Below are 144,179 nucleotides of genomic sequence, written 5' to 3' on the forward strand. Positions count from 1 at the left end.
GGTACAGCAGAAGACAAAAGGCAAGAGAGACAAAAATATACGGAGACAAAAGTATAATGAAGAAAGGACAACTTCAGCCTATCCAAATACTCCTTTACCAGCATGTTTATTAGATGGCTATTCTATTTTGTAAGACATTCATTCCCTCTCTTTTTCCCACTCTCTTCTTTGTTGCGACTGTTCTCATTGTTTGAGGATTGAGAAGAAATTCAGATGAAGGAGTTACATTTTCAATAATACATCAAACATAATCTCAACACATTCAAAAGTGATGGGACCCATAGTAAATTACATGTTGCAAAGCCTCATCAGCTGAAGCGATTACTCCATTTCTTCGAGCCATTTTAAAAGAGCCAAGAAACCGATGCTATTTACATCGTGTATATAAATAACATATATCTCATATTTATATAAAATGTGTGAGATGGGTGAACATTTCTGCAAGCATTCATTTGAATTTTAACTTGAATTCTTATTAGCAGTGATTGCACAATGGAGACAATGATTGTACCCAACCCCTTTTGAATTTTCTCCCCTTAGGATTTCAATGAGTCTCTGCTTTTTGTATGAGCTTCCTCAGAGGCAAGGGCTTGTGATGGCAAATGCAGTATTTACAGAGAATGTTGTTTCCAAAAGTCATTTCAGGAGTGCTGCTAAAGATGCAGCCACATAAAGACAAATTTATTGTATTACAAAGGCCAGGGGGGGCCGAGGAGAGAAGAAGACTGAGAAGGGTTTTTTTCTGCTATCTTGTTTGGAGGTTGCCTTGATTTCATTTAAAATGTGCATATGACCACTGTAAAAACATAAAACCTCCTTCAGTAGATTTCAGTAGTGTTATCAAAGACAAGAAGCATTTGGCAGTAAAGTGTTTCAATCCTGCAGAAGGAGAGATGTATAAGAGCATATTAGTACAACTGGAAAAGGTAAGTATTTTTGCAAGGAACTGCAGTTAATCATATATGTATATAACAGTGTGTTATATAGCACAGTGGGTTTGGTACATGACAGTGCTTCACATTGCTGGTGGGTAACATTTCCGAAGTCCCACGCAGGAGAAAACAATGAGCCACCCACACAAGGCATTGAAGCACCTTGCAGAAATGAAGTTTACTTTGCTAATGAAAGCTTTATAACCAATAAATCTCACCACCTGCCTGGTGTTATTTTACATGGTGTAGAGGACAATTCATCACAGGGTGACCTAATTCCCAGAATTCCTTACCAGAGGCCTTGAGGCCAGTAAAGTTGCACATCAGAGGGTGAATGTGAGTGTGGATTTCATTTGTGAGGACTCTGCAAGTGGAAGAGGAAAAAAAAGTAATAAAAAGCTATGCTCATTCATTCAGAGAGTGAAAATAACATACTCAGGCTCATGCCTGAGGAGTGTGGCTAGAATTCCAAATATTATTTTTAATTTTTTTTATTATTCAGTCTGTAGAATAAATAATAGCACTTGGAATGAAATAGTATGTATGAATAACAAGTGTATTTAAGAAAATTATACACCATCCTGAGAAATTCGAGTATCATAAAGAGGAGTTGAAATTGACCATGTTATTCACCATAGCTATCTAAAGTTCAGTTGTGCAATGCCATGTCATGCCAAGTTAGCATTGCCCACAAGAAATATCACACAATATCTCCCCCAGTTCCCAACCAGATCAGAAAAGCAGCACAAGTTGGCTACTTTTGCACAATTACATTTGCTTCCTGTTTTGGAAGCTCTTTTCAGACACGGTTTTTACTAAAATGTCACGTAAGATTATCTGGGACTCTCACGACTAAAACCCACAGTGGCTGAAGGTCATAAACTTTGTGAAAACTGAGGTGACTTCCCAGAAGACTTTGATGCATCCCTGCAAGCTGGCAGTCACGGGCATTTCCAAACCTACTACAAAATTGAAGACTCATACCCACTTGACACACAGAAGCCTTCTTACTCATGTTAAACTATTAGGAGTCTGAACTCTGAGTCCCGGAAAGTTAAAAGCCTATATTTCAACTGTCACTAATATTTTTGGTGTTGCAATTTGCATTTAATTGGGACTGATATTTCAGAGCTAGAGAGCACTGATGGCCTATGATGGACAGCCAAATAGTAGGCAAATAAATCAGTTTTTGAAAATACTGGCCTTAAAGAACTCCTCTGCAGAAAAAAATAGCATATAATAAAAATACAGTGAGGAAAAGCCTGCAGCTGAGCCCCAGGGCAACCTTTTAGCTAATATACATATGGCAAAACCAGATTTGTAGAATGGCTTTTTATAGTTTGTATGCACAATATAATGGAGATATCTCTGTACTTTAATTCATGTTTGCCCCTGTATGACGCTAGCTGAAATAGCAGTGAGTTTCTGGCATTGTAGATCTGAAGGGAAGGCTGCAATGTAGCAATAGCCCTGGAGCCACCAGTCATCCAGCTCTGGATTTTAAAGGATGTTTTGGGGGAGAACAGAAAAAAAATAACAATAAAAAAAGAAAATCACTAAACTAACTTTGCATATAAGCTGTTCCCCTTATGCATAAAAGCAGAAGAAACTTTATGCTGAGAAAGGAGAAGGAAACAAGACTGAAATGTACTCAACAGCCAGGCCAAACCAGTGGTGATTCCAAGTAAAAGATCAGGTTCTGAGGGCTCTTTGCCAATGAAAATTGGTAACAGTCACTGAGTCACTTTTGTAATGAGTCAGTGCCTAAGTCACTACTAGGCCACTTTTTGTGGAATGTCAGCTCAATTTATTATATAGAGATTAAATTTGATTTTCTACTACCTTGACAAACTATATACAGTCAGACTTGAGAAAACCTCCTTTCCAGTTAACATACATTTGTTCATATTTCTTATAGCTGCAGTTCACCGAAAGCTGAGGGTCATCATAATTGTTGGATTATTATTAATTACTATTACATTTGTAAGATAACGAATACAACATCCCGAAAACATACCTAAGAACTTCATTGGGCAAAAATACCGAAAATACATGCCCTAATGTTTAAAAAACAACTGAAAAAAAAACAACCCAAAGTTGGAGTTTACATTCAGGTCCTATAAAAGCAGTTCAAATACTTAGAATACCCCGACATTAGGAAAGATCTATGTGCTCAGCTAAAATGCAAAGCAGTCAATAGGTCATCAACTTATCTTCTAAAACACTATAAATAAGGCATAAATAAATTAAATGAACTTGCTTAATGGCCAGGGTAACAGCAGAAGCAAAATAGTGACTTTTTAAAATGCCATTTCCTAGGAAAGGAACACATCAGACATTCTCTACAAGTACGCAAGTCAGCAAGTATGCTGACTCTAGCATATTGTGCTGCGTGACATTTTCAACTTGTCAGTGGGCTATCAGCTTTTCTCCTCTCCCTCATCCAAATCTTTAACATTATGAAACTTAAAAAAGACTTTGAAAAGGTTCTGTTTGCACAAGCTTTCTTGTTAGATTTTTCCACTATGACAGTGCTTCTTTTTTGTGCCAACCTCTGCATATTTGTCACCCTCAATAAACGCTGAGCCTGCTGACTGAAATGAATTTGAAAGATCAATATCAGAAAGATAGTGTGGGTCCTACCAAATTCATGAAAAATAGAGAAACCCTTAAAATTCCCATAAGAGAAAGAAACTCCTCATACCTGCTCCCACTAAGGGAAATCTCCAAAGGGAGTTTATACTCCTCAGATGACAAAATCAAATTAAAAAAAAAAACCAAAACCACAGAAAACCAGATTTCACTCATTTTTACAGTTATGGAAACACTGTTAATTAAATGCCTGCATAATGAAAAAGATCTCTACAACATGGAAGTGTCATTTCTCAGGTCCACCCCTACATTAAAGATAGATGCAGCTTCAATCACAGTCTCTTACAGAAAAGTAACTTAGGTATCATGTGGCTCCATATAGTCCTGGCTCATCTGTAGTACATTCACAGTCCTTGCCTCTAGAAAATCAGGATCACATTTAGCATCGGATGAACCAGTACTTAGGAGTAAGCAGGGAGATCATCCACCAGAAAGCTCTAGCCAGATTAAGATTCGCTTTGTGAACTCAATAATGTCTGTAGCTGTACCTCCCTCTGTCCCATAGGGCCACAGAACTGCAAAACCATTGGTATTTCATAGGTATGTGGATAGCCTGGGCAAAATCTTAGGAAATCCCCAAATTAAAAACCACTTGCTTTGCCAGCTGAAAGTGAAAAAGAAACTTTCACAAAAAAAAACACAAGAATATTTCAGGAGTGCTTTCCGGCAGCAAAACAGCTGAACATAAATTCTTCTGTAATGAAGTCTGCAGAAGGAAACAGACATAACATCTACAGAGATGGATAAGATCCTGTATTTAAACTGAAGGTAAATGAATGCAATGAATGCATGAACAGGGGTTCATTCCTTTGTCCTTTTGTACCTTTCTTTTTTGATGTTGCTTTCTGGAGTAGCTTGCCAGCAGAGAATAGGGAAGTCCTCAGGAGTGAAATGAGGATATGCATCTGAACTTCACCAGGGTTGAAAGTGTGCAGGTTTCCTTGAAAAAGCTGAGTGGTGGCTTTATGGATGATTGTACCATGAAGCAAGGCACAGAGTTGTCCCTTTTGTACAAAACAAATCATAAAATGGTGTCCCACAGACACACTGACAAAAAGTGGCTTTTGCTCGAGAAGAGACTCCTAAGGACACTTTCAAAGGCAGTTAAAATAGTAACACTACTATCCTTCATGCAATAAAATTTAGAAATGCAATTGCTGAGTGTGTTTCACAGTATAGCAGTAGAACTGAATATTTTTACCATCTGAAGAGGTTGAAAGCATGCACTTATATTACAAGCAAAAAGTCTGTAATTCCAAAGACAACTGCTTAAGATAAGACTAGAGTACAACCATCTGGCTGCTTACATTGCTTCTTTTAACAGGCAGCATTTTAATGATACTTACTCCCTGCCTTGCTGTTCTCCTAATTTGACAGCGAGACTTAAATGATTATCGTGTTTGGGAGATCTGAGATAGTGTTTGGTGAAAGCACAAGTAGTAAAAGAAATAAGAGAAACAGAACATTAAACCATTCTTTTTGTGTATGTATCTGTAAGATTTTTCCTTATGTCACACATGAATGCTTATAAGCATAGATTCATCATCCTCTCTCCAATATTATAATTCTCGAAATACAGCCTTTGGTTTCACTAAAGTTCAAGTTCTAATTTGAAGTATTAACTGCTGCTTTATTCCCAGGACGGTCACAAGTCTTCTGTAATGCCTACTCCTAAGGGATTTGCTTTTTTCCCAATACTGTTGGAAGAACTGTACTTCTAAAATAAAAACGTGTGTTGAATACATTTTGAACAGCAACTGAAATACAGGAACATACACAGTACACAAATATTTCTCAAAGTAAATGAAAAAAATACATAAGTCAGGGAAAAAAAAAGGCTTTTATTTGCACAGAGAACTTTCTTTTTCACCTTCCATCTTTATCTTTCACTGTCTAGAAGGCTGGATTTTTCTGACGTACATGGACAGCAACTAAAGGAGGCGGATAAGTGCTAATGTCATGCTATAAACATCCTCTTTTGAGCAGAAAATAGAAGACCAGCAGTGGTATTTTCTATTTATTTTGCTTTATTTAGTAGTGTCTGAAGAATTACTGTTGTAAGCAATTCTACCTGACCTGAAAAAATTATTATATTCCCTAACGGCATTAATAACACCATTGCTTTATTTATAACATGGATTTTTTTATTTTTTTTTTTTTATAAACAGCACTTTTTCTCTTTGGAAGACATTAACAAAATAGTGATCTAATTCAAACACCTGAAATAAAAAGCAAGGTCATGTACAAGATATTGCAGTCCCTTAGTCTCCAAAGTCCTGGAGGTAAAGAGCGATTGTGTATTATGAGACAGACACGTCCCTCTTGTATGTGGTTCCTGTGAGAGCTCAAAGTACCCAATGCATTACAGTATGCTCACTTTCTCAACACATGTATTGTAGCTGTTTTCTGGATGTACAGAAGGGCTGATGGTGAGACATCTGGAAAAATATTTGGTTGTCAAAAACACCAGTGCTAAATAATGGAGCTTAGGTGCCCTTATAAAGTATGGGGTCTATGCCCTATCAAATATATGGAGCTTTTTATGAATACTAAGCATTGTCACCAATAGCGTACAATTTATATATAATTTTCAGCTAGATACTTTCCATGGTAAAGGCACTTTAATGGATTAGAAAAAATAAATATCATAAGAATATGGGAAGACTGTCTTAGGTGACAAGCGATATTCAGCCCAATTCCTAGAATTCACATTAGGAGCCTCTAAAACACATTTTCCTTCCTCAGCATTAAGAACACGCTGAATCAGTGTATCAAGAAGAATCAGCTCAACTGCCAGTGTAATTGCCACAGGGAATTGTCTCCATCATTGCAACACAATATATTTGCCTGGGCATATCACACTAACTAGCTATCTCACTACATTTAGCAGAAGAGACTGCCAAATTACTGTTTCATTCAGTGAAGATACAGATCTAAGCAGCCTATTAAGATCTTTGCTTTGACTTATCTCTGTGACAATTCAAAGTGACAATTCAAATCTGCTGTTGTATAACCATAAAATAATGGGATATTAATAATACAGTTTATGCATTTCATGCCAAGCTGAATTTTAAACATATTATTGAGATGCAATGAAATATTTAAAAATTTAAGTGGAATGATAAATGAGGAGGCTGGAGAAAAGTAACTAAAGCATACAAGTTTTAAACTGTCCTTTTCCTGCGTGCATTGTCAAACTCTGTTATGGGTAAATGCAATGGAACAGCCTTTTTCCCCTGTGCTCCCCTCACTCTCCCCACCCCAATATAAGAGTATCCAAGCTATGACAGATCATTTATACATTTTTTTTACTCTATGCATTTGAAATGCAGTGCCAAGCACTGTCTCCTTCCAAGCCTTGAAAGCAGATGCTGTAATGAAGGCAAGAGTATTAAAAAGATTAGTCAAAAATAGGGATGGCACAAGTTCTAAAATCCAAGTGCTCCAGAGCTTAGATCTTCATCAAGCTTCTTATACAGTTGAGAACTGAAAGGCAGTAAATTAATGAGTTTCCACAAAACAGTGAGGAGGCAAAAACATGAGAGAGAAATTAGGGGATGGAAACCATATTAAGATTACCTGTCCCTAGCAACATGCATGCAAGTGTGAATGCGACCAGCTTGCAAACACCACTCAAATCCAAGCCCTGATTAGAAGCTGAAGCCAGAAGAATTCATTGTGTTAGAGCATGCTCATTTTCATTTTTTCCCAAGTCTACTTAGCAATAAAGGAACAATTCCTATGATACCATTGGACAAATAGAGTCACATCTAAAAAATCCACATGCTGGGCTGCCAGTGGAGATTAAACCCAAGAGCATTTATGGGAAGAACAGTCAGTTTGATCAGATAGGACTAGTACTGTCAATAACTATCACCCTTCAAATTTATGTCCTCATGTGTCTCAAATTTACCTTCTTACTGATGAGACACTTGTGCTTCTGAGTGCAGTTCATTCTTTTTCCTTTGAAATGTGTTCAGACAACTGCATCCTCAAAACCAATCCTGTCAAAATTGAAACTTAATGGGAAACTAAGTTTAAGAAATTAGAATCTTCCACCTGTGAAGAAATACAAATCTTCATGCTCAGCAGTAGTCAGATTGTGAGCCTTGAGTCAGCTTAAGTTTTGGTCTTGGTTATGCACCATGTGGGCATACTTTTTATAAAAGAGAGCATCCAGTGCAGATACCCATGACTACTAGCTGACTTCTATTAAAGAAAAATATTTTTTTTCTTTAATAAAAGATTCAAAACGAATCTTTAAAATCTACGCAGATTAAATTGTGAAGTCCTTGTTATACAAAGTAAGCTTCTTTTTTAACACGGCAGTCATGCACTGTGACTACTACAAATGTCAGAGCATGAAAATTCTCTTTACAATGCCCAGATTTGAATACATAAAAATTTTCACCACTTTTACTGAATGAGAACCAATTTGAATAAATCACTGAAATTCACTCTCAAACCTGCTCTGTGCAAAGCATCCAGTCATAGCTATACAAATAGACTTTACATATTCTTGAATCTGCCCTTGTGAGTTTAACAGAGTTTATTTATTATATTATAAAACATTTAGATACAGTTATGTTTGCTAGGCGTTTTTTTTCCATTCTCTAAACTGACAAACTTTGAGGTCAAGGAACTTTCATGACTGATTTTGCAACAGTAAATTATTTCAAACCAAGTAGGGCTTTGGAAATGTATGGTTATGATTAAAAGTGGCAATTCCAACAAACAATATGAAAGACATAATGTGTTAATATCATCCTACAACCCTCTGCTATTTTATTCCATATACCCTTATAAAAACTTTTTATTATTATTAAAAATGTATTAAATGTATTACAGCTAGATGCAATTTTTATCACAAAGTGAAATTTTAAAACAAGGGTGGAAATCCCAATGCAATAGGAATGCATTATTCAGTGCATACATTTTAAAGACTTAGATTTGTTGCCTCTGCCCTCCACCTCCCAGCAGGCTTTCCATGCTTGTATGTCACAGTTATTTTTCATAGAAATCTGGACAGAGTACTGATAGCCTGTCAAGATTCTGACAATAGAGTAAAATCAAATGAAAGAATTATAGAAAAAGATCAGTCTAGACCTCCATATATTTTGAAGCTCCTACTTAACATCAGTACTGAAAATAGCTCCCATATGAAGCCTTTACATACAAATAAATTACTTTAAGCCACCTTATTTCTACCCACTGCACACTATGTAATAATATCCCTTTGCATGTACAACCTTTAGTGAAGTAAGCTTTGTAAAGGGTCTATCTTATACAATGTAGAAAAGCAAGCCAAGCTTTGAAGTTGTAATTGTGTCAGTTAACCAAAATTAAGAAGCAACTTAGAGGCAGAGGTGAGAACAGGATGCAGGTGTTTTGCTTTTAATGCTTTAGCTTATGATGTTCAGTAGAGGTTAAGTCCATGGCAGCTCATGCTGCTCCAAGGGTGCACAGATGAGTAGCCTCTACCTAACAGTCATCTCAAAATTTCCACTCAAAACACAAGTGAAACCCTCTTTAGCTGTGAGGAGTTCAGCAGCTCCCTGTTGACTTCAGTCTTTTAGGAGACCTCCTGGAGTAAGGGTGGCCTGGGATGCCAAGTGCTCAAGTGTATATATATATATATATATATATATCCTTTCTGCTCCCTATTCATGAGGTAGGATTTTGCCTGGGAACACTTTGCACAGCTGCTGCCTGTGCCACCCCACCATGGCACCTGGAAACCATTGTTTATGTCTTGTCAAGTCCCTCTTTTTATCCTCCCTTTCTGATCAGCCGTACCTTCCTTCAATAGAGATTTTCCATTGTCTCTAAGGAACTCTCTTTATTCCAAATTTTACTTCCAAGTATTCTTTTTTTCTGCCCTCATGTTCAGTGCTGATCCTTGTTTGAATCACTATTGGAAAGCAGAAGTGCAGTGTGTTGCAAAGACTCCTTTCACCTTCAATTTGGTCATTTTCACTTATGTGCTCAATTTACAGTTCAGGAACAGGAGGTTCATGTCTGCCATTCACCTTGAAGTTTGGTTAAAAAGGAACCTTGTGCATGATCCAGTCTTCAGAAGTACATCACTGAGGTTTACTTCATTGATATATAGGTGCATTTCCCCCAACAACACAAACATAAAGATTTAACACTGGAATAAAGCAGCCATGGATTTCCCAGGCTGGCGAATTCCATTCTTAGAGATACCTGATCTGGCAGGAATCCCCTGTCTTCCATTTCCTACCTGTTTTAATCTGTCTTTCATACCCCACAGCAATGCAATCTAGACGTCTTCTTGAAGACTTCTGTTTACCACCCTATATAACCTAGAAAATTATATTACTTCTAGCTATTATTGAGGAATTTCCTGGCAGTGAAACTCCTTGTTCTGTTGTCTACTTTGCAGCCACAAAAAAAAATATAGACAATTCCACCAATAAGCTACCTGCTATTACTGTAGAAACAAAGCTATGCAATAGAAAACTGAAATCCAAATAGGCTAAGGCAAGGAAGAAGTCAAAACCTATTACAGAGGTTCTCTAGAGGGAGTGGCATTGGCAGTCTGTAGCTATATAACATTTCTAGCTACCCAGCAAGAGGGAAAAAAGCATTATATTATTTTAAACAGATGCCTGAAAAACATTTTTCCTATTCCTTTTCTAGTGAAAACTAAGACACTGTGAAGTATCCAGAACTATCAAAATTAAAGCATCAGCAAATCCAGAAGTGGAAAATTAAGAAACAAAGCAGAAGTAGTTCTGCCAGATTTCCCTAAAAGTTTCCCTGTTTTTAAGAATACTCCTTTAAATGTGCTGACTAAATCTGAGAAAAACATTTTTGTCAAAAGCTGCTCTGTTCTTTTAGTTAAGAGCACAGACCTATAAACATTTACATTTCAGGAGCAAAAATACGATGCACTAAAACCTTCCTTAAAAAACAGAACAATGTGATGGCCCAGTGAAGGTTAATGGTATCTTGGGCTGAATTAGGAGCACTACTGTGAGGAGATTGAAGGAGGTGATCCTTCCCTCCCAGAAAACATTCGTAAGATAGCTGCAGTGCTGGGTGCAGCTCCAGGCTTCCCAGTTGCAGCTACAACCTTACCTCCTAGGAGTTTTATGTGGAAAATTAAAGTGAAATATTTAGGCACTGAAATGAAGAGCAAGAAGTGCAAAGGCTTATAAGAACAAGAAATATCAGCCCAGGAAATAAACTGATCAAAGGAGCTGCATTCGTTCACTTGTTAATAAAAAACCTCAGAAAAGATGCCTTTACAGATGCTCCCTGTCCTCCACATATAGCACCTTGCTTTGACCTACCGTGCAAAGCTGAACTTGTAAGTACACTCACTGCACAAACAGCACATCCATCTCTCAAGATGTGACTTGTACCACCTTGGCAGAAGGTTAGTGACTTGCCCAGGCTACAGAGGGCTCCACTTCAGACAAATAGCATCACTTCTCCATGCGACTTTACTCTGTTGTTTTGCATATTCACAAAGTAAGGATTTGAACGTGATGATGTGTGGCAGAACCTGGATGATCATGATGCCAGATTCACTCCAGGAAACCTGAGCCACAGGTCCAGACAAATCACACTCATATACTGTGCATTTCAAGATATATGGTTCTGCTATGGATTTCAGAGGAGAACATATAATCATCTCTGCCTGTCATTTGCCTTCCCAAACCTTGCTCTTTATAGCATGCTGGTGGGAAACAGGCATGCAAATGCTTTAGGAACAGGAATGTACATTTTGGTGCTGGGGAAGTTTTTGTTTTCTTGCTTATCATTTCTGGTTTTGCTACGCAGAACTTGGTTCCTCCTTCTTGGTGTGGGGGTTACGATTAGTCAGAGCTCAGGTGGGTCTATGATAGTGTGTTTCTATACACAGTCACTTTGTTTAGGAACAGCTGTCACAAGGGTGTTAAAGAGGCTCATGTTCTGTGTGCCACTTCAAAAAAAAGCAGCATTTAAGCCCATCTCAGGCACACATAAGATAGTTATCAGTCTGCCTCAGTGCCCATTTCTTGGTCAGCTGCGGCAGCAGAGCAGTGAGACTCCTGAAGCCATCCTGTCACAACCAATTGAATTGTCTTTGACATCACAGGGCTTTTATAATAAATATGTGTGTGTGTGTGCCTGGAGTGCCTAAAATTCAGTAGGCCCTTGGGAAAAATCACTTTGCATCCCTGCGAGAAAGCTAATGGGGAGACTGGAAAATCTTCAAGACGAACATTTAGAAAATAGTTGGAGCTCTGGAAGGATATGACAACCAAGCACATAACCAGGCTGGAGAAAAGTGACAGAGCCATCACTGCAATGTGCCAGTCAAACAGCAGGGAAGAACCCATCGGCCCAAACAAACTGAAACCAACAAGAAAACACACGCTAACTGCTGAAAACCTTGTACGCAGAGGAGGCATAGGAATTCCATTGGGAAGGCACTGCGCCAGACTTATTAAATAGTGAGACAGACAATAAGGCAAATAAAATATAACAGAATGCTTAAGAAACTGATAAACGCTCTCCAATGGAAAAGATATTAAATTAAACAAGAGAAACCAGACTTCTGGTGGGAAGAAGAGGGACAAGAAAAGCTCATCCCACTGCTAGCAAAAGACTGAAAATGCAATTTACAGCTGAGATGGAACAGCAAAAACAAGAGAATAATATGGCTGAAGATCTAGGGAAGCCTACACTCCAAGTTGTTCAGTCTGAACTGAAGAACAGGAAAAAAAAAGAAAACCCCCAGTATATTACTAAAAATTCATACAGGGTAAGATGAAATCACTAGCAGTCACTGGAAGAAACCGGAGGGTTGTACAGCAAATATTCCTGCAAATTCAAAGCAGGATTTCACAAAGTAGGCAATTCAGAAGGACCCAGAAAATAAATGTCGTTCAATTGATGAACTTTCTAATATATATTCACTTGCCGCCTTGACTGAGTTTGTTATTCAATTAACTGATTGCTTTTAGCGTATCCCAGGTTAGAGCCATGTGACCTTCCCCAAAATTCTACCTCAATCACCAGGATTCACCAACCTCCCAGACCACCAGCTCTGTGCCGACCTTTACCCCTCCTCATTGCTTTCTTTTTAACACATGGAGTTATTGAAGCCCAGAGAGTGTTAGTGTGATTATGTTATTAATATCAAAAATCTTCTACTTTTACTCCACATAAAAAAGGGTCAGGAAGTACAGACCAAGACAGCCTGCTTCCACGCTCAGAACAAGACAGTGAGGGATACAACAAAACCTGAACAGGAAGAAAGATAAAATTTCAGCTCTCTAATTTGAGCACCTACTCAATTAGGAAAGGGGCAGTGTATGTATAATACCAACCTGACAGAGCTATGATCTCTAGGTGCTACTGTAATGCCATTACAGAAAGACTCAGAAGGGGTAAGCCACTTCTGCATTAATCAGGCTGTAAATGCTGCCTGAATTCCATAAGAAACCTCTTCTGGATGCCTCCTAATCTGAGATCATTCCCAAAAAAAAGAGCTGGATAATTTAAACATTTCTTCAGGCAAAAGGGCTAAGCTGTGGAGAAGTATGTGAAAACTGAAAATGGAGAACACAAACTAAACACAAATATTTCAATCTTCTAAACAGTGTCTGAATTTGGGGCAAATTTTACAGGTTTTACTGGTGGAAGGAGCGTCTTGCCATGCTATGAATCAGGTTTTTATTCCCCCAGCAGATGGTGGGTAGATGCTTAGTTCTCTCTGCAGATGTTAAAATAACATGTCAAAGAACTTTGGACAAGTAGACAAAAGGGAGGGGAAACCCAGAGAGCTGTTGACTTCCTCACCTGAGAAAAAGATTTTAAATTGCCAAGATTGGAAATGACTATGGTGCAGCTTAGTCATTTCCTACAAAATACTCTCTTAAAACGGCCCAACTCCACCTGTGCCTAAATTAGGTTTTTCCTGAAAGGTCTAGTGAGGCCAGTAACCAAGAGCAACAGACATTACCTTGGCAAGGAGTTATTTATTTGCCTTAAGTCTTCTAAGAAAGAAGTTTTATTCTGTAGTAAGGAATATTCCCGCTAGAATGTGGAACACTTGTAAGTCTAGCTTTACTTTTAAAGACCATTCCTGCTGGGCCACTGAAATTGGTGGCAGCAATGTAACAGCTACTTTCTTGGTACCTGCTGCTTCTGCAAATGCATGCAAGAATTCAAGTTTTAGGATCTTGCTTAGAAGGCTGTGAGGCTGTTCTCTCAACAAGAAAACTACATAATAATACAATGCAGAAAGAGTTACTGAAAGGACAGCAGATTGTAAATACAGTAGGTTTTACGCAACACGACTTTAGGCTACTTGAATATGCTTGAATACTAAACTTGAGTTTAGATTTTTGTTCTGCAGACTCCTTATCAACTATAAAGATCATAAAGCTCTGATCTACAAAGAAAGCAAGGAGACATTTCTAGGGCATACCTGATCTATATAAGGTCTTCAGCTGCCTCAAAGCTACTGGAGGATCCCAGCAGAAGCAACATTAGGTGTCACTAAGTGGAAGAAGGCAGACAGGATTATTTCCCATCTATTTTCTGTTGATGTTTTGTCAATTCCAAGTATTTTGTCAATTCCAATCAGATCAGTTCCATGCTTGCTCTGACCCCAAGAAATGCTTATGAAGTATGCTCAACACAGCCCTTTCATTTTCCATATACTAAGGCTGTCATCCCCATTTCCTGGAAAGTCTTTTGGTGTCATATAGGACAAGTTACCCAAAACACCAAACTCTGTGTGACACACAGAACAGTGCTGTAGGTGATTCTGTTTCCACAAAGCAACCAAAAAACCCGCTTAACTGTGTAGTCCTGAAGATGCTTTGATAAAATGTGCTTACACACTCAGCATCATGACTTTTCACAGACCTATATAGTTAGCTCCTGTAGTCCAAACATGAGACATAAAGACATTATTTCTTCACTTTAGTCTCTGTAGGATCTATCTGTTTAAGACAACACACAGCATGCCCAATGTATAAAGACCACCTGCAGTCAAGCAGTAAACATAGCAGTTCAGGAAACTTTCATTAAAATCAGAATTACTTTAGTACTCTCTTTTTACTAGAGTCTTCGCCTGAGAATCAAAAGAGCCAAATCAAAAGTTCCTTTCTCAGCACAGCCTTAACATCACAAAGTCCTTGCTTTTGGCAGGGGGCAGGGAGATAATTTCTTCTGACTTTAAACATCTACCTGACCTTTTTAGTTAATGGTGCTAACAGGAACATCTAAAGCAGATCAGAAACTGTGTGGTAGAACTGACTGTTCCATTCCTTGAAAGTACATGGGGGTCTAGACAGCTAATTGACATTATGATCCCAGCTAGCCATTTATGTTTTAGCTATGTGAGTTCAGACATGATGCCCCCACAGCTTCATCATGCATCTCTGGCCCAGATTGTGATAGAAGATTTTTACATCTCCTTCAGAATGTTTTCTACCAGGTGAGGGTTGTGGCAGCACCTATGATCTTCTATGTGCTATAGCTAGTCTGATGAGGTCTGATGAGCATGTCATTTATACGACACAGCATGCCAGCCTAAATCACAGAGAATATTGTAGATTCTGTTAATGCCCTCCCCCAACTTTTCTCCTAATCTGCTATTGCAACACGTTAAAGGTGAAGGAGATTATACTACTACTAAAGTCACTCCGTAAAGCCCTTTGAGATCTTAAGATGAAAAACCTGATATAAGTGCAGAGAAGCAATGTCATTATGACCCTTTCAAGTATAAATTACAACCACTTCAGAAAAAGTTTCACATCATTTTATATATCTTTTTATCTGTTCCTGATTGTAAATCCTCCTCTTCAACTAAGGCTGCCTTCAGTTATAATACACTGACCTTTCTAAGGCGTCCTTTTAAGTCAGTGAGCCGAGTAAAAAGAAGGAAATGCCTTAAAAGGAAAGGTAAAAATGCAAAGGTAAGAAGAAAGCTGAGCAGTAGAAGACTATCACTTTCTGCCCTCTTAGTATTTGCATCCAAGACCATTTTTCATGCTGGGATTTTCCCCCCCCTCCACCTCTGTGTGTTGTCACTTGGTTGGCTTTTCTGCAAGTGTTTGGGAATTAGAGACAGGCTGCAACTTTGAACGTTTTGCTGAGTAAAAGGCAAACATAACTTTGCTAACCATGTGCTGGGGAGTGAGCTTGAGAGAAAGCAGCAGGGTCAGCAACAATCTTTCAGCAAAGAGCGCTCAAAGAGTGCTGATTTCTCAAGTCAGAAAATTAAGGCTAGCCAAGGTAAACAAAAATACTCTCATAAAATCATTCCACAAATTGATTTTCTGATTATGTTATCATACTATCTGCTATTATCAATCTCTTCCTACCTATAAGAACAGATCCTTCTATATTTCAGTGATTAAATGCCCAAGTGAGTCCAAGCCTAGATCACCTTTTTTTCAAATAAGAATTTTAATTAGATTTATAAGCACTTTTACACTCCCAAGTGAGAGAAGCAATGTGCTTTAGCAAGGAATTAAGTACCAGCATGCTAATTATAATGTGGGTTTAGGGTGTCTGTGTCAGGTTGGATTATTCTAGTCTACAGATTTTCATTATTTACACTGACCTCCTGACACACAGCAGTTCTAAAACAGGCAGGAACAGAAATGTAGTCCTGAGGTTGACGAAGAAGCTATTCCCTGAAAGATATTTCTGAGGTGGATGTCAAGTCTGGTATAGAAGAGGTATCAAATTTCCAGTTCTAAATAAGCTAGCTGTGTTAAATTAAATAAGATAATTGTGCTTAACATTAAGAAAGAAAGGAACGACAGCTTCCTTCTGCAAGTAATAGAGGAGGCGACACGGAGAGGTGCCATGCTTGACCTCGTGTTCACCAGCAGGGAAGGGCTGGTTGGAAAGGTGATGCTCCAGGGCAGCCTTGGTTGAAGCAATCAAGAGATGGTCGAATTTGAAATCCTCAGGACAGTGAGAAGGGCGTGCAGCAAGCTCACTGCCCTGGACTTCAAAAGAGCAGACTTTGGCCTCTTCAGGAACCTGCTTAGTAAGGTTCCATGGGATACAGCCCTAGAGGGCAGAAGGGCCCAAGACTGTTGGTTGATATTCAAGGACCACCTGCTACAAGCTCAGGAGTGTTGCATCCCAACCAGAAGGAAGTGCAGCAGGAGGGCCAGGAGACCTCCTTGGATGGATAAGGAGCTGCTGAGGAAAGTATAATTGAAAAAAAGAGGCTTATGATAAGTGGAAGCAAGGACAGGTGGCATGGGAAGAGTACAGGGATGTTGTCCAGGAAGCTAGGGGCCAGGTTAGGAAAGCTAAGGCCCAGTTAGAATTAAACTTAGCTAGGGATGTAAAGGATAACAGGAAGGGATTCTGTAGTTACATTGCTAACAAAAGACAGACTAGCAACAACGTGGGCCCTCTCTGGAAGCTATCAGGAGAACTGGCTACACAGGATTTGGAGAAGGCTGAGGTTCTGAACGAGTTCTTTGCCTCAGTCTTCACTGGCAAAGGCTCTGACCACACCACCCAAGACTTGGAAGACAGATGCAGGGACTGTGAGAATGAAGACCTTGTGCCCACTGTAGGAGAGGAGCTGGTTCGAGACCATCTTAAGAACCTGAACGTGCACAAGTCCATGGGACCTGAGGAAATCCATTCGCAGGTCCTGAAGGAGCTGGTGAATGAAGTTGCTAAGCCATTAACCATCATACTTGAGAAATCATGGCAGTCAGGTGAAGTTCCTGATGACTGGAGAAAGGGAAATATAACCTCATTTTCAAGAAGGGGAAAATGGATGACCCGGGGAATTACAGACCAGTCAGTCTGACCTCTGTGCCTGGCAAAATCTTGGAGCAGATTCTCCTGGAAGGCATGCTAAGGCACATGAAAAACAACAAGGTGCTTGGTGACAGCCAGCCTGGCTTCACTAAGGGGAAATCCTGCCTGACCAATTTGGTGGCCTTCTATGATGGGGCTACAGAACTGACGGACAGGGGTAGAGCAGTTGATGCCATCTACCTGGACTTGTGTAAAGCGTTCAACACTGTCCCACACAACATCCTTGTCTCTAAATTAGAGAGACATCAATTTGATGGATGGACCACTCGGTGGATAAAGAACTGGCTGGATGGCCACACACAAAGAATTGTGGTCAATGGCTCAATGTCCGGCTGGAGACCAGTAACGAGTGGTGTCCCTCAGGGATCGGTGTTGGGACCGGTCTTGTTCAACATCTTTGTCGCTGACATGGACAGTGGGATTGAGTGTGCCCTCAGCAAGTTTGCCGATGACACCAAGCTGTGTGGTTCGGTTGATACCCTGGAGGGAAGGAATGCCATCCAGAGGGACCTTGACACACTTGTGAGGTGGGCTCATGCCAACCTCATGAAGTTTAACCATGCCAAGTGCAAGGTCCTACACCTGGGTTGGGGCAATCCCAGGCACAGCTACAGGTTGGGCAGAGAAGAGATTCAAAGCAGCCCTGCGGAGAAGGACTTGGGGGTGTTGGTTGATGAGAAAATGAACATGAGCTTCAGTGTGCGCTTGCAGCCCAGAAAGCCAACCGTATCCTGGGCTGCAACAAAAGGAGCGTGACCAGCAGGTCGAAGGAGGTGATCCTGCCCCTCTACTCTGCTCTTGTGAGACCTCACCTGGAGTATTGTGTGCAGTTCTGGTGTCCGCAGCATAAAAAGGACATGGAACTGTTGGAACAAGTCCAAAGGAGGGCCAAGAGGATGATCAGGGGACTGAAGCACGTCTCATATGAAGATAGGCTGAGAAAGTTGGGGCTGTTCAGCCTGGAGAAGAGAAGGCTGCGTGGAGACCTCATAGCAGCCTTCCAGTATCTGAAGGAGGCCTATAGGGATGCTGGAGAGGGACTCTTCATTAGGGACTGTAGTGATAGGACAAGGGGTAACGGGTTAAAACTTAAACAGGGGAAGTTTAGATTGGATATAAGGAGGAAATTCTTTCCTGTAAAGGTGGTGGGGCACTGGAATGGGTTGACCAGGGAGGTTGTGAATGCTCCATCCCTGACTGTGCTCAAGGCCAGGTTGGACAGAGCCTTGGATGACATGGTTTAGTGTGAGGTGTCCCTGCCCATGGCAGGGGGGTTGGAACTTAATGATCTTAAGGTGCTTTCTAAGCCTAACCATTCTATGATTCTGTGATTCTGCGACGCTGACATACTGAATGGTTCCAAACTGCATACGGGTTTTGCTTCTGGTTTGGCCTTTAAATTCAGCTGATGCCAACTAATGAGCTCGTCCCAACCCAAACTGCCATCAGCTGGGCACCATCTTCAAGGCATGGTCCCACAAACAGACACATTCTTCAGAAAGTATCCAAAGTCATATGGCTGCCCAGTACCCAGGATATGCCAGTTTTAATCTTCCATATGTGCAAAGGCAAAGCACCAAAAAAAACACCAAAAACAAAACCAAACCCCCCCCAAACCCCACCAAACACAACATTCTCAGAGGTAGATGGGAATCTGAGCATCTGGGACTGCTGCTTATCTGTTAACTGATTTAATGGCAGGGGAAAGGAGTTCAGTGGACAGGGAATACATTTAATTAATGTATTAATACATTAATACAACAAGTGCATTCAGTACCACAACCATCTTCATCAGAGCTCATGACGAACAGCAACTCTACTAAACCAGATTTGTTTTTCTTTCCATTTCTCCACAGTGTATCCAGCTGCACTATCAAGTTAATGGATATAGGAGAAGAAAAAAATGTCTCAGAATTCTGATAAGTACAGTACATAAAAGTTAGAAGAAAGCATCCATTTCCAAGTGGAATGCTTAATGATTTAAATTTCATAGGATGTGAAATGGTCCTTCAAGAAAGAGCCACTCACCAGTGATTTGAGCTTACCAAGTTAGGATATCTTTCAGCAGTGAAATCAGACAGGATATTGATGTCTTGCACAGCCCAGAAGCCTTCATTATGTTAAAATTCATGTTTAATTGCCCTAATAGCTGTCATTAGGTTGAAGACTTCAAGTTACCTTTTCTTAGGGGTGTGCATATTATATTTGCTCACACTGATAAAATCTACAGTGCTTTCAGCTCTCAAGAGCTCATACCCTTGTTGTGTTGTGAAGTGGTGGTACTTCATGCCACAGATGCAAACACCAACTTTTTCTAAGGCTTTTAACTCTCCTCAGCACAAGTAACACAAACTGCAACTCTGATTTAAGAGTCCCCAGAGACAGAGCAGCTACAACATTTCAGCTCCAGGAACTTTCTTTTGAATGTGCTACATTCTTCATTTGGCATGGATTCTCAAGTGACAAATCAAGGAGGAGGGAAAGAGGCCAAGATAACAGAAAGAAAAAGCATTTACCAAAAAGGACTTCCAGAAACAGTCTCTTGTTTATAAATGTCCTCAGATACTGAAATTACTTACATATGAGTTTTCTGGAATAAAACATCTTCTGGGAGAAACAACCTTTCCAGAGCAGGAGTTCCAGAAGTGCAGCACATGGGCCTGTTTGCAGACCATGAGACATTGCTGTGTAGCCCATGCATAGAACTTCTTCACATAGCTGCTTCTGACAGACACAGAGCTCTAGCAACTAAAAGGTCTTTACATCTAGGTATACATCTAGCCAAAAAGTGATCCATGAGAGAGTCATCCCACAAGAGTCTGGGCTGTGCCCCAGCCATACACCGGATCCTGAACACTCCCCCAGCTATACCTAATACTCTGCTTGGCAGGAAGAAGCTGTTGCATTGACCTGTTCCAGGGGTGTCTGTGTCATCCAGAAAAGAGGGAAATTTCCACTTCTGCAAGGGCAGAAAAAGAAAAATAGACCTTACCTGATATGTGGATATTAAAGGGGATTGCGGAATTCTAATTTTTCCCTAAATGAACTTTTATGGTTTGCTTCTGCCTGATTAAACTTTTTAATTCCTGCCTTAAGTGGTATGTAGGACCTATAAAACTCTCAGTGGAGATCATATTTCTTTTCTGGTAAAAAACAAACAAACAAACAAACAAACAAAAAAAAAAAAAAAAAAAACAAAACAAAACCAAACCAAACCAAAACCCAAATTACTCACAGTGCAGCTGGACTCCACTATCAAGCACTGGCACATATACCCTTTAATGTGCTGACATTAGATCCTTGATCCTTTTGTGTCAATGCTTGTTACTTAAATGCCTCTATGCACTCGCTAGGTTTCCCAAAATACTGTTAACAAGCCTTGTTTGGGATATCTTCCCTGCCTTGCTAGCACTGAACGCTTTGACTGAAAACAAGATACAAAATCCATCTGCAAGGGAAAACTGTGTTGAATCACCACAAGATTTTCTGAGATATTATTGTCTGAAAAATCAGAAGCTTTTTCATTTTTGCAAACTGTATATATTGGGTAAAAATAGCTCATTTCAAATTTATTTTTCAAGTTCAATTGCATAAAATTGGCCCTTGAACAGGTGCACCAACAGCCACTGAGCTTACTCAATGCAAAGCAAACTCTTCAAGCATACAGTTGCTTAGGATTTTCTTGCCCTCCTAAATACTCAATTCATAAGTTCCCTAATTCATATCTATTAATAAAGATACAAATTATTCTTTCAGCTGTGCAACAGTAAGTTTATCCCAGGAGCAGAAACCTTTTGAACCTCCAACAGAGTTCCTGGGGCCTGCCAGAGAGAAGAGTTCAAGGAGATCACATGCACTGCCTGACTGAGGGTGATTCAAGCCAAATCTTTAACTCAGATCGCCCATACTTCCTATATTTTTATTGTGATACTACTTTTGTAAAGGAAAAAAGAAATCTGGAATGCATTCAGTGTTTATTGCATATTACATCACAAAAATTAACTGGAAGTAACACAATTGTACAGTCAACACAATCAAATATCTGGCTACATAAATAGGAGATGAAATCCTAACAAAAAATTAAATAAATACCTATGTTTAAACCAAATATCAACTGTGTGCCAGTTACTTTTCAATGTCATGGATTTTAATTACAAATTAGCAGGATATCTGGAGAAAACAAATCAGATTCTGGGTCATCAGAACTTTGCTAATATATAAAATAAAAGACAGGAAAATTATTATGCTTCCAGCTTTATAAATGTTACAAGCCTTCTCCTTCCTGAAATCTGTCTCCTGCTTTGTTTCAACATATATCCCAATGTATACCTGAGCATGCAGAGTCTGAACTCACTGCTGTCATGCTGTACCACCCTATTAGATTTGTACTGTATTAGATGTGACACCTTGTCTTTGCAAGTTAAAGATATCACTACATATCACTCCCGTAATTATACTGCTGTTTAATATCACTACAGAAAAAAATGAAAGCCATACCCTGCAGAATTATTTGTGACATTTTTCCATAATTATGCACATATATACACTACATGGAGAAACAATCTGTGTTACTACGGCCTGGAAACATGTGTTTTCTCAAGAATAAAAAGCATAAATGTGCTTTTGAGACATCTATTGGCTATCTGGCAAAACATTATCTTTTAACAGAAGTACCTACTGGTAAGAAGGACCTATATAAAGAAACAGTTTACAACTGCATATGTTCCTTTTACAGCATCATATAAAAGTTAAACCAGAAAGAATTTCCTTTTGTCCTATATCCTTTGCAGTAATAAAGCTATGCAAAATCCAACTTTGCCACTATTCTTTTAGCAATTGAATACATTAGATAAGCTGCAATATCTGTACAACAATTAATGATTGTTTCCTGTGCCTTATTGATAAAGACATAATTTATTTTTTTTGTTGTAAAAATTCTTTGTACATAAGGGAACACAAGTGACAAAAACATTTTCTCTTATAAAATAAGGAAAAATAGAACTTCCCAGGAAGAAAATCTGCAGGTGAAAGGTAGGAAAAAAATCATATAAAAAATACAAATATTTGAATTATATACCACTACTTGTGAAATACACTTTGGGCTCAAAGGAGTTCCCACTTCATTGGATGGGACTGTACCTTATTTTCCTACAACAGATCCTTCTGTACCCATGAAAATAAGTGCTACAATGCAACATTTAAAATAATCAGTGCCTTTTTGCTCTAATACAACACAGCTCTATGCACCTGAAGTCAACATAATGTCTAATAGCAGTTGCAATAGGAGAAAGACTAATCAGAGAGACAAATTATAGCAACTACGAATGTACAAAGCAGAACTGCATGCTACAAGCCATCTCCTTGAAAAGAGCAAAGCTATTTGCAAGGTCCTACCCTGCCCCACGCAGGCAAGCTGGCAGAGTGTAGCCGAGGGCTAGATGGTTGTCTCGCAATGAGATTTTTACATTCTTTAAAATCAATAGCAATTCAGCTGCAAGAGTACAAAGCAGTTATATTCTATCATCTTCCCTTATGATTATCATTTTTAAGAGCATCTAAAGCTTGTCAATTTTCTGTCTGACATCTGGCTAAAAGAATAATGAAGAGAGCTGCAGCAGGCAGAAAAAAAATGGGTCCCTCCAGCACTGCTCAGCCTCTGAAATGGAACACACAGAGGCTGCTACTGCCTAGAATATACCTTTGCTTGCACTGAACTGTATTACTTGGCCTGTTGGAAAAGGATAAATAAGGAAGCCATTTTAAAGGAATGTGAGGGATACTAGGAGCATCTTTTCACATTCTGGAATGAATATGGGGTTTTAAAATCATTTCCCAGTTACCAGTACATCATTATTTAGCAGTTATGACATAAATTGGAAGGGGTACCCCAAACAGCAGCACCCACCTCCACCGTGCAGACTACATTTAATATTAAGATTGGATACACAAATAACATACCTTTTATTTTGGGGATCTGAACTGCAAAAGTAAAAAAATACACAGAATGGCAAAATTTTCTTTTGACTGCCATCCAGTCTCACAATCACACTGCTTTGCGTTGCGTGGACACTAATGTACAGCACAAAAGAAATATGAGTTAAAAAACTTCACACCAAACAAAAAACAAATAGAGAAGAAATTATGAAAGCCTGCATTACCTACAGTATCTATGTTTTGTTTGTTTGTTTGATCAATTAAATTGCCTGCGGAACACCCAAAGGGTAACGCTACCACTGTAAGTGAATTCAGAGTACCAAGAATGTCTTGCAGGGAGGATGCTGAATGACAGCTGTGGGATTTTGCTGTGGTTTCAAGAGTGGCTCAATACACTGACTACTGATGTGACTATGCCCTGCATCATGATCCTGACTGGTATCAGCCTAAAGCCACTATCAGCCACCTGCTGGGTAGTTTATTTGAGATGAGTTGGCAATACCTACTCCATACATGAGAGACTGAGCAAGCATAGCAGAAACTCATATGATAATGATTTTTATTTGGCAGCTAATGTGGGTTTTATTCATCTAGCAAAAGTAAATTCTGCTAGAGCTGATGCCTGGAGCCGATTCTTCCACCACAGGATATGAGCAACTTCCTCAGTCGAAGTAGTGGTTATTCTCATGTGCTAGAAATATGATAATAAAGCCCCATGAGACTAAACTTTATATATGTAGATATTCACAGGGATTTGATTTTCCTGAGCAATTGACTGTCCCACCTTGCCTGCCTTCTTTCTTTTCTTCACATCTTTTTCAGCTTTGCCTTATTCTCTTTCTTCCCTCTGGTTTTTGGTTTAGCTCAGCCCCTCCTTACCCCATTCCTCTCACAGCCCCACCAGGTGTGATAAGAACCAAAGAACTCCCTCACCTCTTGCAGCACTGCTTTTCTCCCTTTCTTCATGGGCAATGTCTCCTCTTCAGACCTGCATCCACCTGTGGTGACTCATTCCTCAGATATGCAGAAATTTGTCTCACAAAGTCCAGCCTTTGGTTTATCCTCAGGACCCTCCATATTAAATACAGCCACCAATACCCCCATGCTTTGAACCCCAGCCTCGGCTAAGCATCATGGTTAAAAACCTAGAGGCCTTGTTAAATTTATTGCGATGTCCAGCAATAACAATAAGCATGAAAACTGAACTAATTTCTTCCTTTCAGCAAAGACATAGATGGGGCAAGGATTTCTTTACTCAAGGAGAGGGGTTTTACTGCCTGAGCCATGTAACATCTCTTTGTGAAGTTCACTCAGATTCACATTCTGACAAATCTGAAGGTCTTAAATTCAACAAAACTAAAAAAAAACCCAAATCCATTAAAACCTTGAAAAACTCCTCTTGCACAATAAAAACAAGGAATGTTATTGGACTGTGCTTCCTTTTACAACACCATTGATTTTGCAACAATTAAACATTAAAATTTTATAGACTTCTGATATTTGTAGTATATTTATTTAGAACCATCATTTACCATGAAAAGCATCATTACAAAATCTACCACTGCTTCCCTAATTAGAAGGTACTCTTTTAGATATCTTTCTTCCACTCAAAACCAGCAAACTTAGTACTTCTATTCTTCAGTCCCCTGACTCACTGTATAACTTTGTGATCAGTTTTCGACGGCAGGTGTTGCTCTGGACTGAGCTTCATCACTTCAATCAGGTTAACTTTTTCAGCCACAGAGAGCTAGTGATACTGCCAGCAGTAACAGGTAAAGAAGTAGAATTGAACAAAAAAAAATTCATTCAGCCATTTTTTGTGGTTGTGAATCATCTGCGAATCTAACTTCACATTCTTCATTACTAAAATTATTTCAGCAAATAGTAATTAACATGAAACTGACTTACACATTAAGAAAATGTCCTCTAAGTCAGATGAGTCTTTCATGAAGTCTATTCCGTTGTGAAATCGATGACAAAATTCTCATTAGCTTTGTGGCATTAAAATTCATTATTGTATACTTTGTCTATTTCCTGATTACCTTTAATTAACTTCCACTGAAACTTCCCTTACACGAGTCATACTTTATTGATCATATTCTATAGCTACTGTAAATAACCAAACATGGTTCAACTTGTAAATTTTAAAATCAGATAGGTATGAAATTTTAAATGTTTTCAGCAAATGCTGTAAAATGGAAGATTAATATTTGCATTCCTTGAAGCTTATTTTCTTATCTCCAGGGTACTCCCATTAACAAAATCTGAGCACTTGAATACTCACATGATGAATATGAAAGATCACTGTAATGGTGGGTAGTGGGATTCTGCTGGCCAGCCCATGAAGAGATTACACAGATATCCATCTAAAGCTGCTAAAGCTGTGCTCATTTGTTGCAGCAGGCAGTAATAACCACACAAGATAGATGAAAGGATTATATCTGGTCTTTAGGGAACGGGTAATGGAGATCTACAATAGAGGAGACCTGCAAGAAAATCTTTGAAACAGCCAAGCTCAGGAAAATGAATTAGGTCAAAAAACTCAAATAATATCCAGTCCTAGAGATGAAGGGAAAATTCTGGTTTCTCTAGGATGTGCTCCTGCTCTCCTAACAGTAATTGTTTAAAGATTAGGTATCAGATCTAATTCGAACATCTCTGTGAATCCAATGGAGTAAAAAAGGAGTCTGCAGAATATGATTTTGTTATAAAAAAGGGAATAAAACCAAACCAACAGTAAACCTCTCCCACAGCCAAAAAAAAACAAAAAAACTCAAACCAAATGAAAAACCCACACAACCTTCCCACAAAAAAAAACCCAAACAAACAAAAAAAAATGCTAAATAAAACCAACAACAACAAGCTGTAAGGGAGCAGCAAGAGCAAGTTTGCTCCCTAAAGGAAATTCAGCCAGGAGTAAGTGCCCATAGGGACAAGCAGGACAGGGTGTTGCCATCCACTACCCATCCACCAGCTTGAGTTGGGGAGCAGCACAGATCCTGAGATATGGGCCAGGTCCAACCTGGAGTCCTAGTCACAAGGCAATACCATGGTGATAAGACAGGTCCAAGTTTAATACAAGAAGCCAGCACACAGTGTGAGGTCTGCATCAAGATGATCCTTGACTAGGGAACTCATCACAGTGACTACATGAGAGACAAGCACTCCTCCAATGTAGCTCAGGGCAGGGGCTAAAGACTGTAATGGGAAGAAACCCCAGGTAAGGCTGGTCATTAAAACCTCTTAGTGCCCTCAGGGCTCTGACACATATCCAACCTTCCACAAATTGACAAACATGGCAAAGAACCTTCATTTTAGCCAAAAATACAGTGCAATTCATGAGAATGTTTAAGGAGGTAAGGTATTTATCTCTTACTGATTTCAATGAACCTTTAAGCAAACCTAGTCCAACCATTAAAAATAACCTCAAGATTTCAAAGGAGTCTAATAATAATCTGTTTTGTTCAATCAAGGATTTTGATGGAACTGTTCCATGTTCCTCCTCCCATTTGTGGCTACTCATCTTCAGCTACACATTGAATCAACATGGAGACTTGGCTCCTTTTCTGTCTGTTCAAAGTTTGAGGCAGTGTGGGAAATTGGCTCAGATGTTAATCAAGTTGTTCCATAATAGTTAAAATGAAGACGACTTTATCAATCATATGCCTTCCCTGAGCAATGAACTCCCAACTGAATAACACGAGGAAAAAAAATAAATCGCAATGCTTTCTTGTAATTATTAGTTTCTGGTTTTCTGACCTGACATGAACTTGTTGTTTTAAATCTTTCAGTACAGCCTCAATTCATTCCCATTCGTGAGCTCTAAAAGCAAAGGCTCAAGTATTTCTTTTTTTCTTTTTAGGGAGGACACCTATTTTCCTAACTCAAATAGGAAACAAAACATATCCATATAATCTTCCAAATGTGTTCCGACAGCCAAAATTTTACTACGCACATCATGGTCAGACAAGTTCTTGTGTCATTTTCCCTTCCTTAAACTCTCAGAAGGTCCAGTGGGTTTTCATGTATAAACAGGAGAAAAATTTGCCATAAGTGACATAGTCAAAACCAGTAAGGTTACCCTCAACCAAGGGTAAAATGCACAATTTAGCATCAGGCAAAAATACCCCTACTAACTCTTTTATTATTTGCTTACCACCACTGTCAGCAACAGGCTGTTTTCTTATCAAACACAGAGGTCATGTCATCTTTGTATCTCAAAGAGGTGTTACAAATCCATTAATTGCATAAAGGTTGATCATCTAATCCATTCTTGTTCTGCATAATGTCCTCTTGTAGGTATGATTTAAAACAATAAGATGCTTTATTATTATAATCATTTCTAAGTATATCAGGCCAAGCAAGTGAGAGTCTCGAGAATACTTTTAACACCAGGAACTTCAGATTAACTTCCTTTGGCGAGTGTACACTCAGGTTGAAAAACCAGCACTACCAAGCCACTTTAAATATGTTTTAATGGTTAGGGGAACTGACACTTTACTCAACCAAAACCTTGTTTAAATAAGACACTTACTAACTAAGAAAATTCAGTGACGAATACCTAGAAATTATTAATGTTACTAGTATTTAAAGGAATTTCTGTGCTTTTGATTCAGCAACTCCATAGCAATAATCGATGGAATACAAGAAAAGGCACAGAGTGGAGTTGTCTTCTCAACTTTTTCTTCTCAGCTGTCATCACAAACCCCTCCAACTCTCCTGACCTTTGAACTAAGAAGTCACCAGCAACTACCAGGGTCTTCTCCAAGGCCTGAACAGGCTAAGGAGAATGCAGTGTGGCATCAGGTACTTGAGGATCAGGTAACATCTTACAGAATGATCAAGTTCCCTTCCGTGCCCAGTTTTTAGCTGAGGTGAGAGAACAGCCAGGAGTTTACTCATCTCTTCTGAGGACCTCGTACAAACTCTGCATTTTCCCAGTTGTACAGTTTTGACTAAGGGCCTGATCCTGTAACTGTTGACATCTCAGCATCAGACCGCAGTGCAAAAAAGAGAACAGAACTGGAAGGTTTCCATTCAAAACACAAAAGTTTCATGGTCAAGCTATAAACTCTATATATACCAGTCCTTATTACATGAATGGAATTTACCTAAAGATAAAAGCAGTTTCCACATAGTATTTTCTCTATAAAACCTAAGAAGCTTTCAGAGACTGAAAAAAAGAACCAAAGAAAAGGTTAACATGAAGTTACAACCTTAGGCCTGGTCATGACTCGTATCCTCAGCAGAATCTAATGCTGACACCATCACCGCCAAACCAGTATAGTCAAAATTGCTACCCCGAAGTATGTTTGTCAGTGTTAACGTAAAGACAGATTAGCAATATCTAGAGTGAAATTAAAACAAGGGTTCATCCACTGTTGTTTTCAGCACTTGGGCTCAGTAACAGTGGAAAGACAAAGGCTGGTAAAACAAAGTGATTTCTGTAAAACACATTACATTGAGACTGTGATTCAGTCATTTTTCTTAATCCTTTTGAGTCTTCCTTTTGGATTTAATTTCTTACAGATGTTTAACTTATTCTTTAGATATGTGGGGTGGAAGAGTCATAGGGAAAATGGACTCTTCCAAGCAGTTGTTTCCTTCTGACTCCTGACACAGCTCTTTGGGCTCTACCCTTTCTAACCACAGTTCGTGGATTTGAGACTAGAAGAAATGTCTGATTCACTGAGAGGAACAAACAGGTCAGGTTGAGTCACAGTAAGAGTGTGTCAACCAAGCCCTAAAGGCCTGATCTAAGATATATTAAGGTTTTCCTCAGATCTTGGAGCCTATTTCCAGAATACCAGTGTATCCAGGAAAGCAAGTACTCTGTGACTGTGTATCTTGCATCAGAGCAAAAGTAACAGGAACCAAACATTGTAGAAACAGCTGTTCTTGAGAGTGAAGGGCAGAGCAAGAAGGACACAAGCATCCTGGAAGGAGTTCACAGCCTTCCTGCCAGGAGTGTAACAAAATCTGTGGCCCTGTTCTCCAGCTACACAATAGTCTCTCTTCTTCTTTTCTCCCACGTACATTCTGTCTCTCTCAGTCTCAGCACCTCAGCAGCACTGTTCCTGCCACAAAAACCCCTCTGTGCAAGCCTGTCTGAATGGGGTCCCCAAGGACCTACAGAACAGGATAGAGGAACAGTCACCAAAAAACAGTGCGTGAAGAGTGGAAATGTACATGCCAAGAGATAGCACATGAAAGTCTCCCAAGATCTGGTAAACTGAAGACACCAAGGGGCTAGTAAACATGTCCATCAACCGGTGGTGGGATAACTCAGACCATGGTCAAGAGAGGAAATGGGTTACTACACGCAGATCAAAACTACAGATATAACACACACCTGCTAACACAAGGGACCTTAAAAGAGTTTCCAAACAGCTGTATCGAAACCACTGTTTTATGAGGGTGACAAACCACTTCTGAGCAAGGGTACAGTCTGGTTGGCCTCTCACAGTTGGTCCAGCTGTGTGCAGGTGCATGAACTCTTCAAAAGAGTAAGTGAAAGAATAGTGCAAATAGTTTCCTGCTATTACCTGCTCAAGTCTATTAATTAAAAAAAAAACAAAAAACAAAACAACAAAAAAACCCCAAGCTATTGTAAAAGTTGTTCTAACAAATCTGCTTGTGCTCTGTATCCCCTCAGACTCAATCCCCTTTTAGGGAAATACACAAGACTCCACCAGGTGGGTTTGGAGTGTGTAACACAATACAGTCATAATCCTTTGGCAGCTCAATATGCTACTTCCACAGTCACTGTAGTATTATTATTACTAACAGTAGCAAGAAAGTTGCAGTTCAAGAAAAAAAGAAGTCACAGCATCATGATACTGTCTTGATTTATACTGAGCATAATCTGCTTCACTTGTTTACAAGTATTTGTTCTGAGCTTTTATAAAATGGCAGAGAAATGCAATAAACTAGTATCACGAAGCAGACAAATAAGAATTGGGTTGCACAAGCATTTCCAGACTGATGAATCATGCAATTTGGAACCTTATTGCTCCTTTACCAAGGAACATAATCCAGAACACTTACAATAAAAGACATTCCTTTTTTTTAGAAGAAAAAAAGATATCGGGGTATGTTATGTAACATCCATTAAATGAAGTAGAGAAATTTTTGGGCTTTTTAACTTTACTACACTGATGCTAGGGACTGGAACCAATAAATCATAAAACAAAAATCTAATAAGGGAGAACCAACCTCTATAACATAGGTCTATCAGATAGCAGCTTGAACATGTCCTTGGACTGTCCCAAGGGATCCAGATAAGACCAGCAAGGGAAGTGAGACTAGCGTAAGGAGCAGCTGGAGTTTTGGAGATAGATCTAAATCCTTGCTCATCTACAGAATTGCATGCTGATTTATTCATTTAACACCTGAAATCAGAAAATAAAGATTCATATTTGACACTTCATGCTTCAGGTATGCTCACAAGTTAAAAATAGTTTTTAAAATCGACTGTAACGATGTATATTTATTTAAGATAACAAAACCTTTTTACTTTTGTAAGCCAGTAAAAAGCTATTGTTTCACATCAAAGTTCCTGAAGTAGCCTGGTGCCCCAAAGTACATTTAAGGTTCTCAAATTCCAGGACAGAGTTATACATAAGAGTAAAAATTGTAGACATCAAACAAAAGCTGTATTGTCAAAAAAGCAAGCTAAGTTCTGTGGTCCATCTTTATATTTTTTGGTGTGTGAGTTCCTACTGCCCTCTCTCTTCCCCCAAACATGCCATCACAAAGCATAACAGGACATTCAGCTCTAAACCTGACTTTGGTTTTCGGTCCTTTGCTGATATCTTTATAATTAGGTGAAAGGATTATGTTAATGTGAAATCACAGCAGAGAAATTAAATATAGGGAGGAATTTTAACGTGTAGCACTGCAACTCCCCATGTTCTCTGCCTTAGTGACAGAATGAACAGCTAATATCTGTGCTTAAAAATGCCTGCAGTGTCACTAGTCTACAGCAGCAGCTGGAGATTCCTGATTTCTTAACACGTACAGACATATATGCTATCAGGCTGCCTTCTTATGCATAATGCTCACATGGGTTTGATTATAATTATAGATGATAATGTCCAACTTTTAAGTAGCATTTTTCAGCAGTGTATTTAAAAGCATAGCAGAAAGGCAGCCAGAATTTTTATTCTCCTTTTATATGTGGGATAACAGATTCAAAATAGCAAAGTAACTTATACCAGCTCTCTTCACCCACAGAACAAAGCCCAAAATAGTACATCATCCATAAAGCAAAGTTTTACCATAGCAGCTAATCTGTTATCAACAGTTGTTAAAAGTCACAGAGAAAAAGCCTGGATATTGCAAAGAGTTAAATATTTGCTCTGACAGCACAAAAAGTATTTTTGTGTCTTTGACCACTGAACTTATGTAAGAGATTGCCTGTGGCATATTTTAACCAGCAGACAGACTACTTGACAGGGGTCTCTATCCCATGCCCTCTAAAAGTAAATTAGAAAAAGGGAAATTTCAGCAGTGCAGAGACAGATAAAACCTGGGGAAAACAGGCAGGTGAAGCAAAAGAGAAAACACCATGATCAGCAACACCAAAGGCATTATGGATCATAAGACAACTGAGAAACCAATTCAGCCATGAGCCTGTCCAGTGAGGTACATTTTCCTGAGAAGCAGAGTTAAAAGCAGACTACCAATACTAAACTCTCCACCGACGAGCTCCTCTCAGCCCCAAGGCTGGCCACATGCTGGTGGGGCTTGTTAAGACTATGGTTTGGTGCCTGAGCCTATAACATACAAAACCACCAAAGTGGATCACTAGAAACCCCTGATTCATCTAATATCTTTCATATAACTGCCTAGATTCTCAAAAATATGTTTTTTCTGTTTTGGTTTGGTTTATAATGTAAAAGCACAGAGAGTGTCAGTGGTGGGATCATTAAGTCATACCCAGACTCAGACAATGAGTCCATGCAGACCATCCAGGCAACGGTTTCTGGATGAATGAGCTAGCAACTCAGATTTAGGGGGCAGCAGCTTACCAGGCAGAGAGGGCTGCTCAGACCTTGTCTGTGATAACAGTGGATTATACAAAAACATGCACATCTGGCTTCTTGAAAGGAAAGATAAAACAAGGAAAGGCCAAAAAAAATAAAAGGACAAAAATATCTCACATTTAATACTTTGGGAGAAAAACAGAGTGGAATTATACAGGTGGGAGGGAATGTCTGTTTCATATAGTACTAGGCTAGGGAAATTAGGAGTAGGGTCTCTCTAAATGCCACTGGCAGAGCCCGTACTCCCAGAGATTCAGGTGACAGAGCAATGGCTGAGCACACTGACTTCATTTGAAATCAGATGACATCACAGGAACCATTTCCTTTGGCAACAGGAGATTTTGGATTGCACCCAATATCAACAGCAGTTTTGAACTGGTGCAAACTTTCATAATTAAACAGAACTTCCTTGGGCTCCTTCTTTTCCAGTTTTATTTAACACGGAACAACAGCCCCCTTTGCAAATTAAACAGATGAGGAACAAATTAGCCAGATCTACTAATTCTGTGAGAATTAAGAAGCTATGCTCTTAATGGGTAATAAGTTCCTAAAGGGTAATATAACCCCATTTTTAAGAAGGGGAAAATGGATGACCCAGGGAATTACAGACCAGTCAGTCTCACCTCTGTGCCTCGCAAAATCTTGGAGCAGATTCTCCTGGAAGGCATGCTAAGGCACATGCAAAACAACAAGGTGCTTGGTGACAGCCAGCATGGCTTCACTAAGGGGAAATCCTGCCTGACCAATTTGGTGGCCTTCTGTGATGGGGCTACAGAACTGATGGACAGGGGTAGAGCAGTTGATGTCATCTACCTGGACTTGTGCAAAGCATTCGACACTGTCCCACACAACATCCTTGTCTCTAAATTGGAGAGACATCAATTTGATGGATGGACCACTCGGTGGATAAAGAACTGGCTGGATGGCCGCACACAAAGAGTTGTGGTCAATGGCTCAATGTCTGGCTGGAGACCAGTAACGAGTGGTGTCCCTCAGGGATCGGTGTTGGGACCGGTCTTGTTCAACATCTTTGTCGCTGACATGGACAGTGGGATTGAGTGCGCCCTCAGCAAGTTTGCCGATGACACCAAGCTGTGTGGTTCTGCTGATATGCTGGAGGGAGCCTTGAAGAGAAGGACTTGGAGGTGCTGGTTGACCAGAAGTTCAACATGACCCAGCAGTGTGTACTTGCAGCCCAGAAAGCCAACCGCATCCTGGGCTGCAACAAAAGGAACATGACCAGCAGGTCGAAGGAGCTGATCCTGCCCCTCTACTCTGCTCTTGTGAGACCTCACCTGGAGTATTGTGTGCAGTTCTGGTGTCCTCAACATAAAAAGGACATGGAACTGTTGGAACAAGTCCAGAGGAGGGCCACGAGGATGATCAGGGAACTGGAGCACCTCCTGTATGAAGACAGGCTGAGGAAGTTGGGGCTGTTCAGCCTGGAGAAGAGAAGGCTGCGTGGAGACCTCATAGCAGCCTTCCAGTATCTGAAGGGGGCCTATAGGGATGCTGGAGAGGGACTCTTCATTAGGGACTGTAGTGATAGGACAAGGGGTAATGGGTTAAAACTTAAACAGGGGAAGTTTAGATTGGATATAAGGAAGAAGTTCTTTACTGTGAGGCACTGGAATGAGTTGCCCAGGGAAGTTGTGAATGCTCCATCCCTGGCAGTGTTCAAGGCCAGGTTGGACAGAGCCTTCGGTGACATGGTTTAGTGTGAGCTGTCCCTGCTCATGGTAGAGGGGCTTGGAACGAGGTGATCTTAAGATCCTTTCCAACCCTAGCAGCTTTCTGAAACATCAGTGAGAAACTCTCAAATTAAATTAAGGATAAAATTCACCCAGTGAGCTGGGCTCACTGGTTTATTCAGTGTGCTCACACCTCCCAGTTCACTGATCACTAAGCATAGCAGGAGTACAGAGCACAGACCAGCAATGCCTTGAAAACCTGCAGATTGTTGTTCCAGTTGATGCCACATACACACAGTGACCTTCCCTGTAAAGCTAAATTAGTGTGACTTAAGACACAGAAAAAGTCAGTTAAATAAAAAGATACAGGGAAAGAATGGGAAGCATACATGGTGGATAAGAGTGAAAGGAGCTCTTGGTTTCACAGAGGAGTTGCATGCAAAATTATCATGCTCATACATTTAGTGACATACAGATATATGAAGAATACCCACAATGTTTTTTTGTCTCTGATTTGTTTTTCCTAGAAAAGTCTGCTGGAGGAAGCTATCTAACATCTTCCTTATTAACACAGTCTTTTAAAACTCATCACTTCTGTAACTGAAATAACCCATAAATATTGGAAATTTCAAAGCACATGGCATAACAAAAGGACCTTCAAGACAAAAGGATTTGAGACACTGAACTCTGGTCACAGGATGAAAGAGTTCCCTTCTGTCCCTCCTCTATAAGTTTGTTCTCAAACATATTCCTATATGTGTATCATGATACTTATGATAGTTACATAAGCAAGATGTGGATTTTGTGTTCATTACAACTTTATTTCTTCTTGGCCAATGGTAAGAAGATGACATAAGGTACTAGAGTTCAAAAAGAGAAGAGACATTCAGGAGTGAAGATGAAAGAAAGAATATGTGGCAAGGAAATAAGGATGGGGTGGAAATGAGAGGTCTGGATAGATAAACCAGAAAAAAATTACAGGGCAAGAAAACTGACCCTGAATAGAAAAATCATAGAATGGTTTGGGCTGGAAAGGATCTTAAAGATCATCCGGTTCCAAGCCTCTGCCATGGGCAGGGACACCTTCCACCAGACCAGGTTGCTCCAAGCCCTGTCCAGCCTGGCCTTGAACACTGGACAGGGATGGGGCAGCCACAACCTCTCTGGGCACTCTGTGCCAGTGTCTTACTAACCTCACAGCAATGAATTTCTTCCTAATATCTAATCTAAACCTCCTATTTCTCAATTTAAGGCCATTCTCCTTTGTCCTGTCACTACATGCCTTTGTAAAATGTCCTTCCAGATTTCTTGTAGGGCCCCTTTAGGCACTGGGAGCTGCTCTAAGGTCTCCATGGAGCCTGGCTCTTCTCCAGGCTGAACAAGCCCAGCTCTCTCAGCCTGCCTCCATAGGAGAGGTGCTCCAGTCCTCTGATCTTCTTCATGGCCTCCTCTGGACTCATTACAACAGGTCCACATCCCTCTTGTACTGGGGACCCCAGGAGCTGAAAGCAGGACTGCTGGTGGGGCCTCACCAGAGCAGAGAGGCACAGTCACCTCCCCCAGCTTGCTGGTCACATTCCTTTTGATGAAGTCCAGTACACAGTTGGCTTTCTGGGCTGCAAATACACACTGCTGGGTCATGTTGAACTTCTGGTCAACCAGCACCCCAAGTCCTTCTCTTCAAGGCTGCTCTGAATCCATTCTTTGCCCAACCTGTAGCTGTGCCTGGGATTGCCCCAATCCAGGTGCAGGACTTTGCACTTCACTTTGCTGAACTTCATGAGCTTGCCATTGGCCACCTCTCACGCTCAAGGTCCCTCTGGATGGCATTCCTTCCCTCCAGCATGTTAATCACACCACACAGTTCAGCATCAATGGCAAACTTGTGATAAGAAAAAATATGAGACTCAAGTAAGGAAAGAGAAAAACAGACAGGACATAAAAAGTACATTATCACTTAAAAGTCATAACATATATACAGAGCAGGATTCACTACCTATATATGTTCATTCTGTCATTGTGTAACTTTTTTCGCAAGCACTTAACTTCGCAACCTTAATGTCCTCTGAACGTTATTTTTGTGTGCTTATAACGTGTTATCTGAGAGGCTGAGATTTACCCATCACAATTGCAGTTTTCAGATTTAAATTCTTCTGGAGCAACCAGAGCATAAAAGTGTGTCAAAACAATCCTTTTCACACCCAGCTCACTCTGAGCTAAAATGATTTTGTTTGAAATCCTTTGGGAGAAAAAAATCACTTCTGAGAGAAAAATAAGCATGAAAAAGTGAAAAATTGCACCGAAGAGGTAATTTGGGGATGTTATAAACCACACACAAAGATAAATTGGAAAAGTCATCATGTCTGTGCCATCTAAATTGTTGAGTACCCCCATATACACAACGTGTTTTTCCAGCAATTCTCAGGGAAGTCATCTTCAACAACAAATTTCACTTAAAATGGTTATAAAGAACCTTCACAATGTAATTCGTGGTTTGGAAGTCTTAGGGCTTAGGAATTCCACTACAGCCCCTTTTATGGATGCAATCCAAACATGAGACATCTTACTTAGCAACAAAGGTCTCCTGTGTTCAGTGCCATTGGATATATTCCTGGATATAACTCTGTAGATTCCTTTGAAGGATCCTGTCACTGAAAAACTACCGCAAATAATCTGGGTGCCACACAACTTTAAGAACTGCCTACAGTGGAAGCAATTAAAACTTGCAGAAGATGCAAAGGCCCTAAGTAGGCCATCTCAGATGGCCTTTTTCATATTTATTTATTTCAACTTATCTTTATAAGTTTGACAATGTAGACAAGAATTTCCAAAGTCAAGCTTATAAAAACAGTCTTATATGATGGCCCTTGAGATCTTTTCTTGATACCACATGTGATGTATTTTGCTTGATTCTCAGCATCCTAAGCATATATTATTCACAATACCAGTTGCAATAAGCATTGGTGAACTATGTTCTTCACCTAGAAGATGGAAATCACAATCATTAATGACAGAGCAGATGACAAATGTTAGAAACAGATGAGAGCACTGAGCAACACATGATCAGCAACCTCAGTAGAAAGAGCATCTGATATCCTTTGAGATCGTTCTTGTGAGCCCCCTTCTTGAATCAACAGCCAAGACTAGTTATGTAGCTCTAGTCATTAGGTGACACCGTACACATTGCTGAAAGGAAACTGCTGGGTATCAGTACATTAGACTGTAATAACCAAAAATATGTAGCCCCTCTGTTTTAATTACTATAAATCCTATCTTCATTTAGTATTAATGCTCAATTAATTAGTGGATTCTAAAGATTTCATTACCACAGTCCTCATTCATTTCCCTGGAATATAGCTGCACATTTTTACTTTTTTTTTAGGCAAATATTTAGCCTTATTTAAATGTTTATTTGAACAAAGACTTTCTGTTTTAGTGAATATAAACTAAGGCACATGGTGCCACCAGGACTAGGTATGCAGAGAACAGACAATACCAATGACTTATGTAAGGTAAGGGGTTTTCTTTGTTTTTTTTAGTAAACTGCATTATAGGCATCTCAGATGACTGCTAGTGGTTTGTGCCACATCTGCTGTTCATGGAATACAAGAAAAGAATCCACAGTTAGCGCTTTTTCAAGTGCTTTTATGTCATGCTCTTTAATTTCATTTTTTGCAAGCTTGGATAATTTTAAAATTGCTTCATTTGAGCATTTTCTAAATTTTGAGCAGCCAAAAGAGGAGACGGAAAATAACCCCATTCACTTCACAGGCTATTAAAAGGAGCTCACCAGGACTGCCTGGAATAATTGACATTAAAAGAAGCATCTGTATCTCAATGAGATAGCACCAGTATTGCCCTAGCACCACACCCAAATGGGAAGAATCTATATTTTTACCACTTCACTTGTTTCCAAATTCTACATTCTCCTGGGAAAGCTTCATGGCTCAGACTGATACATTGCTGCCTCTGCAAAATCAAGATTCAACCAAACAGCAGCATCAGTAAATGTTATAATATCTCATCCAATTCATTGTTCCAGATGTGACTTTCAGAGCCTAGCAGGACTACTTAAAAAACAGTGTTATTAAAAACACAATTTTTATCTTTCTCCATATTATTTCTATGTATTAGAGAAAGGAAAATAAGTGCAAAAAGCACTAGAGCCATAGTGAAGAGTAACAAATTAAATCCCAAATACAGGAAATGAAAATACTCTGATGCTCTTAATATCAGTGCCTCTGAATATATATATGGAATAAATTCAGCTGCATATTTAAACAACCCAACTGATAATTAAAGTTACCACGTATGCAGGGTAGGGAAAGTATGACAGTCATAGACCTTGGGTTTTCATTTCCTGGTTCTTTTTCTGGATTTCTATTTGTAAGCGTGAAGATTCTTTGGTATACATTTTAGCTTTAACATCTGTGCAGGAAGACGTATAAAGCATATACATACATATGCATGAACATTTATATATCTCTGAAGCAAAGCATATACAGAGTACTAATAATAATGCTGCTTTTTTTCCCCCCAGAAATAGGTGTGAGTTCCAAGAGTCTGGTCATATCTCAAGGATGACATATTTTGGTCTCTTAGGTGAAAGGAGGCAAGGAGATAGCCAGCTGGCTCAGGTGAAGTTAAATCTTCCATGCCAGCTGGACAAGAAATAGTATCACTGTTACCTTTGGAGGCTCCTGCCTGCCTACTAACTAAGGAAGACCAGAAGAGTTAAGAATCTACATGCAAGCAATTTTCCATTCCATATGGAGTTGTCATTATCCCTCTGAGTATAATTAAGTTTGCCAGATTTACAGTGCTGTATGCAACAATATACTGAATCAGACTACTCAGCTGCTTGCCACTCACACAGCACTTCCAAGTCAGGCCTCGTTACCCTCCTGGCAGTGAACAATGAGGGGAAGGCAGCACATTAGAGCTCTTGGTCCTAGAGGGAAGCTGATAAACCTCTTGAAAGAAGGAAGGAAGGAATAAGACACTCAAAGTGAAATACAGACATGCTTCCCTCTGACTCTAAAACCCAGGTAATTGGTTATGGTCTTTCAATACAGGTACAGCCAGCATGTCTTCCACAAGATATGACTTACTGCAGAGAACCTTACAACCTCCACTTTCGATAACTCTCATCTGCTGAACTTGGAAGAACATACACAGTATATTATTTTTTTCTTTCCCTGACTTAATATAATCATTACCACATTTCTGTGATGTTGCCAAATACACCTTAACATGCCACTTGGTTTGAAGGCAGAGGCCATGGCTGAACTCACACTGTAAGGTGTCATAGACTGTTAAATTGATGATGTGAGCTTAAGTTTTATAGACAAAAAAACTAAAGGGCAGAGTCTGACTCACCCTCATCCGGCAGATCTGTGGCAGGGATGAGAACGCCCATGCCTTGACCTCAATCTTGCTTGTAAGCCAAATGCAGCGTCTCCTGATCCAACCTGTAAATTTAGCGGAGACAGTTGCTAGCATTATAGTATCTCCTATTAACCAGCACCACTAATACACTGGGTATATGGAGCAGCTCTTACTACAGTTCTAACTTACAAAGAATACATATAACACCCTAAGAAGTACACTTGTTCAAATAAAGTATTAATTAATAAATCTTTGTTCCAGGTGTAAACAGATCTCTCTAAAAATGCCCAGTGAACATTACTGTATTGTACACATCCATCTGAGCCCAGAAACACAAAGAACAAAAGAAAACACACTGATCACAGCAGATTTTAAATTATTTCATATCTAGCCTGCAGTAACAGAGAAATGCCTCACCCAAGATTTCAGCCATACTTCTCACCCATGCAGATAGGACCATATGTCTAAATCATATCAAGCCACTTACTGTTGTGAACATAACAAGCTGTACTGATGACACAGTAGGATGATATCAAAAATGCAGAGAATGTAAGTGAGATAAATGCAATAAAATTGATAAAATAATTCATAAAATAAGCATGGGCATTCAGACTTTGTAATCTACAGTCCTGACCTTTGACAGTCAAGGGCATGACCAAAGTGCACTGCATCTCTTCCTGCCTGTCCGTTAGGTCTTGTTTTCCTTTCAGCTGGGAAATGACATGCAATCTTAAGTCTTACACAAAGTCTTGGCATACAACAAGAATTTCTACTAAAGACTAAGAGTTCACTAGCTGGAAATGCCTGGTCACACAGATTGCAATAACCATGAACCATAAATACAGACATAAAAAACCACAAATGCAGTCTTACGACACATCACATGTGGTATAGGAAATCAGAGCACTGTGTGTGTTACCTCTCTAAGACCTTGCCTAGAATTAAGCTTACAGATTCCAGTTACCCTTTTTCATGATAAAGTAAGACTACTGCAGGTCAGAGAAGGGCTAAAATGATCAGAGGAATGAAGGTTATCTTACATGAAAGGCACAAAATTCAGGAGAAAGAAGTGGCAGAGAGAAGTCTTTGGACAGCTGTATACAAACACACCAGGCTATGAACACTGGAAGGAGAAAGAGCTGTTGAAGTGATGTGCAGACTGAAGAGCCAATAGATGTAGCCAGACCATAAATAACCATAAACTGGACCTCTCCATAGGACAAGTTCATTCCTAGAATAAGATGCTCATACAGGTAAGAGGAGCAAACATCTTAACCAATTTTGAGGGAACCGGCATATTTATAAATAGGGCGATATGACAATATGCTTAGCACAGCAAATTGGATTTGATGATCTGTGAAATTCTTTTCCCTTGTCATCATATCTTTTGCTAAGTGTTTACCCTGGTGATTGAATTAGGAAAATTCACGTATCACTGCAACAGCAAAACTCATCATGGGGTGACGCTGAACAAAGCAGGTCTTGTCAGCATATTTAGACTGGTTTATGGGGTGGGAGAGAGGGGGAAGCCTTTTTTTGTTTATGCGTTTGTTTTTCATTGAGGTTGAGGGCATTTTGCTTTGTACAGCTTTTGGGTTGGGGTCATTTTTTAGGTTTTCTTTTTTGTTTTGTTGTTTATGGATGGTGTATTGTTTATTTGTTGTTCTGTAGTTGGTTGGGGTTTGTTGTGGTTTTTTAGGGGGTGGGGCTTGTGAGGGGTGGGTTTTTTGTTTTGTTTTTTTTTAAGTTCATGGCTTCTAGTGTGTTTTTTTTTCCACACAGTTCAATGGAAGGTTGTGCACAGGAAGGGAAGAAAGAAGCCAGAGTACTTTGCAGCTGCTGTACTATATATAGCTCCAGAACCAACATGGAATAAAGAAGGTGGCATTTGTCATTGCTGCCTGGTCACACTTATTGGCCACATCTACCACTCCCGCTGGCTTCATCCCCCCCATCAACAACAGCCCCAGAGCCTGGGTTTCACTCACTAAGCTGCAGAGGAGCACTGGTTTTGGGTTTTGAAACACCCTTGTTGCTGTGACCACCAAGAGAGTTATTTTGCCATGAAGAAACATTGCTTCTTACAGACACTATATCCTATCGTCACCTTCTCAGACCACAGAAGGCCCCCAGCCATCAGCTGCTTTACCAGACAGCCAAAAATAGTTGGAGTCACCAATTCTATCAAAAGTAGCTAAATAAATCACCATGATTGATTAGCTAACATATCTGTGAAAGCAATTTTACAGCTAAACTGCACCAAAGACTAAGCCCACGTTAATGGATAGAAGTGCTACATCCCCCAGCTTTCTTGTATGTAATGCAGACACGTGGGGTTTTGTTTTAAATAGAGAATTGAATATTGAATCATCCATAATGTCCAGGTTCTTATCAGGAATCCAGATTCCTTCCTGGTAAAGTCTCATACCATCTTTACATTTAAGAGGATATTTTTATTGTGAATAAGTAAGGAGGAAGAGCATCCTCCAAAATGTGAAGTGGTCAAAATTTACTCAACTAATAACTCTCCCCAAAAACCACATAAGTAGGTCAAAAAATTCTTATCATGTTCAAGCAACAAAGAGTCTGTGTGTCCAAAATATTTTCTTTAACTATATAAAGTTGATTCTTAAAAAATACTGTTTCTTCTCAAACTTCACCAGGCTGATAAACTATATCCCTTGGTCTCTGACCCAGTCGGACCTGTTTCTCCCATGAAAACTTGGAGGGTAGCAGAATCTAGCATCTATTTGATTTCACCTGACAACATGAACCAGCTGCCTTTAGAGTGGCATAACACAAGACGTGAATGCAAATTGAAGAAGAGAAATTTGTCACCACAGTAGAAACAATTTCATTCCAGACAACATGGGTGATATACACCTATTCCTCATATTTTAGTTCTCCTTGCTTTGCTTTATTTATGTGTCATAAAGCTGTAATTCACCAATGAAGGATGAAACACTTTATTGAACAGTATTTACACTCCCTGCATCAGATGCCACTTTTTCATCATAATGGAACACATTGGGAATCCCAGAGCTATGAAGATTTATAGAGGCACAAACACAGAGCACCATGAGCAAGCTCTTGCAATGAGCCCGATCTAGTAAACTTTAATATTAATTATAAATCTCTGGAGGGTTTATGGATAACAATTTAATGGAAACATCATTCTCTGTCATCCGTCATTCCTGCAGGGACAGTAATAATGTAGGAAGAAAAAAAATAAATTTAAATAAATAGTGTCTGACAAAGGAATTTTGAAATGTTGTAATCCTTTTAATTTATGGATTTTACCAGAAGTTTTGCCTCCCAGAATTTATGATAAGTAAGTCTATAGCTGCTGCTTTTTTTTTTCATAGTAATGACGTTTCTCAGAGGAAGAGCAATTTTAATTTAAAAAAAAATCAAGTCTAGAAAAACATAATGCCCGAGAGACCTGATGATTAAGGAACCTATTTGCCTCCAGAATAGTGTTAGTGGTTCAGGTTGACCTGCAAGCCGGTCTCTTGCAGAGGTTTAGGTATAAGCTTACCCATATGCATGAACAGCTCCATTTAGGACAGCGGAGCCATTTGACATGAGTCAGATTAAGCCTGAGCCTGTATCTCTGGGGTAACACAGCCTTAATTACAACAGGAATTCCACTTCTAATTCCACAGTGGAGCCAGAGTCTTAAATCTATCAGCACTGTTTGATTCTGGCAGATGGGAGCAAAGGTGAAAAATGCTTCTGAACACAACTGGCAAATCACCACAAGAACATAGATGACTGCTCAAAACAGCTGTTTTTAGCCAATGCTGGGTGAAACCACCAGGGTTTAAAAACACAGTTGGCATTAAGCGTTGGGGAATCATTACCCAAATTTAACAGATAGTAATTGAATCATACCTAAATTCTCAAGAGAATCACCAGGAAATTAATTTGTATGCTTTGCTATTAAAATTGTTGCAACCTCATTTTTCCCCATTGTTTCAGTTCAAAAAGACAATCCTCATACAAAATTTCACTTTATGTCAATTCCGTGTTAGACAGAACCCATTTGTTCAGATTAAAACTGTTAGTTTCAAGAATCTCAAAACATGAAAATACAAGTATTATGTGGATGTATCTTAAAAAAAAACATCTATATATATCTAAAACTGCTTCATGAGCAAAAGTCTTAGGTGCTTGACTATCCTGGCCAGATACCACAGTGTTATTTATCTACCCACTATCAAAACAGAATAATAGGAATGTAGAAAGAAAAGAAGTTATCAAATTACACTGTTAATGACCATTTCCCTCCAGATCCAAGCTTTTCATTTGGACTCTTTCAAGGGCTGCAGATTACAATAAGCAGCACATGTCAGGAGCACCTGAAGCAAGATAGAAATGTTTGTTTCACCCAGAGCCATCTCAGTATATCAGAAGTAGCAAGGAACGCTTGTTTTGCTAACCTAGTTTGCCTCAGTTCTGCGGAAAGGCTAATGATGACATAATAAAAAGTTTAATTGCTTATTAAAGCATGAGAGTATTTATTTATATTCTCCATGAGAGCACTGTGAAAGGCAAAAACCAAACTAAATAGAGGCAGAAAGAACAACAGATCAATTTAGAGGTTTAAATATGGATCATGTATGGTAATATCATTGCAGGTAAACTGGATTATAAAAATATAACTTCAATTATTTAAGCCTTGCTCACTCAGCCCATTCACAGAGAAATGCTTTCCTAAGCACTGACACTGAAAGTTACTTATTTGGTTTGCTAAATAAGATATTAGGAACAGAAAAGGTGTTTCATACAGTAAAGAATCAAGAAATTCTATTCAGAAGATTACCAAAAAGGGACTAGAGAAACAAGAAACAACAGGGCAAGTCTTAATGAATGTCTCTTAAGGAAAACTAATGGGTGGGACAGTCTTGGAATTTGATTTACAACTCAGGAAATGTCACAATTAAAGAGAAGAAAAATGATCAGTTAAGCAATTGGCTATGGATTATAGTACTGCTAAGGAAAATTAAAACACAGGACACAAACAATGGCTTCCTCATTTGCACCTTTTTCCTGAGAAAAACTTTAGTCACAGATGGGACTTCTGGCAATGAGGATAATTCTCAGACTCAAGGTTCTTAATTCTTCAAACTGAAACATGTTTTAGGGCACTAAAGCAAATAAAACTTTGGAGGTAGGGAAATCTCTCTAATCTGTGGAAGGTCTCTTCATTTACTATAGAAAATCCAACAAATCATAACTGGCAAATACCTGGTTATACTTCAGTCCTCTTAACATGGAATCACAGAATGGTTTGGTTTGGAAGGGATCTTAAAACTCCTTTAGTTCCAACCCAGTCCAAGGAGTAGGGACACCTTCTGCTACACCAGGTTTCTCAAAGCCCCATCCAATATGGCCTTGAACACTTTCAGGGGTGATGCAGCCACAGCTCTGGGCAACTTGTGCCAGTGTCTCACCTCTCTCACAGTAAAGAATTTCTTCCTTATAACTAATCTAAATCTCCCCTTTCTTAAAGCCCTTTTTCTTAAAGCCTTTGCCCTGTCACTACATGCCCTTGTAAGATGTTCTCCATCTTTTTTGTAGGTCACCTTTAGGCACTGGAAGCTTCTTGAAGGTCTCTGTGAAGCCTGCTCTTCTCCAGGCTGAACAAGCCCAGCTCTCTCAGACTGTCTTTGTTAAGAGAGGTGCTCCAGCCCTCTGATCATCTTTGGGGCCCTCCTCTGGACTTACTTCAGAGTAAACAAAGCACATCAGACAAAAGTGTAACTGACGTTTTGGAAGAGATTGTCATCCATTAATATGTTTATTAAATTCCAGTCAAGGCTAACGATTTGTCCAAAATCTGATCACTTTACTTAAAATTTTAAGCCAGTTTCTTGGTGGAACTTCCTAACTTCATTCATTCATGATCATGTGGTCACAATGAGGTCATCACTGTGCTGAGAAGGTACATGTTTGTTATCAGTCTTCATGCCATATTGTGGAATCTGTTCTTTCTGGGCTTTCTTACCTGTCTGCTTGCTGCTTCCTTGCACAAGAAACAGGATATTCATCTTCAACTCATGAGTAAGTAGTCCGTTAGCACCAAGACAGAATAATTTGTCAATACTCTTGTAAGTGTAAATTCTCAGAGCACCTTTAGAATTCCTTTCAATGCTAAACAGGAGATGTCCCTGAAGTATCCTTCAAGATTCATCAAATTTAATAAGAGTTTGATACTGTTTTGAATAAAAGCTTATTCCTTTGGCTCTTAAACCTCTCAAGTTCTTAAAACTTAATCACTTCTTAAAGTCATCAGTGAGGTATTCCTTTAAAAGTTTCTCACAGAAATTTATGAAGCACTGCCTGATCAAGTCATTCCACAAAGTGCAGATTCAAATGACTTTTTATATTGGTAACTAGCAGTGGCATCATATAACCCTGCCATATTGTACCTAACTCATCTCACTATTTATGTAAGAAGGAAGAAATAGAAGTATGTTTGCAACACAGATCCAATGCAGGAAATCAGTCCTGATTGGATGCATGCTTAATTACTTGCTTCGATCTACTGCAGTTAAAGGAATACCAATTTGTGTTTTAAGTGCATTCCCAAATACATGTGGACTGTTAGCTAAAACTTAGGGATGACTCAGGAGAAACACAGTCATTACCAAGAAAAAAGTTGGTGGCTTGAGTATTTCGCCCTGACTTGACAGTGATCAGTATGAACTAGTTAACCTCACTTGATAGATGACTTTGAAAATAAGCTGTAATTTTCCTCATTAATTTTATTTTTAATTTGTCTCAGCTTTCAGAGCACAAATGAGAAACTTCTTCAACAACTGCCACATTAGAAGGAAAAAAAAAACCCCACCAACCTAAACAGCAAGAAAGATACAAGCACTTCATTGCACTGGCAGCTTTTTTCGTGCCTCAGTTTCTCAGTATTTTCAGCTGACCATTCCAACTAGACAACAATTACAGGAGAAACAGGAATAAATTAAGGGTAAAGACCTGACAAAGAAGTTTTGTTGGAGTATGCAAGTATAAAAATATAACAAATTTAATGAGCTTAAAACACAGGGCTTTGCCCACAGCCAACCAAAGCTCTGAAACAAATTCCCATAGGAATTAAGGACTATCACAAATGGCATCAATTCTCACTCCAGATGCAATTCCCTATTCTTCTATCTTGCTTCCCATAAGCAGAAAACAATCTTATCAAAACAAAGCACTCCTGCTAAGTGTCTCATTCTTCATGTAGGGAAGGAAAGAACCAAATATGACAGATGGTAGTCACCTCATGTATCATAAACTTGCAAGATACTCATATACTTCACAAGAAAAGCAGAATGAAAACCTACATAAAATACAATGGCATACAAGATCAAGACAGGAGGGAGACTGTGACAAGGGAGAACAGGATACAGAAAAAAGCTACTGAAGACATGCTGCTGCAGCTGAATTATATAGAACTCTGAAAAAGAGCGAGCCCAAATTTAACACACTGATTTGTTCTGTTTCTGTTTCCTCACTTATGACGTAATCATTAATCAGCTACTTTTACAGTGAGAAAAACTGGGTTTTGATTAAATTAATCATGAATACAGTCCAGAAATAGTTCCCTGAAAGTATTCTTTTGAGCAAACACTTCACTCCCACAGCTTTTCACAAAAAGCTCAGCAGCAGATAAAAGAAGTACAAACATGATCTAAGCAATGTCAAAACACTAGTGAGTAGATTTCCTCATTATTCACTCAGCTCTGCTGGTATCTTCACAGTCAGGGTGCAGATGAGAACTCTCTCCTGCACAGCAACAAAAGCAGGAGGAACAGAGAAAGATTTCTAGTTGAGCTGGAAACCTATCCTTACCTTGGCACTAGGTACCTCTGAATTTCAGGGCCAGAATTTTTTCTGGCAGTTCTCAAGAGGCAGAGAGGGAGACTGCAAGCCAAAGAATGGCTTTTGAAGGAAGAACAGAGCTCCTGCAAAAGCCATTTCCTTGCCTACAATCACTCTTTTATCTCGGGCCATTTGTGTGATCAAAGCTGCCTGACCTATCATTACTAAGTAACATTACAAGGGCAGTTCTGTTCAACGATACTTAAAGGTTTCAGCTTGTCTCTAGATTAAGAATCACTCTTCTGGAGGGATTCATGGACAAAACTAGGAATGGGATTCATATGCTTGGAGCACATAAATGCGTTACCCTTTGAGCTGAAATTGTATCTCCTCAGGTTCAAAAGGCTTCACCACTGTACTGACATTAACACTCATTGCTTTAATTGCATGCTTGGATAAAATGCCTGGTTTACAAATACAATACCAACATGTTATATGTGTCTAAAAACAACAAAGTCCACTGACTGAAAGATCTGAGAACTTGCCTGGAGGCTTGCATATAACAGCCACTTCGAACAATTCTATATTTAACCAATATACTATAAAAACAAAATGTGCAGCTTTTCATACACTTGTCACTAGCACTAATTTAAAACACACTATGGAATAAGCTATTTAAATGGCTTGTTGACCTACTTTTTAATCCCAGCTTTTGTGGAAGAAATGTTACTACTTAACTTAGAATGTTGTTATTTCCTACAATTCATATTTCTGCATGACTCTTACTACACAGTATTTCATTTTATGAATGCAGGTACAGATTAAGCAGTGGAATGTTAGGAGACAGAAGTATTTCAATTCATTATTGCCTTGAAGTGATACTCATTGTCTGACATTTTGGAAATCATTTTGCCTCTAATCAGTCCTTTTTCTGTCTTCTCAGCCACTTCCATTTGAAAAGAATGAGAACATCTTAAACATTAAAAGGAGCTTGACACTGTACAAAACCACTTACAAGGAGGGATAAAGGGACTTTGAGTTCTTTGTCATAAAAATTCTTTCCTTAAGATCATTCCAAACAATTATTCACTTCTCTTTAATGTTTATCCTAAGCATATATTTTTAGGTTCTCCACTGTTCTGTTGCACCCTGTACATGTAAGATCCGTTCCAAAACATTTTTCTTAGGTTAACAGTTGTTCTACGTATTTCTTAGTATCAAGTTACAGAGGTGAACTAAAGTAAGTAAACAAAAAACCCAGATCTACAGTGTAGTTCTCGCCAATACCTATACACTTACCTGAGAAAGTCGATGAACCAAGTTAACAGAACAACTTATAGGTGAAAGTAAACATTGACATTTTTTACAGGTATATGATTAGAAACTGAGTGCAAAATTGGGTCTTTATGGCTCAGCTCTTGTGCCAGAAAAATAACAAGTACAAAAGGAGAAAAATACGACAGGTTTATGATAAAGCTGTATAGCTGGCATCTCCCTGGCTTCTGTGGACTTGTTTGCAGGCAAGTTGACAATAAAGCCTAGCCCCAAGCTGGGTACAGAGGAATAACATATACAAAATCTATCATGTTTATAACTTAATTTGAGGTACAAAAGAGACTATAAGATAGCTGGGAGCTAAAAAAAAATAGCTTTGAAGTACTTATTCAGTTAGGCACCTAACAGTGGCAAGCTGGACTTTGCCATGAGTTAACTAAATATACTTTACGATATTCACCCACTACTGTGTTTAAGTAACACAGTACAAAGAAAGAGGGAAAAGGACCTACACCAAAGTAGAATAATCCTTTTCCTTTGAGTGACAGAGAGCAAAAGGAAGAACTGTCGGGAGATGGAGGAAGAGAAGATAGAGGTGAAAAATTTAATTCTTCTGGTGTCATGCACATCAGATGTAACTGTTAATACCTTTACACAAGAGGCCACTGGAGCTGTGCAGATCCGTAAGACTGAAGGCTTCATCTGAGTAATAACTAACACATTGTCAATCTAATTTTTTCTAAAAACCTATCTTTGGTAAAGAAGGAACGTGTCCTGCTTTCCTTGAGATATGTGAATTCCTTAGTGGTGTGTTTGCACTTGACAGGAATACAGAAGTGTGAAGACAAGCTTCTTCCATTCAAGAACACAAGGGTGGTATTTTTACCTTTAGTCATAGTGAATTAGCTGTAAAGCAAACAAATGAAGCAAGATATGCATAAACCACAGGGTTAAATTAATAAACAAGCATCCAGAAAACCAGAAAGATTACAGCACAAAACTATTTACATGGGAGCTGGCAAGGCAAGATGGGATGAGGAAAATTAATTCATTTTTCTTTTGCATAATCTCTAAAGGAGGAGTAGGGGAAGTGGGAATTATTAACACAGCAAAAGAAATGCTGTGAAAATAGTTGTGAGTAGTAAGGTGACTCCATGTGGAGCCTGGAGAACATAAACCATCTTTATGTATGCAGAAAAAGAAAAATCTCACCTGAAAAGGCCACAGAAAACTTAGTCTAGGGGCCAAAGACATAATCATGTAACTGGAGGAAACGGTACAAATGCAGACTGTTATTATTTAAGAGACATTAAATGGGACTGTGTAGGCATTTATAGACTGCACAGTCACAAACCTACAGACGAAACAAGACCCTCAACTTCAAACTCTAGTAGTAGGCAAACTATAATGAGATATTTAAAGAGAAGCTTACTGGTCCAGGATTGCTATTTCACTATCTGCAAATATTTATTTAGTGGAAGCCCAAGGCGTATCTTTTGTTCCAAGTGCTGGGAGGGGGAGGAGAGAGGAGAAGGAATAAAATAGTCTAAATTGGATCTATTACAGGTAGTAACTGAAATGTATCATCTTATCAGAAGAATCTTTTCTGCCTGAGTAACTGGGAGGTTGTATTTGGTTTTTTGCATACTTTCAACATTAAACAGAAACCTGACAGAAGACACAAAACAGATCTTGTACTTATGCTTTAAGAAAAACACATGTAATTCAAATTGCACATATAAAGTTAAGGGGACAATATAAATGGGTACAAACTGCACACAAAACCAATTGAGATTACTTTGCCAGAACCTAATAGCAGTCAAGGACTGGTAAAACCTGTAAGTACTCTTCAGAAGAAAGATGCTACTGAGGATTAAAAGGAACACTTGCAGAGTAGATTGACTTAAATTGAGGTTTTATTAATATCTAACATAAGGCATCTTTCAGAAGGCTTTCAGGTAATCAGCTTGCTTTAAAATACCACGTCAACATTTTAGTCAATATTTCTGTGTATCAATAAACCAAAGCAGAGACCATTCTTTTTGTGGCAGGCAGTACTTCTCACTTTAGCATAGTACACACGCATATCCAGCAGCGCTTTAGCTTTCTTTTAGCAGAAGGTCTCTCTAAGCGAACCCTGGCTACAGAAAAGGGACTTCTTCAATAGAACCAAACCCATTACCAAGGGTGGTGGAAGGAAGAAGGGTACAAAGGCGCAAGAAAATGTTCACAATGCAGAGTGTTTGGCTGTGTCTCCTTCCCTCTGCTCCATTACCTCCACCTATACAGCACATGCTCCAACATCACCTACAAGGCTGCAGATCAGCCCCTTCTTCCCGCATAAGGAAAAAAAGCTGTATATCCATGGTACACTGCTGACATCAGGCCCAAAATGTGTGGCATTTTCCAGCAGATTCATGTTCAGTGAATATGAGTAGTTATAAACCTGAAGCCCAAAAGACTCCTCAGGGCCTTTGAGTGTCTGCTAGATCCCTTCATTTGTAGTCCTTCAAGGGATAAAATATGTGTCACCTCCCTCAGCCAAGGCTCTGAAGAGAATGCAAGGTAGAGCCCCTGACTTATGTCAAGCAGTACAATTTTGTTTAGGTTTCCCTGATGAAATTAAGTGATATCCTACAAAGAACAAGGGGCTAGGTCAGGAGAGCTACTGTTTAGCCACATAGGCAGTGAATCCAGACAGGGGCAGCCAGATCCAAGAGCAGCTTACAGCTAGTTCTCAGAGGTGATGAAAAGCTGAGATGAAACAGCAAGTAGGGCTGACTCCTTATAGTCATTGGTAGACAAAAAGAGCTAAATGAAATTACTACTGTGTTCCTCAGCGAAACCTTTGTGATTTTCTGCAGGAGCTGATGTCGTTATCAAAATGCAGACCTTAGAAAGGTGCAAAATCTTTTCCAGAGGGCAAAAAGGTTAGGCTGAAGAGCTCTATGAGGGAACTACCAGACCTTTCACAGCTGTCAAGGCTGAAAGGTGAATGCATTGTTAGGAGTGGTGAAGAACAGTGATTTATCCCTTTATTCAGACACATCTGGCTATCACCCAGAAGCTTCTGTGTCTCCAAAATAACACAAGTAACCTGTCTAGTAAGTCAGACAGCAAGCAGCAGTCATGCCATACAGAATCTATTTCTTCAATAACCAGACTTAGAAGCCATCTTATGGAAACACATCAATGAATATAGGAACTGGGACTCCTACTCTCATGCAATCACTTCTCTCTATCCTTAGCCTTCAAAACCAGCAGTGGGATGACAACAATCAGAGGACCAGCTCTGATGAAGTACATGCTGGAAAGAGAGCAACAGTAGTTCTTTATTATTAGAAAAAAAAACATTAAAAAAGGAATCAACCTTTACCATCTATTAGCTAGTTCCCAAATAAGCTGATAAAAATCATGAAATGACTTCACCATCTCCCTTTACTCTGGTGATTTTCCCTTTGGCCAGATGATACATACACACTCCCAAAGCTGTGAAAACACTGAAAACTGATAATTTTTCTTCAATTTGACAGAACAGTTTGTGCTGACTATAGCAAATTCATTGGCACTTGACAACAGAGGTGCAGAATACAAAGACACATAGCACAGAGCATATTTAAATTTAACAAAATTTTCCAACTTTTTAATACTGTACTGTTACACATCTATTATACAGTACAGGCTTTTAATACATTCACCACCCAACCCTTACCCACCCACTTTGCATGTTCCTATTGCTGTATACTGCATTTCCTTCTGGCAACAGCACCCAACCTACTTCCAAATGAGAACCAAGGCTGTATCCCCAGTTAAGAGTAATACAGCATTGTTTAGAGAAGTCTATCACAGTAGGAAAATATATGACTTGTAATATGAAAACAAGGAGAACAAGTACAATGCAATTCTAGAACAGTGGCTTTTAAGATTGTGTACTTTTACATATATATATTTTACCTCTTTTTGTGGATGAAATCGATGGGCACTTGCTGTTTTCTGAAATCCAAAATAGACAAGTCTTTTTTTATAACTAAAAACATAGTTTAGCCTTTGCTGAGAAGACTTATTTCTACACACAAAGCATACCACTCAATTACATCGAAACAATTTCATTCAGGTCACTAAACATCAGTAGGTAGCATGATTTAGTGCCAGGAGTGTATTATACAAGAGCACAGCAATTTTGAGTTTTGGAATTGAAATGGAAATTGCAATGTGGATGAATATTGACAGTAAGCATATACAGCAGCAGGGAGCATCCTGCACTTACCCAGGGCCACGTGACCAACCTATTCGTGACACGCAATCCTCCTCCCACATCATACAACAAATTGTATTTTCTTAACTCAAGTTCATTTCTAGCACTTGTGTGCAAACAGCTGTACAACTGTAGGAGTCATGTATCAAGAAATGTTAAAAAATTACATTCTTACACTTAATTTCATAGTCTAGATTCATAAATCCTATTTTATTCTCTTGTTTAACTGAAAGCTTTTACTTTAACCTGGAATAAAACAACGTTAGGTATTCCTGGTCCTAGTTTTTCCTCTCTGAAGAAGGACTAGAGTTGGTGATTACTTATGTTTATTGATCCAACATTTCCAACATCTTTGAATGTTTAACACACTCAAAGATCAGACATCCTGTTTTGGCCATTGTTCATAAAGACCCCTTTGATAACTGCGAAATAAAGGATTTAGTCATTTTCTTACAAAAATGAACAAAATGCATCTCTACTTACTGCAATTACAAGCATTTACATAATTAAATAAAACTGACATGGAGTCACATCCTCTATAACACACAGTATGTTTCTGGAAACGACCTGGCTCCTAAAATGGACTTCAAAAGATGAGTTCTACTTTAAAAAAAAATAAAAACCCAGTCTCAATCAACCATCACTACTTATCTAATTCAAAGCCAGCATGCACTGCTGACCAGGAAGCAGCAGAGAACAACTCCAATTACTTACTTTCTCCATCCAAGGAGAGAATTTATTTTTTACTATTAAAAACCCCAACCTAATCTCTGAGGATGAGGGCTTTTTCTTAGCTGTGATTATTATCTCTTGGCTCATATACTCTGACAATCACAAGCATTACACTGCCTTTTTTAACATGTAATGGATTTCATCAATTGTTCTCTAGCAGCATCTAAACTACCATCACATTACACCAACCAAAGATCACCTTTCCTCTGAAGGATCCGGGGTTATGACAAGATTTGGCCTATTTTTAATGGACTCAGATTGCTGAATTAATCAGTTAAGTTCTCTAAAACTAACACTTCTATCCTAATTTTACCTTTTTCCTGCCCTGCAGTTACTCATCACAAATGCAAACAGCAGACCACATTTTAAATGGAGTATTAAAGCTTTAAAATTATTGAGCAAACAATGGATAAAGTGAATTGTTAACACATTTTGTGTTCATTGTAACAAAGCTAAGATTAAACTGTCAGCTTGTCTTTAATTATAAGCATTCAGTATATATCAACTGTTTATATACCAGCTGCATTTTTGCAGGGCTGTTCCACAACACCCTCAGTAGCTGTTTCAAAAGAAGTAATGGCAAGAAAATCTCTTGGGAAACCATCAAATACTATTTTCACGTGTGTAATTAACAGCTGCATCTCCTAGCAATGTAAAAGAATCAATGTGAACTCTCAGTTCAGTCAGAACTTTGTTTCAAGGTAACAGCTGTCACAAAACTGAGACAAGAAGAAAAATAGGTAGAATAAGCACTTACTGGGAATTTCTAGTCTCTGAAGTCTTTAAGGGTTTACTTCTGCAGCCCTAGTCAGTGCGTATGTTAGTAGGACAATGTGCCTTAGCATAACTTGACACAAGGAACATCTTCTGGATCCAGTTATGAATGTCTCAACTATTGAAGGGGATAAACTCACACCACTGACACTGATGGTGCCACAAGAGCAGCAGGACCAAGACTTTTCCCCCAAATGCCTAACATGCTTTAACTGCTCCCCTCCTTCCAGCCTGATTCTTCAGACACTCCTCTTCCTTTCTTTTGTCTACCCAACCATTCAGCATCTCATATGAGCCTGCCTTTGGCAAAGGTGAGACCCACCATTTGCAAAACCTTTGCATATGTTTTCTCTGTCCAAAATGATTACCGTCTTACTATTCAAAAAAAACCATGACCCCTGAGTATGAGAACTATTTGTTAGCTCAGGTTGTTACCTCTTGGCTTATATACTCTGACAATCACAAGTATTACACAATGGAAATTTTTCTTCCACGATTGATTTCACCAATTTTTCTCTATCAGTATCTAAACTACCATTATGTTACACCAACCAAAGATAATATTTCCTCTAAAAGATTTGGGATTATGACAAGATTTGGCATCATTTGAAATATGTGGTTATATGCAGTTCACTGCCTCCACACTGCTGCTTTTGTCCTCTACATGCTGACATACAGGATCACATTTTCACTTTCAAAAGCCAACAAGCAAAGAGCTGAACATGTTCCAATTTTGTTCTTCTAGAAGAATTTCAAAGGGGAAAACAAATGGCCCATGTCTTGGGGAACATGGAGTGAAACCAAAAAGAAAAACTGCAGCCTGCTCCCAAAAGCAATGATTCTTTAAGCTGGAGCCAGCACAAATCCTTTATGTGTTAAATGGATGGGAATTACAAAAATATTTCTTTCACATGTCATTTCTTTCACATCCCAGCTGAAACTAGGACACCTTGTTAACCTAAATCACATACTTTTTCAAACTCTGCTCTTCATTAGGAAAGGAAAAAGAAAAATCAAAAGCTATAAAACCTGAAAAAAAAAGGTTGTTAGAAAACTCAGTTTTCAGAAATTAGAAGATATCTAGATAGGTTGAACAGGGTCTTGAGTGACATGGTTTAGTGTGAGGTGTCCCTGCCAATGGCAGGGGGTCAGAACTAGATGATCTTAAGGTCCTTTCCGACCCTAACTATTCTATGATTTAGATGTATATGTCTTGCTTTATTGGCTTAGAAATCTCTGATGGCAAATAATTAACCAAGAAACCACTGAAGAGCTTTAGACAACAGTGTCCAAATCAACTGTTAAATGTTTTGACAGTGGATGTTCCAGTAAGGGCTTTTATCATTACCATCATGAGCCTTGCACAATTTAAACAGATTTTACAACTAGAAGATATTTTACTAGTTTATATTTAGCAAATCAAAGAGAATTATGTATTCACTGACTCTAAGTAGCCATGAGTTCATTATGCCTGTGAAACGGCATGCAGGGTATTCTCAGAAAGTCTGAAGGTATATTCTCAGAGGGCCTGATTCTGCTCTAACATTTTCCATGAAGTTTGTGTTAGACAAAGGTATTTGTATTTGAGAATTAAGAAAGGCAAAACCCAATTCTTAATGCAGTAGCTAAAATTTCAGTCAAGTAAAAAAAAAAAGGAAAAAAATCAGTAATGTGGGCACTTAGTTTAATATCGACACAATTTCTGAATCATGACAAATAATGACTCAACAGGGGAGGCAAGTAAGCAAAATCGGTTCGCTTTTAACCATGCATAACATAGGAGTTCAGCAATTTTTATTTATTGCAGTAACATTACTTCTGAGGACCAAAGGCAATAGCTTAAAAAAAAAACAAAACAGACCTTTCAATCCGCACAGACATTTACCTACATCATCCTTTTCTAAAACTGATTTTCAGTTAAGTACCATGTCCACTTACCAAGAATATACTTGAATATTCTGCTGTGCTCCTAAGAATTCCCAAAACCAAAGACTTTCATGGATGGATTTAAAAGCTGGAAGTTTCACAGTATTCTGATTCTCTGAAGTACAGGAGCTGACTACAAGAACATGCCTGACTACCAGCACAGACTGTTGATATTTCTTCAGACACGCACTACTCAGGGCTGATTCAAAATCAGGTTTCATTTCTATTTTGTGGCCTTGTTTTGTACTTTGTTTTATAACCTAGGGAAATCTGAGTCTGCACCACTTTTTCATAACAGTCTCACAGCAAAACAGGAGTTGGATAAAACAAAAAAAGGAAAACAGTGTACTCCCCACTCCCACCTCATCCTCCCAGAAAAATCTGAGGCTGCAAAGATCAATTCTCTTCTTACCTAAGGGTTCTCCGCATCATGAAATCTGTCATTGGCTAAAGGAGAGAAACAGCCATAGGAAGCTGGAGAAACAAAGGACAAAACTAGTAGGCCAGTAACATATGTGATTGATACTTCAACATTTCCCCCAATGAATAAGACAAGAGAGTTCTTAGTAATACACATCTTCCCTATAAAAATAAACAAAATTCATATAGGACTACTTGCCTTCCTCAGAAGATAAAGCTGCCTTCTTCTTTTGCCACCTACCCTCTTGTTTTGCCACCTAATTACTTTCTGCTGCATTGTTTTGATTTTACCTTTCTGTTTGTTATGATGTTTCTGTTACTCTTCCAAATAAAGGCATCCTTTCCTAAAGGGAAATTATGAGGATAACAAGGCTTTAAGTGCCACGGTGCTTAGAGCACCTGTTCCATGGGCACTTTACAGACTGACAACGGGGCTCAGGAAAAGCAAAAAAAAAGAATCAAAGTCCTGACATGCCCAAAATACAACACATAGTATCTCTAATATAAATGAAAACTGTACATTGCAATTAGTTTTTATTTTGTTGTGGGGGAAGAGATACTAAAAGAACCAATATTTCTTTCTACAAGTACCTCAAGGCACTTGGACAAACTATTACTAACCATACCTTTTTCTCCTTTCCCCCACCTCACAACCTGCTATACACCTATATATTCTCCAATTTTAAACATGTATTTACAATTGCTTTGCCATTTTAGCTACTACACAGCAGGGATTAGTCCTTTGTGAGACCTTTTCATCTACTGAACAATCAAGCAAAATTAAAGGTTAATAGTTCAAGGGTACCTACGTGGAAAATGGACCAAAAGCCATTGTGGTATAACCTGATTGGCTTCATGGATTCAGCTTTTACTGACTGTTTTATGCATAGCATGTTTGAAGTAAACAAAGCAATAAGGGTTTTTAGAAGACGTTGCCCATTAAAATGAAATGGAACAAAATAATTACTTTAAGCACATTGCACTGTCTCAAGTTCATGATTTAAACAGGGCATGCCAAAGAGTAAATAAGGTATATTACAGAAGTAGTAGAGTCTGGTTTGCTTTCTTTAAGCGCAGGTGGTGTTAGCTTAATTGTTCTTAATGTTGGGATGAAATTTCACTATTAAGCGATGTTCCTTTTTTTGGTATTATGTCTCTGCATTTACTGTAATATGATCTACTGAATTAAGACAAGCATTGAAAAAATTTGAATTACCTAGATTCTCTTGTGCAACGAGAAGGACAAAGACATACCAAATGATGCTGCAAGCCTTCAGGGTATTTAAGAAAAGAAATGGCATTCCATTAATTAAAAAGAAAAAAAAAATCACTATTGAAACCTGCTACACAGTTCTATGAAAGGATAAGAGATAGCTGGAGTGGGCCCTTGCTTGCCAGCAGGCAAGGTTCAGGGCTTACTGATGTAAGGTCATGTTGAAATAGATTGCATCTGAGGTGGAGTCTCCAGTGATTTACTTGAACTTTACATTCCAGATGTCTTCATGTAAAAGTGCACTTCTTTAACATTTAGGAACAGTGAAATACACATTTTATAACCCCCTGGTTTATGTAAAAGCCCTTTAGGAAAGGATTTAGCACTATGGAAATTTTTCATATATTTTCACTTTGCTGTAGAGTTGCTGTTAGACATGTTTATTCAATAAGCAGGTATACCTGCTACATTTAAAAGCAAGAAAACTGAGTTTATTCTTACAGTGGATTCTGGAAGGGACGAGCAATTACGTAAAGTGTCATTTAGTTAGTCAATACATTTCTGAAGGAAAAATGATGCAAGGAACTGTTATATATTATTTTTTACAATGGTGCATCACAAGAAATCTCTGCCAAAAATATTGTCTCCAAAAGAGGCACACATCATGGTTCCAGCCCTTTTCTTATAAGAACACTGCTGGGCATTAATACTAATGGTTATAACTGAAGCCTCTAGGCTTCTGCCCTTGAGCAGGTTTTTCAGGCATAAAATTTATTAACTTCAGTATGCAGCATCCTAGCATTGTCCTGCTAACAGACCCTTACAGAAGCAGTACTGTCACACACCCTCTTCATGCAGGTAGTTTGATGAAGACATCTCCACAGGGAACATACAGACACAGAACTGTGAATTATTTTCTCTTCTTAATAGAAAAGTACAGGAGATATTACAAATATGAGATATAAAAATGAAGGATATCCATTTAAAAAACCTTTGTTGAAATTTTCATTACAGAGTGTGTGAGGAATAATTAGAGGACAGCTCTATTTCTATGGTCTACTGACATAAACAGAAAAGGACAGGAATTTGATAAAACAAGGTAATTTGCAGGTATTTAACTATGATAATGATAAGAAATTAAGAGTAGGAAAATTTAGGTTAAATATTGTAAAACACTGACGGTTTGTTGTATCTGTTTTACAGAGGAACTCTATCACTTGGGACATGTAATACTAGCAAGGCAAAGCAATCATGAAATTGTGGAAACACAGGTATAAATTAGCTACTTTAATACTTTTAGCCTCATCTTGATTCTCGGAGCATAAGCAAATGAAAAAGGGGCTCAGTTAGCAGCAGTAATGTTTCTAATATTTGCCACTCTCTGCAGCCAGCTAGTTTGGAAAGCTGCAGTCTTCTGGACATCGGCAGCACTATTAATCATGTATTACACCTTGAGATGGATATCCATCCCTTCTCTCCCTCAAACAGGTTGAAAAACCATTAAAAAGAACAAAGGACAAAGGCACAGCCTGTCAAACTGCACAGCACTACAAAGGCCATCGTAATAGAGTTGCAGGCTGCTGTCTTTTCCAGCTTGTATGACAGATGAAAAATTTCATTCTTGTGACAAAAACGGTAATGAGGATAGAAAATGGCACAACATGAATCCAGCTTTCTGACAGGGTTCATAATGAGACTCAGAATTGTGCAAAGTTAATCTAATCTCATCACAGCGTTAAAACTCAAGTCACTGGGATGTGCTTGTATCTGTAGTTTCATATAAATTATCTCAGGAGCACAAAGCTCATGTGGAAAAAAATATACAAAAGCAGCATTTTGAAGCTGAAAGAGGCTTGAACTATCATAAAATAATGACAACAGTCTGATAGGAGATCAGCCTCAAGCTCCAGTAAGTGAGCGCATAATAGTGCAAACATTTCTGTACATGCACAAGTGTCAAACCACAACCTAAAGGTTGATTTCCTCTGTTCTAGAAAACAGACTGTACAGTGGCTTCACCATTGCAACAGATGTGCTAGTACCTATTTAGTAATTGATCTCATGTTACACAGCAACACTGCATGGCATTCCCTAAATACCTTCTTTTTTATTATTATTATTTTAAAAGTCTTAGTGACTTTCCAGCTTACACTTTTGAGTCTTCAGGGACTGGTCTCAGACAAACATCATCTCTCATTTCCAATCAGCTGTCATTTATTAGATGTCAGAATTTTCAGCGCATAAAACCCAGTTCTCTAAGCAAAGCTGTGTTTCTAGGATAAGAAGAACATAATTTCTACATAACGTACGCAGAAAACACTGTAAGCAAAAATATTGTAAAATTAGGCATAAGCAGACAGGCATATAACTAAGCCTAGAAACATTCTTAATTTGGGGAAAGCATCCTAATTATCACTGAGGGATCTCCATCTCATATACATCTCCCAGTTTGGAGGGCCTGTGCTTCAGATGTGTAGAAACATCTAGGATAAAATACTCGCCCTCTCATTACTTTCCCTCCAGTCTCATTATTCAACTGATAATGAAAGCACACACAGAATTACAAGTTAACCCCTTAGCTTAAAAAAAAAAGGCATAAAACTGTTTCTCTTTCATCCAGCAGAATTTGATATTAGTAAGTATAGAAAACACTAGACAATATAACAGGTAGCAAACAGGTAGCAAGCGAGTTTGACTCCTGCAACTGAAAGGTCAAAAGTAGCTTATAAGTCATGGCTGAAAGTCGCACAAATTCACCCAGGTCTTCAGAAGGAAACCACATGGTTCTTGCCTAGAAAAATAATTGGGCTGCTTCCTCTCATATGTGAAGCAGCCCATTCTTCGTATGGGAAAAGGGATTTTACTTCATTATAACCTAAAATATGAAGTGTCATTATTTAAATATATATTTTTATAAACCTTAAAAAAAGTTATTTAAAATGGCTCTAAGAGCATACATGCAGAACAAATCTAAATATCAGGAGTCACATATGCAAGACAAGTTCTTGCATGACTGCTGTGACAAGACCAAGCATATTTCATTGTTTCATGTCTTATTTTTTCAAAATTTAGCACTACACAGGTAAATGCTGCTTAAGGAAGCATTTAATTTCATCCAGGAGATTTAGACTAGAGCACCTATAACTAAAAGACAGCAAATATTTTTAATAGCTTAAAAATATATTATTTGCCTATTGTGACATTCACTTACATAAATATCTTCACATGTACTTTTAAAATCTAGTATGGTTCTCTTCTCGTAAAATGGTCATCTTTCCAGTGCGAGGTAACATTTCTCGCTTCAGAGAATAAAATACCTCCAGTTATAAGATACAAAAGAAAAGCCCAAACTATTTTCAGTTAGTTTCCTCTACCTCTACTTCGTAAGACACTATTTCCATGATTCCTTCCCCCACCTTAGTAATTTACATAGTTTAAGCCTTAGTTAACAGAAAAGCCAACATACTGGCACAAAACATCTTTAGGTACAAGAAGGATTTAAGTTACATTACCAATAAAGTTGTGGATTTGCCCTTAGAAAAGAGTACGATGTAGAGGAAAGTGAAAGAAAACGGCTTATTCACAAACCTGCTTTAGGGATAGCAAAGCATTCTTTCAACTGTGCTGTCAAGGTTTTGAGCATCTCATTCTCATTAATTTCTGCAGGAGTGGAAGGCTCAAAAAACACCATCAAAGGAGCAGAGAGAGACAAAGCAATTAAAATCACGTTATTATGTGCGTTATTAACATCTCCCTGAAGACCTAGAAGCTAGTTGCAGTGATTTTGTTGAGAAGATGCAGGCACAGCAATCTCATGAGAAACTGAAAAGGAGGTCTGACATAGCAGCCCATCACACTACTGCTTCAACTAACTGAAAACATGACTATACAGTACTATCTGTAGCTGTTTTAGAGTTCTAATTTCCTCCTTACATATCTTGCTTTTATGTGTACATAGAGTTGGACTTTCATTTTGCAGGACACACAAGTAGCAGGAAGGTGATTTGTTTAAGCTCTTCTGACAAAAGAATGATGAAGCTCACTTTAGCAAGCATGAGTAGTGTTTTGGGTTGTTTGTTTTTTTTTTTTTCCTTTACATGAACTCATTTGAACTGCAGGAAAACTCTTTGGATACCTTTAATGAGTCGGTGGGACTTACCAGTCCTACAAAGGGACTACAGGAAAAGCATCTCATATGGAAATGGGAGATGTTAAAGGCTGGAAACAGCAGTCTCTAGAACATGAAAAAGTCTGTTACCCATAATATTGGCCTTGGAGCAAGAGGCAAGCACTGGGAAGATAACCTGTATTGCCCTCCAGTCCTTTCAGGAGGTTTACAAAAAAGCATTTGGCACACTATCTGTAAAAGGACAGGGGTGGGTGGAAAAATTCCACACTCTTGAGCTGCTCATTTCTCTATAGGCTCTTAGTGAGCTTGGAGTATTTGCACTCCCACCTAAATCAGTAACCACTGTCTTCCTGCACCACTCCACAAATGAATGTTTCAAGATTTTTGACAAAGACAGAATCACAGTAGTCAAAAAAAAAACCTTCATACTTGTTTTAAGTAAATAGGAAAGTTAATTCTTTATGACTTTTACCTGATATGTTAAGGTATTAAGTCACTGGTCACTGTAGCAAGAACTCAGCCTTTATGGTTTCTGCACTGGTCAACAGTTCAGTGGCATTTTTACATGGCAGAATATCACATGCTGAGCAAAGTGAAACTTGCATTAAAAGGTCAAGAGCTGCAGAATACAGATGTACACAAAACTAGAAGCTTCTGCTTAGTGTTTCTCAAAAATGCCCCAATTTTTTTATTCTTATCTGTTTAAATTCAATGGGAAAATGCAAGAGCACTGCTTGCAGTGAGGGGGCTGTGTAAGCCCTACATCATGTGTGCCCTGCATAACGTCAGGGTAAACATTTCACTCAAGAGCAAAGGTGGAACACATACAGCTTCCCTGCAACAACCAGCAGCACTGGGGCAACCACCTCCCAGTCAGGAAGGTGACCAGTATCCCGGTGCTGACTTTCAGGGGAAGTCCCACACCTCTACACCTTGTGTTTTCATGCTGCTCTGCAACTGTCTAGTTGCCATTTTTTAAAGCCATGCCCATGCAAACTCAAAACATACTGACAATTTTCCCATAGGACTAGGAAATGCTTAGAAGTATAAAGATGCACATATGTGCACCTAAGTAAATATACAAAAATCTGCTTATGCTAAGTACATATAAATTGTCATCAGTACATATTTAGAGAGACATGAAGATACGAGTTTCTAAAAGTACAGATATAAAGTATGCAAGGCATTCTGTAATAAGAGTAGTATATTAATAAAAGTCTAAATGCAAGTATCGAACAATCATGGACACTTACACACACACACAACAATGGCACTAAACTGTCTCTAAAACATCAGGGGGAAGGTGGGTTGAGGGAAAAGTTCAAAGGCAGGGTGTGCCAAGAAGACTGGGGGTAGGGAAGACAGCAAACAAGTTAGAAGGTGTTATGAGCCCATCCAAGGAGGCCCGCAAAGGGCCCCTCACCATGTACACAAGGGGGAGGACAGTCCTGTGAGCTGGGCAGAGGCTTCCACCTCTGTGGAAGTTGCTCCAGAGAATGATTATGCAGCACTACCAGGCCAGGCAGGCTTTGTGCAGTGCCACAAGGCAGGCAAAAGTGGGGAAACAGAACAAAAGGGAAGTGCAGTTTCAGAAGAACACATGTACATGGACAGTCAAGAAAAGCTGCAGAGGATTAAAAACATTTACAGCTGTGTACAGGCTTATAAAAGGTGGAGGGGTGTGTTGTTTGTTTTCATACCAGTTCTTAGGCTGAGGTCTTCAACATACTGTGAAGTCAAAAGTAATGAACAATAGTAATTTCTGATGACAACTGTGTTCTAGGAGCAGCATATATAGAAGCCAACATAACATTCATTCATCTTATTTCTTTCAGTTTTCATAAAGCACTATGCAAAGAAAATATGAAAACATATTTTTTGTACAGTTTAAGTTATATACATATGGCTTTGTAATAGGAAATTGAGTAATTCTTAGAATAAATTCCATCTTTTCCTAGAAGTGAATATTCAATATATGTACAAAACAGCTGAAATCTTCACTGTGCCAGTCATAAAAGACAATGGAAAGACTACCATGTGACGTACTTGCATATAAACGCAAACCAACTCAGCTGACCTCAGTGCTTTTACTGCAACTGTTCCCATGATCTTTGCCTACTAAGTTCAGCCTAAAACTACCCTGTTCTATTTTTTTTTGTGGTATAAAACAATGACATTTTGAACACCATTAAAACCCAAATGACGTTATATCCCTAAATAACCTTAATCTCACAGTGTTGGCAGGCTAATTGAAAACAAATTTCTTTCCCTGCTTGTCATAAAACAAATCGCTCACCTCATATTCTTAACTTCTGCTGGTTAGTATAATTCTGGACTTCAAAAGAGATAGTGAGTCCATGAGCTGTTTCAGACCATTTGCTGCTAGACTGCATTAAAAGTGAACATTCATTGGGTTATGTGTCTGGTTGAAAAAATCTCTCTTTAAAATAGAGAATATATAGGAGCCCTTAATTTAAGTATATTTTGCAAAGCTAATATGAATGTGCATTTATGTTCCCACACAAACATTCATTACAAAATTAATTTGTGGGGGAAGAATTAGACTTGGGACAAGGGAGGGAAGAGAAATCCATCTGCCCATATAGGAGCACCTTCCTACCCTCTCTGCTTTCTGCTGCCCTTCTCTGCTTCAAGCAGGATAGGTCTGCTGGTTTGCCACAAATTTCTCTTCAGTTTTAAATCACTCCTATTGGTGTAAGACAATATGACTGAAGCAATTTTGGAGCCCTTCACAACCACTCCCAGGGCCTGCCCCATTAAGCAGTGATTCTTACCCCTGCAGGAAGGGCTAACATTTCCATAGCAAGAATCGGAAGCAAATAAAGTCTATTAAATTTCTCCTCCTCCCTCAAGGTTACTATCTCAAAGTAATGACAATGTATGAGATAAATCCTTTCATCTTGTGCAGGACACATTAAATTCCTGTTAAATATAGATTAGACGAATACTGCAAAATCATATAGTTACAAAGGCTACACCGCTTTAAGCTATCTGGCATCTGGTGCAAAGCCAGAGCAACTGCAGGCACTTCTGGAAGAGATGTAAAGGCAGCAAACAAGGTTTATATGAAGGTCACAATTCTCACAGTACGATTTCCGAGGGAGAAAAATGTAGATGGACACGCAAATCTTTTCATTATTTTAAAATATCCAGTGAGTCCAAACAAGCTGCATGATTTTAAGAGCAGAGTAACTGATAAAACTCATGAGATCTGGACAGCAGTTGAATAAAGTGAACGCTGTACAGAGAAGGACAAGAGAAAAACATAGGAAAGAATTTATTTTACATTCAGCTGCTATAAACCCTTAATTTTCCATAAGTATAACAGAGCATAATCCAGGATTGCCACAGCTGTGATGGGTTCTTCAGGGTATATTGCCAACTGAGTAGCTAGAGAGCCATTAACTCTACAAAGACCACAAGAAAAATATTGTAGGATTAAGCTTTTTGAACACACACTTGAAACTGGTAAAATAGTGAACCTGAACACAGGCTTCCATAGAAAAGCTCCGTCTAGTGCATCTGACTCACCCCAACTAGTTAGAAGGCACTAACTAAATCTTCCACTGTTGCTGAGGTTTCTGTAATGATTTCCTTCCAATCCCACCCATAATCCTATAAAGCTATAGACAGATTAGACTTGTAACATGAACAAGACTAGAGATAATATTTCTCTGCTGTAACTATTAACCCCATTAAAGAATTTAAGACATGACCAAGACCTACAAACAAGCACTTAAATTTAAGATAAAGAGGGAAAGGAGCTACTTTAACATGTTAACCTGGCTGCCAGTTTCCAGGTATATAATTTTATTTCAAATCACTAAATAGAGCTGTACTTCCATTAGGTCCCATCATAGCTAAAGTATTGCAAGTGGAAATGGAATCAAGAGAACTGGTACAGACATGAAGCTTACCTGGTGCTGGGTGTTGCTGATGAGAAGAACTAAGATTTAGGAAGCAGAGACTTGGTACATCTGCTCACAATGCCCTTAAGCTTAACGCACCTGAAAAGTCAGTATCAGTCCTTTTAGGTGTGTAGCTACAGATACCACCTGCCTCTCCTCAAACCTTTTATTTGAAAATTTTCATGTATTTTTTCTTTTTTGAAACTCGATACAGTGTTTAACTCAGTCACATCTCACATTAGTTCATTTCATACATTAATAATATATTTTGTCTTGGCAAGTATACTAAATTAGGTCTTGGCAAGTATACTAAATTACAACATTGCAAGCATGGACTAACTGTAGAAACTAATGGATCCTTGCATTGCTTACACTAGTTAAACTAGGAATAAGTTATTTACTTTCATTTCTGTAACAGAACTAAAAGTTAAAGCTGCCCTTATCAATATTGACTTAAAAGAAGAAACTTCTAGGGGTCCCCTAGAGGTAACAGTAATCCAACTGTGAACTAGATTCTTGAATTGTGTACTAAGCCAACAAGCTACACTTACACGAAACAGTACCCTTTTTAACTCATTATTGTTGCATTCTAAGTATTCCTTTAGATATGTTGTCCTTCATTAAAATGTATCAATAGGACATTTTTATACTTGGTGCTCTTTTCAACTGCTTATCACTGTTCTATTTTTAGGACAAGTGTCCTAAATCTATCAAATGTACTGATATAGAAGTTTCATTCATGAATTAGTCATTCAAAGGAAAATTCTGAAGCAGAAAAACTACAGCATTAAAAGAATTTGGGTTTGTAATGATAGAACTAAGGGGGAAAATAGCATAACAGTTCTGCTTCCAAGATTTTTCTTCCATATGTACCTTATCTAAAGTCTTAAAAAAAACCTCATTCTTGATATTCTCCTAATAGTCACACATAGGTATAACTTGTCACTTGCAAAAGCAAGATAAGACTCAAGTTTTCAATCATCTTTCTCTTCACATAAACTTTCTGTTTGTTCTGAGTTTTTGTATAAGTCATTCATGCACAGAAATCAAGCAGCAACAGTAAGAACAGCCTTTCCATGGCTGCTTTTATAATTACACAAGATGCTTTCAGAAGCATTTTGTTGTCCTTTCTGATCGGAGAAAATACAAAAATATGAGCTCAGAAGGTTATTTCAGATAAGAAAGAAAAACTGCAATGGAACAGAGCATGTTTGGTACAATCCTCTTTATTGGCATGAACAAAGTCCTGCTTTCTGAGCTCAGAAAAACATCCAAAATAGCTGACCTGCTTGCATTTTCACACATCCTTTAGTCAAATCTGACAAAAAAGCCTAATCTTTCAAGCATCTCATATGCTGCTGGTGAGGTTATTTGCAGGTTCTTCCTCCCAATTCAATGATCCAGAGACATCTGCATTTTGGGTATAGATAAAATTTCAAGCTTATTGTTTCCTTTAAAGAAGGACCTCTCAAATTACCTTAATGAAAGATTCTTATGTATCTATGATATAGATTCAATGAAATATAAAAGTTTTCAATGCCAGAAGAAAATAAGAGCAGCACAAATGCAGGACGGCAGTATGGTATGCCACAAGTAAGACAGTCTCACATCAGACCATCTTTTCCTTGGTAACAGTTCCATGCTCTCAACTTGGAAGTCCTAAAAGTGTATAACATATGCCTATCTTTCCCTAATACATCTAAACTGTAGAGTGAAGAAGTTAGGGTGTTGGAAAGCATTTTCACTTACTTTAACACCGGAGATGAGATACATCATAATACTAAATTAACCCCAAGCATCTTTACAGGATAATTGCTAGAACCATTATTTAAATAAGCAGCCCACATTTCTTGAGGAAATATTGTCTCCAAAAGCTCTGGCATACTGCTGCTCATTCTCTTTACATAATTTCAAAGTATGAGCACATGGAGCAGAGTAGTTTGCAGTAAGAGGTGAGGTGGTCCATTGTGGTTCCAGGCTACAAGAATACCCTGCAGCAGATCCTACGTAACTCTTCTATAGCATGGACTGTGTATATTACTTGTTAAACTCCTCATTTTCCTTGGACTAGCTGGAGCACTTCCAAAAACCCCTGTGCAGAAGGGGTAATCTCAGTAAACAAGAACAGCAGACAGCCCTTCAAATGCTTTACTTGGTTTCTCAAAGCATTCAAGGGTCAGGTACACAGCCCACACTTTGCACAACAGAGCAGAACTAAACCCAGTGATGTTCTAAGCCACCTTTCAGCATCCCTATGATGTTGCCTGAAGCCTGGGCCAACACTGCCAAAGTCAAAAGCTAAACCAACTTAATTGCCACAACAGTTTATAGTTCTAGATTCCTAAGAATGGAATTTATTTCTTGGTACTTTCAAGTATGCACCAAGCAGCCTGAAGTTAAAAATCACTTACTAAAACACAAACTGCATTCTGCAGTCTTCTCTAATTGAATGTCATGGTTTGACTTTCAAAATACTGACCAGAAAGCCTAGATGATTTTTTCAGCTGAGATCATTCAGGCCCCAAAAGCTGATCTGACCTGGTCCTATTGTGACATTACAGACTATAGGACTGTCTCATAAAAAGCAACAGGGGAAAAAAAATCCCCCTCTGCAGGAAGCCTGGGACTATGGCAAGCTCTCCTGAATGGGTTCACAGGACCATGAGTATGAATGTATGCCTAGCACACAGCCCACATTGCTGCACAACTTCACAACAACTTCCAGAGCATTCATGCAGGAATACTTCTCCAGAATGGGAAAATTCTTAGATACAAGACTGTGAAGACTACAAACTCAAGGAGAAACTGAGAATTCCTTCTCCCTGCAATGCTAATGCCAGCAAAGTCAATTGGTTTGATAGATATGTAGAAGTGAAACATTCCCTCAAATTAAAATGTCATCCTTTCACCCACCTCAAATACTATTTTCCAAGGATTCATTCTAAAGAAAGACTGGCAGTTTTTCCTTATTTAAGCCCTTGAAGATAACAGAAAGAGCAATATTTTGTGGTCCATTGGAAGCTTAAACACCGATCTACTTTCTGTATATACAGTCTTACAGAAAAAAGTGCCAAATAGAGGAAAAGTAAATGCCTCATAAGGCCTTGCTTTTCAATCCCTCTTGGAATTACTGAACTGTCCAGTACCTTATGGAAAGGTTCAGGAAAGGGAGTTTAAATTTAAAGGCTGACTTTGCTGGAAGCCAAAGTCACAGATCTTCAGTCTGATGTTATTTAATTTATTCTTAATATTCTCTGAGTGGCAACTGAAGAGTAATTTCAAAGCCACATAATATAAGCTTTTGCTTACTAAACAAATATGGAAGAGAGTTTATTAAATGTTAGCTTTGTCATTTTGAACTGTATGTGCTGTAAAGAAACAAGACCAGAATGCAGCACTCATAATTTGAGTTGTGTTACTGAAAAGGGTTTGAAGCAGTTACCACGCTCTGCAGCTGACAGCAAAATACTGGTATTATGTGTTAAAAGGCTTTAAGCATTCATGAGTAAAGTGCTTACACTGGACAGCCATTTTTTAAGAAAGTTTAAAAACAAAAATAAAAAGGTGTGTAATTTTAAAGTCTAGTAATATTTCATGTCCTGTGTAGTTGGATTAATGCAGGGTCCCCACTGGAGCTGCCGTTATTCATAACACAACATATACTTCTTACTGTACTTCTTGGACCAACCTACTTTTCTGTTGGGCTCAATGCCGCTTTTTAATTTGCATCTAAAGGCTGTAAATGTGGCTTTGACAGAAGACAACACTTAAACTTGCTCTAACAGCAACTGGAGATGTTGAAAATGTTTTAACATATTGAAAGTGATCCTGATCACTGGATCTGCAGTCATACTTATTATTGAATGACTGTCATATTAGTCATGAAAGCCTTTTTTCTCCCTCCACAAGACATAGTTTCATTTGGTTCAGGGCTCTTCTGGCAAGTGTTTTTATTTTATATACTTATTTTTAAATAAAATGGGCTTTGACTTTATGAATTTTCTGGAAGCAAGACCAAGACATTCATTTGTCTGCACTTTTACCTACTTCATTTATGCAGAATGAAATATTTGCTATTTTAGTCAAAAATATGAGACCAGAATATGGAATCGGTTTTTATTATTTCAGATGTCTTGAGCTACATTAAATCAGATTAATATGGCCATCCCACACCCCAGTCCGCTCTGCTACTAGAAATCAATCATTTAATAAGTTTTACAGACAGCAGTAACTTTTTCAACATCTTGGCAAAATGTAAAGTGCAAGGATTCAGTGTAACAGCAAACAACTGTGGTTCATTCCGAGCTTACCCCAATGATCTGTACCACTCTGTATCCACTATTCTATCAGAGTTCTAGTCTGCTCTTGCACATCTGCACAGATTACTTCTGCCAGGAATAAAAATAAATCTGTGAGGAAAGAGGATTAAAGTGGATAAACCTATCGCTAGAGAGCAGAACATGCATAAGCAAGCACACAGTGGCCATGGTCCTTACGCCTAGGCTCAGTCCAGGAACATTCCTCTGCAACTCTTTTTTGCAAAGGGCATTTAAAGAGTCACCTCTCCTCAGACACTGGGAAGAAAAAGTTCTGTAAGAGAAGTTCTATCCTATTATCCTCCATCTGCCAAGTGCTTTTCTGGCACACTCAAAAATAAAACTGCCAAACCAAGTTGAAACCAGAATGCCTCATCCTGAAAATATTCCTTATTAATAATCCTTGTACAGTAAAATACTGCCTGCTTCTGCAATCACTTATGCACGTGAGTAGTCTTAGAAGTTCAGAAACAAGGAAGAGTTAGCACTCAGGAGTTTTCATTGTACCCCTGCCTCACAAGCTGACTCACAGTACAGGAATAAATCTTAGCTGAGCATTTGACCTCACAAATCTTCTCTCCACTGCTATATTAAATTATCTTCTCCCAACCAACCTCACTTGGAAAGGTTCATGGTGCAGCATGTCTCTTCTAGAGTTCAGGGGGTTATTTTGACAGGTTTGAGGTTTTTTTTTGTGTGGTGTTTGGTTGGTTGTGGAGGTTTGGGGGTTGTTTTTCGGTTGGTTCATTTGATTTTAAGTCAGTTTACATCACACCTTCTTCCTTTCCTGTCTTCATTTGCACTTAGAGAGATCCTTACTCTGAAAAGGAGACTTCTTTCTGAAAACAAGATTCTTATTGCCTGGAGAAGAAAATTGCAATAAAAGAATATTACAGCAAGTTAGTCTAGTCTGCAGCTGTACCAATTTCATACAAAACTGTGAAGAGTTTTTCCCCTTTCACAGCAGAAATGCACTTTTAAAAATGATGTGTAACTCCATCTTTTGGATCAGCTGTGATTCAATCCACTAATCTGTAATCATGCCCACACCCACACGCTTTACATTTTGTATACTACTGAAATAAGATGTTACATCAGACTCCTGGGATTTCCATTTCATAGCTCATTTAAATGAAATCTACTTCCACCCAAACTCGGCTGGCAGGATATTGTCAAGACTATTTGCTCAGGACCATTAGGAAGTTGTAGCCCCTTCCCATCACTCAGTCCTAAGTTACTTCTACTGTACACTTGCCTCTACTAACTCAATGACCAAGTAAATAGTACTTAGAATCTTATTTGCTAAATTATGATGTGCAAGGACTATAACTTTGCTAGCTGAATTCAGTTATAAACTGTTAGCAGTGAAGCTTCTGTCTAGGAGAGGAGAATACAATAGGTTGAACTGTAAGGACAGATGTAAGGACATCTGACTGTTTGTTGGTGTTTTTTTTTTAAGTAGCATAGCATTAGCAACAGCAGAAGTGTTCAATACTGTTACATGTTTTGCTGCATGGAGTCTTAAGCCCTTTTTATGAACATGTTGAAAATTCAAGTTATGCTTGCTGATCAAGCTATTTACATACATATACTATTCAGACACTGTCAAGAAGATGAAAGTGCTATGTTTACTATGGGACAGTTTACCTTCACACCTAATCACTAGAAGAGATACTGTAGTACAGTAATAAACCAGGAATAGTCCACATCATTTGGTCTTTGCTTTTTGACCTGGTAGATGCCCTAAAGCAATACAGGTACTTGCATAAGTTTTCTCTGTGAGGTTTGAATTATTCAAATGGTTCTGAAAATATAGCTTTAGTGTAGAGGAATTGACTATAGGTCTATAGTTCTCAAGAACAGCAATTTTGCTGGTAGCTCACATCTGCTTTGTCTTCCTTCCTGACCTCTCCCAGTGCTCCCCAGGTTACACACTGGTAACCCCAAGATGTTGTCAGCCATCTGTATAAGCAAGATATATGCCCATTTACTTTCTCTCTCCCTTGAAACTTGGATTTGAAGACAAGCTATTTCTACATGCTGCTGAACAACAGTGGTGGCCAACATAAAGGTAAACATGGACATTTGAAATGAGTCAGAATTCCAATCTGAGACAGACTCTTCACAGGCACATGCCCCAATACTGGTTCCCTCAAGACCCAGCAAAAAAAAAAACAAAAAAAAAAAAAAGAAAAGTAGATTAGTCTTCCTCATTGCATCATTTTCGGTATCTAGTCTACATAGGAAGAACAGGTCTCAAAGCACATATTCCACATGCCTCTAGCTTTGACACTCATGTTAAGGCAAGAGAGTTAGGTTAATGAATATTATTTCTTCTTTCAGATTCTAAAGGCCTATACCACCATCTTGCACTTAAGAAACAGTCCGTCACCCCTGTAATATCATTTCTCAGGAAAACAGACTTTTTCTTGCTGACTAGTTTAACAGGTACACGTTTTTTTCTCAATCTTAATTATGCTCAAGCAAGCACAGTGTTTATCTTGGCAATGTGTATTTTACAAACTTTATTTACTTCTGCAACCAGAGCTCCAGCACTTAAGCTTATTGCATGACCTCAGGTCCCACTGAGCACATGGACAAGGCCCTAACAGATTGAGGTATTTTGGAAAGGCCCAGGAGAACACTGAGAAGTGAACTCTGCCATGCTGCTCCCAGCAAGACAAAAATATTTAGGTGCTTCTGCAGAGTGGAAAAATTTGTGCCTAAACTGCAAGTCTAAATTTACCACCCGTTGCTGTGCCTTTCACACAGTCCCTTAAAAATTCTGGTTTTCAACGAAAAAGAATCCTACTATAGAAAAAAAAAAAATGACCACAGATTCAAGGGACTGCAAAAACCATGCTAATAGTCAATTAAAAGGTTCTGTATCAGTCATTCTGAAAGCTTTAAAGCAGCATAACATTTATTACTGTCAAGCTACTGAATGGAAACTTCTCAGACTCTAGCAAAAGAAGCAGTGTTTTCTCAACACTTCATGCTCTGTTCTGCTATCTTTACCCACTCATCCTCCCTCCCCCATCTTTGGTAATCAGCTTCTAGCACATTTTCCAGCCTGAAGTGCTATCATCATAAATGAAAAAGAAAAGGACATTTAGATGACTTCAATTCCCAGTTTTATTTTTGGCTTTCTTGACCTTCTGGCAAGTTGTTTTACTATGAAAATTTCATTAGAGTGTCTATTAAATTCAGAATGGAAGGTGGCAAGGTGGCTACAATCCATTTTAAGGGCATTAATAACTATTGAGAAGGTAATAGTGTGACTGCTCCTATATCAAAACAGCAAAGGCAATAATAGCCTTTTTGCATTATGGAGCATTTTTCTCCCTTACTTAAGGGAGAGCGCTCTTATATTATTAGTCATTTCTTCATATGTAAAATTAATTTACAATGATTCCACAAAGCCAAGGAGTTATGAGGATAAGGAAACAGTATCTTGGCATTAAAGCCTCAAAAACACAAACATGCATAGAAATGAGCTACTCATCACATGGTCTGACCAACTGCAAAAAGAAACCAGCTGAAATTCACGCTGTTATTACTAAATCATGTTTCTATGTCTGGAGGGACTACTTCTATTTTCAGCTTTTAGAAAAGGAACATTTCTGACCCACCTGTTACAGCCATGTATATTCTTTCCATTTGTCTTATCTCAAGACTTCCTACAGCCATACAGGAATTTCCAATATCCTTTCACGTAAAACCACTATGAAACAGCAAACTTGCTGTGGGACTCCTTGAAGTCTTACTATTCCTTTCCAAATCAAAACATTGCCCGGTACGCTTTTTTCCATTTGCTTTCCTGGGGAAGGTCTATAGGGAGTAAATCCAGAAAGGAATATTAAATTCTGGCACCACTTGTGGCAGGAAAACCTGTATTACATCAACATTTTACACAGTAAAGGAAAATACTTGCCACACAGTGTAGGGCGCTATATCTATCTCCAAATTAAAAGTTACACAAAAAGCAATTTGTGCATCATTTTCACGGAGCAAACACAAGCTATGTCTATACTCATAAGCAAAATGGGACACATCCTGTTCTGCATACCTGAGAACAAGTCACTCAGGGCAGCTTGCATCCACAGTTAAACTATGCTCCCTTTTTAGTAGTGTAGCTTAATTTATCAATGTAGACATAGCCCTAAAAGCCAGAACATCAATACAGCACATATTGTAATATGCACTGTGTGTGTCAGTAAGGGATATTTGCAAATTCAGGGGTGTAGAATACAGGGACATTTCACTTCAAAGCAGAATTTGTACATTGAAAATATTAATGAAGCAACATACAAACCAGCTCCAAATCCTTTAGCTCTTTTAATGAAATCTAGGAAAAGGGTACTCTGATATGAAGTTCAGTCATTTATTAAAAGGCTGTACATCAATTTTTTAAATAGCTATACACTCTTTTAAAGTTTCAATCTAAAAACTGAAGCTCAAGAAGAGCCAGACTATGTTCAGTGATTATGGTTAAGAGAAGAAAGTGACCCATTACAAAACCATTCCCAGCCACCGTCAACCCCACCCGCCAAAAAAAAAAGAAAAACCAAAACCAACAGAAAACAGAAACCAAACCCTACAAAACGGAAGCAGACAAAAATACATGGCTAGACAAAAGGGTTCTTCTAGGAAGTTGACTGAACTGAAACTCAGGTAACACAATAATGATCAGAAGTTATATAAGTGGGACCACTGCAATGTTCATGTGGGAAAGATTTCATTTTGATCAAGAGTTCATACATCAAGTGGCAAGTTTAAAGAGTCATTATGTGTATAGTACATGCACTGTACACACAAAGTGGCATTGTTACCAAAGCCCCTAAGCAGACAATAATTTTCCATTAACAGGCAGAGAAAGCTATCCATGCATTTACAACCACAAGTCAAAGACACAATTTTTCCAGAAATACAAAGGGTACCTGCATTTTGCAAGAGGTGGTGGGAAGGGGAAGAGGTAAATTCTTCTCTTTTTAATGTTTGATATCACTGATGTGATATATAGTACTATTTTCACAAGTGAAAGCTACTCTTCATTACACTTAAACTAAGGTATGTGTGTTAAAGCATGTTCCATGGCCTCAATTTGGTATCTGTAGACCCTAAACTCACCACTTTGTTATTTGAAAAGTTATCAGTCATAGACACAAGGTTAACCAGGCAACATATAAACTGAGTAGAAAACATGGTATGGCAAACCAATTGGCACGACTAGTACTAAGCAGAAACAGTAACTGGATCAATGTGCTCAAGTTGTCCAAGCTTTGTTTCAAGATTTTGAAGGGAGGCAAGCAATGAAAGCTTAGCAAAATAGTGCAGTCTAGAGAACAATATGATTATTGCAGAGAGAAATGCTACATGAGAAACAAGAGGTGGGGAAGAAATCTTTGCCAAGCTTCTGTGGAAATGGAAGCAAAGGCAAATTTAAATGACTAACAAAGCTAGAGACAAAAATCAATGAAAAATAAGTTAATGAAAAATAAATGAATTCTCATAAGCTCTCCTTCTGCTCCTCCAACACAGGCAGGAGAAAGAATAAGAAAAAAGAAATAACTTAGGCAACCTCATTTGTAGCAGAGATCGTGTCTTTGGAGCAGTCACGAACTAAAAATCAAGAACACCCAAAATATTCTGCACCCATAAGACTGGATGCTTTTATTTTGTTTTCTTTTCCCTGAAGCAAAGGAAGCTAGCATGAGGTTTCAAAACAAAGTGTTTGGTGGCTTTAGTATCAACTCCCTCAGTTATTTCTACGTATGAAGAAGTTTCTGACCGTATAAAGACCTAGTCTGAAGGTCTTCAGGAATCATTCTTCTGCACAAAGTTAGCCACCTTAAGAAGAAAAAACATTTTCAAACATTTCACAGTAAGACTTTCTGTGCAAGAACCTGAGAACTCCTATTCATTGTCTGTACTGGATATCTGGCTCCAAAGCCAACACTGAAAGAAGATAAACATCCAAGTGACTAGGATGCTGATGAAACAGACTGATAAATCGCTTGACCTGAAAGACTGTATCAGTCACTATCTCCAGTGCAGCAAGCGTCGCAACTTGCTCATGACTAAAATACTGATAATTTAGCAGAAACTCAGAGAAAGAGACCCTGTGTAAAGAGTGTTACTGGATGGAAACAAAGGAAGAAATCCATTACCAAGTTAAGCTTCCCTTCTGGTATTACTCAAACACATATTTACGAATATACACGTGGGGGCAGGGGGAATGTTGATGCTAAAAGAAACAAAGTGGCCCATGAGGTCTAGAAGTTATAATTCATTGATCTTACCTCACCAGAAATAACATTATGTGACTGGCTTATTAATCTGGTACAAGCAGCTTAGACAAAACAACGTAAACCTATAAAAACATTAAGTACTTTGAAGCATTTCACCAAACTGTTTATAGACTAGGACAACGCTATGAAATTGTTCAGAAAGATCAATATAAAAAAAAAAAAAAATCAGCTTAGAAGGGGGAAAAATGGGTTTTAGCCATGGCACATTAGGCAGCACCAGGTCCGTGGCTGTTGCTCATAATTATTTTTTGCAGCAAAAATCAAATGCTCCTTGGTCAAATCATCAGCCTTTTCAAAAGTAGTGAGGTGACCGCATGTTCCTACCTCCTGCGTATTAGACATGGTTCTTGGTTACAAGAAGACGAGGGACAACAATGCTAGGGTGAACATGACCAAAGGTGGCAGATCTCAGCAGCACTCAGGTATTTGCATTCATCAGGGAGCAGGAAAGCAAAAGGTAATATGGAGTTGTCCCACTGAGTGATATGGGGGAGGTATGCTGAACAGCTACCAAGAAAGACTTTTCTTTCTAATTCACCACCTGAAGCATTTGGTCTTACAGACTTCACAGGCTGGAAAACAAGTAAATGGAGAAAAAGCATTTGGCAGGGACATAATAGCCTTGAAGGAGAAGCCAGTCTCATACCACACTTACACTATGATGTACTGCACACACATACTGCAGCATGGTACTGATATTTGATGCTGCTTTCCCAGGGGTTACCTTACTGAATTGTCTACCAGATTAATCATTCTCAGTTTACCAAGTAGGCTAGCTACACAAACATTCATCATGTGAGTTTGTTTTACTGGTTGCTTTGTTTTGAACAAAGAAGCAGCAATGCTGTTGCAGGATTTCACAAACTAGATTTTCTATATCTTGCTTGGAGGTTACCAAAAGAAATCCCATCTAGGGCCATTACTCCACATTCTTGCCAATTCGTACATAAAAGCCTGAACTTAAGAAATAGGGCTGAGAACTCTCAACAAATTAAATCCTATTATGTTTTAGTGTGTCTAAGTGCCTAATTCCCCTTAGTAATCATTTATTTAATTTTCTTTTTGAAAGTTAATATTTAATGCATTTTAAATTAATGTTATTAGTGAAAAGTACTTTGAATTAGACAATAGGAATTTGAATATGCTTCTCATAAAAGTCTTCAGCAGAGCCATCATCCTACATTTGAGGATAAATGTGCAAATACACACACTTGCCTTACAGGGTGCTTATAAAATTGCCTGAGTGTGATTTTTGGTCAAGAAAATTGATTGAAAATATTGAGCCTATTAAACATACAGTATTTATCTCAAGAAGCACTACTTCAATAATAGGTACATTATAGAAAATCTAGAGGGACAAAATTATAAACAGGATTAAATAAAGTTTGCCATAGACATGCCCCAGAAAGGCAATAAGCAGTACTTTCATACCAATTCTCTGGTATGAGAGCACCAATTTCCTTTCATCAAGCTGCAAGAACCATCCTGCAAGTATTACTAGCCTATGTGAGCAAAACCATAACATCTCTCATCTCAAACCGGCCATTTTTTATGGTCTGGATATTGCAGTCTTGTAACTTCTTTTTGAGGGAAATGTCAATCCTGCTTTTACTGCAAAAAGCATCCAGTAACAGAGTATCATGTTAAAAAGAAAAAAGACTAAGCCTGTTTCTATCTGCTGTTTGCCTTTGGGTTAGCTTTAGGGGAGGCTTTCCTTTAGACAGCTTAGGGCTAGAAAGTCCTACAAGAACTATTAAATGTGAAGATATGGATACAGTCCTTGACTATGAGAGTCCCTAAGACACAGATTGCTGAAAGCATTTGACAGAGTGGGAAAAGCTTCACTTTATGCCTGCCTGCTCTCATATTATTTCCTTAAACATCAGGAACTGGAAGCTCTGCAAGTCGCTAGAAGGCTAGCCCACTAAAGTGGGATACATAGACCTTTGACCTCATTTTCCATTCTTATTTTTCTTCATTCAAATATTTAATGGTACCAAACACATCAAATAAAATTACAGTCTCTCAAGGTAATGTACAGAGAAGCTAAGTGTGAAAGCACAACACTAATGAACCTTTTCTCCAATTTTTATTTTTCAAAATAAAACCTTTTGAATCTCTCCTTTTTTTTTTCCTCACCCGTAAGCTTAGTATCTTCTCCCCCTAGGAAGATTTTCTTTCACCATATTTAAATTCCTCAGGTAGAAAAAAATACGTATGTGAAAACCAGCTATTATATTCACCATTTCTTTAGGGGTTAAACAAAAAAAGAAAAAAGAAAAAACATTAAGCTTGTGCTGTTCTCCAGAGATCATCACTATAGTCTTTTTATTGTCTTTGAGAGTACTGGTTATGCACACAAAACCTAACCCCCTAGGTGAGGTGGGCAACTCATTTAATTATCAAAGAACCAAGAAAATTAGTCTTTAAAGGACCTAGTACTTTTAAAAACACAATAATACTCCCTTCTCATCCCTGTACATCTGCAGACATTTGGACTAGGAAGCTTCAGGGTTGCGGGGTTTTTTGTGAAAAAAAGTCTAACTGGAAAATGTTAAAGACTTCTCTTGGGCAGCTTAAGCTGCTGCATGTTTTAACTGTTAGTCATGTATTCCTATCAGAAGTATAGGAGTCCCAATGGATAAACCCCAACTGTAGCCAAGAGAAAATCTGAGATGTTTTCCTTTTTTTGCTAATAAGCCAGCTCTCAGAAAATAGCCAAGTTTAGGAGGTAGGTAAAGCACTGACTTTGAAAAGCAAGCTAGGAAAGATTTTTGCTTGCTCTAAAAAGATAACTTTAGGAGAAATCCTACCACTTAAGGATTTATGTAAATATTTGTCAGTATGCAAGTTAAAAATAGTTCATTATAATTCCATCTGTATTAACATGTCTAATGGCTCACGTGACATAGAATTAGCTACACATCCTAAACACAACATCCAGCATCAGATCTGAATTTCCAGACTAATAGACAGAACCTCTTACCCAATACAGTTTAGCTTTAGCCACTCTCTGTGAAGACTGTCTACTATGTATTTTTATTCTCTATAATACCTGAAATAGGCAAGAACTGCTGAAGCAAATGTACATTTAAAGGTAAAATACACATGGCTTCTGACTGGAACAGTATGCTTAGCACTGCATAAACACAGTCCAGACTGGCTGTGTTTTTCTTCAATTCCTCTTGCTTGGATTTTAACAAGCAAGATTAACTAAACTATGAAGCTCATATTACCTGGGGCAAACAACAGAAATCCATCTCTTGCCAGAACCTTTGTACATCCAACAGTTACATATTTCCAAAAGAAAACTGGCTCTTGGAAAAAGTTACACAAAAGAAATTATACAATTCAGTTGGGAAGGGAGCATGCCAGTGTATTGGAGGAAGCAGAAAGTAGGAGCTCTTGTTTCCAAAGGACTCCATTCAGCAAGCTGTGAGCTCCAACACTGCTGCCTTGACTCACATCATACCCACTGTTTTGGGTTGTTGTAATGGGACACCTGTCCTGGCATCTCTTACTGTAAGTACAGTCATGTCAGACTGTTTATCTTGAACATTTATCAAGAGAAGGAACAGGCTAAGAGACACCTCCCGTCCCTAAGTTTCAACTAAATCCCTTCTACAGGGGAAGAGGAGCACCTACCATCAGTCTAGCAAAAGCAGAGCATAGGACTTCTTGAAGAGCCATTAAGCTTGAGCAGCTGTGTTCTACAAAGTCCATTTAGCCAAAATCTACAAAGCACGGGGGCAAGATCTGGTGCCCTTTAACATTCTACTCCTTATGGCTTAGTTATCAATACCTTCAGCTTACTACTCAAATTTGTAAGAGTTCAGGAGATTAAAAGATGGAAAATTTTGGCAGATGGTCCCAGAAAGATCACTGGCAGTTTAGAAGGCAGTTTGTGCCCCGTTTCTCTCGTCAGCATACAGAGTAGAGCTACAGCAAACCTCAACATACAGGACCTTCAGAACAGCAGGCTCCAAGTTACATTACAGTCTCCTTTGCTGCTTTTAATGAACAGGTAACTCAGTGTCCACAAATCTCTTCAAGACCTCAAATAATTAGAACACATACAATAAAAACAGATGCAAAAACCTCAGAACCTAAAAATCACTTTCCCTATGATATTGATTATATCTGTTAATTTTGTCCGTTAGCAAATGAATAGTTAGTAAGGAAAGGAATTTGTTGAGCTCATCTAAAAGAAAGCAGCAAGCTTGTAGACAGGCTTGAGAATGCTTCTGAAGGAGCTGAAGGTTCAGCTTTTCAATTAACTTTTTTCATTTTACCAATGCATAACTGATAATGTCAAATCAGGCAAGATCCCTCCCTTTCCCACCTCCACTGCCAGTCAATTCCCTAAAATTGAATTGAAAAATTCAGTTTGTTTAAAACAGGGTGTAACAGGTACAAAATCAAAAATTAGCAATCCCTCTACAAGAAAAAATATATTTTAAGTGTCATTTTTTCTAGAGAAAAAAATGAAAGATATTTAGAAAAATTCAGTCAAAAGAACATACTAGATTCCCATAGTTAGTTCAACTGAAGTTTATTACATAATACAAAAATATTTTAACATATTAAGCAAATACAGTTTAAAATAATATATTCCAGTGTTCTCCAGATGAAACAAAGAGCACAAGTGTTACTTTATTATTTTCCTGGACATTTTTTCAACACTGCACTCAATTTCTTCTGATAAAAGAGAGTCAGATTTTTCAGCCAGGTCCTGGTGATATCAAACTTATTCCCTCCCCACCCCAGCAATGTCTAGCATAATGCCTGTGAAAAACAAACCTTTGCACTAGGCTTATCCCGGCCACGTCTGACACTTTTACAACAGAATCCAACGGGTAGAAATATCAGCCTTTATATTTACTTATAGCCTTCAAGCTAAATTAACAAGCTGCTATGACTCAGACTAAGCTGCATGTTCTTAGACTGTGCAATTTCAGCAAATAATAAGGATACCAACCTCTCAAAAGCATGGATTCTTTAAAAAGTTTAAGGATTTCCAATCCTGAGCAACTTACCTTAAACGTAGACTAATGAAAAATTCAAAATACTCAAGAAGTGACTACGCAGCCAGACTTGAAGCAGCTGAGCATTAGGTAGTCAATGAAATTTACCAAGTACAAATACTGGATCCTTCACATAGTACAGAGTAACAATGGACACCAATATACACTGGGAGAGAATGTGTGGGTACTAGTCAGCAGCAGTCAGTCAGTACAAGTCAGCAGTGTGGCCTGGCAGCCAAGAGGACAAATCACATCATGGGGTACATGAAACAGCATGAACAACTGGTTAAAAGAGGTGATTATCCTGCTGTATTCAGCCTTGGTGCAGCCTTACCTGAGTACCTCACCTGGGTACCACAGGGTGTGAAGGTCCTTGAATGTGTCCAGAGGAGGGCCACAAAGCTGGTGAAAGGGCTGGAAGGCATGTCCTGTGAGAAGCAGCTGAGGACTGTGGGCTCATCTGGTTTGGAGAAAAGAAGATTGAAGGGCAACCTCACTGCTCTCCGCAGCTTCCTGAGGAGGGAAGGTGGAGAGGGAGATGTTTATCCCTTTTCCCTGGTATCCAGTGATAGGATGTGTGGGAATGGTTCAAAGATATGCCAGGGGAAGTTTAGAACAGGCATTAGGAAGCATTTTGTTACCAAGAAGGTGGTCAGCCACCAGAACAGGCTTCTCAGGGAGAGGTTCATGCCCCAGTGTTTGAGACAAACACCCTTAATACTGTGCTTTAACTTCTGGTCAGGCCTGAAGTGGTCAGGCAGTTAGACTAGATGACCATGGTAGGTCTGTTCCAACTAGACATATTCTATTAGATTAATTAAAATATCATTTAAAATTTTAAAAAAGCAGACAGTGAACTCAAGCACCAGAAAACACTCAAGATTTCTCCTGGCAGACCTAACTCTGATCTCCGGGTTTACGCACAATATAACATTGCTAATTTGTACAAACACACCGTATATAAGGAAAGATATCAAGAGTTTGTTGTAATATGGAGGAAATAAGATGGAGTTTGTTTTGCTGGGAGGTTTTTTGTCCATTTTTGTTGGGGATCTTTGCTGGGGGAGGAGGTTTGTTGCTTTGCTTTTTTTTTTTATAGCTAGGACTCTTCCTCATTCAGGATTAAATCATTCTGTCTAATAAGCGATATAGCAAGGAGGGTGTAATTCAAGGAAAGATCTGCATATTTAACCATCTCACCCAACTACCCAAGAGGAGATTGTATCCAATTATAGTCATCCCTTTGACTAACACTTCACTATCTTCCTTCTCATCCTGAATGTGTCATTCACAACCCCCCAGCTTTTCCCAAGCTTTTCTAATTAGCTTTATATTTTTCCTGCATGCGTTAGCCCTCCACACCTTTTCTTGCTGCCTACTACTCTGTCTTTGCTATTTTTAAAAATTACATACTATGCACGAAATCTGACAGCAAAGCAGCAGACAAGCAAGTCTGGTGGACCAGTGCTGTAGGTACTGGTGACAGAAGCAGGAGGAAACTGTACTTTCCCTTTCTGTTTCCCAACTTCCACAGAGATGCAGTAGATGCACGTAAAGGCTTTACTGGAGTCACTGAACTGACATAGAAGCTGCTGAGTAACTAACATGGTGGGAGGGTGTGTTTTACTGCCTGGCAGGGCCACAAGACCAACATATAAGAAGCACAGTAGTGAGTCTGGCTTGATGCAGTGACCATACAGCAGAGTACAGACCTGTTAACTGAAGTACACTCACTGCCACAAAGGAGAAGCGGCACTGACCCAGAGAGAATGATTTCAAGAGCATCAAAGTCAGAGGTTTGCAAATGAGATTCTCAGCATCTTTCAGTTACTGAAAGCAAAACTAAGGTTAGGTACCCAAGACAAAAAGCAATGCATGGAAATAAAGAACAAGTTTTACATGACCTGGTGGAACAAGTAACACGCTCAATGAAATGCAGATTACTTTCACTTCCATTTGGGGGTCTTGCCTGCTCACATCAAGAGTTTCTGGTCTCCCACTGACAGAACACTCAAGTACTGAAAACTAAACTCTTCCTATGCGGAATAGCATGCACTACTTTGGAAGAATTAGAATAACAAAAACTCTCATATATACCCCAATGACACTAAGCTAAAAATCAAGCATTTGACAAGTTAGCTAACTGATAACACAGGCCAAAATATTTCCCTTTAATAACACACAGAAGGAAAGGGCTTAACAATTTTAACCTAATTTTTTTACTCACAAGCAGCTCAGGGCACTGGGCCAGATCCTCTGTCCACATAAGTTTCAGTAGTGTTGTGGCCAACTGCTGTTCTGTGCCATAAATGTTTCAAGTCTCTGATGAATGGAAGTAAATTAATTACAAGTAGGACAGTAGTTTTCATGACCTAATATCCGTATTTGTAATAGAGCATGAAGGACTTCAGCACTTATGCCCTGCAAATGGACAATCACACAAAGGAGGACGCCTGAGTGCCTCAGTATTTCAAAGCTGGGGGACCAAATGGAGACATATCACCGTATTACACCCACATGGTCAAGGAAATAAATCCTTATTTAACGTACCCTTTCTCTGTTGATGTTTCCCATTCTTCTATTTTAAAAGCAAGCAAACCGCTTCATGAACATTATCTTTACCCCTTCACATCTAGTTCTTACACCCTCTATTGAATAAGGTTTACTTATTAAAGGACCTATCCAACACCCAAAGGATCCAACACTGTTTTGATTCCTAAAGCTGATATAGTAGTCAAACATCAAATCTGAAGTACATTTAAGATCCCTGTCCTTATAACACTGTGTACTATTGGCATGCTCCAGAATATGAGCATTTCCACTATTCCTGGTTTACAGCAAGCTTCACATTAGGCTTTTTATACTATAAATATGTTCTACCAGATATGATGGGACTACCACACTAAGATGTATACCTGGATCTCAAGTTCTCATCCTCAGTCTAGCCTTGGAACAAAGGCTGCTTCCTGGCTCAGTTAAAGGCAACACCCTTGTTTAGATTGAGGAAGTCAGAGATATCAAGTCTAAAACTAGACCAATCCCTAGATTCTTCCATTGCTATTTAAGCTTCAGTCCTGCAAAATAATTCCATCAGCTTTCAAGCATCCCTCTAGCAGTCAACAAGATTCTTTACCTATACAAAGTACATCTACTAGTAAGCATTTATAGGATAGGCTATTTGATTTTACAAAGTTTTAATTCATCTTAGTTTACACATTCAGTAGTTAAGATCTCCTGTGCACAGAATTTAGAAACTGCTTAGTTGCTAAATTCCCTTCTTGAAACATATCCCTGTAATCTTCAGGTTTCCATTAAAAATATAAGACTCTAGAATTCATGAACGTCAGGAAAATCATGCCAAACACTATTAAGTCAGTAAAGATTCTTTAAAGTTAAAAAGGGTTATGCTAGATTTGTTAAATTACCTGTTGATCTGTTGAGAAAGCATTCCCTTTACAGGAAACAAACAAAATTATTCTAACAAAGACTTTGTATCTACGTACAATGTAATGATTTCCTCAAGCACTCTCAAACAGAAAGAGATCACAAGCAGACAGCTAGTCCAGAGCTCATAGTAAACCTATTTTGCACAAATAAAGATCTTTGACTTCACTTAGTTAAGTGAATTCCTATGTTCTCTAAGACAGATAATCACAGTTACAGCTTAACACTGTAAAATGGTAGTTAAGACAATGTCTACTGAAAACAAATACAAGTTTCAGGGGAAGCGGTATTTTTTAGCTTTAAGAAAATTCTTTTTATTTTTCTTCCTCAAGATAGAAGGAACACACTCATTTTTAAGATCTCATGTTTACACTTGGAGCACCAAAAGCCTAGCAGAGCATTTCACGTGGACTTGAGAGATTTAGATCCTGTTACCACACTAGGTACTGCTCTCCTAAGTGGCGCTTCCCCACACCTCGGGATGTTTGCCATGTGCATCAGATTTGTTTTAAGTATTGATTTTAAAATATCTACCCTTCTCCTTTGCTTGGGTTTCAGTCTTGTCAGACCATGATGAAACAAGACTTAGTCGCCACTTGGCCGTGACATTTCAGCGTGTACAAGAAACTTAATCCAAATGAAGACTTTTATTTAAAAAAAAAAATAAATTACCAGAGCTCCCCTGTAAATTATAGCAACACCTACATTAAAAGTTCGTCTCCCCTTCTGCCTTCCAGATCCCAGTAACTCTGATCACAATATTAGGTGATGGGGATGACTATCTCCTGGGACTGATTTATTTCGTATGTGCCACTGAACACATCATCATTTTCAAACATGAATAGCTGGAGCTTGAGCACAAAGAAACATAGTACCAAAGAAGCAGCTTATTTCTTCACAGGAGTAAAGCTTACACTTGGTAATAACTAGCTACGTAACCAAGCCTCTGAAGCAATGATCTCATTCGGAAAGGTTCTGCTTTCCATTAGCAGACCTGGGTCCATCCATTCATATCCATGAATTGTAAAAAAAAATAAAAATCAGCTGTTTATTCACCTTTTTAAAGGCTGCTGTAGGTGCTGTGTCTTTCTGACAATACTAACAGCACTTACACGTGGAGCTGTAATGTTGCAGATTCCAGCAGCCCACTTGGCAGGCTCTCACAAGATCTTGCCTTGAGTATTGAAGAGGTGACAACACCAGTGAGTCTTCCCATACACCCACATTAATGTACACAGCTGGCTTTTTATTAAATGCACTGAGCCTTTAACAGAAACCCTTTGATCTATGCAGAAATAAATGCAAAAGACAAATAGGAACACAGTTTGCTGTATCACTCTATCCTCCCTGGATTCTGAAGGGAAACAACCGCGAGTCTCTGAGACTCACCAAAATAGTGTTACTCTTGAGAAGCATGCAACAGTTTAGGATTGTATCACAAGAGTCTCTGCCCTCAGAACCTTGACACAGACATGAGAAAATATAGTCCTCCTCTACAGGAAAAGTCACGATTTAAAAACAGCTGACAGCAGCCATAGACAAATAAAAGCAAACATGTCTGAAGTCTTCAAACATCCTGTCAACAGTACTTTTGCAAAGTTACAGCCACTGTGGAGCTTCAGATGTACATAGGCAACGTTCTACATCGCTAGTCTGAAGTAAGAGTGCTGAGTCAAAGCTAATGCCTCAAATGATAAAGCTGAAACTTCACAGCTTAATCACCAGATCCAGATGCATCCTACCTGGGAGCTTTCAAGCTGCACATTAACAAAATCTCATGTAAAATAGTTAAAAGTTTTACTATTTGATCCTTAATGAAGTTTACTACTGATTTGACCTTAATATAGCAGGCTTCAAACAAGTTCTATCTGGCCCTCAGAGACAGTTATATCTGGCTGCTACACCAGCACAAATCCAGTGACTCCAGACATTGTTAACAGAGTGCAGAACTTATTCCAGAAAATTTAGGAATCAGTCTCAAGACTGTGACACTTCCAAGATTATTGTTGCTCAGTTACCACCAAGAAACTAGCAATGAGAACACAAAAGATAACAAACAGCGACATGGCTAAACTCACTCAGAAATGGTTTCATAATACATGACCTGTGCTTAAATAGGAACCTTGTTAAGGGAATTAACAAAGAATTTCTGAAGTGTTTTCCAGATGTTTGGAGTAATAAGCATAAAATCCCTTATGGTATGTTAAAGAAAAAAATATGATACTATTAATCTCCTTTGTTTCAAAGGAAAGCTATCCAAGAAGAGTCTGTGTTCAAACTAAAAATAGACACAAACACTAATTTTATCATTCTAAGAAGGGACAGACTGATGATCTGTGTGCACATGAATGTATTTATTAATAAAAATAAAAAAGGTCAACAGAAAACAAGCAAAAAACCCAAACAAGCAAACAAAAAAAACAAACAGAAAGGCCATCAGAATGCACAGACATCGGCCAGTCTACTGGGTACTTTCAGTATTTTGCAGTACTTTCTAAGGAGATTGAAAGCGAGACCTTTGAAAAACCTGAGACCAGTATTAAGATCTCCTACATGAAACATTTCAACTTCACACTTTGAAGGTTTTGCTGCCCAGTGCCAGACAGTATATGAGAAGGGGAGGGAAGGCAGTCAATAACAACTGCAGCAGCACCCAGGGACTCTCCCCACCCCAAGTCCGTGAATATTGCTTCTCCTTTTCATCCTCCCAGAAATCACCTGTTAGCAATAGCTATAACAGTATGAGTTAACCCTACATTTCTCTATCATGTAGAGACAGAAGGTGATGGGTCTTAACTAGGGGGCTGCCTCCTTCCTTTACCTAGCTAGCACTTTACTCTGCAAGGATTCCCATTAAAACCTCAGGGGGCTTTTCAGCAATTAACACAGTGGGAATGGTAGTCATCAGCTCACAGCAGGGTCATGCAACAGCCTATGTACCCACAGGGACACAGCGCAATTGCGCTCATTAATAGAAAGCTTTGGAAAGGCTTGAAAGCTTTCCAAATGTAAAGCTTTCCAAGTCCCTCATAATGCTGTGATCGTGTGCAGCTCCTGGCTAGGAATCCTTACAAAGCTGCGTAACACCTGAGCTGGCCTGTTAAAGCATCGAGGAGCAAACATGAAAGACTTTAACCTCAAATGCACTAGCTGCAAACAGTTATCAAGAGACTGTCATTGCCTGTAAGAGACCTCGTGCAAACCCAGGTTTCCTGTGTCTGTTTTCATCTATATCAGCATTAAAGAAGTTAGCTACCGGCATGCATTTTTATCTATAGCCTTTATCTGCAAACATCAGATTCGTAACAAGACCCCATCACGTGCTGGTATTTATACTTTTTTGTTCCTTAGCAGCACCCGAAGCCAAACCCCAGGGGAATCTTTGGAAGCATTTTTTAATTATTTTTTTTTTTTTTTAAGCACAGATGTACCTATACTGCAAATATTTATCTGGAAGTTCTCAATACTAGAACAACAAGAAACTAGCAGTCTCATAGCTACCGATTCAACATTTTGAAAAGCAGTAAAAGTACTTTTTAAGTGATTTGAAAGGGAATATAAAGCATAATTGTTGCAGAGGGAGGGAGAAAATGGTTGTATTTCCCAAAGTCAGGCTTATTGATTAGACTTTCAAGTACATTATAAAGCTAAAAGCTGCATTCAACAGCTGCTGACATTTGCTGATTCCGCAGGTCATTCCAGCAGTACAGCTTATATCTTCACCATAGAAGAGCCCATTTTCAAGGTCACTGGAACTATTTCTGTTGAACTTTAATACTGCATCTGCACGTGCTAAATCCTGGATATTACATTATTGACTTATAGAAGAATGACTTTTTCAGCTTGACTACATCGTGTCCATTGAAATTTATATGCTCTACTTCAGTGCCCTTATTGGAGCTATTCAGCAAGAAAAAAGTTCTGAATGTGTTTTGGAAGCATCTATTTGTACAACCAAGCATAACGCCCCTCACATGCATTCCAGCTGCTTTTCTGCGCCAGTCAAGGAGGTATCAGAGCAGAGCTCTTTTCATGAGATCTATCTGTCAGTCTCATCTCCCCACTGCCCCTAAGGACACTCAGGGGACACTGCACAGATTTCTGCAGGGTAGTGCTGCACTTAAAATAGAAACAAGTGTACTGCTCTTACCTGAAGAATCCACGTTGCTGGCGCTACCATGTGTTATCTTTGCAGAGGACTGGCACAGGTCCACAAAGAACTATCACCAGTCCCTAAATACCCCAGTGCCCACAGGAATAAAAAGCTATCTAACCAGATCTTTTCCATAACAGAAACCAGACAACTCCCTGACACTAAATCCTATTTAAAACTAAGTGCCTCTTTGAGGGGGGCCCTGAGGGCAGCTGTAGGCTATGATTGCCTTGCGTGGCCTCAGCTGAGACACTACCCATACACTTCACTCACTATCCCGGGCTCCATTTAAACTCAAACCCAGCAACCAGGTCTGGTTTAAGTGGTGTTGTAGTATGTCTTTCTCTTTCCTGGACCATCTCTGCACCATCCAGGGCTCATGATGGCCCTTGTTACAGTTCTGCCCTGCTTGTGTGTCCACCCCTGACTAATTGGGAGAGGGAGGGGAAAGATAAGGCTTGTATTCTACCCATTAAAAACTTGATCTCTTTCATCAGCTAAAGTGACACTATCAATGTCACTGCACTATGTGCATGCTTAGCAACTGTTCAAATCAATACTTTCTCTTTGATGAGCTACATAAAGTGACTTTGAGACCTTTTACTTTAATAATTCTACTTAGACCTTCATAAGAGAGGCTGTTGTGGACTTCAGAAATAGAAACATATGTTCTTCCCTGGAGGAGGTGAGGAAAGATTAAAAACCTTGCTAGGAGGAAAACTTTCAACAAAATTACGCACAGGTTTTCCTCTATTATCTGCTGCGTTCCTGTGGGCTGGTACAATTTCTCATGGGCAGGTAAAATTGGGATTTTTCCCTTCAGCTCCACAGTGAATGATGGGGCAGAAATGGGCTGTATGCCAACTTCGAAACGTTAAATTTGCTCCAGTGAGGTGATCTGCACATCACCATACAGATTTCCCCTCTTTCCCTGTCCTCTAGCTCAAGACTTCACCTGCCCTGCACAGACATTTCCCAGGGCTTAAGATGTTTTGTAGCACTGGCTGATACATAATACACTGTCACATGGCATCAATTTGTCTATTTTGCCTAAAGTCAAATTGGTTACAAAAATTGCTCTGCTTCAGTAAATTCTCAACACACAAATTTACTATCTCATTATGTTCCTACTCTCTTTAGAGATAATAGTCACATTAAATGCTCATTAATATTAAAATTAAGGAAAAAAAAAAAACAAACCCTCATCCTACATCTCTTTATTTCTTAAATAGCTCATGCCCTAAACAGGGTCAACTAATAATCTTTGGTCGAGTAGTAAGGAAAACTGAACAACGTTCTGATAAAGATTTTTAAACAGATAGGCTTTCCTTTGGGAGATAAATCACAAAGTTGCTTACTTTCGGAAAAGTACCTTTTTGAGAGGGAGGGCAGAATGGAAGGGAGCAAGAAGAAAATTGTAGCGTTAGGAAACAGCTAGTGATCATCCATGTGCCCAGTTTCCCAAGGGAACTGAGACTAAATAGCATCACAGGAGTCACAACTTTGTTTCTTTGCAACTTTCATATGGAGTTTATCAATTCCTAGCTGAACAAATGTGTATTTTTGTTACTAAGAGATATACAACTTCTATCTATCATAACCCTGGACAGAAACTACAGCAGGTTGATCTGATTTTGGAAGGGAGGTCTATTTGGGGGTAACTCTGAATACATGCACTTACATAACGTGTCTTCTTGTTGTGGTTTAAGCCCAGGCTGTAAATCAGAACCATGCAGCCCTCTCGCTCACTCCCCCATCTTTCTTCCCTCACTCCCGCTCCCAGAGGGATGGGGAGGAGAATCAAAAGAATGTAACTCCCATGGGTTGAGATAAGAACAGTCCAGTAACTAAGGTATAACATAAACTACTACTGCTATCACCAATAATAATAATAGTAAGGGAAATAACAAGGGAAGAGAATAAAATACCACCCATCGATACGCAGGCTGATCGAACAGTGAGCCAGCCCTTCTGAGTAGCTCCCAGTTTACATCCCACACATGATGTGCTGTGGTATGGAATACCTCTTTGGTCAGTTTGGGTCAGGTGTCCTGTCTCTGCTTCCTCCTGGCTTCCCCTCCTCCCTGGCAGAGCATGAGGCTCATAAAGTCCTTGGTCAGACTAAAACATTTGAGCAGTAACTAAAAACATCGGTGTTATCAGTGCTATTCCCAGGCCGAAAGTCAAAACCACAGCACTGCACCAGCTACTAAGAAGGAGAAAAAATGACTGCTACTGCTGAACCCAGGACACTTGCTCATGCACAAGTGACTCCTTGTCTCCTTTTTCAACTGTACTGCCCAACACCACACTGACTTGGCCATTACCTCCAGCAGGTACATGCTTATGGGTTATAACAAGCATTAAAATCCTCGATTCAGCAGAGCACAAACATGTTTTTGACTTTATAGAATCATAGAATAGTAAGGGTTGGAAAGGACCTTAAGATCATCTAGTTCCAACCCCCCTGCCATGGGCAGGGACTTTATACACAAGAAGTGAAAATTAACCTTACCTTTAGGGTACTTTGGAAGTAGAGGCTAGGAAAGGAGTGGTGAAGAAAAGCTACTTGCACATTTCCTAGTTGCTTTGAACAGCCTTGGGTTAACAACTGAAAACATTTTATTATATGGAAAAACAAAACACTCAGTTTTTACACAGAACAACATCAGGATATTTTATGAATGCTAACAGACTTGAAATAGTACATTGTCTTTCCAGAATTAATTTCTTGCCTACCAAATGACTGCCTGCATAATGAATTACACACACAATGGGTTTTCCATGAGGTCTAAATCTGTATATATCTAACTGTCTTTGCAAACAGCACTCAAACACACACACAAAAAAAACCTTCAACATGCAGTATCAAGCAATTTAATGTCCCAAATTCTAGAGCAAACCAGCTTGAATCCCCTATCACCTAATCAGACAGCAAGCTTGCTGCCACTGAAGGACAGGGTGCTGGGGTTAAGCTCTGATGCCATTTGCTCATGAAATCTTGGGGAGGATGAAGGAAGAAAGAAGAGGAAATGAGGAAAAAAGGTCCCATTGGGCTAAATAGAAGCATCTGCTAAAGTAATAACAGTACATTATTTCACATTAGCAGCAGAAGTTACAAGCAGAGAAAACAGGCACTCAATGGCAAAATTCTTCTGGACTCACCACATCAGAGTGCTTCCAGAATAACTGGAGATGACCTTCAGCTAGGTGCAGTGCATCAGGAAGACTTTGGTGGCCCTGTCACCAGGAACAGATGCACATATACTTTCAGTTGAGCTTCAGTTCTGGCTCGTGTTATGGAGGAAGGGTTCTTGGACAGGTCTTTCTGCATGCAGAGCATCTGCTTTGAGTCTTTACAGGAATAGTATATTTTATACTGGGCCACTGATACAAATAAGCAAAGAGAGATATTAGAAAGCGAGCTATCTGTCTGGCACAGATTTTCATTGCTGTGAGGCACTGAGGACCAGCAAAGATTTACCACAATAGGATGCTGACAGCTTTTCTTCTGCAGTATATTGTCCTAGCTCAATAGCACAAGGTCAGACTGAATGCTGTTTTGCTCCCTTGTGGCTTCTCCTAGGGAGCAATTCCTTAGAAAAATATCCCTTTACTTGACAGGTTTGTAACAAAAACAAAAATATCCATCATGGTTGTGGTTACTGGACTGATTGTGTAGGAATCAAAGAGCAGGAGACTAATAGCGTCATAGTCACTGAGCCACCAACCACACCAGTGTAAACTTAAATGTACATGAATCATAGCTGACTAGAGTAGCCTGGAACAATAAATGAATGAACCATTTCTACATTTTTTTTTATTAAATCTAATATACCTCATTATACAATTAGGAATTGATTCCTACATGCAGGAAGTAAGCCAGAACTGCAAGAACTTCACACACTCACCTCTGTATGCAAAACCTCAAGTCATTCTGCAGAACAACATCTATACTGAGTGTGATGGAAAAGGAAACAGTTACTTGGAGATTTTAAACCTGTTGCCAAATTACAGCTATCTTTGTATGTTCTCAAGATGAGCACTTTAAGCCTGGCACTTTTATGTAGACAATAAAAGGGGATGCTGCGTGGGAGGTACTGACACGCCAAGGCTAAGAATTTTACATTAAAATAGTCCTCATAGACATAGCAGTTGCCTTTTAGGATACATCTGGAAACAAATGAGAAGGCATGATTTTACTTTAAAATCAATATATTAGATACAGAAGTTTCACACAGAGGCCTCCTCTAATGCTCTGGTCTCTTGTGCTCAAGAGGAGCTTCCAACCCACGCAGTTGTCTGCTTCACACAAGACCTCTCCCAAGTGAGCAGCCATGCCTTCAGCATGGCTGTCAGTATGTCTAGGCATCAGGCTTCAGAAAGTCAATTGTGTTCTAACACACTGAATTTTCTGAGATCTCCAGAACAAACCTTGTTCTATAATCTCACAAGTGTGCATAAAGTACCCTTTTAATTTATAGGTGCTTTACTTATACACAATCAAGCAAAACAGCAATTTGACCATAATTATAAATATCCCGCATTATATTAAAGCATTAGTGTTAGCAGACTGTCAGAGAAAGCTGGGTAGATATCAGCCCACCTTTCCTGTAGGTCCAGCTCACCTTCCATTGTCTTGCCCCCCAAGAAAAACCTGTACAGCACATCAGGATTTAGGCAATGTCACTGAAAAAGTCTGTCCTTACTGGAGCTGCAGGGCTTAAGCTGCAGAGTTTAGCTCCTGAAGGATGTCTACCCAAGATAACCTTACAGGGCAAGATTCTGGTGTGTGACAGGGCATCCTGCCCCATCAGCATCTGACAGTCCAGTGAAGTATCTGTATGGGGTTAGCTCCCTTGTCCTCCCACCCTAATCCTGAAACTGGACGGAGGTCTACAGGCATAACAAATACTTGCCCACTTATGTAGTCTAAATTGGCCAGGAGCCCTTTTTCAGGTTCAGTATAGCAGATCAAACAAAACCTGCAGGGGAGGTGCAATGGCAGCACCATGCAGCAGCAGTCCTTGAAGGACAAGGAAGCAGGAAAGGCAAGAGCCAGGGTGCAGGAGGGGGGTCTTGGGACACACCACACCACCACACCATGCTAGGCTCTTGCCCACAGTGAGCCGGTTAAGAACTCATGATGAAGATTATCTACTTAATCTATCATTCCAGAGGTACTTTTCATGAGGAAACTTGCATTCACTCTTAAATAATGCTAGATTTACAATAAAATTGATTTATTTGATTGATTTTTTTAATGGGATTTCTGCCATGTCTGCTGTCTCCTTAAGCAGGGTCCCCATAATCTCTCATATCCTACTGCATTTTCCAGGATGAAAAACTACGTTTTTTAAACAAACATGAACGTTAGCCTCTTTACACACATTTGAAATTGTCACTTTGACAGAGATTCTGCTGTTGGTACCCTATGTCAATAAGAAAACTGGGACATCAGTACAAAACCATTGTCTTAGCAAGTCTATTTCAGCTTTGCTTCTTGTTCTTGTTTTCTTATATTAATGAGAAACATGCTGCAGGTGCTGTATTGGAGGTAAATACTCAAAGGCTATTGTTAATTTTCCCACAAAAGCAAGGCTATAAGTGATTTATGACTATGATGTATGTGTATTAGTTAAACAGAACCATCTATATGAAATCTTCTGACTTACATTTTTGTTTTTAATGTCACCACAATGCTACTGTTTCAAAAGAATTTACGAGCTGTTTACAGAAAGTTAAGTACAAGCCCATAACACAATCTAGCATTTATCCAGGTCAGATTTGGAGGAAACTAATTCATGCAATCCAGTTATATTGAACTGGAACAAAAAACTGAATGCAAACAGCTGGATATAAATCTATAAGAGAGATTTTAATAGAGGTACTTATATTTACTTTATTCAAATTAGTCAACCAGAGTACAATAATGATGGTGCTATAAGTACCACAAATGATATTATTGGTTTACCTGCATTAAATATATTTAGAGGTTTACAGCAGATTTATATTGATCTCTGGCCTTCACAAAAAACAAAACAAAACAAAAAATGCAGGAAAATAAAGGGCATTATACAGTGAGAGTGTACAGCTGTACATTATCTCTACCTGGTATGAGAGGAAAAAAGAAATCTAGGAAGTTGGCCAAAATATACATCCATCACAAATACTCTGCTAACATGCTTTCAATTATGTGCTCTCAGACGGTCCTAATCACAAGAATGAAAGATAAACCTGAGCGAAATCCCAACAAGGGTGGCAGCTCAACCTGTGTTTCTGAGAGATGCTGACACACTCAGGGGGAAAACAACCTGCTCAGCATAGCTCACTGCTGGGCCTTCGGTGGACAGGATTTGTTCTCCTGGTACTTTTTCTGGGCTTCAGAAAATTTAACAGGTTTTGGATTCATCTTCTTGATTTACACAAGAATACTCATGTGAGTTCCCCATCCCAGGGAATCTCAGCTATGCTATATTTGGAAAGAATTTGGGGGCCAGTTTTGGGTGGAATTATGGCCAAGCAAGGCTTTGTAGTGAATCTCTGCTTGGATAAATAGACTTTGGAGGAGCCCAGGCAGCAAAAATAAAGAGAAGAAGCCTTACAGCAAGGTTATTTTTTTCCACCTGGGCTATACCTAGCACAGATAAGATGCCTGAAAGTCTGGCCCATTTCCTAGAGCACCATCATTCTCAGGCTGCACTGGTACATGCAGCACGAACAGCAGGGTCAGAGTATTCACAGCTGAAATCACTGAAGGTGAACAGGCAGCCACTCTAAGAGCAAAGTTGCTGGTACAGTGCTCACTCACAAAATTAATATCTTTGAAACTTATTCTCCACCCCACCACAACCATATCTGACTGAAAAAAATGGGTTCAGCACAGCCTCAAGGTCTTAAAGGAGTGCCCACTGGTATCTTGTATTCTCGCTCCGAATAAAGAGTAGATATCAGCATCCCCACATTAATCTATCATGAATCAATGATCATCAGCTCCAGTTTTCTAGTTCCCCTGTTCTACTTTATCAGGCTGTCTGTCTTACAGAAAGAGCTTATACTTATTTGTAAGCAATCCATGTCCCTGTTAGAATTTCTGGTTCAGTCCCACTCTCTTCCCCCCTCCTCCCACTTTTTTATTTTAGATCTGCAGATGTTTTCACAGACAGGGAAAATTTTATTCCATTCTTCCTCTAGATGACCTTCCACAATTCTGGCTTATCAGATGGTGTAAACACTTACATACAAAAAAAAAAGAATGCAAATGTGGATCTTGTTTCTAATACTAATTAAATGCATTAGAATAATTCTGTAAGCTTTATGCTCTATCTTGCATAATTTTAAAATATCTTTAAGCAGTACCTGACTACTACTACAAGCTACCAGTGTAACACACCAAGGTTATCATCTCCATTTACCAACCCATAACACTCACTGGGATTGCAAGTGGCAGGAAAGGACAACAGGAACATTAACTCTTCATAGAACAGAACTTCCCATAAATCAAAATCCATTCTTGTTCATATAATAGAAAAATTTTAATTAAAACTAAGGAAATGGAATCGAGGAAAGAGTCTGCAAGTTAATAGGAGACCCCAGCCAAATGAAGAATTCAACCTTTAAAAGTTAAATTGAAATTTCTTGAGTTAAGATGAAAATCCACAAATTTTGACCATGTTTTCATAGTGTCAGCTCCTACAATCACAAATCACAATTTGTGATAGATTTGTCAATCATTCACATATCAACATTAGCAAAGAAACACAATATCAGAATAAAAAATAAAATTAGAGAGGAGTTGAAATTTACTATTACCTTTTGGAACTTGTTGTCATGTTTTTCATGAGGCACTGATCTTTGGGAAGAGATGTTGAGCGACAAGTCTCAACAGCAAATAGCTCAGGATAGTGGTGGTGGCAATGGAGGGGCACAAGGTACAGTCCCTTGCTAGCAATAATTTCACTCTGAAGCAGGATCATCTACACCCACTCAAAGAAAGGCTCCCCTTCTGCCTCAACTAAGCCAAAAACTCTCTAGACACCAAGCTCTGACTGCAATTATCTATGACAATTAGTATTACTTTGATTTTGTCAGCCTTTCAGAAAAGCAAAGCTCAGTCTTGCTCACTCTGGAAACAACAGGGCAGAAAATCATCAATTCCCACATGTTCCTCACTCTTATGGAAAAAGCAGAAGAGAAGGAAAAAGGAGTAGCCCTTTGGGCAGGAGGAGAGAGAGCAGGGACAACTGTAGGGGTGCAGGAAGCAGGAAAAATGATGACACCTAGCTCTGACATACCCAAAGCACAGCTGGTAATATTAAGACTCTTATGGTAAGTAGTAAGTAGCTGTCTTCTTGTATCAGAGCATGCTGCCTGGGGATAAATGCAAAACCTCATTCTCGCTTGCTCCCTTTCTGTCTCCGCTTTGTCCAGCTATTTAAAATCAGGAATAGTGCAACCTCACTGCCATTAAGCCTGCTTCAAAGACAGATATTACAGACTAAAATAGTATTTGACAGCAGTAAAGACTTGCTTACACAGAAAGGAGTTATAGATGAATCCAGAATAATTACTTCCAGACCACACAGACCATAGACATTCATTCTGGAATAAAACTGAGAAGTCCATGCATGAAGTGTTTAGTAGTCCCATCTAAGCTCTGAATCCAGTCCCTCTTTTCCTCTGAATTAGCTCTGTAGTCCAGACAAGGCTATATAGTTAAACTGCAGCTCAAAGAAGGCAGGAACAAAATTGCTCCTTAAGGAATTACCACAGGCTTTTTTTTTTTTTTTTATTTAGGCTAGCTTTATTCTAACTATGCATAGCTTTTATAAGAAGTATTTAATCAACTAATCCAGTCACCCAGCACTTTTTCTGTTCCTTTTCCAGAAGGCTGGGTTCCTATTTGCTCATATCTAGCAAGCAACTTTGTACATGCCATTAGATTTTGTGTTTCTGGCTTCTGGTTCAAACTCCACACACTTTATTCAGTCACCTTCAGAGCACTTATATGATGGTTCATTGCATGCTTAGTACAAAGGCTGCTGCAGAAAATCCTCAAATGACTTCATTTTATAAATTTCCTCCGTAGAGCTGGAATTTGCTCTGGGACCATGTCATTTGCTCCCCAGAAAATGCTGCTTCTGAGTACCAGCATTGCAAATTTGAACTCCAAAAGTGACAGTCAGAAGAGGTAATTTTGATCTATGACAGGATCCACCACAGGGACTCTGCTATATACACTCATTCCTCAGATGGGACACACAGATCAAAGCAGTGACAGTCTTTCTTATTCTGAGACATTAAACCTAGCAAAACAAAGACTGAAGAAGTGCAGTTGCTATCCATAAGAATAATGGGAGAGAAACCCTGAGAAGAGAAATTCTGTGTTTAAATTCAAGTTTGAGGTGGAACATGAACAAGTAGGTATAAAACTAGCCACAAACAAAATTTGGGGTGAAAGTTAGAAGGTGGTTTTCCTGCTGCTATAGCAGCTAACTTCCTGGAGAGAGCACAGGGCACATAAGACTCAATCTCTTTTTGATCATGTGGCAGCATTTCTAGGGGAGCAGGGATTTCACTCAAGAATTCAAAAGATTTTTTTTCTAATCTTCCATTCCTATGATGCATATCCTCTGGACAGTTCTAAATCCCCTTTCCATATCTGTTGGTCATCTCAGGCTATAATAATGTACTTTGAAATACGAGATTGTTAAATAGAAAAGCACCACTCTTTTCACAATTGGGCAAAGAGAGGCAAGGAGAATACGCAAGGAGGCCAAGGACAGGAAGGAGGACTGCAAAGGAGCAGGGACTTGAGCAGGAGTAGGTCAGGTTTAGCCAGAGGACTGGGCAGACCCATCATCCAGAGTAATGACTGGGTTAAGAGTGGCTCTTTGTACTATAGCATTTTGCTTAAGGCATGTTTGAGCACCTACTCAGTCACTTTTAGACCTACTCAGTCACTTCCAGACCTACTCAGTCACTTCCAGAGATTGAAGTGGCCACTGAAATGGACTAAAAGCCCACTTAGGAATGGTTTCATTTCTAATAATTCATCTAATTTCATTTCTAATAATTCATCTAACAAGATGGAGCTCTGTCCTGTACTTTTTCTATAACATCACATAAACGTTGTGTCCTTCACTGCTTTCCTCCACCCCCCCTCCCTAGGACTGCTTCTTCAACCACAAAAATCTCAGAATTCCACCTGGTGTTTTAAGGCAGAAAGATATTATTTGTCATTGCATGTGAATACATGGTTTTGTTGTGGGTGGAATATATTCAGCTGCTCATTCTTGGAGAATTACTAAAAAATAAAGATACCTGGAGAAAAAAAAAATGTGGGTTTTTGTTTTGTTTTGTTTTTCACAGCAGTTGTTAGTATCTGAAAAACTAAGGGTTTGTTTGCAACAGTATAAAATAGAAACATGGTCACAGATGCTGCAAATATAGAGTGATGTTATTTTAATTTCACCATGGTTTTCTCCTTGTCTTACATATTTTCACACAAAATTATAGGGCATTTATGATGATACACAACTTACTTTTTCTATACACTCAAAGCTTCTAAGGAAAATTAAGCTGAAAAAGTTCTGTTCAATTTTTAGGCTCCAGGGAAAATAACCAATAGGTACCTCCATCACATTCAAAAAGGAAAAAGGAACAAAAGGCAAAAAAGAGGTAAACTTTTTCTGAGTCTCTAATTTAAAACAACAGCCACAGAAATAAAAAGCTCAGCTTCTGATATCACTGCAGTGCTACAATCTTATCCAATAGACCCGTCAAAGTGAATTTCTAATACGATAATATTAGATATCTAATATTAGATATATAGATATCTAATATTAGATAGCTAATATTAGATAGCTAATAATCTAGATTATTAGACATGTATTAGATAATTAGAATCTAATATAGATTCTAATAACAAAAATCTATATTGAAATGGTCTGAATTACACTCGTAAGTCAAGAAGTTCTAAGTTGAGGCTAGATGTTGTCTTAACCTCTCCCGGTTGTGCTGAGAGGGCAATAAGAATGTTACATTGCATTCCCCTTGTTGACAGACTTCTTCAGTACCTGGCTGTAAAACAACTAGATCAGAAACACCCTGTGGGACTAAGTCACTAAACTTTGCCTGAGCTCAGCCAACAGACACCCATCTTGATCCAGTATCAGCACATTTGAGAAACAAGTTTTATGGTTAAACTGAAGAACAAGGACTGATAATGGAGATACTGAAGTGCCTAAAATTAGTGTACACGTACAAGAATTACTGTATGCTGCTGCAGTTAACACGGTTACATCTTACTAAATAACATTAATGTAAGCCTAGAAAAATGTGAAGCTTGAGACTTTGTAACCTTAGAAGAAGATTCCTTTAGAAAAGATGGAAGGTGCCCCTAGATAAAGCTCTTGGGACATTAAGCAGCTCTTCCTGTTCTTCCAAATCCTACTTAACTTTCTTCCTTGGTCATCCACATGAAGAAATTTTGTCTTCAAGAGATGTTTAATTCCAAATAGTTTTTCTAGGGGTTGCTCACTGCAGGACTGCTGTCAGGCCTGTGCAATTCATGGTCACAGCTCATTAAGGTTCTTCCTTTGGAAGAGTGTCTTCCTGCTGGCATAGATGGGATCTGCTGGGGCAGGTCCCTGCTTTGCCCTATGTTTGAATAAACCCAGCCTGCAGTGGAGTGATTGCAAAGAGATCTAAATCACAGTACATCATAGGCAGGTTAGGTGTTCTCTCACTGCATAAAAAAGCACCAAGTTGCACAGCAGAATGGAAGCGGGGGCAAGCAAGTTTTTCATCTTTTCAAACAAAGAGCAATGTATGGTTTGTAGGCTTCTACCTCAGACGCTTCACAGACACCTCTGGAGAAAAGAGGACTCCAGCTTTTCAAGGATTCTAAGCTGTGATTGCTATATTTGGTAAAAAGCTCCAGTAAAATAAATCTCCTATCTTAAGTGAGCAGGCTCTTCTCAACTATCCTCCAGATTATTGTCCTGGAGTTAAATTCAATTTAGCTCTGGGTACCTACCTCATCTTTTGCAAATGATGGTATGCCTCTTCACATTAATTTAATGATACCTGGTTTTAAAAAGCATTCATGTGAGGAATGCATAAGCAAGAGAAATTTGGGCACAGTAGATAGTCTAGATTAGAAAAGGCTCAAACCCACAATAGCTTTGAACACAAATGCAAAGAAATGTTCCTGACTTGCATTAGAATCAAATAGCCTTTAATTTTAGCTAAAGTCCTTGATCATATTGAATATTAATGTTCATGGCTAGAAATGGCAAGTCTGAGACAGTCACCATATCTCTTCAGGCTGCTTATATTGGATTCATTAGCAATTTATCATCAACATAAAGGCAGAATTCAATTCCATCTGTGAGCTTCAAAGCACATTAGATTTGGCATACCTGATGAATTACAGATGAGCAGGAACCGGAGTTACCATATTAGAGGTTAAAGGCTTCTGGAGGCTGCAACAATTTTATGGTATTATACAATATGGATAATAATTATAATCATCAAATGCAGAGTTTAAGCAGCTCCTCAAAGGAAACAGTTGCATAAACTTGGAAACACACTATATTTTTTAATCTCAGATATCACATTAAAAGATTGTTTTAGGGATTTCTAACCACTTCAGATATAATTCCTGTAGATTTTTTGAGCTTGAACTTGATATTATTGAATTTATATTTCTTCCCAAATGCAAGTCACAAATCTTAACTGCAATCATTGGGCCAGACTGAGCCACCTGAACAATGTTAAACAGCCAGGGAAAACAGCAAGTAAGTCAGAAGAGAAAGACAACAGGATGTGAGTAGCAAGGGAGCAGCCTGGCCCATCCTAGGCAGAACTATACATAAAATCTTAAGGATTCTGCTTTGTTTATACACACAGAGGTTCAATAACACAAAGGCTGTTAATTCACCTTTCTCCTTTGCACAACAAAGAGTTAGGTGAAAGTTGTTTGTGACAAACAGCTTATAGAAGATGGTGAGGTACCACACCAGCTAGAATTAAGAAGCAACAGTGCCTCTTACTAAATAATACCTGACTCTACCTTTAAGGCTTATTTTCTGACCCTATGTATTATTAAATTCTTTGATGCTTAGAGTAGACATCAGGAAATCATGGAAGGAGGGCAATAGTAGGGGATAGGAATAAACTAATCGGGCATATCGATGCGAAGCCACCTTCTAAACAGAGAATCCCTCCATCAGTACTTCTTTCTCACCATTATATTACAATTTGAAAAAAATACAATGGCTGGGTTTTGCATACAAGCATAAGCAGGGAGGCAGATACCACAATGCAATATAACAGGGAAATAGAAACACAAAACATTAGGTAAGCCTGTCACCCACAGTTAAATTTGTGTGCAATAAGATGGAAGTGTCATGTGTGATCATGGTTTCTCTACGTGTGTACATACACTGATTTCTGAGCTTTAGAAAGCATTAGTTTGTCCTTTAAACTAAACTAGGACTTAAACCTGTGGTTTTATAAAGGTCACTGAAGTGTAAATATATTTACCACTCCAGAGCTCAACCCTGTGTAAAAATACAGAGTGAAAAGCCAAATTCAACTGAATTATTTATAAAAAGTGATTAATCTAGTATTTTTTCTCTCTGGAAATTACTATTACATTATCAACCACTGAATAAATACTTTATGCATAGTTTCATTAAATGAATATAAAAGCAACAATACAATGTACTTTACACATAATGGAACAATGTGACTGGAAAGGAGTCACAAAGTTACCAGAGTAGAGAATAAAAAAAGCACATGCCATCCGATCCACAACTCCTATTTCTCTTACTCCCTCTTTCTCTCACCACCACCCACTGAAGCTTTATGCATACAGTAGTCTTAAAAATATCCTCACACGGAAATCATAGACAAAGGCAGATATGAATAAGAGTTTCATGTTTAACAGTCAGTTCCAAGAGAAAATTTCCAGGTAAGGCATCACATTTTACTACCAGTTCATTTCAAGTGGACAGGAAAGGTTGCTTCAAATGAAAAGGACGGACTAGCATATAAATTGGGAAGAAAATCAGGGCTAATCCCACAGATGTGAATAATACAATTGATAGAAAAGTGTAGAGATGTAAGGGATCTTAGAAGTAAGAGTTAAAAAAGCTTAAGTGCAACACAGTTATCTTCTACCTTCACCTTTTGAATGGAAGAAGAGGAAAATAATTTCAGCAGTTGCAATTCTGAATGCAATGGAAGTGAGCAGAAAGGAGTAGGATGCTGTCATTGAAAGGGCAAATCAGAGTTTATTTGTGTTAGATTTAATGAAAACCTAAAGTCTTTTTTCTTCCATTCACAGAGAAGCGTATTCAGTCAAATGCATTCTTCAATCTGGCACTAACTTATCACAGTTATAACTCAATTATGTTACTAGTGATTGCCCACTCATTAAACTTTTTCTGTGAGATGTAAGCAGCGAGATGCAAGGATAGTAATCATGTCAAATACAAATGAGATACAAAAGCTAATGTAATATTTGCAAGATTAAAAGCTGAAAAAGAAAACATAAAAAATAAAGAGAAACAAGCAGTCAGAGAGTAAGTACCTCCTACCAGTCCCCAAAACAAAACCGAAGTTGTAATAGAGCTATAGAAGTTGTGATACAGAAACAGCCAAGTAATATCATATTTTCAGGCTATGTCATGTAAATAAAAAAATGTTCCACTTCCATTTTTCTTCTTTAAAAGAGAAGTGTGGATTTTTAAAACAGTAGAATCACCATGCTTGCTGTGATTTGTTGTGCTCTAGTGTCCTCCAATGGATACTTTTGAAAGTACTTGCTCTATAATGTTTAGAATTACAGCTGTGCCTCACTTAATGTTTTTTGTATGGCATTATTGTAAGATATTGGGAAGAGGAAACAATATAAGATTTTACAGACTCTTCATCTTTTTTCCTATAGGTAAACTGACATTTGTGCTACCAAATTATCTCATCTTCAATAAAGGAAGTGAGTGTGACCTTCTGTCAAGTTACAGTAGTGCTACATGAGGGCTCATCAAGTTCAATACTGACTTTAGCCATTCATTCATATTGTGAACCCACAGAAGGAGAAAAAACAATAGCGTGATGAGAGTGCAGGGAGCCCTCAGGAGCTATGTATAGGACAAAGATTCCCAAAGCAAGATTTAGCAGTCTCTGAAGATGCATGGCACAGCTGACAGAGCCTCTGGAGCTACAGCCTCTCCCTCTTCTTTCCAGCTGGTAAATGTGAATAAAACACCACTGAAGAAACATTCAATACTTTCATAGCTAAGTGAGAAAACACTTCAGTCAGCACTCATTTACATTGATTTAGTTGATGACATACTGCTGCCACTTGGAGAAGTAGCAAAAAATAGGGATGGTTTCATTTCTTTTTGTTTTTCAAGGATCTAGATATAAAACTTGCTCTCACAATTTATAATCTGGAATAATAATGCTCTAAACAGCTTTTCTGGGTACATGGCTTTGCTTTAGTCATTTAAGGCTTCTCTGCATGTCAAAGTTAATGCAGAGTAAATTGGTATAGCAAACTTCTGTCCCTGGGTCAGTTGACAGCTCTCACAACCTGTGGCCTTCTTCTGATCCTATTACTGATCCTCATCACTGTCAATGTCTTCAAGCAGATGCAGCTGTCTTACTCCTGCCTACCCCACTCCCTAATCCACTCTTTGCATCAGCCGTCTCCTCCTGACTACACTCGCTACTTTCAAATACTTCCAAGCAACATCTTTGTTAGGATAAGCTTAAAAAACAAGGAGACAAGGATAAGTGTTATGCACCCCAGGATACAACAGACTTTCTGGGCTGCAAACACAAATTGTCAACTCATATCCAATTTTTCATCCCCTAGGATCCTCAAGTCCTTCTCCACAGGGCTGCTATCAATCCATTCAGCCCTCAGCCTGTGGCCCCCAGTGCTGGGCATTGCCCAGACCAGGTGCAGGACGTTGCACTTCACTTTGCTGAACTTAATGAGATTCACAGACTTCTAATAGCTTAACATGAAAACACAGATTTCATTGCAGAAAATCAAGGTTCAACTAAATATACAATTATTTTGAAAAGAAGAATCCATTTAAAGTTGAAGACCACAGCAAGCCACCTATTTCAGCGCCTTGAAAAACTATGGCTGTTTCATCACTATTTTCTGGATTTAAATTATTAAGTCATAAAGGATTTCATGTATCCCATTGACTGACCTATTCAGTCACCATCTTACATGCCTTCTCCATAAATTTCATGTTGCTATTATACATAAAAAGGAAGACTTACTACGTTTCTTTACTGTAAATTTAGTAACTGCAGATCTTTCAGTACTGCTTGGTGTGCTTTGAAGCTCTCTTCCACACAAAGCTATATAACGTCCTTTAATTCCTTTGAGTACAAAGTTTAGTAATATACTTCAAAGTCCCTTTAAACACAGAGATGTCTGATACATTCTCAAATCCCTTGAAACAAAGATCTATACTCTTGTGTCTAGCTCCTTCAAAGGAGAGTGTCCAGCAGTCTCACATTCCATTAAAAACTAGGGGAGGGTTTATATGTTATAGCATCTGCTACTCTTAGGGAAAATTGTTTCTAGTTTCCGATTTTTTTAAACAGTTCTTTAATACGGTTTGAATTCCCTCCTGTCTTTCATGTCAATCTGGTTATTTTTCTTCAGCAAATCCAATCTGAATTTCTGTGGGGTTTGGTTTTTTTTTAAATGATCTGGAAGTAAACAGAAAGGAAGTTGGACACAAATGCTCTAACAAGCTTTAGATGTTTTTGGACATGTTGCCTAAAAAACCTAAATGATGATTTCCCATCCTTCCCAGAAGGATGTAAGATTTTAATAAGCCCATAGCCACATAAAAGCTTTTATAGAAATGCAAGAGAGCAAAATCCATTAACAAAGAAACAAATTCCTTTTTAGGATCTGGTCTTCATAGGAGAAAGCAAGGTGGAAATCCTGTTTCTTGGACAGAGAGCCAGATCCTAGTATTAATGTGAGTCAGTAGGTTCCTACTGGAAAAGTGTCTGCCCCAGTTCCCTCACTTGGTTTTTTTCAGGTTTCTTCTTAGCAATCAGCAGACCCCGTTTTATCTTTGAAATCCCATTCCAAAAACCTTTCTGTACAGAAGATAGGAGGAAAACACCACTACTTTTCCCGAGTCTATTTTCAGTTTACTAAGTTGAAAATAGAATGGATTTATGCTGTGAATGGATTTATGCTCAGAGAATCTTTTTTCCTTTTCCTTTCTTGCAAAAGTGCAGAAATGTAAGAGCTGATCAGTGCAGTCATACAAGAGCATCACTTGGGGTGGAGGGCTTTTGTATATTTTCCTGCTCGAACCTAGCAAGGCTTTCCATCTTGAAACCACTGGGAAAGGTCATATATGAGCTTAGCATCCTGACCAAGTCAAACAGCCAAAAACCTTTCCAGTTTAATCAAATTCCTTTATAATTTGCCAAACAGCTTTACTGGTAGCGTTTGCAAGAAGCCCTGGGGCCTGTGCAAGGCTAACAGGAGAGACCAGAAGTGATCTTTGGACCCAGTGAAACAGTATAAGATCACTGGACTTGCCGACTAACAGACCCATTCTTGCTGAATAGTCTGTGGGTTTCAGTTAAATGGCAGAAAGGAAGGAGAGAAATAGCAGCACCAGAGAGAGGAACAACTAAAACCAAGATGCTGCATCCTGTGGCAGTGTACAAACTACACCAGTGTCAAAAGGCAGTCCTGCCTCTATTTAAATTATAAACAGGCATGTAGACAGCTTTACTGGAAAAATATTACGAAAAGCCTGCCTAGTGACACTCTTTTTAAATGAAAGGGTTTAGGTTTTCATATTTAAAAGAAGCAACAGTTCTAGGTCAGAGGTTCCCAACCGGGACTAAATTTCCAGACACAACTTCAGCTGAGAAGAAACAACAAAACTATACTCCAAAATTTTCAGTACAACAGAAACTCAGCTAAGCTCTGCCTCTGTATATATTTATCTAAAAGAGCACACACACATGCATACATGCAAAACAGTATTTTCATTCACCACTAGCGGAGAAGAGAAACAAATGTAAAGACTCTCTCCAAACTTTCTGAAATTCTCTGTGAGTTCGATAAAATGCCCAAGAGTTAGTCTGAAATGTCTGATTTGTATGTGCCAAGGAGGTAAACTGCTTTGCAAATCCAGAAAATTACCACCTTGGAAAAACCTGTCAAAAACATTCAGCACTGTTCTAACTTTACTCCTACTCAGGGGCAAAATGGTGTCACTGAAGTTGAAAAGAGCACAATTAAGATAAACGCCACACTTTTTTGAACTAACACTCTGGTGTGAAGCTTTGTCAGTGGCAAGAGAACTGTGCCTCTCAAGATCTAAGAAAAGAAGAAACCACAAAACCACAAAACCCCTAGAGACCACTCCTTCTTACAGTATGTTTTTCTGTACAGTTTCAGATTATTCTACATAATAGAATCATTCCCAGCTGAGCTATCACTGTTTCCTATTACCACTAGACCTGCCGGTACTTTAAGAAAGACTTGTTATAAACTGATTACTTTAAAATTTGTTCCATGACTCTGCACTGGCATTAACTGATTGCTCTAAGCCTGAAAAGAATGCCAGATTTACAGGCTGTCTTCAGTAATTGCCTTTTTTACCTACATCAGCTTAAACAGATATAGAGGATAAGTAGTTTAAATATGCCCAGTGATATAAACATGACTGATCTTTGTAGAGGTCTTAATATCCCAGAGCAGAGCTCTTCCTGCTGTTTAAAAGATTATGTATGAAGAGTCTGGGGTGTGCAAGTAGTTCATTAAGATTACAAAGAGATGCCCCTTGAGAAGCTTTACAGTTGACTGGTGTAGAGATAGACCAGTAATCTGGAAGGAAAGAAGTGCTTTGGGAGGAAAGTTACCTTCCTTTTCACTAATCAGAAAGGATGCAAATCTGGACTTAAAGATTTGTATGCTGTACTAATGTAAGGTGATGCAAACAAGGAGCTGTATGGTGCTTTGATAGTGTGAAGAGAGACAGCCAAAAGACTAGCTATAAATGGGCATTCCTCAACAGATACACTGTACCTTAGCTAACTTGCATTATGTAAATTTTTTAGGAATAGAGTACTTGGGTGTCCAGGACAAACATACACAAATTCTTGATAAGCCAGTCTCAGTGGTTTAATCAAAATTAGCTGTGCTGATCAACAGAAACATTGGTTAGCAATCAAATTCTCATCAAAAGCGAAATTATAAAAGCATAGCATAATAGTCCTGTCCCTCAATTTGGTCAGTGTGATATCAGTAAAGGCAAGTATAGGAATTCTATCACACAACTTCCTCTAAAGCATCTTCAGGAGGGAATTGGAAGTGCTGCAGTGAGCTGGGTCAGAACGAACTGCTGAAGATTTAGAACCAAGATACAGTTTACAACCCGAGTTCTCATGTGACTCAAGTTATAAGATTATCACTGTGATAAATCACCAGAACTACAGAGCACACAATATTAGAGAGGGATTCATGGTACACTTGTTATAAAAGTTGTAGACACAGAAATACAAAAAATTGTTTTCTGTTGGAAATCTGAATGTGCAACACAGAACAAAGATATTCCATATATTAAAGGAGAGTATTACAGTCATTTTGAGTTAGCGAGGTGAAGCTCATACGCAAGCATCTAGCTCTTTGGGTTTGGTCTGCCAAGCAGTGAGCAATCAAACTGCACAAGATATTGTTGCTCTGTAAAAGTCTGTTCATCTGTCATGTTTGGCAAGTGTTAGTCTTGTCATATCTGTTTTTAACTTCAAAAAGAAAAAGCTGGTTATGATAGAAGCAGCAGCCTCCTGCCCTAATAAAAGCCAGGCTCTTTTCCTCTCATCAGAACTCTGCTTTTCAGCATTTGGAGACAATTTGCAGAGAGTAGGAACTAAAAGTTGCTGCACAGCTGCAGCCATGTACCTCTCTGTGGTCACAAGGGAACACACTTGTCTTGCCTTCTAACTTACCTTATCAGTGTAGAAAGTGTTTTTTGGGAGACATGGCAAACTTCACACCATGGATAGTCTTCAAGATCTTGACTCTGAAAAATGCTGAGCATTTCAGCCCCAGTGCAGCAAAGTACATGCGTAATTTCAGGAATGAAAAGAGTACCAGTGACATATGTATATAAAGTGTTTGGAGAGACACCTGGAATGGCATCTTTACCTTATGTGCCTGTGAAGTGCTAAGCATATGATAAGAATTTGGTGTAAACAACAATCAATGCACATAAGAATTTTTCGTGACTCTAATTATATCCAGTACATTCAACATCTTGCAGGACTAAACCCTCAGAGGCAGTGTATAGAAAAGACAGGAGAGGGGGAGATTTTGACAGAGTATCAAAGGGATAAGAAGCTGGATTTGTGGTAACTGGAATCACACAAAGACTAAAGCTGACTGAACAAAAGCTTACTGGAAGCATTTGAAGAGCAGTCATAATATCCATTATACACCATTGTTAACTCCTAATTTTGTCATGTCTCAGCCTACACAATGTTTTCCTTGAAAACTCTTATTCTGAAAAAGAGACACACAGACAAGGATTTGAAAAAGCAATCTTAGCCAAAGGCAGCTCCTCACAAAACAAGTGCTTGAGGATGGCTGAAAGGAGGCAAGGGAGCTCTTTCTTGAGCTCTGGGCTGGATCTGTGAGGGTTTCCTCATTTCCCCGCTAGACGAAACTAAAGTGCTATGGTGACTTTCACCCTGCAAATTGTCCTGGTGCAGTTCCAGCTGAGCTTTGTGCTAGATTGCTTGGATGATTACAACCTTAAACAGCACTTCAAAGGGGCGGCTGCAACTTAACCACATGGAAAAGTGTAAATACCTTCACTCAACTGAAGAAAGGCTGCATGTATTTGAAGTCAAAATGTGCAGGTTTAATGCAAAGCCATTCAGTAATTAGTAAAGAAAATAAGTGTATAATTAAAATTTGAAAAATACTTTGCATTAGTTTTTATGATTTTTTTAAAGTACATATTAACACTAGAAGGACACAGAGGACAGGCACCTTGAAAGGTCACTTTCCAAAGGCATTTCATCAAAGAAGGATTTACATCTGGGTGCAAAGTGAGATCTCATTCTCAGACAAAGAGAAACATTGCAGACTAAGAAGTTCTTTTAAAACCCTTCTCCCCACAATGGTCCTTATGTATTGTATTAGCACTCCACATGCTACAACTAATTTAATAGGCATTTCAACCTGCAGGGAAGTTAAAGAATACTGCAGCTGCTGAATATTATTATTCCTACTTCTCATCAGTGATTTTAAATATTCTAATTATGCATTATCTCATCTAGCTGACAAGATATCAAGGTGGCTCCTTAAACATGTATCTGGCGCTTTACAGATTTGGAGAGCTTTCTTCTCATTCTGCAACTGTACAATTGATGCAAGTCTGTTATGGAACACAGTTTAAACATCGAAATAAATTTCTGGGTTATTCCTCTCTATTCTTGGGCACATGATCTTGAGGATTAGGGCATAAGAGAAAAGAAACCCCACCTTTATTTGAAAAGGTCTTTAACATTCCCACCCACAGGATCTAGGGACCATCGATCTCCTCTGAAAAGAGACGGACCAGTTATGAGGGATAAATATTTAGAAACTTAAATTTTAAGAAGATTTGGTCATTCCCTCTCCCACCATACATAAAAGACTATTGTTATTTCATGTAGTTACATGAATAAATACAGTTTCCTTCAAAATCCTCCAATATTGTCTTTCCCCCACCTCAGATGTAGCACAGGATTACAGAGGAAAGAGGAGAATTCAACTACAGAGTCAAAAGAATGTTTCAGCAGAAGAGGCCAGCAAGTTCACAGCCATTCCAGCTTTGTAACAGCTTCTGCCCAGAACATTGCCTTGACATAGAAGCAGAAAGTACTACCTTCAGAATCTCCAGTCCCCATATTTCTTTCCTTTGGGCAGGGTGTGGATGTTTCTAATTATCTTTGAAATAGCAATCTTACTCACCTCTTCCTTTGCTGGGGTGGAAGGACAGGGGACACAGAGATGCTGCTAGGTGAAATGGAAAAGGGGCAAGTCCTAATGGTACTTACCTACATCTTTAGTTTCTACAACCAACAGTCTGAAGAGTAACAGAAAGGCTGAATAGAAAATTGAGTGAAAAAAAAAATAGATTTTACCCTTGAAAAGTGATTGTATGAGTTTACAGTCATCCAAGTTTCCAAGACTCTAAAGAAGGTAATGATTAATTTTTAGAATGTGAAAAAGAGGGGTAAAAAAGAAAAGGAAAAAAAAACCAAGATCTGTTTATCTATTCAAAGAAACAAAAGAGAAACAATCCCCTTTTTTCTTCTGTTGAATTTCCAAGGTCAAATACAGCTCTTTTGCTGTATGAAGCAACAACCACAAGCACACACCTAGAGAGCAGCTCCGTGGCAACGCAGCACCTGCTGGTAGGAATTCTTACTGAAATACTCTCAAAGCCACTGAAACTGCTGGATTCCAAGATTCGTAGCAGGCACACTGCATTGGCAGGTGTGCCAGGCTGCAGTCCAGCACCACTTGATTCCCAAAGAATGGAGGCCTAGGGGAAAACCTCCAGATTGAGCACAATAGGAATGGAAAGCCCTGCATTCATGCTGCTCTATGAGGTTCACAAAAAGCCTTACAAACATTAATTAAGAAAAAAGAAAGAAAGAAAGAAAGAAAAGAAAAAAGCCTTTGCAAATCTAGAAGCAGAAGGGTAGCCTTTAAGGGCCATGAGTTCAGTGGCTGTTGTATAGAACAGCAAATCTATACAGCACACAGAAACATGGCGTAAGTCAAGTGTAAAGAAATGAAAGTTATTAAATGACCCTGTAGTAGGGATTTCAATAGAGATTTTAACTGCTTGAGATGGACTGTGTCTGGAACAGAAGTATTAACAACCTTATTCTTCCTAAAACTTCAGAACCATCTTTACTGACCCCAAGAGATCAGTGCCGGCAAAGCACTGTGATGTGAAGTGAAGCCCATCCACAGGTCATTAGCACACTACTATTTATCACAAAGCTGTTTCTTTAATGACTTGCTCGAAAGGGTCTGTACAACTCTGCTCTTTGAAAGATGCCTAAAGAATTAACACATTTGAAGACTTTAAGCATGGAACCAAAGATTAATTCTTTAACCTGAGAGTCATTATGGGCTGCTTAAATGATTTAAGTAAAGAGAAAAAGGTTTTATGAAGTTCTTACATTTATACAGAATAGCTATATTGGGAAAGCTTTCTTTCTTTTAATTAGATTAAACTGCCAAGAAGCAGAGGCAGAAGGCACTTCCCTGACCAAATCTCCTCACTCCTATTCCCCATGCAATTCCACTAGTGTATGTTACTACCAAGTGATGTGGAGCCTTCTATTTGCCCAGCTGCACACTTGGCATCACTTCAGGTTTCTGTAAGAGGATCCTCCAGTCTAAGCTAAGGTTTCAAACTTCCCAGATCTATGGAATTAGGACTACCTTGCATATCTTGGACAGTATATGTTACTCAGTCTGTTGCTGCATCTTAATACAAAGACTGTATTTTAATCAAAAGAATGTCTGCCTTTCCCACAACTTATTTCACTGGAATCCAGCAATAAAGTGTGCATACAATTTATTTTTTAAAATGAACAGCAGTTTGCAATTTCTGGTACTGCACAATTTATGTTCTGCCTCTGGCAATTCAAAAAATATATAATTTATCACCTATAACTGCTAATTTAGAACAGGTTCTGTGCTATGTTGCTGCATTTACCACACCTTTAACTGAAGTTACTTAACGTATTTGCTAATATTGCAGCAGATAGAAAAAAAGGCAAAAGTACAAACGCAGATTTTGCAGAATTCACATTCTAAGCCCAAGTTCCAATTTGAATTCTTGAATCATATTTAGTTTATTTCAGTGAAGATTGCTTACTCACACCCATGGCCAGGACACTAAAAGCTTGGATTTCTAGATGTGATTCTTACTGCTACTCATCCAGCTGAACTTGCAGCAGCTACCCTTGCAGCCATCATGTGCGTCCTATTTCTGAACTGTCTCAGACAGTAAGGTCATGAGCTTTCTTTCTCTTTCTTTTTTTTGTGCCATAAATCTTGTTTTAAAGGGGTGTCTTACCTTATAAAGCAAGTTGAGAAATGTAACATTCTTCAGAGCCACAAGTACCTAGAAATTAAAGTATTTATATAAATAAGGCTATTTGCAACTAATGTCATTTATCTTAGTCTTGTCAACCAAAGATTTACAAGAATACAACCTCTTTTGGTGTTGTTTAAAAGTTAGAGATTTTTTCACTGATCTGACCTGAGAGAACAAAGCTACTTCATTAATACATTATTCAACAACTTCAGAAGAACTGAGATTTATAATTTTAGGGTACTATGATACAAAACCTTGCACAATAACTTAAATTAAACTGGTAAGCAGCAGCAATGGATACTTTAAACTACCTCTGCCTCCCACAAAACATACTGGCTGCTGAGTCCCTCAAGAGTGAGCTGCAGAAGCAGGAGCAGCTGGAGAACCCTAATGCTCTTCAGGCCTCTGCTATGCCAGTGTGCAGTGCCCTGGCTGGTGGTCCAGTGAGACAACCAATGGGAGTAATAAAAGGGGAAAATACAGAATTTCAGATGCACCACAGCCTCTGAAGTGGTTTCTCTTTTCTAGGAGTCTCCAAAAGCTTATTTGTGCCTACAGCACAATGCAGATGCTACAGCTGTGCCAGTTGCACATCAACAGCACAGGTAGAAGGGTGAGAGTTAAGTGCTTATACCTTATAGGAAGGAGTAGTGATAGTCTGACAATAATTCATCAGTAAAGATAGACTGATAACAACAGGAATTAATCTGAAAAGAAGCTGTGTGTTGTGATCCCATTACTGTGAAAGGAAGGAAGAGCCTGTTTTCAGTCAGTGCTGGACAGCTGTTACAGAAGACAGAGACCTCAGATTGCTATACTTTCCTCAGTCCATTGCCTTCCAGCACCTCGCTGTGGCCAGCTGTGTCCTAAGAGCTGCTGCGTGAGCTGTTCCCACAGGCACTCCCTCACACACACCAGGCAGAGCCACATGGAACAACCAAAACTGGTACTCTAAACTGGGGGTAAACATGTTTTGTTTACTGAGTCAGCAGGCTGTGAAAACCTGGCTTTAAGAAAACAGCTGCACAGGTCACCTCTAGCCTCTCTCCTATGCCCTCCTGCAGGACCCATATCACATCTCATTTCTCTTTTTTTTCCTAGTTCATCAGAGCTGATGTTGTCCAGTTTACAATCACCATCACACCATAGCCTACATAAAAGAGGATGAGGGTGGGGAGCAGAAAACAGGGACCCCCTACCCAGCTAGTACGTATCAAGATATTCCAGCTGTTCAGACCAGGGCATGAACAGCCTGCAGCCCCCTCTCCCCGGTCCATCCACCACAGCAAAGAACTGCCCTTCTGTTCACCTCCAGTCCAGTGGCTCCAACTGCCATGGTACTGATGCAAGTTATTTTACCTAACACAGACAGTTTCCTGAAGCTAACTAGGGAGTTTTCACATAAACTGCTCCACTAACAGAGCCTTGGAGTAAAAAAAACTCCTGGTAGGACAGAAAGGGACTGAAAATAGCTTCAAGTCAATCACTAATGTTGGCACAGCTGGATCTGGGAGCTGAATCGACATTACTTGAACCTAAGACGCAGTATGGCACAGTAAGGTAGGAATAACTTTTATCAGCAACTTCAATAGTTTTCTTTCCCCTTAATTAGTCCTATATGCTGCAGCAGGAGGAGGTGCTGTGGAAGCAGGTATGGAAAACTGCAGAAAAGTAAGTTCAGAGAAGCCAGGATTTGCACCAGTTTTAACTAGCTTTGAGGTCTTTCGCGATCTATGTGGCATACGAGTTGGAAAGAGTATTAACACTACTGCTACAAGCAAATTATGCTCTTCCCAGTAACTGCTACAGAATTACAGCAACCTCATCCACACACCCAGGAGCAGACTCGAGGCCAGCACATTCCCAGGAGGTACTTTTCCAGTCCAGCTCGGCCGGGAAATGAGCTCTGCATGCAGCGACGGCATTTCCTAACCTGATACTTGAGCTCCTCCATGTGGCAAACAGTAATCTTCATTTTTCCCCCTTATAACAAAGAGCTTCCTTATTCTTCACAGCATTTCCCCATTCATTATTCTTCTTACAGAAAATTAAATATTACACTATGGGGCAAAAGGATAATGAAAGGAGAGCAAAGGCAGAATTACTGTGATAATTGCTATTAGTCACCAATGGGTACTTTCATAACATGATGTAGTTAATTTGCATGTGCACCAAAAAAATCTGTTCTAACTTTGGATACAGATCAGCTGCTTTAAGCAGTCAGCTTTGGACTAAGTCATACATGAATTCAAATAGCCTCTTGATTAAAGTAGTGCCCTTCCCATGGTGAACTATCTAGCAAAATGGATTCTATTATGCTGAAGATTTACAACTTCTGCTCTGTCAAGCTAGAAATAACAAGACATAATGCAGATTTATTCCTTGAAAAATTGATAAGGAGGTTTTATATTAAACTACAGCCAAGGGAGAATCTATCTGCCTTTTTTAAGGAGGATCTGGAAATTAAAGATGGAATCTGTTTAAAAGAAAAAGGCTTATGATTCAAAGTATGTCAGTACAAGAAAGCCATTAAGGACATTTATTTTTCCCCAGACATTTAACTTTACAAGTTGTTTTGTGTGTTGCAAAATGCTGTTCAGTCAGGTTCAAATCTGTGAAGGCCAGCATCCTTTCCTGCTCCCCTGTGCCTACATGGCAAGGTTAGTTTTCTCACACATGACTCAACAAGCTCACACACATGATTTTCCATTGACACTGTAGGAAGCACTGGTGAAATTGCTCAGTTTTCAGTTCACCCATTTTGTTGATACACAGTCACTGCTCAGGTCATAAATAAGAATCTTTAATGTGTATACTCAATAAATATTTAGGCTGATTATCGGTAGAGCTTAATTTTGTTTTACAGAAGCTGCCTTTTCTTAAAGGAAACTTCAACTTCTGCATAATTTTGTTTCTTTTGGTATGGGTTGGTGGGGTTTTTTCCATGCTAGCATAAGAAAAACAGCAAGCAGAGGACACACACCTGAGCTGCTTTAATGGCAACCAGGCCACAGGAAAGGAAGGAGAGATGACAGAAAAAATGTAACCTTCCCCCAAATAACTATATGGAACCTATAAGCAGAAGAACCGCATTTCAGGAGACAGGCAGGCAGATGTATCTACCTCCAGCATCTTTCCCAGGATGGGGAGCATGGATTGCTCATTTTCAAAGTTCCTCATTTAGCCCACATAGAATTTGTGGAAGTCAAACACAGGGGACAGCAGACAGCAGGGAAAAGGACATGAACTAACCCCACCCCCCCCCCCCCCACAAAGTAAGAACTTAGAAGAACTTGTCAAAAAAAAAAAAAAAAAAAAAGCTCACTTTTTAATTCAAAAGAAGTGCACTTTCCCTAGAAGGTTTTTGCTTTTTCAACTTCCTGCCTTTGTCAGTCAATTGTCCAGTTATCCACAAGCTGTCCCAAGTCCAAATTGCACAAACTAGAAATAAGTTGATCACTCAGTACTCTGGCTCTCAGGAAGATGAAGCCAAGCTCACAGAGATTTCTGTTCTTAGTAACTTTATTCTAACCATCAGAAACTCGTGAGCAATCATACATGCCCCTGTAGCCACATCTAAGGAGTGCTTTCAAACCTGGCTTTGCTCTTGCCCTTGCTTTATCAGTTGTTACAGGCAGAGGGAGCAAACTACTAATCAGAGGGAAGGGAAAGGGCTCGTTCACTGAAGAAACTGCTCTAAGAGTAGTCCCACAGCACGGATGGGAAAGGGATGGCATGACACCTGTTCGTTTCATGACTGGTCTGTACAGTCTATTTTCTTCAGCCTAAGACCCACATGCAAGTCGAGAGGCAGAGTGTGTTTCCATGTTTAAGCACCATCAGTGAACTGCTTCTGTTTGATGCATGGGGATGCTCTTGCTTCATTTCCAATAGCTACATGAGGCAGGAAATGGGGGAAGAGGGAAAAGAAAGGCAGGGGGAGGAGAGAGCATTTGTGCGTCCTGGGGAGATTGTGTCTTACAAAGCATCATTTAAGCTAATACCCACACACTAGTCATGTGGCTAGCTAACAAAACTTCTGTGGCATTTGCTATTTAAAAGCCTCCAGTAATTAACCCTTTTTTTTTTTTTTCCTTTAGCTTCTATAACAGGGGATGGGGGGGTGTGTGTTACTGTATTTATTTGCATTATGCATTAGAAATCCTATATTCTTGTTTCCAAAATCCTCATTTTCCACAGAGCAACCAGACCACTGAGAACGTCCACATGCCACCCCATTCCCAAGCTATACCCTGCAGGGACTCTCAGCTCACCAAGTCCTTCTCCTGCAGGAATGCCAGTGTCTGTGGTGGGTACCAGCTCACCAAGCATTAAGCTGAGGCCTCAAGCTTATTCACATAGACCATAAACCACCTAATAAAAAAGGCATTTCTTCTCCCTACAAACTCCATCAGAATTGAGCTGATGGTGTTTTGTTTTCAGTGTGGTCATGGCATATTTCCCATATGAATCATTCTGTGCAGCCTCTCCTCCCCTCACACACATGTAGGGCTCCTCACACTCTGGGCCAACCTTGCTCTACAAGTGGCCGCAGCACCTCCTCCCTTATGCTCTACATTACCCTCTATGGTCCCAGGCTCCCTCTTCAAGTCCAGTTTCTTAAAGTTAGTGTCTTAGAATAGTGCTTATAGCTTGTGAAAGTAGTTAACAGGCAAGCCAAGAGGACAATTAGGATCAAGCTTTCTGAAGTTGAAAGGATGGGCTCACATGAGACCAAGTTTGTGCAAGAAAAGATGGGGGAAAAGGTTTCACTTTTGGGAAATCTGAAGATGACGCAGTCAAGACTTAGGAGCAAGATAAAAAGGAATACTATTGCAGAAAGGGAAATTTTAGGAGGACAGAGAACAATATTTACAATGATCATATTGATCATGGACATCACATTCCAGAGAATTCCCATGAACAAATTCCATCCATTACCTCCCAAGATTGTTCAGTGCATTATCCCACCTCTGTAGTTACGAAATCTGAGTGCAAGTCCCCTCCTCTCCGTGCTTCTGAATTTTTTAGGTTCACTGACATTACAGAGCCTCTATCTCCATGTATTGAGTGGACAGCATCCACTGTAGGCATGACCACCTATCCCCAGGAGAAGTCAGCAATAGCCTAGAATCTGACAACACCCTTTAAATATGGACATAGAAGTTTACAGTTATTTTTTTTCTGCTGGCAGGGGAGTGAGTAGGAGAGAATGCAATTAAGTGCACGAATGCCTAAAATATCATTTTTATTCTAATTTATCTAAAGGATTCAGGAGGTTTTATTTTTGATTTGAGGAATTCAGATTCAACCAAGCTTCTGGACTACCCCAATTACCATGCATTTCTCACCATAATTACAAGATCATACACCAATCTGGGGGGGGCTTTCAGCACCCCTTTTTCCCCTCACCCCTCCTTTTTTCCTTAAAGAGCATTGCCTTTCTGCAGGTTCACCTATAAAGGGCAAGCGATTTACACCCCTTGAAAACCATAATACAGCAATAGATCATGTGTGGAATTTAGCTTATAAACCTATTCACTGTGACAACAGAATGGAAATTAATGGCCAGATCCTCAGCTGCAACCATCAGCTTAGCTCCATTAAAATCCACCCTGCGGCCTGACCCCTGAGCACTGACTTAACTTTGCGCTTACTGACAGTTTCCATTGGCTTCGTGGCCAGGAGGAAATAGCTGGGGTGCGGGAAAGCCCCAGCCATGCCTCCTCATACCCCAAGCAGGCTCCCATGGAGATGGTGCAAAGGCAGCAGCATGGCTGGCTGCTGCCCAGCTGCCCAGGAGAGAGTGCTCTGGCCTGTGGTGCTCCTCTCAGGCAGCTACATTAGCATGCTGCAGCATGGAAGACCTCGCTTTGGAAACTGCCATCCCTGCTCATGTTTGTATAAGCAGTCACAACTTTGGATAGAAGCTAAAAGTAAGTTTTAAAGGAAGAGAAGCTTCATTCTGATTCCACACTGAAATCTGAATTTTTAATTTTTGTTAAGTTTTAATCCCACATTAGGATGAGGAGAGTAAGGCATGAGGTAAGGCTTTTGCAAAAAGCCAAGCATAATTAAAGGAAAAAGGAACACCAGCATCTCAGTCCTGAAGTAGACAAATTGGAAACTTTCCTTTTCCCTCTTGAAGTCACTTCTCACAGCCATGTGCATTTTTGTGGAAAAACCGAAGTCCAGAGACCTGCCTCTGCATATGCTACAAAACTCTGTAATAGTTGGTTTAAACAAAGTCATTAAACTCTGGTGCTTTTTAGGTATTCAAAATAAGGAAATTATGCTATTTAAAATCCGTAGTGCACTACGGATCTCTTGGTACAAACTTGCTCATTCTATGTTCTTTCTATGCAAGATTTGGGTTTTACATTCTGATCAGAAAGAGTAGTACCCACCATGCAATAATTTCCATCTTTCTATTTCTTTTCTTAATATTCTACCCTAGTTTAATTTGGAGCCTTATGGTGTGGAATCAGGAAAAAGAAAAAAAAAAATCTGAACCTTCCAACTTTCCCAATTAAAAAAACCCACCAAAAATCCTTGATTCAAAGTTTTATTTTATATACCGTCAATTTCCCAATAGCCCCATTTCTCAATCAGAATTTGAATAATCCTTACAATTTGTATTCCCCCAAACTCAAATTTAATGACTTAGTAGGTATAGAAAGAGAAATAACAGCTGCAGCTTATCCCGCTGTGCTATTCAGTAATGACAATGTTATACCACATTAGCAATTGTGACATTAATAAAAAGAAGCCCATAGGATTAGCCAGAGACAGCTGACTTTAGTCAAATGTAGGTCATGCTTTGTTTGCTCAGAGCTGGGTAATAAATTTCCAGGTAAGTGCTCTCATGTGTCATACATATATGCCAGGAGCATAATTTCAACTATACCAAATGATCCACATTCTTAAATTTCTGTAAGCCGTTTTTGAATTATTGTTAAGCATTTAATTCCACAGCAGCATCTTACAGGCTACTTAAAGTTATTAACTCATATGACATTATGGCATGTTTTCTTTCTAGTGGCAGCTAATAGCATCTTGATCTGGTTTCCCTATCTGCAAGTCTGAACTGCGAGTATTTAACAAAAGATACTTAGCAAGGAATCAAACCCAGTGCATTTTGCAGCTCAACCAAAAGGGAAAACAGTATCTGGAATCAATCCAAGCAGCAGCAAGATTTCTTCCACCACAGAAGGGTGGCTTTAAATAAAAAATAAAATTAAAGGAAATCAAATAGTACGATTAATAGTACAGAAGATTCTATCTCAATCTCTGCTGCTTTGGCAAGCCCTCAAAATTTAGATTGAAAGCAGACCTTTAAACATATTCATATTTAATCTCAGCACAAGATGTGCATATTGTACACTGAAACCTTAAATGCCAAATTCTGTGTTCAGTAACACCCTGGCAGGCTTCAGTGGGAAGGGGTGAGTGTAATACAATAGAAGCTGACCTTGAGGTTGCAATCTTACTTTCACTGGGTTTTTGTAATATTATGGTAATAACCAGAGGCAACAAACAAGATCAGGGCCTCTTTGTACAAGCTGCCATCCCAACATGTAGAACAGAGAGGGGAACTCTAGTTATGAGGAGCTCAAATTGTACCTTTTACAGACAGGGGACCGATCCACAGAAAGGCTAAATGACAGATCCAAATGGCTTTAATTCCACCTAAGTCTTTCGCCTAGCAGTTGCTATGCCTTTAGGCAGCTACTCATCTTACCACTGTTCTAGGGTCACCAGGCTCCCTTCACGCAGCCTAGGTGTCATAGGGACTGGCTGAGCCATGCCCCAGGTGCTCTGCTACAAGTCCCATGATGGGGGACCTGTGGCTGTATCTTATGGCATGTACAAAGGTAGCGTCTTCTCATCTTATTTACAATTAATTAATCCAGTCGTTTCAGAGCAACAGTAGTTGATTTCTTGGCTCCCTTCTATTGTTAACCCATGTCTTCGCTAAAATGTATTTACACATCAGCCAGTCTTTGGGGGTTTCTGAAGCATGTCAAGTGAAAGAGCTGTTGTACCTATAATTCCAATTGATTTTGTTGTTTGTTTGTTTTAATTGCATATGTTCTCAAAACAGAAATTAAAGACCATGAAGTATTTTTTCACTTTACTAATTAAGAATTTGAGATTAAAAAAAAAAAAGGTGGTTTTTTTTCTGTAGGGAACTAAAATGAGAAAGCTTTGCAGTCTTTGAGTACAATTCATCAAGTAACAGTTTCTTCAAAGCAATGACGTTTTACTGGTCTCTCTCTTGAAGGCTGCAGTTGTATCTTTATTACCCTTCATTGTTATCAGTGAAGCAAAATGCCATAGCTACATTTGAGGCAAAAAGAATTTCCTTTTGTGAGAGACAATCATTTCCCGCAGATCCTAAACACCTTTGTACTTGACTTCAAGGAAGTGAAGGTGGTCAGCATTACCTGGCAAGTCTGCGTATTACAACATACTAGAAATATGGGCTGTTTGAGGTAATTCCTGCTCAAAATGAACACACATGCACACAAAGGAAAATAAAAACCAAAACCAACCAACTGACCGCACACAAAAAACAGCACAAATGACACTGAAAAACTAACGGGTAGGAACAAATTTGTCTTAGGGTCAGAACCATGCCACTCCAATAAATACCGCATATATGGCTAGCCTGCCTTTTATTGATAATTTCTACCTGCTTTGCAGAGGGAGGGATGACCTAACTGAACAGCACTTGTACTTCCAGGCAGATGAAGCTCTCTCTCACATGCATAAACATGCTCACACCACACACAGAAACACCCTCTCTTACAGAAAATTGTCTTAGTAAAATGAAAGCATGTAACAAAAATATTTTGTCTGATATTGTCTATATTTTCCCTCAAAATAAAAATGAAACATTTTCTGTAGGAAAATAAACACAGTGTGTTTAAATAAATGGATCTTTCTTTCTTTTTTTCTTTTTTATTTTCCAAAGAGAAAAACAAAGAAGACCTTTTGCTGGGAAAAAATCAATCCCTTCACTGATGGGCTGGCTGTCTCCCTGTCTGCACAGGCTGATGCTTCTTTGTTCCCAGCCCCTGTTCTCTGGCCTTCCAGCTGAGCTGGTGCCTCAGAGGATGCCTCCTGGCTCCCTCCCACTGTGCACAGCCCAGAAAGGCAGCTCACTGCCCACCCTTTTCACACCCATTGTGTCTAGGGTCCAATGCCCCTCTTCCCACAGGACGGAAGCCAGACTTTCCAAAACACTCATATTTCCCTTTCCCCTTCCTTCCTCACTAGAAAAATATCAAAGCAAGCATTTTGTTATTATCCCACAGCAATTTTTCCTCCCTATTAAAGCCTATTTACAATGTAGTAGAGCAGCGCTGCCAGGGTGGCTAGCAGAAGATGAGTCTTCCCCACCAAATGATTTCCAACGGCAACTTCTGCTTTGGATAAAAGCCTGAGACATACGACAGCAGCAAGGCCAAAGGTAGAAAGCTATTTTGCATGAGGAAGAGTGTATAGCTCACCGGAGCTGTTGGGATAGTAGGGACTGTTCAACAAGGAGGAAGCTGGATGTAGGGCTAAGGCTTGCACTGGCCCTACCACAGCTCATGATAGCTCCAAGCTGGCTGTCTTCCTAACACAGCTTCAACAGCACTGGACTCAATACAGTCATTTAGGGCTACACACTCATTTTCAACTGTAATCTCCTATCCACCCTTCAGTCTGTTCCACAAATGCTGGCATGGGAAGCCAAGAGACTGGGGCATGCTGCTACAGCAGAGTCCACCCCACGTGTCACCCAAGGCCACTGTGCATGGTGCCCAAGCACAGAGCCCAGCATGTCAATCAGTCACGAACACTCACCATGCCGAACCTCCTCCCATGTAATTACACCATTTTTTTCAATCCCAAAATGAAATTTCTGCTAGCCCAGCAGTATGGCTGATAGCCCTCAAAGACACCTCAATAGAAACAGTGATCAGCAGAGCCAACTTCTCCATAAGCATACCCAAAGCTGCATTAAGTAGCCCAGGAAAGATAAAAAGGAACTAATAAAAATATAAATAATAAAAAATAATATCCAGCCTCTCTCCCCTGCTCTGCTTGCACATACAAACAGGTTATAGACTAGAGGTGCAGTGCAACAGCTTGCCTTCTGACACTATACACAATGTGCAAACCTTGCTTTGTATCTCAAGCCAAAAGCAGTTGCAGAAGTTAATACAAATACCATCAGGATCTTTCTAGGGTGTGCATTTATAGCTGCACAGATTAACAGTAAGATATGGTATTTAAAAGAAAGGGAAAAAAGAAAAAAAAAAGGATGAATTGCTGCTAAGTGTTTTAGCCCCTGCAGTCAGATGGCTTGGGAATCCCTCCTCAATTTGCAATACGCGCGGTCACTTACGTTCAAAGACCTACAAATAGTGAGAATATAAAGAGCAGACAGAACAGCACCAGGGAAAATCATTCTCAACCTCTAAGCCAAATGCCATCTGTAAAAGAGCTTTATACACAAGTGAGAAGAAATTAAATAACAATTTATTCAATGGTTATGAGGATAAGATCTGTATCAACTACACACTTGGTCAATTCCAAGTCATGAAAAGCCATAAGCTTTCCCCTCCTTCCCTCAAAATAATGAGCAATCTTGAAAAATGACTGAAGATACTACCAGTAAGCTGTTTTCAATCACATTTCAGATGCATAGATCACCCTGTTACTTTAAAAAACACTCTGCATCACTGGAAAGAAAGAAAGAAAGCTGAAGAGAAAACAGAAACCACCATTAGTGTAGCAAGGAAAAGAAGAGGATAAAATAAAACCCTAGATAATTATGGAAACCATTCTTTAGGCTTTTCTCAATAAGATTTATTCAGCTACAAGTTGCTGAGCCATCCCTTAAAAACAGAAAACATTTAAAAAATCCTTCAGTGGTAAAACAAGCAGCATTACATGCAACCAGTGCTACATGCCAGGCTCACTGCCATCAGGGTGTAGTTAGGTGAGGTAATGTTGGTGCAATACATTTAATCAACAATTACATTACCCCCACATGAAAAAATGCATAGGTAAAGGAAACAAAGAACTTGAGGAGAAATCCAGTAAGCCAATGCCATTAATCAGATGAAAACAGGGATTCCCAAAGTTCACAGAGAAGGAAAATCTGAGGAGCAGGTGGAGAACAGCAGCTACAGCAAACAGAGGCCCCCATAGGGGTCTGTTAGGGCCCATCCCACCACCCAGCCGGGCACCCAGGGCAGTCCTGGAACCAGGCACTATGGACGGCCTAAGCTGGGGCTAGGGAGACCAGTCCTGCTGTAGCGTTGCTGCGGCAGAGGCTGACGGCCTTAAGGGCTGACATGGGGGGGTTCTGGCAGGGTAGGGAGGAGCCCAGGGTCATTATGGCTGCTAATGGTCTCAAAGCCCTGACACCTGGACTGTCCTGGCTGCAGCCAGCTGAAAGCAGCTGACAAACTCATTGTGTAGAGCCAGTAGTTGCTCATGGTGTTGGGTACAATAGACTATTTACATTAAAATATATTAAAAATGAAATTATATAGCAAAAAAAAAAAGGTATATCAAGAATCTTCAGTACCGCTGGCTGTTAATGCTTCAAAGATGACCTGAGATGTTAGTCAGGCAACAGATTTAAAGAGGTGAATCTTCTTAAGACAGTTAAGAAAAATAATTCAGAGTGACTGAAGACCAAATTATCTATTTATTTCAAAATATGAAAAAAAGGTATTTCTTTGAAACTCCCAAAATCCATATAAGAGCTAAACCCAGTCCCAGGAATACAAGACTCAAAACCCCCCTACCATTAGGGTGTTTTTGTTCACTTGTTTAAAGTACCAAACTAAAGGCTGCACTTAAACCCAAGGTAAGATTATTTGGAAATCAGATACTGGACCTATTACCATAAAGTACTACTGAATACAACTAATATGTTTATGGTATTAGTAAAAGCCCATGGTAGATATTTAAAAAACAAAAAAGCACTAGGCAATTCTTAGGCAAGAACCACAGAACCAGTTTTGGAGTAAGAAAGGGTAACACTAAGTTTCAGGCTTCACGGGGAAAAAACAAAACCAAAACCAGCCCTGCTCTCAGTTAGTTACCAACAGACACATTCTCAGAAACTAGAGAGTCAGGAAAACACAGTAATTGTTATCCATACTGTCTTTCCAAATCCTATTTGTGAAATAATACATGCACTCATAGGCACAACAACCTCTCAGGAGGTTGATGGAGGAAAGGAGAAACATAGCTACTTTCCCGCAAAGCAAAAAAGAGACAGGATGTTCTATTCCATGAATATCCAAGAAAATATAATGGAATATTCCCATTCACCTTTACAAGATGCAGAGTCTTCATCTTGACTGCTGCTTTCCTGCATCTGCCCCATCACACCAACGTGAGCACTATCCATACGTGTGCATTGTGGGATTCAGCTGTGAAAACAAGAGAATAAACGCTACTTTGAGGAACAATGTCAGTAGCAGGTGAGGCCCAGTACCAGGTCTAGCTGGCATCATTCCTAGTCACCAGTGTTTGAAGGTACTCAAATACATTTTCATTGTGGATTCCTACTGAGGACAAGTGGAGTACCAAGGCTCAGTAGAGCTTGTCTCAGGGATAAAGCCAGTAGGAATTTAAGAAGGATGGGAAACTGCCTTGCAGAAGCCAGGCAAATCTATAGCAGACAGATTTCCAGGGATTTGTCAGCGTGCCCAAAGGCTGGAAGTGTGTTGGCCTGCTGGAAAAGTGGAGTAAGCAGCTTTAAGCCATATAAGCACAGACTGTAACTACAAACACAAAAAGAATGACTGTCCCTTTTCTCTGCTTTTTCAGGAATTAGTGTAACTAATTAGTGTAATTCCTAAAATTCATCTGAAAGGAGAGCAAAACCCTCCTCAAAAGTTCCTACGGATGTAAATATAATTATATGCCTTGGGGATCATTTTGGACACCAGTTATTGGGCAATACCTGATATTGCTTCCAGTTTAGCACACATTTTGAAAGTCAGATATAGGAGTGAAAATTTATAAGTTTTGGAGCTGCACAGCAACAACTTACACAACCATTTTTTATGAAAATAAGATACTACAATTCACAGACTTCTCAGTCATTAAAATCTGATATACAGTAAATGTAGCTGGTTAAGTAGGGTACAAAATCATTGGGAAGTAATGGAAGGGGAGAAGACTCACATTGTTCAGCTCAGGCACACACAGATGTTCTTTAGACCCTCAGTATAAACCAGAGCTGCTGCTGCAAGATGGCTCTAAATACGTGCCGTTGTGCTGTTACCCTGCAACACCAACTCCTCCAGCACAGCGCCTGGAACAGTTTCTGCACCACAGAACGTGTCACCACAGCTGCTGCTATGTATTTGGCCTGAAGTTCCACCTCTAGGAAAACCCATGCCAAACTATTTATAATGATGGGCTGCAATTTATGTGAAATGACTTTGTGCCCTTCCTACATGAAAAGGATTCAACATACCAGTCCATTCATTAATACCTCATTAGTTTAAAGCAGTTCTTTATAAAGCAATAATATGGATACTTTGCTTCTCTATGGTGTCTTTCTGCAAAGAAAGGCAAAATGCTTTTCAAATGTAACAAAATACTTGACAGCCTCCAAAATCATTATGGAAGATGGGGAAAGATCATTGTCTGCAGCTTGTATACCTTCATATTACTGAAAAAAATGAGGAATTTAGAAGTCAAAAAAATGTGAGTTAATGCCAGGGCTCTCTATCCTAGGGTTCATATACTATCTCTTGAGAGAAGAGAGAGAAAGGTATATTGCAGGCAGAGATGTGACACAAGGTCAGGAAGGAAAGCTCCTCATGTCAAGGGAATTGAGCTCACTGGTGTAAAGGCTGTGTGAAGCTCTTTACCTCATGTGTGGGTCGTGCAGCTAAGGTATCTTATGTGTGTAGCTGATGGATGGATTGCAAAATATTACAAGAAAGTTACAACCAAATCTCAGAAAGAACCATGGGCTCAAGTCTGCAAAGCACTTAAGCAACAGATTAGCTTCCAGCATGGGAGTAATTGAAAACAATGCAATGTAACCTGTTCCACCAAGTCAGGGCCTAAAATAAGAATTTGCTGTCTCATTTAATATCTCGTGGGGGGCAGTGAAGGCTGGCACACAAATACACAATCCAATCCTTCCACAAAGTTCACTGTTCATTATATTAGCTACCTGGAAGCGGACAGATTTAGACTCCTTCTCTCAGCTACAAACTCTGTTCTCAGATAGAGGTCATTCCCAGCTTCACAGTTTTGAATTCTGATGTGGTTTGAGTGTTGCCAATTTTCCTGAAAGCATAGAACAAATTGCTCTCTGCACTGCCCATCTCTTTCAGTGTTTTCCTCTAAGGAATAGGGGAGGCTGATAATAGGAACTTTTGCATGGAAACAAGTGGGAGCATAGCAAATCTCCACTCTTCTTCCCAAAGGTAGTCCCATTATTACATTGCTTACTTCTATTCACACTAAAATAAAGTGGACCGCTAAGTAACCTAGTTTCTGTGAGCCAGGCACCCCTGCCAAGCAAACTCGCAGCTATCTAACTCGAATCACGTATTTTCTTGGAGCCTGCCGGTGACCTGCTACTGAAGTTAAAGATGAACAAACATATTCTGTGTCTGAAATTGACTGTGATAACAGAAACTGAGCACATGGTCATCCCTCCTGGCCAGGAGATTTCCTACCAAATTCCTTCATCCCACTTATATAAGCCACTTCTTGCTCTCTCATTTACAATATCTTGATTTCTCTCTTTCTGAACACAGTGACATTTTACATTCTTAATGTCCTTGGTATCTTCTGCAAGGAAATAAGCCATCTTCTATGTTTTGTTGCCGCAATGTGCCTGATTAGCTGCCAGGAAAAGAAAAAAACCCAAAACAACAAAAAGCCCAACCCTACCTCCACAATAATTCAGCTCTTCTCTACGCAATTTACCTCTCTGTTTTACATACACTCATAATTCACCCCATTTAGAGTAAATGATTGAAATGATTAATCCAGTGCTTAAGCTGAAGGTATGAGATCTGGGCCATCTGTAAAGATCAGGAGGAATTTGCTGCAAGCCTACATTTTGACAACATGCATGTTCCTGACGGCTTAGATAATTGAACACTCTGCACACAGGCATCTTCCCTAGGGGTTATGCTGCAGAAAGGAAAAATACAACCCCAGGCTGTAAACCCTGCCAAGTACAAACTACTCCACTCATCCATTACTCCACCTTGCTCAATTCCCTACCTCCTCCTCACAGGCAGAGGAGACAGAAAAGTCCTAGGAGGAATATTCAAACCCACAGCTTAACTCTGAGACTTATCCAAGGTTTTCTTTGCCTAAATAGGTAGCTATGCAACATTTTTGCAATTTATGTTGTTCCTGGCCAACAAACATGCAACACACGCTCCCTGTGACCGCCACTGACCACAAGACACTCCATCACACAGCAATTTCTCGAAGGCTGAAATTCAGTCTTCTGTGTAGTAAAGCCTCCTGATCATCACAGCCCCCAACAGCAGAATGCAGTTTAAAGGATTATGTTCACAATACAAAAATGCCATTGGTTTTTCCAGTTAGCCAACTCTCCTGTAAGTAGTAGATCACATTTTTGTAAAATTGTCCATAAGTCATTCTTAGACCCCCACTCAGCAAGGTTTATAAAACACATGTTAAGTCCCATTTATTTTACTGGAAGTAATCCCATGCTTCAGTTAGTTATTTCCAACTGCCGGTATTCAAAACCTTGAATCAAGCACCAAAGGAATAGGGCAATATTTCCTTTAAGATACTATTTTCCCCTGGTCTCATTTTCAAACTGTAAACCAGAACCACAAGGACTACAAAACTGGGTTTTAATTTAAAGCTAATTTCAATCTCAGTTCCCACAGCTAAAACCTGAATATCAACACAAAACATGTGAAAGATGGCAATGCTGAGTCAGATAGGCACATGCTTAAGTGATTTGTTTTGTTCCCTCCTTGAAGGGAAGGGGTTTGGAGGAGAGGAGGGTCAGAACCTTAACCTCCAACCCTTTCAACTTTGAATCCTTACTCAAAAGATTTCAGGAAGGAAAAAGGACTTTGCAGCATGTCTGGGAGTTTAACAAATCCAGGCCCTGGTTAATCAAATAGAGAAGCCCTAGGGCTGTACTAATTCCTAGGCCCAATGAGGCCCCTCAGAATAGAAGGAAACTGTGAGCATAATAGGTAGGAGAGCTGCTTGAGTTCATTTACATGACATATCCCTGGCTCCTAAGCTATTCTAATGCTTCTGACTGAATACGCAGAAGGAGGTTTCCCCACCCAAAACATTTATCTGGTCCACTCAGGGCACAGCTGACTACTGTGACCCCTGGACTTCATGCACTACGAAGTGTGGTATATATTATGGGGTGAGAGAGGCTCCAGGAAATTCTTTTCTGAGGAATCTAGGATTATATGAATGAAGTATGCTAGTAGATAAATGCGTATAACAGATCTGACACTGCCTGTATAAAGTCAGAGATTCAGCAAAATAACATGCAAAGTCAGAAAAAGCTAAACTACTGATTACAGAACAATGGATATATCACAAATTTTTTCTTGCAGTCAGATTTTCTTCTTGCTTTCTCAAAGGCAAGCTTTTCCATTATTTCATTCCAGACTCTGTTGTAACTAGCTAGCCATTATGCTTTACATCAGGATCTCTTTGGTAGCTGAGAGTCTGAGCTTGATGCAAGACATCCAGAATTTAGAAAGCAATTTAAGGATCAAATGATTCAGTGTAATGTTTCTGCAACCTGTAATTTAAAGGGCTAAAAGTCTTTCTGCAGCCACCAATGTTTTCAGGGTCATGAGTTTATTTTTACTCTGTTATTTCACTTGGTAAATGGACTGTAGGCATTTAAAGGGATGGCTGATCCTAAAACAGCTCAGCCTTTAAAAACTCACGATTGTGCATAGCACATAGAATACAAGGACGCCTAACTCAATTTTGAGTATTGCCAATTTCACATATGTAAAAAAAAAGATTCTCTAATTACTAACAGGCAATCTGCACTACAGACTGGAGCAATATTTAAAAAATGACATGATTAAGGTTTACAGACTTTGCAACAGAAATGAAGTTTCCAGTCTGCAATTTTCTGTAATTTTATTTATCTAAAACAGATTCTTTCTTACCTCATAAGCAAAAGAAAAAAAAAGAAAAAAAAGCCTAAATTGGTTACTTCTCGTCAGAACTACAAGTAGCCCAAACTCAGAAGCTGATTAAAATGAGGAGCTGACAGGACACATTATCGTATGATAGCTCAGTTATATATTACACTATGCACGTAGGTTGTTTTCTTATCTTTTAGTAAATTGCTTACCAGTCAATCTTGACTCTTACTAACGCTTCTCAATCACAGGTTTCGTATATATTTCCAGTTAATAATTTTCAGCCTGTTGTTTATTGCAAATATCTAAGATTTGATAACCATTTTATATAAATAACGTAAAAAACTGTAACTGCAATAATTAAATGTACCTTGAAATTAACTTTTAGGCAATACTTTTGCTACACTTGCTGAAGTTTTTTCATAGTCTGGAACACAATGAAGCCCTGAACAAAAGCAAACCAGATCCATGCTTTAGTTTGCTTACAAGAAGAAAATTAGTGAGTAAAAAGTCTACTTACAAAAAAATTCCACATCTTAGTTCAGGCACCAAGTAATTTTGCCAACAGAAGGAATAACTGAGTAGCTCAGAGTTTGGTAACAACAAGAGATTACATCATTAAGTTGTTAGTTCAACTTCAACCGACATTATAGCTATTGAAATTTATTGCAGGCTGTGGCTGCTTCATCAACCACAATATGCAAAGCAGCCTTGTGGCTTTAAATCTGTTCCTAGGAGTTCAAAACCTGCATGAAAATCAATATGATAGCTATGATTAATTGCTCTATTGCAACCCAGGCAAGGGAAATTACGCTGTTTGCGAGGTTTGCCCCCTTCTAAGTGAAGAGAAAGATTCTAATAGCACACCAATTCCCCAAAGCTGTATGGTGTTCTATCATCACTTATTAAAACAAAAACCACCCCAAAGCAACCACCCAGCAATACAACAAATCACTGTGACAATCACAATTAGAAAAATTGAGAAAGGGAGGAAGCAAGACCTTAAAAATCAAGTATTTTTCATCTCAATCTCAGTTCTGACAGATTTCAGACATTTCAAAACCTTCCTGACATTTTAGTTCCATGCTGGCTTAGAAGACACTGAGTGCTAGAACACCCAAGTCATTATTTTCTCTGTCATCGCATGACTAATTCTATTTTCCCACCTCTATCTTAAAGCTTTCTGGATGGTTCTGCTTTTTAGAGAAAAAATTGCTTAGCTAAATTTCTTGCAGTACACACAGATATATAATCGTTTGGATGACTAATTAATTCACCCAACAGAGACAGCACACTGCAAGACACATGGGCAACTGCCAGATCTGTCACTTTACCTAGACGCCACCCAACACCATTGTATGTGCATGAAGTTCTAAAAATACACGAAGAGAAACAAAACTCTTGAAACTGACCAAGATGCCTTGAGAATATTCTGTTCATAGTTATCAACCGGGATATCCTGGTAGTACATGAAAGGTTTTTTAACTGTTTGTATGTTGTCAACATGAAAATAAACATATTTTCACTTTATAAAATGTAGCGTTTGGAAATCTGCAGAAATATAAAGCACAGACTGCATGCAATAGGAAAATGAATGACAGCTAATTATAGGCCTTAGTTCCACCCAGCAATTCTAGCAAGAAGTATCAGAAATAAGGTTTAAATTTCTTGAAAAATTACCTGGTTTCCTTCTTTTCAAATAAAGGAAAGGATGAACCAGCTTGTAGAGCATTTGTTTCCCCATCCCCTTGGAAATATAAGTGTATTTCTTCTTTAGACAGTAAGAGAGTTATCTACTGCTACCAGTGCTAATATTTCACTTTGGCCAGCAGCTGAGCTGGTTCTGAGCCATTTCCCACCAGTGGAGGTTAAAATGTCACACCCGACAGTAATCACATTTCCTGGTGCGGACTGCCATGTGCTTAAATAATCACATGACTGCACACAGATGCTTCTGTGTGCAAACAGCAAATTTACATCCTGAAGGAGTTATTTTGGATAAAGGGGAAAAATACTGGAGTGGAGAAAAAGTAAATCATTCCCTATTTCCATCATAACACACAGCATCAAACCTCCATTTACAAAATGGTAGCCATCTCCACTGACAGTAGCTATCTCCACAGATAGACACCCTGAAATTTGAAGGTCTGATAAGCAGAAGACAAAATCCCAACATTTACACACTATTCACACCTTTATTCCATGATGCCAAACAACACCAGAGCGTCTTGTTATCTCTTTTATGTCAAGACCAATCACCCCTGTTGCATCTGTGCTTGGTGCTGGGCCAGAATATAAAGGATACCTGAGCCACTCAGGCATACAGAGCTCTAACTGCAGTGTCCATGGGTGGCTACATGTCTTCATGAAAGAGACCTGAAAATATTTTCTTAGTTGATAGCAACATACAGCTGGAGCAAGGAATGAGGGGAGGCTATATGTAAATAAATAAAATTCACTCATAGCTTGAGGTTTTCTGTTGGCTTACAACCTGCATGTATACATACACACACTGACTCCCATACAAATAAAGCCAGGAAAAGCCAATATGATCATTTACGCAGACCCTTAATTAACTTCAGTGAAAAAAAATGAAAATCATTTCAGTTTACACAGAAGGCCAAGTTCTCACAAAAGCACCACACACGTAAGGCAAAGTGCTCATTCAGGACACCCGTGAAAAGCACAGGTGTGCTTTTCTGCAAAAGCCATCAGTTTTCTGCCTTTCTGTCAAGGTGTAACCGCAGCCAGCAACTGAGCCCCCCCCAGCCACTCACTCACTTCCCCCCTGCAGCAGGATGGGGGAAAGATTCAGAAGAGTAAAGGTGAGAAAACTTGTGGGCTGAGGTAAGGACAGTTTAATGGGCGAAGCAAAAGCTGCACATACAAGCAAAGCAAAACAAGGAATTCATTCACCACTTCCCATGGGCAGGTAGGCATTCAGCCACCTTCAGTAAACCAGGGCTCCATCCCATGTAATGGTTACTTGGGAAGACAAATGCCATCACTCCCAACATCCCCTCCTTCCTTCTTCTTCTCCCAGGTTTATATACTGAGCATCACACCATATGGTTTAGGATATTCCTTGGGTCAGTTGGGGTCAGCTGTCCCAGCTATGTCCCCTCCCAGCTTCTTGTGCATCCCCAGCCTGCTCACTGGTGGGGTACTGCGAGAAAAGGCCCTGGCTCTGTGCAAGCACTGCTCAATAACTAAAACACCCCTGTGTTATCAACTGTTTTCAGCCCAAATCCATAGCAGAGCCCCATACTAGCTACTGTGAAGAAAATTAACTCTATCCTGGTCAAAACCAGAACACTTGCATTACTGTTCTCAGATATTAATTAATTTAATTTTTCTGTATCCCTTTGTGACAGTCACTGCTGAGAAGTCCTGCTTTTGTGACCCAGCCTGCCCGCCTTCATTGCCCCTTCAGTCAGGAAAACGGGGAGTGAAACCAAACTCAGTTACTGACCAAAGGCAGAACAAGAATTGACTGTCAAAGTCCTTGAGTTATTTATTTTCTTTTTCTGTTCAAGGGAAAGCTGAGATACCTCTGCTTTTACTTACCCTGATATATGAAACTTGCGCACAATGGAGAGGTGCCCTAGAGTTGAGTTCTTCACCTCAGATGGGAAATGACAGGGGTCAGGAAGGGGGGAAGAATAAGTTGCTGTATTCAGTTTGCATGGCAAGGTTTTGATAGTGAGGAGGGGCTACAAGGGTGTCTTCTGTGAGAAGCTGCTAGAAGCTTCCCTGATGTCCAATAGAGCTGATGCCAGTCAGCTCCAAGGCAGACCTGCTGCTGGCCAAGGCTGAGTCCATCAGTGACAGTGGTAGCCTGTAACCTGTGGTAAACTCTGGAATAACATGTTTAAGAAGGGAGGAAAAACTGCTCCAAAAGGGGCAGATGAAGAGAGTAAGAATATGTGTGAGAAACAACTCTGCAGTGAGAAACAACACTTGTCAGTGAGTAAGGAGGGAGAGGAGCTGCTCCAGGCACTGGAGCAGATTCACCTGCAGCACATGGTGAGGCAGCTGTGCCTCTGCAGCCATTGGAGGTCTATGAGGAGCAGATCTCCATTTGCAGCCCCTGGAGAACCCCATGCCAGAGCAAGGGGATTCCCGAAGGAGGCTGTGACCCTGCGGGCAGCCCGTGCTGGAGCAGGCTCCTGGCAGGACTTGTGGCCCCTTGGAAAGAGAAGCCTGTGCTGGAGCAGGTTTGCTGGCAGGACTTGTGATCCCGCAGGGAAGCCACACTGGAGCAGTCTGTTCCTGAGGGACTGCAGCCTGTGGGAGGGTCCCACAGCCCTGCCTATCTCCTGGGGGAGGGACCCCACACTGGAGCAGGGAAAGAGTGTGAGGAGTCCTCTGAGGAGGAGGAAGAAGCAGCAGAGACATCATGTAATGAACTCACCACGACCCCCGTACCCCCGCACTGCTGGGAGAGAGGTAAAGTTCAGCCCAAGAAGAAGGGCAGGGTGGTGGTGGGGGAAGGTGTTTTAAGATTTCGGTTTTATTTTCTCATTACCCTAATCTGATTTGGTTGGTAATAAATTAAATTAATTTTCCCCAACTTGAGTCCTCCTCTGAGGAGGGAGTGGCAGAAACAACATGTGATGAACTGACCACAACCCCGTTCTTCATCACCCTCTGCCTACCGGGTGGAGGAGGTAGAGAATTTGAGAGCGAGGTTGAGGCTGGAAAGAAGGGGTAAGGGAAGGTGTTTCAAGATTTGCTTTTATTTCTCATTATCCTACTCTATTTTGACTGGCAATTAATTAAACCAATTTCTCCATGTCGAGTCTGTTTTGCCTGTGATGGTACTTGCTGAGTGATCTCCCTGTCCTTATCTTGACCCACAAACTTGTACTTTTTATCCCCCCATCCAGTTGAGGAGGGGAAGTGCATCTTGGTGGCAGATCAATCCACCACTGCTGCAGTAGGTATCTGGAAGGGAAAAAGATGTAATTTGTTTAAGGAGGGAAGTTAGGGTCTCCTTCCTGTCTTCTGCATCTCATTGAGCCATAAAGAGAAAGGTGAGAGCCTAACAAACGAGTTGGTATGTCTGTCCCAGTGCAAAATAGAAGAAGAAATTAAAATGTGAGATACAGAAGCCTGAGCTCTGGTGTTCTGGTAAAATAACTTCTCTTTTGGAGGGGGCTATGGTTCCTAAATACACTGCTGCTGGCCTTTTCCATAGCTTTGTTGAGCTGGTAACCGTCAGCAGCCTGTTCTACCCTCTTCCTCCAACTCCCACTGCAAGCTTCAGCCAGCTATCTTGACTAATATAATTTGAAACGGAAAACACCTATTCTTGTAAAACTTTACTAGAATGAAATTACACATTATTGAGCTCCTTTATCAGAAAACATATTTTTTAAAAAAGAACAGCTTTTTTATATTAACTTAGAAACAGATTAAATGAGTTATTTTAATATGCTAGCCAATTTGTATGGAGACTATGAGTGTCTTCTCATGCTTCGGAGGCCTACACTGAATCCAGTAATGTGTTGTAAAAATGGGTGAATACATTATCTTTCAAATGCTATACAGAATAATAATTTAAAGAAACACTTATACATTATAATTATATGCTATTTAGAATCTTTAGCTAGGTAGACAGTCACAGTGAGGAGCTGTTATTTTCAATATAAGATCTTCATTTCATTCAGCTTCTCTCTGATGTGATTTTGATCATCTCTCAAAAACCTGATTTGTTGGAGGTTTTTATATTGCATTTCCTTATCAAAGTTATATTTTTTTGTAGTTAAGATGATATTTACTATTCAAGAGATCTATAATCTTCCCAGATCAAATTAATCAACTGAGCAGTTTCCAGAATTTTAAATATGGTCCCCATGGCAATAAATAGGCTTCACTGCTGATTTTGATTTACAAGAAATAAAGTAGATACTTACTTCATTCTACAAATTGATCATGACAGCCAAATTCTACAACATGGCATTTTGGCACTGTCCTGTGGCTCTTGTGAATGAAAAACATATCACATATGAGGTACCTTCTAAGAAGTTAATGTCTTTGCTATATAATGTTGCATTGAAACATAATAGTATGCAGACCAAGGCACAAAACAGCTTGGATTAAATATCTGGGAAATGAAATCCCTTTTGATGACTGTCAGGAGTAGTCTGCCTCCATTATCCCAAGACACAAGCTGACACATTATCATTTTTATACATAGTTAAATACCTAGACTCTGATTTCATTAATCATTCAGTTAGGGCTGCAAACTTATGAGGCAGGGGGCATTCCATGTCTTCACATGAAATGCTATTTACCAAAACACTGTAGATCTATTGCATAATATAAATGTCTGACATTTTAGCAATAATAATTGCACTTGAATCAAAGATTTTTTTCCTTCAGTTCCTTTCTAGCCTGCATACATTTTCATTTCTGCAACTCCTACTCCTCTAACAGAATCACAGAGGCTTTCTTAGGCTGAATTTGATTTTCTCATAGGGACCTCCAGAAATGCAGTTTTGTCCCCATCACATGCCCAAGAGCCAGTCCTACTTCCTTAAAAACCAAGGAAGATATAAATATCCAGTATCTGCAGAGTAAGATAGATCAGCCTCCAAAAGATGATGCCAGAGGATTAGAAGCTCCTGTCTTGCAAAATGGATTCATTTCCATAGTACTGGAGACCCTGCCTGTCTCAAGCCAAGACCATGGTCACACCACAACTCTTCAGTAAACTGATTAAACAGATGCATGTGGTCTACTCAGCCATATTCATCCTTCATTCAGCATAAAACTGAGCTCTGAAATTTGCCAGCTGAGTCATTATCAGTCTCATATTTATAACATAAACTGTGATTCATTTCTAATTATTCCCTTGTTCTCAGATTTCTTGCCAGGACCAACTGGAAGAGATAAACCCTTCCACTCTTCCAAGATGTATTACAAGAGGTGCTAGAATGAATTTTGGAGTCCTGTGTAAGCACCATTTCAGTACACAGAGTTGACACTTCATATGTGACTATCATGGCATTGCAATATTTTCCATTACTAGCAGATGAAATAACCTGTACACTATTTCAGGCATTCTTTATGCAAAAAAAAAGATAGAAGCAAGTCTGCTTTACAAAATTAGGTGATTGCAGGTGTAAGTCCTTTATGCATACAACCATGTACTTCAGTGGTTAAAATAAAAGGGAAAAATAATTACAGATAGCTCATATAATCTGACAGAATATTTTGTGAAACTTTTTTTGTTAGTCAAACTGACATCCAGACTTGGGAAGAAATGTTAAACTGCTACTAGATATAAGTTTGGTGTAAGGTAGTTTATTATTTTAAAACTGTTTCCTGTAATGCAAATAATCATTGTACCCAACTCTGTACTTTGACTAGGGTGAAGTTTTGTGATTGTCAGGAAACTAGATCCTGGAGTTATGAGAAGATGTCAAACATAACAAACATATTCTGTTTTCTTTTTAAGTTTGATCTAGACTATATACACTCTCATCCAAGTCTGCATCTGTCATTATTAAGCAGACACATGATGTTTTCCTCCAAAATCGATGAACAGGAATCACTGATAATCACCACAAGAAGGCATGAAGTTATGGTTTAAGGTGGTCTGAAAACTAAGCCATACCATACAAGAACTAAAGGTGTTATTTTCTAGTTCCCACTGAGATTCTCCCACTCCTCTTTTCTTGGCATTCAGTATTCTTGTTCAATAGGAATCAGAAATCCGTATCATTAAATACCATATGGCAGCCAAATTCTACTTAAACAATGGCACTATTCAAGAAATAAGGCAAATGGGATCTGGCTCTAACTGTGAGTGCAATATTGACCCTGGATTGTGCATATTTTAACAGGCTAAGGTTTTTGCATGCAGCCACTAAAAAGAGCTCACACAGAGCAGGGAGGTATGACAATGTGTCATTTTGCTGTCAGGGGGTGTACAAACTAACAGCATTCTTCCTTGACCCTCTCTCTCTCATTTTCCAGTTTACTGGATGTCCTCTCGCACTAGTAGAATTTTTTGCATCCAGTCATCTCCACCTCCTTTTGTACATTTCCTTCTGTGATCACTTAGCTCAGCTAATTGTTTCCTGACTTCTTTTTCAATCCTTTCTCATCTGCTCTTCTTTTCTAAATCCTGGCACAATATAATCTTTTATTATTATTATTACTATTATTATTATTAATTTACATTCTGTTACCACGCAAGCTACTTTAAACTGCCCCATCCTACAGCACCACAGAGCAGGCCCTGTTAAGCAGGGCATGCAGCTTGGAGGTAGGACACTAAGACCTCCAGAAATTCATTCATGTTAACAGAAATTAAATAAGGGTGGGTTGATTTTGGATTTCTTTATTTTATTCTAAAAAAAAAAAATACTTTGCAGACAATACTTTCCTCAGCAAATGCAATTAAGAGCGTTGTGTTCTAGCCCCAGATTATGTTTACCACACAAACGTGACTGTCAGTCCCTTGGTTGATTTCTAAAATAATCATATCAAACCTACCAGGGCTCCATCATTTCTGTGCATAGGGAGCAACACTCAAGCAAGTCTTCTTCTTAATGATGATTCAGAAGCATTTTGTATAACATCTGGTAGCAGCCTACATTGAACACATCAGTGCTGGATCCCTGATTTTGAGCTAAGAATCCTGTTCATCCTTCCTGTGGTCCCATTGAAATCCCTCTTGGCCTGGACCATGAGGTACTGGGGGAGCTGCAGATAAAGACATACCACTTTAAAAGAATCAAACATTTGAATCTTACTAGTTCTAAAATGTCTGAGTTTGTATATCCCCAGGGTCTCTCTGCGTGCATCTCCTAAAACAATACGAGCCATTATTAAGAACATGAATAATGTGGCATGCTATCATATTAAGATATAATTAAAAACAAGACAGCTAAGCCTCAAAGCTGTGCTGAACATACCACACATATTGTGGTCTTCTGCATTTGTTCTGAATTAAAATCCCACTTCTTACTTGAAACCTCACCTCCGTTTCCCTCACACAGCAGTTAGTGCCTGTTTGGACAACATCCGCTATTGGCAAAAAGCTGTACGCACAGCTTGGGGTGGCCGGGGGCACTCACCTGCTTCCCCATGCACACTCCCTCTCCAGCTGTTAGGGAGGGCTTAGGGAGCCACGGGAGCAGGAAAACCTCACTCCCCACCAGGCACCCCACGGTGTGGTTGGACAGACACCACACCGGAAAACCCAGCCCTGCCGGTCTCCCTTGTGGAGGCAGCACATCTGCCCCCTCACTTCCTGAGGTGGCAGTTTACAGGCTGCAGCAATCTCGTGGGTGCCTCTCCCACAGCAGCAGAACTAAATGTGCAACTGTGATCATAGCCAGGACTTCCTCAGGACCTTCAGGACTGGTATAAAACCGAATTAAGGCACGCCTTCTTCCATCAAGCATTCAGCTCTCAGAGACCGTTTTCTCTCACTAATCTATTTACCTAACCTCAAAATTTTACGTTAAAAGCCAAGAGCATGTTGACTCAAGAACGTGTTGGCAGGTGACCCAATTTTACCCAGCTATCATCTGACTCAGAGCCAGGAGTGATGCCAGGCAAGCATAGGCTGCTGTGTAGCCTTTCCCCTGCTCTCACAGGTGGTTGTGAGAAAAAAGTGATCAGAGGGCTCTCTGCGTAACTACAGGCTCTACGAGTGCCCAATATGCCCTGCCTGATGACTTTAACTCCCAGTTTCTCCCTCTCCCCCATCTTGAGGAGTAACCAGACTATCTGCTTTAACCACTGTCCATAATGCCAACCTGAAACTCCATAATGTCTTCAGACTTGTCAGACTGTTAAGAAAAGAGCAGGGCTTTGATTGCCTTTGAGAATGGAGACTCTTGAGGATAAACTGACGCTATAGAAAGTGTTTAGAGAAGAACCTGGTGGCTGCACTTCTTCAGCCAGGAGTCAGGAGATTTCAGAGGCTTTGGGGATGACTGATACAACTGTTTGTTGTATTCATTCCAGAAATATGTCCGGAAAAGGTCTTCCCAGACTTGTCTGGGATCATTTCCAAAGCCAGCTATGGACTCGTACCAGACCTGAAACAATTTAGGTGCTTTGATGAGTGTTCGGTGTCTAGCTTTTCTTTTGTGGCCTCATCTGAAGAGGTGAGTGAACTGATGTAGTTCTCTCCAAGTAAAGTGGCTCAGCATAAAATGCTTTTAACTAGCCTGAAGGCTAACCTAGAAAGACACAATGACCTTTTGCCCACTTTGACAGGATTCAGAGCTGTTTTAAATGAAATGCTGTTGGAGTAGAGGTACAAGTAATACTGCAGTCACCCAACAGAAGGATTTTTAATGCCTTTGCTTGCATCCGTGGACTTTTTTAGTTCAAGGACCAGACAGTGAAGCTGTCGATCTTCTTCAAGTGCTAGGTTATCTCAGATATAGCCAGAAGATCAAACTTCAGTCAGGGGCTTTGAGTGGCTTCTGGAGGAGTATCAGATCATGAGAAAGCCTTCCCCTCACACCAAAACCTGTATTAATGACATGGGTGTGGGTAGAGGGGAAGTCAGTTTGTTTGTGGGAATGCATTTTGCTCTTTTTTTAGTCATCAAAGCATTAGACTGCTCAGGAATAAAATAAATGGCAATTGATGATGAATTTGCTTTGTCTCCTGTTGTGCTGTTCTAACATGACCTGCAGCTCAGAAGGGTTCAGATCTGGCAACCTGTGCCATAGCCTTTTGGATTCTTGACAGCTTTGATGAACCTGTAAGTTCGAGCTAGGGAATATTTAGTCCCTACCTTACGAAGCACAGACACCACAGACACAGTGGTATACTCTCATGCAAGGATCCGGGAGAAGAGACATGCCAAGCTTACCATTCAAGCAGAGAGCAGGGCCTGTTTTCAGATAACAGTTTTCAGATGTGGGTAGAGAGTCTGTAACAAGTAGTAAAAACTGTCAAGATCAGCTCTTGACAAAGCTTTTTCCGAAGTGTGTGGGTGCTGGTACAGAGGGCATCCTTGAAAGCAGGCTCAGTGTCTGTTTTCCAGCACTGTCAAGGTCTACCATTGGAAAGCAAAGTGGTCTTTTATTCTTTTCTTGTTGCCTGAGCTATTGCTTTTTACGTTGTTCCTGCCTCACCAGAGCAACAGCTTGTTACTATCTGTATTGGTTCAGCTAATTATTCTATTAATGATTCAGCTAATATAGTTTAATACAGGAAATGTAGATGTCACATCATTAAACAATTATTTATGTATTCTAGACCTTTACCATAATCCATCTTGAGATGTGTTAATTTATTTCTCCCCTGGTGTTTATAAGGCATGACATCCTGCAAGCAACTAATTCTGGATCTCCGTTCTCTTTGAGATTTAATCAGCATTTGAGACTTATACCTGGTATTATGCCAAGATAACTAGAAAACAATGATGAGCAAGTTTTCAAGCATTTAGCAATTCCTTTAAAACAAGCAGAATTTTAGAAGTCGATGTGAAACGTATAAAAACCTTTCAGAAACTGGTAGTTCTCTTATTAAAAAAAAAACCCAAGTAACTAAAATAAATAAACCCCTTACTTATAAAAGATTGAGTGAGATAGCACTTAAAAGTTCATTAACAAACCACACAGTAATATTCTCTGAAACAAAAGAAAGGTAACTGAAACTGATTTCTCCCGGTAGCACAATGCAACTATGCATTCGAATGTCCTGATCCATATGGATCCAGGGAAAACACAGTCAGAGATTCACTTAACTGAGAGAAAGAGCTTGTCATTTTACATCTCCAGATAATCAAGGCCATGAAAATGTCATAGATGATGTGTCAGAAACTAACGTTATTATTCATATTTTCTTATCTGTTTTATTAGTCATATTAATGAACATCAAGCTGAATAGCACCTTAGACTTTTAAATTTATGTATGACTCAGTTCAATTATTTACAGAATAATTGCTAATTAAATAATGTAATTCATTTAGAAATAGACACATTTGTAAGGGCAGGTAGCTGCCACTTTACAATGAAGTGTTCTTCTAAATTTGAGAGACAAAACAAATGAAAGTGAAAAAAAAAGAGAAGAAACATCAAGGAGGAGTCATGGCTTAAAGAGACACAAACGTTCCAGCAGAACCCAAACAGTTTAGTGCAGGTTTCATAAAGTTCTCTGGTTGAGCTTCTGCTAATAGGGTTGGCCTTTCCATTGCAGCCTTAAATCATTAGATCCTTTACTCGGCAGTAGAGAAGAATTCATTTGGATATAACAGCTCATAAAGCCATACTGTTCCTTTGAATCTCCATGCAAAAAGTATTAACTCGGAGGTCTCCTACCCAGAGCCTCCAGTATTTGGGCCTGCATGTTCAGGTTTGATTTAGCTACATGACCTACCCTGTTATGTGTCTTGGTTCATTTTAACCCCCTTGGGAAGTAAGCTGAATAGGCCACAAGTAGCAGAAGATCCTTATGGATCAGTCCACCGCTTTGAAAACATTATATAAACATAAACATATATATATATGTCATACAAAACAGGACCAGACAGCTGGAGTGTGGGATATGTGAGGAGAGGGTGAAAAGCTGCAAACTTCTTAGAAACTTTAGGTGTTAGAGAGGACACAAGACGGAGAATGGATGGTGGGTACTGGGTTAGGGATGATGGCAGTAGCAGGGGCTGATGTCTCTGGAGGAGGAGAAAATCATGGTGTGTGCAGGATCCAAAGCTGTCCTGGTGGAGATAGATAGAAGAGACTGAAAAGTGGGGGTAAAAAGAGGGCACTGAACCATCAGGGAAGAAGCAAAGCAGATCCAGAAACAGGTACTGGAGCAGATAGAAGACAGCTTAAAGTTGTGACTGAGAGAGGGGCTGTGGTAAGAGTGAGTTGTTGGTGGCTGGTAACCATAGCAACAACAAAATTGTTTGAAAAATAGTGTAAAGGTACAGCCCCAGGAGAGCCCTCTGCAGCGGGGAGAGCACCACCCCACCTGCATGGGAACAGAGATGGTAACTCAAAGGTTCTCATTGAGTTCTTCTGTGCTTTAGTGTAAGCTTTCCTATGAAATATGAGGCATTTGATCTCCACATAAAAGCTTCACCTAGTCTGAAGCTAGTTACAGTTCTGGATAATTATGTCTCAGACAGCTGGCCAAGGAAAAGAAAAGATGAATTTAGCATAAGCAGGAAAACAAGAGGGTCTATAAGTGTGCTCTACTTGCTTATTTGTTCCAGGTAATTTACTAAAGAACAGGACTTCAGTGGATGTTTTCAAGATGCACTTAAGGGAGTAAGCATTAAAATATCAGAGGTACAATCAGGGCATTATCAACTGCAACATAAAAATTGTAGACACAAATAAAAATCACACAAACTGCTATTTTACTGTGCAATTGTAACTGGTCAGATGCAGTAGGGCATGACAGTAGATGACAGTAATCAAGGCTCACACAAAACAATTTACAGTTACAGGATAAGGAAATATGCAAAGTACATTTAAACCTGAGTCAAATTCAGCATGAAACAGAAAGCCTTCAACAGTTATCCTATGCAAAGAACAGAATAAAGAAGTTATCACTTAGAAGCACAAGAACGTCTTGTTTTGTTTCCAAAAACACTCAGCAGAATCCAACCATTCTCCAAAACAGG

At 39.2% G+C, this 144,179-nt stretch overlaps 1 long non-coding RNA gene across 3 annotated transcripts; it reads right to left on the reverse strand.

Annotated features, from left to right (window-relative positions):
* Positions 1 to 695: 695 nt before the first annotated feature.
* On the reverse strand, positions 696 to 89,305 carry LOC134157812 (uncharacterized). Of its 3 annotated transcripts, XR_009962477.1 has the most exons (5): positions 89,197 to 89,305; positions 81,937 to 82,115; positions 39,466 to 39,557; positions 1,226 to 1,296; positions 696 to 879 (listed from the first exon to the last, which is right to left on the reverse strand). It is a non-coding gene; the product is annotated as an uncharacterized LOC134157812 (long non-coding RNA). The 3 variants fall into 3 exon arrangements; XR_009962479.1 differs by lacking the exon at positions 39,466 to 39,557; XR_009962478.1 differs by lacking the exons at positions 696 to 879; positions 1,226 to 1,296 and adding an exon at positions 38,081 to 39,059.
* Positions 89,306 to 144,179: the final 54,874 nt, after the last annotated feature.

Source organism: Pezoporus occidentalis, unplaced genomic scaffold (genome assembly GCF_034315485.1).
Source record: "Pezoporus occidentalis ecotype Australia unplaced genomic scaffold, CSIRO_AGI_Poc_V1 ctg120, whole genome shotgun sequence".
NCBI lineage: Eukaryota > Metazoa > Chordata > Aves > Psittaciformes > Psittacidae > Pezoporus > Pezoporus occidentalis.